At 48.0% G+C, this 144,179-nt stretch overlaps 1 protein-coding gene and 1 long non-coding RNA gene across 9 annotated transcripts; one reads left to right on the plus strand and one right to left on the minus strand.

Annotated features, from left to right (window-relative positions):
• Nucleotides 1–33,311: 33,311 nt before the first annotated feature.
• BASP1 (brain abundant membrane attached signal protein 1) lies at nucleotides 33,312–90,547 on the minus strand. 8 transcript variants are annotated; one of them, XM_077896386.1, is made up of 2 exons: nucleotides 90,414–90,547; nucleotides 33,312–34,982 (listed from the first exon to the last, which is right to left on the minus strand). In XM_077896386.1, exon 2 carries the CDS (start codon nucleotides 34,970–34,972, stop codon nucleotides 34,274–34,276), a length of 699 nt encoding a protein of 232 aa, XP_077752512.1. In that variant the 5' UTR covers nucleotides 34,973–34,982; nucleotides 90,414–90,547; the 3' UTR covers nucleotides 33,312–34,273. The 8 variants fall into 8 exon arrangements, with proteins under 8 accessions (XP_077752512.1, XP_077752509.1, XP_077752508.1 ...); XM_077896383.1 differs by lacking the exon at nucleotides 90,414–90,547 and adding an exon at nucleotides 90,215–90,373; XM_077896382.1 differs by lacking the exon at nucleotides 90,414–90,547 and adding an exon at nucleotides 90,206–90,364.
• On the plus strand, nucleotides 90,165–92,213 carry LOC144313077 (uncharacterized). Its single transcript, XR_013378808.1, has 2 exons — nucleotides 90,165–90,747; nucleotides 91,542–92,213. It is a non-coding gene; the product is annotated as an uncharacterized LOC144313077 (long non-coding RNA).
• The last annotated feature ends 51,966 nt before the right edge of the window (nucleotides 92,214–144,179 follow it).

Below are 144,179 nucleotides of genomic sequence, written 5' to 3' on the forward strand. Positions count from 1 at the left end.
TCATAGATGCCAGACATGTGGTTTCCTATAGGGCCCATCCTAAAGATTACACCCGCAAGAGTCACCTTCATCTTTCACTTCTCTTATGGGATCATCTCTTTGTGCGTCTAAAGAAACCTTTTCCTGCTCTAAAGATCAAAAGCAGGAACTTCATCTTCTGGTTATTAATCAGATCATTATGTAGTCGCCCTGGTTTGGAAAGTGTAAAGTATCCCTTTTTAGACAATTTATAACCTCCATTGCTGCAAGAAAATTGAATATTTGCTTTATGGTCAGATGAAGTTAATCTTTGTTTCGTGTTTTGATTATAATGAAATAGAAAACCTTGGCATGCACCTCTGTGTATCACCATTATTCTACACTATTTGAAGACGAGAAATTAAACTCCAACCTTGAAACTTGTCTTTCCCTACAGCCATCTTCTTTCTTGAATATTCTCTCCTCTAATCCTAGTGAAGGATTTGTGGAATTCCTCTTTCTGGACATATGATAACCCAGGGGAAACCTGGAAACTCTGAAAAGCAAGCCAGTCCCAAAGTGATTTTTTTTTTTTTTTTTTTTGCTGAAATCGGAAGATCCAATAAAGTTTAGGGTTGTCCAATCCGGAATCTAATAGGAGACCATGTACCCAAAGCTAGACCCCCAAAGGGAACCAAGAAATACATCACACACAAAAGGAAACCAAAACCAAAAGGGAACAAAACAAAAACTCCATACCTATCCCAAAGTTCATGCTGAATGAATGAAACAGAAATCTCCTCTACGGTTTAGTAATTACAGTGCGGCCCCTTACTTGGGTTTTCAGTCTAAATATGCACTGCCCGTGTGCTCAGACTCATCTCAGCAGAGACCTGGGATACAGCCGTCTCAGTTCTGTTGCAAGCAAAAGTGAGACACATGCTCTCTGCAGGATTTTAAGTTCACACCAAATCTCAAAGAATTTCCATTAATAAATTTCCAAGGAAAATGGGAAGTTCTCCTTCAAAATTCAGGAAACACAAAAGGAGCATGAACCATAAGAGAATCAGCAAAAATAGCAAACAGCTGAAACAGACATACAAAATTTTACATATTGGGATTATTAGATACAACATAAATAATAAGTATGCTGATAGTTTCTAGAGACACTTCTTTTTCTAGAAAAGATTTTATTTTATTTTATTTTATTTTATTTTATTTTTTTGAGAGAGAGAGACAGAGACAGAGCACCGACAGGGGGAGGGGCCCAGAGAGAAGCAGACTCCCCACTGACCAGGGGGCCCCACAGGGGCTACATCCCAGGACCCCAGGTCCATGGCCCGAACCGAAGTCACACGCTTAACCCACTGAGCCACCCAGATGCCTCAAGGACATTTCTTAAAAGAAGCTCTAAAAAGTGAACCGGAAAGAGGCAAAATTTAAATGGACTGTAACTTCTCAAAGGGAAAAGCGTAATGATGGAAACAATAAAAGCTCGATATAACCCTGGATGTTTGACATACGAAGGAATTATCATTAATGATTTGAAGTGTACTGATGATGTGCTGGCAAGGTCCTTATTCTGAAAAGATGCAAGCTAACTTGTAAATCAAGGCTCATGATGTGGGCAACTTATTTGTAAAAGGCTTTAAAGACCAGGGCCTGGGTGGCTCAGCGGGTTAAGTGTCTGCCTTCATGACCCCTGGGCTGGGCTCCCCGCTCAGCAGGGCCTCTGCTTCCCCTCCCTCTCCCCTGCCCTCCCGTGCATGTGCGTGCATGTGCATGGGCTCTCTTTCTCATAAATACAATATTTTTTATTTATTTATTTATCTTTAAAGATTTTATTTATTGATTCATGAGAGAGAGAGGCAGACACTCAGGCAGAGGGAGAAGCAGGCTCCATGCAGGGAGCCCGACATGGGATTCGAGCCCACGTCTCCAGGATCAGCCCTGGGCAGGAGGCAGTACTAACCTGCTGAGCCCCCCGGGGCTGCCCTACAATATTTAAAAAAATAAAATAAAATAAAATATTTTAAAAAGAGCCAAATGGGTCAGTGGATGGATGGACTGGGATGGATAAAGAGATGGAGAGAGGGACACGGGCGCCGATGGTTGGGCGGCCAAAGGGGACACAAGCAGATGTTAACAACTTGTGGATCCAGCTGGGCAGGTGGACAGATGTTTGTCACCCTCCTCCCGGTCTTGGAATTTGTCATAATAGAAGTCGTAAGAAAGATAATCTGTGTACACAGAACGAAGACCTCCTCCTGGGTCCGGAGTCTGCTTCCCCTCCTCTCCCCTGACGCTGTTCTCGGCTCTTCCCAGACCGCAGGCTCGTCGCTGCCCGGGGCGCTGGGGGAGGCCGCTCTGGGGGGGGGGGGGGAGGGGGAGGGGGAGGGCAGGAGGGAGAGCATGAAGGGGGGCGGGGGGCAGGAGGGGGCGGGCAGGAAGAGGAGCACCCCGGGCACAGGCCCGCCGCAGGGCGCAGCTGCTTTAGGAAGGGACAGTCTGAGCTGGGGCACGTGCCTCCACCACAGGAGCTCATTCCCACCCCGCGCCGCCTTGGTTCCCATGGGGGCCCCCCCGCTTCCCGCCCGCAGCCCGCCTGCCCGGGCTGGTCCCCTCCTCTGGTCGGAGAGCCGCGGGGGGAGGGCCCGTGAGGGGGCGGAGGGCAGGGTGGGGGGAGGAGGGACCTGCTGGGGGGGGGACAGAGGGACGCACCCGCTGGGGGCAGGGGTGGGAGGGTAGGAGGGACCCGCGGGGGGCAGAGGTGGGGGGGCGGAGGGAGGGGAGGCAGAGAGACCTGAGGGGTCAGAGGGGGGAGGGCGGAGGGACCCGGGGAGGGTGGGGCGGGACAGAGGGACCTGCTGGGTGCAGAGGTGGGGGGGAGGAGGGACCTAGGGGGGCAGAGGGCAGGGGTAGGAGGGACCTGGGGGGGCAGAGGTGGAGGGGACAGAGGGACCTGGGGGGCAGGGGGACACAGAGAGAGGGGTGGGGGGACGGAGGGACCTGGGGGGGCAGGGGGGCAGGGCGGAGGGACGGGGGAGGGTGGGGCGGGACAGAGGGACCTGCTGGGTGCAGAGGTGGGGGGGAGGAGGGACCTAGGGGGGCAGAGGGCAGGGGTAGGAGGGACCTGGGGGGGCAGAGGTGGAGGGGACAGAGGGACCTGGGGGGCAGGGGGACACAGAGAGAGGGGTGGGGGGACGGAGGGACCTGGGGGGGCAGGGGGGCAGGGCGGAGGGACGGGGGAGGGTGGGGCGGGACAGAGGGACCTGCTGGGTGCAGAGGTGGGGGGGAGAAGGGACCTGGGGGGCAGAGGTGGGGGGGGACGGAGGGACCCGGGGGGCAGAAGTGGAGGGCGGGGGGACCTGGGGGGCAGAGGTGTGGGGGACGGAGGGACCTGGGGGGACGGTGTGGGGGTCGGAGGGCGGGGGCTGAGGAGCGAAGGGTCGAGCGCGCCGAGGCCGGTGGGTCCAGGTCGCGGCCGCCGCAGGGGTGTGGCCGCGGGACGGGGAGCGCGGGCGGCAGCGGCGGTGTCGGGGCCTCGTGTCCTCCGCAGGCCCCGCTGCTCCTGGATCCGGCAGGTCCCCGGGGCGCGGCGGGCAGCGTGGGCCTGGTCGGGGCCCCCCAGGGGCTCGTGCGCATCCGTGGGCCGCGGGGCGCCGGCGTCCAGACCCGCAGGTGGGGGGGGGGAGGGGAGGGGAGGGGAGGGAGGGGAGGGAGGGGAGGAGAGGGAAGGGGAGGGAGGGGAGGTGCCCGCGGGCCCCACGGGTCAGCCCGGCCAGCTGGGCCGCTGGGGGGTCACCGAGGGGCGTGAGGATGAGGATGCGCACACGCAAATGCTGTATATGAACCTGGAGGCAGGAAACGACCATGATTCAGTGTCCGGGCCGCTGAGCGCTGTCCCCTCAGTCCCCTCAGTCCCCTCCGGTGTGCTGCGGCGCCTCGTGTGCCAGCTCCGGCCCCAGGCCCCGGCCAGCCGCCCCGCTGCCGCTGCCGTGGAGGCCGCAGTCCGCTCCGACCCGCAGGGTGAGCCCCAGGGCCAGCCCCCCCCCTGCAGGCGACAGGCACTGCTTCTGATCTGTCCCCCTGAGCGCCCCCCTCAGCGCCCCCGTCCTCCTATATGCCTAGAACACAGGCCGCTGTGGGGCAAGGACAGCAGATGAGTATGTGTCACGGGCTCCAGGTCCGTCTCCCCAAAATTCATACATTGAAACCTCATCCCCGGTGTGATGTAGCAGGAGGGGAGGCCGCTGGGAGGGGATGGGGCCCTGAGGTAGAGCCCTCTCGAGGGGGCTTAGTACCCTTATAAGAGGGACCCCGAAGGGCTGCCCAGCCCCTTCGACCCTCTGAGGACACAAGGAGAAGTCAGTCCCCCTGTCCCTAAGCAGAAAGCAGCCTGCGAGCGGGGGGAGGCCGGCACCCTGATCCCAGCCTTCCAGCCCCCAGAACTGTGGAAAAGAATTGTTGGTTGTTTGCAAGCCCCCAGTGCAGGGCGCGCCCGCTGAGCTGCGCAGACCGACCGGGATGGCCCACCGGGATGGCCCACCGGGGTCCCCAGGTTCAGGGACCCCGCCCCCGGCACCTTCAGCGGCACTGAAGTATCCCTGAATGAATGGAGGTACTAGTGGTGCAAATCTCTTTGGGCCTAAAGCAAGTAGGGGCAGACAGTCGGACACCTTCAAGGACACAGATACAGACCCGCACCTGGCCCGCGGGCCACCATCGGGGCGATGAACCCACGTGCACCACCCTGGACACGATCCAGCGCCACGGGCTTCGTCTCAGGCATTACACTGTAGGATTAAAGAGGGCCTCCTCCCCGCGCCAGTCCAAGCATTCCCGGTACAGAAGTTAAAGGATCTTGTCCTTGTTCTGGACTTCACCCAGGAACCCTAATTCCAAGCATTTCACTGGCGAGCCCCGCCGTCGAGGCCGCCAGCGCCACGGGGACCAATGCCGCGGGCCAGCAGCTCCCCCCGCAGAGGTGAGCCTCCACCAGGTGCGGACTCGGCAGCCCCGCCCCGCTCGGCCAGGCCCGCTAATGGCCAGAGCACGCTCCTGGCTGCAGACCCTCGTCTTCTCCTGTGTGCTCGCAGGTGTCTCTCTTACAAAGGCACACGTGCCGTCGTTAGGCCCCCACTCCCACGAACTCCCCTAACCCTGATCGGCTCCCGCAGGCCCCATCTCCAAATACAGTCACACTGCGTTCAGGACTTTCACATGTGAGTGGAGGGGGGTCGCAAACACGCAGTCCCTGACAACCATTTGTGTGTGTGCGTCCTTCCCCTTATCCTACTAACTCGGTTAACCCTAGTGGGATTTATAATCCGTTGATCCTACCACTTCTCGAAGTCCTTCTCCTCTCTCTTGTCCTCATTTCCCTCCCTACAGAACTTAAATCCCATACTCTTTCACTGAGAGCAGGCTCAGCCACTAACATCTGCCTCCAGCATCCTGGGCGTTCTGTGGTATAATGGTCCCCATTTTATAGGTCGGAACATTGAGGCACAAGGTTAAAGGTCCAACTGAGATTCTAGCCAAGACCCTGCAACCTCCACCGCTGCTTGGTTTCCTGGAGCTTACTCACCTGGTCTCTTACTGCAGCTGGTTTACCGGTGCTTGCACTAGAGGTGGTTTAACTGGGGCTACGCCAAGTGTGGCCTGCAGATGCGTGTCCCTCTGTGAACCTCGTTGCCAGTCCGCAGTGACGCTGGTTCCGAGAGGGAGAGTCAGCGTTTGGAGATACCAGTTGTTAGAGTCATTCAGTGTCTGCCGACTGTAGCAATAAAACCCAGTGCTTGCATTTCGTGCATCTTTCTAATCTCATTTTTCTAGTGGTTTCATTTTATATGACACAAGTAACACTCCAGAATGCATTTGGAAATTAAAAACCAACAAACAAAAACAAAATATTCTTCCTTTCATGGATCATTTTGAAGTGCCAGTTTGAACAACTAAACGTGCAAGTTGATTTATTCCACTATGTTCTAGATTCCAATTTTATTAAAAGAGAAAAATCTCTCCTATGCAATTATTGGTTATGAGCCAGCTCCTCAAATTAAATGGCTCAGATAACTTTAATTAACATAGAAACTCCATCCAAAGCCTTCTTACGTAAAAAAAAGTATTAAATGTCTTTCCCAACATTTTCCCCCCAACTCTTCACATCCGTCTTCCTACCACGGGAATGTGTAAATGATTATCATATGGCAATATTTTCAATTTCATGAAAAATAAGATGTTGACCTTTTTTGCCCATTCTGCTGAATGCACCATACTGTTTTCCTCATCACTGAAACTCCAAACTACTAATTAGAACAATCAATAGAACAATCATGGTCTCATAATTTCGCTTAGCTCAGGGCTTCTCAGAATTACCTAGAAGGCTTATTGAGACCCAGATTGCTCGCGCCACCCCCACCTAGAGGGTCTGGCTCGTAGGTCCGGGATGGGCCCGTGAATTTGCACGTCCAACGAGCTCCCAGGACGTGCTGAGGCTGTGCATGTGCTGAGCATATTTTTTGAGGAAGCATCAGAAACACCAGATCACCTTGTGGATTTGGCCAAAATGTGATTCGTTCAATTATTTTTGTATGACAAATATTTTCAACTCTAACAACTTAAAAATGTTTTCAAACAGATTCAGACTAAAATCCAAGACCTTTGAGAAATGTCAGCTCTTACAGGTGACTTAACGCAAATGATAAACTCGACAGACTTCCCAGCGTGTAGCGTTTTACACGTCGTAGGTGTTTCAAAAATGTTTGCGGGAGAGAAAGGAAATCGGGAAGGACAGAAACTCAGGGCCTCACCCAGTCCGACAAAACAGTTGTGAATGGAGGCACCGTACCTGGCGGGCAGGCGTCCCTTAATCTCTTCTGCACTTGGCCACAGACTATATTCCCTTCATTTGGCCCCTCCCTCCAAATATATTGCCAGGGAACCTGCTCAGTCCTTTAGAATATCCCCGAACTCTCCGGGAAACCATTCAGAGTGTTCTCGCTCTCCGCCCTCCTCCCCCGGGACCCGCCCGCAGCAGCCACCTGCACACCTGCCAGCCCTGCGTGCACTGCCCGATGCCTTCAGGTCTCACTGTTGCATTTCAAGCAACACTGAACTAGTGCCGGGGACATTAGCGGTCCCCAAAGTCACCCTCCTTTATCTCTGACTGACAAGTAACTTACACAAACACGTTTAATTCTACAAATGCCCCTGATGACAATGAGGTTCCAAGTCACCTGCAAGGAACAATCAGCTAAAAAATGTCATAGCAAACTGCTGTTCCTCGGTCGTTGCATTCTTGCTTTCCGGTTCATTCTGGTCGGCAGTGGATGGGTTTTATAAACTAATACAGAGTGTCACTCAGCCTTTTGTCTATCACCTTCCATAAAAACTAGGGGAAAGTCTTTTTAATATTTTATGTATTTACTCGTGAGAGAGTACTCCCTCCCCATGCAGGGAGCCCGACGTGGGATGCGATCCTGGGGACCCCGGGGTCACGCCCTGAGCCAAAGGCAGACGCTCAATCTCTGACCCACCCGGGCGTCCCAGTGGAAACCCTTAAAAAGACAAAAACAGCTCAAAGTTCTAATGTACAATTGAATTCAAAATGCCAACTTATTTTAAAGGGACTTTTGGCTGCTGGTTCCCTTATATATGGGGGTGGCCCTGGCTTGGAATGCCTGGAATATTGGGGAAAAAGTAATTGCACCTTCCAGGATCTCATATTGTTGGACCAGATCTGTTTCCTTAGTGCAAGGAAGGGTTTCATTAAAAGCAGCCTGCACCGGGGCACCCGGGGGGCTCAGTCGGTTAAGTGTCTGACTCTTGATTTTGGCTCAGTTTGGGATCTCGGGGCTGTGAGACTCAGCCCTGTGTCGGGCTCCGTGCTAAGCATGGGACAGAGCAGGCTGGAGACTCTCCCTCCCTCTGCCCCTCCTCCCCTTATCTCTCTCCCGCTTCTAAAAAAAAAAGAAGAAGAAGAACAGCTTGCATTGTATACACATAAATGAATAGCACTTCCCTCAGAGTTGATTTGCATTAGCCCAGAAGCATGAAATAGCATATGCATGGTGCCTTTTGCACAGAGGACACGCATGAGCTTTTAATCAAATACACCGTAGGACAGGGCACCCAGGAGTTCAAACACAGATCCTTGGGCCCCACTCTGCTGTTTCCGATCCCAAAGGACTGGTCTGAGCCTGACTGTGCTATTCTCACTTGGAGAATTTGAATTTTAGATGATTTTTACACGTCACAAAAGAGTACTCACGTTTTCTAACTGCTTAAAAATACGAAAGCCATTCTTTGTTCATACAGTATTAGGCAACTGATCGAACCTGGCCTGTGGGTGGACCACGGTTTGCAGACTTTTGACTTAAGAGTATTGATTTCCAAACTTGAATATCATCAAAAATCCCTTGAAGGTGGACGCCTGGGTGGCTCAGGGGTTGAGTGTCTACCTTCAGCTCAGGGCTCGATCCCAGGATCGAGTCCCACGTCGGGCTCCCTGCCTGGAGCCTGCTTCTCCCTCTGCCTGGGTCTCTGCCTCTCAATCTGTGTCCCTCATGAATAAATAAATAAAATCTTTAAAAAACAACAAATCCCCTGGAGGAGTTGCAAATACTTCATGGAACAGTAGAGTTGGCACAAACTCTGTAGGTATAAACTACACCAGCAACCGAATCTCCCGGGGGAACCGATTTAAAGTTCTCCTGGGACCCGGTTTCGCTCAGAGGTCACCTGACACCTTCCCTGAGGACCTCCCCTGGTTCTGACTATTTCACACCGGTGTGTGCACCGCCTTCCAAGCCAGGGTCAGCCTCCGGGGGGCGTGTCACTGCTCCGTTTCTGATCCTTCACCAACAGCTGTTTGGTAGGAAATCTCTTGCTTTTCCACCTACAAGCTCCCCGAAGAACATGGTTGGAACAAACATAGCTCGAGGAAGGTGGTTCTCTTTCACTCTGGGGACGTTTGTCGGGGGGTGTCTTGCAATCTCCCATTTTTGAAGCCATCCCGATTTCTGCTAGGGGCCACCCGGGTGACACTATTTACCACTCTAGGCTCTTTCCATGATGCTTCGGGCAGTTGCCTTTCAGAAGTCACGTAGATGACGGAACACTAGATGCCAGCCTCATTCTTACTTGTGCAATTTGGTCCCTAATTCAATTTCTAGCAGCAGGCGTCGTCTCTGTCGCCTTCTCAGCAGATGCGGTGCAGTCTTCCGGATTAGCCCGATCCGTCGCCTTAGTGTTAGGGTACGTTCAGCCCGGCAGGCCCGTGTCCTTATCGTCTTTACCACTTGGTAGCATGCAAAGTACTTCTTAGTTAAATATTTTATTTTAGCCTGTCTCAGATTTTATCATTAATCTAAGACCTTTATTACAATCTCTCAGTGATATCTTGCACGTCTGTGCAACTAAACAAACATTTACTTTGTGCTAATACAGGGTCAGCTTAGTAGGTGGCCACCTATCAGCCGTCTGTGCCATCCTGCCATCGCTCTTCCTGACGTCCATGAGTTACAGCTCCACCCAGGCTTCCAACAAAAATCCAGAGGTTATTTTTCCTTATTTTACTGCCTATAAATTTTATGAAAAAGAAGAGTGAGGCCTAGAGAATTTAACCAATTTGCACAACGGAACAATAGTTGTAAGAATTATAACCCAGTTCGGCTCACTTGGTCAAAGCAAAGAACTACATCGAATATTCAGACAGGGACCATGTAGCTGGGGGATGGGAGGGTGGGAGGAAATTCTAGTCCTGGGAAAGGAGGGGAAAATGTATATACATATTTAAAGACATATACACACACACACACACACAAATATACTTACGTATAATACAATATGTAGTGTAGTATATTTTATATATATGTGTATCATTGTAAATAGTACAAAATAAAGTATAAGAAAAATCAAAGTATGGTAAAAAATAATCATGCATATTTCAAGGAATACTAGAGAAGGAAAGAAAATTACATTCTATGTGAAAATGAGGCAGAAATGTCCTCTAAGCGGGGAAAGGACTAAGAGGAAGAACTCAGTCACGTACTGGTCACATTTACACAACGACCTTTAGATTTTTAAAAATTCAACCCCGTTTTTGTTTTCACTGCAGCACAGTATGTGTCTCAGAGTATGTACTCGATAAATGTTTGTTGCATTGAATTCAAATGACTTTGGTTTGCCAAGATTATTTCTTTTTCATAGCGCTCTGAAGGAAAAATCTTTAAATGGATTTTTAGCCGGCCTTTCACAAACGTCTCTGCAGCGCTGGCCCAGCCGAGGGTTTGTGTCTGATTGTCCGGAGCGGCTCCCGTCTCTGCTCTTGCGCTACAGTTCCGAGGAGGAGAGACCTGCCAAAGGGCCCCTGGGTGGCTCGGTTGGTTAAGTGTCTGCTCTTGATTTCGGCTCAGGTCATGATCTCAGGGTCATGAGATGGAGCCCTGCATCGGGCTCTGCCCGCAGTGGGGAGCCTGCCTGACATTCTCCCTCTCCCTCTGCCCCTTTCCCCTTAAAGAGAGAGAGAGAGAGAGAGAGAGTCCCTACTGTCAAATCACAAAGAATTCAGCAAACATGTTAAGGGCCTTGAAGCCAACCAGTTTCTTCAAGGAGTCAGCCGAACCCCGATTTCCGTTTGCATGCTATTGCTATCATTGTTCAAGTCAACTTCCCCAGGCAGGGAGAACAGAGCTTTTGCTTGGGCTTCAGTTCCGTGTCTGCATTTATCTAGAGCTTGCAAACACCTTCCGTCCATATTGCTGTAAACAAGAGAAATCAGGGGGTGGGGGGGGGTGCACTTGAGAACTCCAGTTGGGAATCATCGCAATCAGATCTTTCACTGCTACGTAGGCTTAGAGATGCCTTTAAGCTCCCATCAACCTTTAGAATTTTTTTTAATGCAGTTAACGTTCCTGTGAAGAGTTTCCATCCAGTAAGTCAAACTGCATAAACTCACCGCTTCTCCAACTAAACGTTGTTGTCTCAAAAGGCGTAGGATGTCCTTTAGAGCTCATTCGTGCCTACAGTTCACAAATTTATACGAAGCAACAAAATTTCACGTCTGGAAGAGATTTTCTTCAGCCTTCGTACTCTTTAGACCTGTCATTTGATCAGGCTGGGGAGGGAGGGAAGGTAACCACACACCTTTCCCGTCTGGGGTGATTTTCCATTTATTTACATGCATACACTCTTTTCCTTTGCTACACATATGTGTGTTGTGATTAAAGCTTAGGATGGGTCAGAAAGTCCATCCAGTCCCACCTTCTAAACTTTGTAATGAGAAAACCAAAGCCTAGAGAGATTGAAATCCCCTCCTGAGAGGAGGAAAAGGGCCAGAATTAGAAACCAAATCTAATGACTCCCTGATGACACTTGCCTTCCCTATAGCATCATCGGCCCTTTCTGCATTGTCACTTAAGTTCTTGTTTACCTATGTCTCATCTTGCCAACTGGACCGTCTTTAGTTTGGTCCCAACGCCATTCAGTAAGCATCATCTCTGCTCTGGGCATCGTCCTAGACGTGGAAGTAAAAGGTAAATGACACCTGCCCTCCCGCCACAAATGTTATTCCCTTAGGGGACCCGTGATCATTAGCGGTGAAGAAAATCAGGACTTGGTTCATTCGCCAAATAGGTATTGGGCTCCTTCTCCTAACCAGGCACTGTTTTATGTACAAGGGTGAATAAAAATAGTAAAAATTCTGCTTTTGTAGAGATTATATTTAATTGGGAGGAGAGGCAGGAAAAATTAACAAATAAATATGTCAGCTGCTTTAAAGTGCTGTAAAAACAAAGAGGTGAGTCCGGGCCCTGTTTAAAAAAACATGTTTAAAATGTTTAAACATTTGAACATTGTTTAAATGTTTAAAAATGTTTTTAAAAAAACATTTATTTATTTATTCATGAGAGATGCAGAGAAAGAGGCAGAGACACAGGCAGAGGGAGAAGCAGGCTCCATGCGGGGAGCCCGATGCGGGACTCGATCCTGGATCCCATGAGCCAAAGGCAGATGCTCTGCCACCGAACCACCCAGTCGTCCCTGGAGGGAACTTTCTAATAAAGGGTGTCTTTTGAACCAAGACATCAAGTGAGTGAGACCAACCCAGCTGCTTGCTCTTTCCCACTGGGACTGTCACAAGCGCTTCAAGTTGGGATGAAACAGGGTGAATATAGGGTTATCGGAAATTAGATCCCTTTGGTTCAGTCCTAGGACTAGTCTCTTAAAATTCGTATTACTGAGACGAGCCTGACCTAACACAGATGAGCTGTTGCACCTGGGCACGGGAGCGGTGTTCAGCGCCTTCTCGGTGTTGCGGCTGAAACGTTGTCATCTTCCCAAAAGGAGCCCCCGTATCTGGAAGCGGTCACTCTCCGCCTCCACCAGCCCCCGGTAACCACCAATCTGCTTTCTGTTTCCCTGAATGTACTCTTCTGGGTGTTTCATGTAAATGGGATCCTGCGGCAGGCAACACCCTCTACTTGGGGCTTCTCTCAGGTGGCATAAGGCTTCCGCAGCTCATCCACGGGCAGCGGTGTTCATTCCTAGCACTTTCTTCCTTCTGTGCCTGAAGGCCAGCCTGTTCCTGTGGAGGCCACGATGAGGGGTTCGGCGCAGATCGAACCCACTGGGCTGGTCTCACCTTTGAATATCGTGACTAAAGCTTCTAAGAAAAATTGTGTACACGTGTTTGAGGACCTGCTTTCAAGTGTATTTTTTTTTAAAATTCCCTTCTTCATCCATTCCTGAATCTGTTGAAAAGTCATGTTTGGGCGCCTGGCTGGCTCAGTCGGTTCAACGTCTGCCTTCTGCTCAGGTCATGATCTCAGGGGCCAGGGATGGAGCCCCACATCTGGCTCCCTGCTCAGCGGGGCGTCTGCTTCTCCCTCTGCCCTCCCCCCTGCTCCCTCCCTCCCTCTCTCTCTCTCTCTCTCTCTTACCCACACACTCTCTGTCTCTCAAATAAATAAAATCTTTTTTTAAAAAAGATGTTGTTCAAAACTTTGAAAAATATTTAAAATGACTCCACAGTGATGAAAGGCCGAATGTATTTTAACCTCCTAAAGGAGTGCTGGGCACGTAGGAAGCCCTCAATAAATAGCAGTTGTTATTATCAGTAATAATAATTAAAAGAACACGGTGCTAAACAGCACACGGCAGAAGGCAGACGTCACAGAGAATTGGTCCAGTCCAGGCAGGGGGGAGGAGGGGAGGAGACTCCTGCGGAGGATCCAGCTTCCCACCTGCTCCTACGACGCTTCATCCACCCCAGACACCTCCCAGGGACTGAGAAACTGGCTGGGATTTTTCTCAGCCAGTGCATGCAGTTTACCCGTCAGCCTATAAAATATTCACTAGTCTCCAGGTTTGCCGGTGAACTTGCTCTGGGTTTTCCTTGAAGTCACACAAAACTCATGGTGAAAAGCAAGTGGAAAGAGGTGGTTGTGTTCCTGCCTGTGTAACTTGGCATTGGCCAAATCTCTCGTTTATTTATTTTACACGCAGCTGCTGACATCACCGCCTGAAGCAATATCCAGCAGGCCTGATCCCGGCTTGTTAGCCACCCAAAGTCAACACCGTTGACAAAAATTGTGACCATAAAATTTCATTTTTAATCTAGAGCCAAATATCTGCTCAAATAATCGCCTGATGATCCTTTCAAAGTATTAGAATTTTGGAGAAATCTTTCTGGGACTTGTTCTGTGACTTCAAAGGGCGTATCACTGGCATCGCTCTACTTCCCCATTACATTACGGTTATTTTATCTGCCCCGATGAGCCTCACCGAAGGTTGCAACACCGACCCTGCGCTCGTGCTCACTGAATCCACGCAAGACCGTCACCCTGCCTGGGAGCCGTACGAGTCTCTGCTTAGTTAGACTGTGTTTCGATTTCTAACAATTATGCCTTCTTTTTTCTTTTCTTTTTTTTTTTTTAATTTCAACTAAAGGTTCCTTCACACGTTACAATAGTAATCCTGTTGGTGGAAGACTTGTAACACCTAGATGAATTGTCGTTGGCAGCTCCTAGCCAATGCTAATTTAATGTCCCTGTGAAGTGACAGTCTTGAGAAAGACGTGTCTTCCTTAAGCAAATAAAAGTTTTCTTCACAAGAAACAAGATCCTGTTCACATATGTGCACTAAGGCTCCTTCACTTGCAGAATCAAATTCTGTCTTTAGTCCCCAGCAGAGGTGTCCGTCTTCTCAAAGAATCAGATTACAGGCCAGCTTCCGGAAAATTCTCCGCAAGTGTCGAAAAAGATACACAACGTGAGGCCTTCAGTCTCTCAGAGCTCAGTGACTCCACTGAGTTATCGGCACAGCTTAGGCCAAACTCCAAACAAAATAAACACCATTACAGGCGACATTTTTCTGCAGGAGAAATATTTCCTAACCTTGAACATTTGTTGCCGTTGACCCAGTAAACTACACCGTGCAGACGAACACAAGGTCTCTGATACGTGGCATCGGTGAGGCTGCAATTCCCACTTCCAACCAGAAGGTCTTCAAGAGCAAGGTTCTGTGTCCCTGGTGCCTGGCAATCGGGGTTGTGATGTTGAAGGACTACGAAAATGAGTAGGGGCTCGATTCCTGCTAGTTGCTGAGCAAAGAGGTTCAATAAATGTCCCTTCCTAGACCTTGAAAACTCAAGGAGCAAGTGGCTATCAATATTGCCAAAACTATCAGAAGCATTTTAATCCTGTATGTGCAAGTATTGAGAAGGTTGTTCTTGGGGGGCGGTGGGGGGAAGACCAATAATTCTGTAAGAAAGAGTCATTTTAATTTATGCTGCTGTAGCCGTGTTTGTGATCGAAAAGTTTGGAAGTTCATCAAGAGGGGAATAATTAAATAAATTATACCAGGAATTCTCTAAAAGCATGACACAGGGGACGCCTGAGTGGCTCAGTGGTTGGGCGTCTGCCTTCGGCTCAGGGCGTGACCCCGGGGGTCCTGGGATCGAGTCCCAGCTCGGGCTCCCCTGAGGGAGCCTGCTTCTCCCTCTGCCTCAGCCCCTCCCCCAACTTGTGTGCTCTCTCTCTCTCTCAAATAAATAAATAAAATATTTTTTAAAAAGAAACTTGATAAACAAGTAAAAATATCAATAAGTTTCTCATGACAGATATAATCCACTCTGACTTTCCTATTTCCATGATTTGATGCAAGTGTGTTTATTGTGCTAGAGACAGGATCGTGATTACAATTTATTTAATCTGAATTCTATTCCCAGCATCCTAAATTTGCCCCAGGCTGCATCTTAATAGTTTAGAGAGGCCTATGACCATCGAAGAATAGTAACTAGAGCTTTCTTTTGTTCTGTTATGAATTCGAGGTTTTAAGAATAAATTATATATAAGCTTTTTTTTCCCCTTAGTACAGCATTTATAACTAAAGAGTATATATAATCCTTTTGGGAAATACATTGCTGTCTAGGTTTATATTCTTCGAATACACTATTGTTATTATACTATATATTATATTATTATGCAACATTACTACGTACTGTAGCTTGAAGTGGTGTCTTAATACACATCCTTGTCCTTAACGCGTATCTTATTAGATGCGAGGAGAGCATGGGGGAACTCGGAGATGGAGTGAATTTCAAAAATAGATAAGGCTGACATGATAGACTCAAATCTATGGGCAAGATGTGTTCCATAAATGGCTAAATTAAATATTTTTTACACATTTAAAAATATTTTTAAAAATCACATTAACATTAGCTCCAGGTATACAACACTGACTGATATAAAAATTCAGATTTAAATACTACACATTTTAAAATATTTTTAGGGACACCCTGAGTGGCTCAGCAGTTGAGTGTCTGCCTTGGGCCCAGAGCATGACCCCGGGGTCCCGGGATCGAGTCCCACGTCGGGCTCCCTGCAGGGAGCCTGCTTCTCCCTCGGCCTGTGTCTCTGCCTCTCTCTGTGTCTCTCATGAATAAATAAATACAATCTTTTAAATAAATAAATAAACAAATAAATAAAACAAAAGTATTTTTAGATATTGCATTAACTGTCATATAAATTCATTAATCTCCCACAAAAAAAATCCAAAATGAGGGCTTCTTTTGAGAAAAAATTCTGGCAACTCTGAGCCCGCATTCACTTATAGCAACCATCCAGAGAAGCTGAGGGGCAGCCAACCAACCTCGGAGAACAATTTGCCGCAGTCCCCAGTGGGCCCCACATGGTTCCAGAGCCCCCTGAGTTTGCAATCTCTGGGTTCCCCACTCCTGAGTTTGCAATCTCTGAGCTAGAGGACAAGGCAGTGTTAGGGAGCAAGGAAAGGTGAGGGGCAGACAGCAGCTGTGATGGGAGGGGGTGAGGGTGAGAGTCAACGGTTCCGTATACCACACACACACATCGTGCAAGCTCACAATTTTACAACTTAATATGACACCAGAATGTCACTGCTTAATACCAAAGACTGGTTAGAGCCTCCCTGGCATCTGTAGGCAGGAAGAAGAAACCAAAGAGGAGAGGTAGGCACTCCTCATCACAGCGTAACCAAGGGGACCGCTAGTGTCTGGGGGATGAAATGAAAAGAAACCAACCCATGGATGGCATTGAGCATAATTTAAGCTTTTCTTTGTAATTTGGTTGTCTTTAAGCGCCCCAGATATTTTACTGTGCACTGTGGTGCAGGTGTTTCACTTTCAAGCATTCTTGGAAAATGTTGGCTGAGATTCCTTAGCTTCACTTTCATTCTTCCGCCTTTATCACTTCAGTGTATTCTTTTATTATTTATTTTTTTATGGGGGTAAAATTGACATGCGGCATCACGTTGGCTCCCGGCGTACCACATAAGGACTGAGGACTGGAAGAGACTGTGAGTTGATCGCCGCCATAAGTCCAGCAAACATCTCTCACCATAGTTGCACTTTGTTTTTTCTTGTGATGGTAACTAAACTTATACTTTAAACAGGGAAAGAAAAGGTGCGCTTGCCCCATGCTCGATGGACTCAGGCCATGATACTTCGTCTACTTTCATGGCTTTTCGGTCTCCTCCCTCTACACACAACCACTGCTGATAATCCGTTCACCCTCTTTCTCACCCACTCCCTTAGTTCTTGTCTGACAGTAAGAACTTCTGGAGAGCAGTGCCTCGTGGGCTTCATAGCATGAATTTTCCTTGATTTCTGTTCATGGTTTCTTTGGCTTCTTTCTGGGTTCAAGTTTCATGAGTTTCCTCAAGCCTGACCCCACCCCCGTCCCGGAGGACAGGGACATTGTAGTGCTAATGCACTGTTTGGTTTTCACAAAACATACTTACAATATTTTGTTGGTTAAAAGAAAAGAATGGGGGCACCTGGGGGGCTCAGTCGGTTGAGCATCTGCCTTGGGCTCGGGTCATGCTCCCAGGGTCCGGGATCGAGCCCAACGTCGGGCTTTCCGCTCAGCGTGGAACCTGTTTCTCCCTCTTCTGCTCCCCCTGCTTCTGTTCTCTCTCTCTCTCTCTCTCTCTCTCTCTAAAATAAAATAAAATCTTAAAAAATAATAAAGTGGGTTTTCATTTTTAAAATAGGAAAAAATGTATTTCTTTAAAACAAAAAAGTGACTTTTTACTGCTGGAGATGTGCATAAGTGTGGCCACCAAAGTGCCTCAGTCCTTAACCGTTTATGATTTTGGCTCCAGATATGTACTTATAAAGGATGCTTGCCCCAGTTTATGAGGGACCCAAGATAAATATATTTTTCTCAATAGCTAGAAAACTTCTAATAAAAACAACTTCAGAAGGACCCATCTCATTTCCGTTATTAGCTCTACTCTGCCTTTATGGAAAAAAGCGTGAACTGATTCTTCCAGAAATTACCATCAACGTAGCCATAATCCTTACACTCTCTGATGGCAGGAGGGCAGAGAGTGATGGTAACAGCGTCACTCGTCCTCTACTGCGCTGTTGTCTATCAACCCTTTCGTGTCATCACCGAAGCTTCATGATTATGGCCCATTCCTTCCCTGGGTTCCTTCTCCACCTACTTACACGCACCTACACACCTGCGAACACATGTGTGGAGACCCGCTGCCCCACCTTGTCACCTGTTGGCCCACATATGAACTTTATCTAAAATTCAAGCCTGAATCTGCAATGTCTCAGTCCAATTCTCCTTTTATTTTTCTATCTCTAACAAATGTGGCATATCAACCTCGCCCCTATCTGAACTCATTATCTATAAATAATGGGCCCTCCCAAAGCACATTAGTGCTTCCGGAGGAATGTTGCCCTTTTAGAGGTTTGATCCCCTAGACAAACAGGGCATGGAGCTCCAGCCACATTTCCAACATGAAAAATAGCCCTTTGTTTTAAAATTATGATTTTTTTTTCCTAGGGAAAACGGAATATAGCTTATGATGACCAAGGCACAATTCCTCGAGGCAATAATTGAGTAACATTTTTCTTCTTCTGAAAGTCAGACTTTTGAAAAAGTCTAGCCATCTTGAACACAGATATGAATACAGAAATAGGTTCGGCATTACTGTGGAAAAATCCAGATTATTAAGTCAGAATGTATTGCTGGCTCTGCGTTCACAGCGCCAGATGCTGGCGGACAATGCACCAAGCATGTTTATGCCCAGTACTTGGGGCTTCACCCTTCAGACGGGAGGAAAAAAATTACTCTTAAATAAAATGGCAATGCAATCAAGAACAAGTAAGGCTTTAAGGCAGATTGAAAATAAGATGCTAGCCATACATCCACGGAAAGTCAGCAATATCAAAACGTGTGGATGCTGTCAAGCACCCATTTGAGATGGAGATTTCCATAGAGACAAACCAGCGAAGATGGAAGCCGCACTCCCCGAGGCCCCGGGACTAGAAGCCGCATTTATCCCCACAGGAACCTCCTGGGGTAGATGCTGTCATCACCGCCCTCTTACAGATGAGATCAGGGGTGAGCAACCGGCCAGGATAATCAGCAGTTCCAATCAGAACTGCCCCTGGAGCCCAGCAAGAGAACCCCAAGTCTCTTATTCACCCCAATTCCATCTGCCTTCAAGAGCAAGAGAACTAAATCTTTCCTTTTCCGTTGGTGCGGCTTTTTGTAAGGACTTTAAGTGGTAAATAAAATCGGGTCTGCATGTGGCACCTTTCTTAAAAACCCATCTGGTCTTACGTCCATAACTTTGTACTTCATGTTCAGGGGAGCTTCCCTCCTCGGCCGTATGATCAATGAGCTGGGGATTTAGGGACAGGTCTTACCATTAGGTGAAGAGGACAGTCCTCTCTTCGATGGGACTTAAGGATGTCCACCTCCAGAAACAGCTCTCCCAGCCACTGATTGCTCTGAGTGATTGCATCCCCAGAGCGCATGTGGGAACGGCCACATGGTGACAGTTTGATACAAATGTGTCTTCAGCCTGGTTCCTGCCATCCCAATGATCCCGTAGCCAAGGGTGGCGTGGGGGGTGACAGCGTGCTGTGGCAGCAGTGGCAGGTCACAGGAGGTGTTTCAATCACCACCTCCTCACCCCCGCGTAAGGGAGGAATTCCCACCAAGAGTTGTGCAGGTGGCCAAACACACGGTACACAACACGGGCCAGATGACAGCAGTGGTTTGTGAGTCACACGTGCTCACAGCCCAGGGGAGGGGCGCACCGCTCGCAGGGTGCAGGGGGAGGCCCTTGGGAGCAGCACGAACACGAGGGGCTGCGGGAGGCTGGCTTTGTAGTCACAAGGGCTGAGGTGGCTCTCCCCTCCCGAGACAATGTGAGGAGCTCGTGTGGGTAATTCCGTGGACTGGCCGGAGCAGAGAAGAGCAGGCCCAGCGTGGGTCTCCATGACGGGGGCACCGACTGGCTGGGGCACCTTGCCCGGGGAGCACCGATGGGGTTTGGCCCTTCCAGACTCTCCCAGTTTCCCCCAGATGTGGAGGCAACACATAATACTGGACCTTAATCTTAAGGCTTATGCGACAGGTGGACAAGTGTGGGGAGAGATGGAAGAGAGATGAGCTAAAGTGGGGAGGTTAGGGCCCTGAAACTGCAAAACCAGATGATTTGAAGAGTGGGCTGGAGGTGGCTCCCAGCAAACTTGAGGGAAGACCTCCCGACGGTGGAGTCTCTACAGAGAAGTAGAGAATGGGTTGTTTCTTCTTAATCACTATTTCTGGCCCGGTAGCTGGAAGTTAATGATAAAGCCAGTGAAAGGAGCTCTTTGCTGTGTTACTTAAAAGAGGATGGATGGTGTGTGATCGGACTCGTCTTTCACTTCTCAACTGATAGCACTGGCAGCTTAGGTACGAGAGAAATGATGTTCAAAATAGCTCAAACCTAGACGGTGTCTGTTGAGCACAGACACGGTTTCTTGTTGACAGTTTGGTCATCGATATACACGCAGTGTGATGTCTGCCTGGGAGACTGGCAAGATGGTGTTAGGTGGTTCTGGAAACCAAAGGAAACACAAGAGTGAATCACATAGTTATTTCCTCTTCAGTGTTCTTCAATCCAGAGCAAAGGCGGGTTAGAGTCCCCGCTTAGGCGCTAGGTCTTTACCCCATCCTAATAAATACTTACCAATCTTTCTGCAGCCAGGACACCTCTCACCCCCAGGCAGCGGCGGCCCACACCATCTGCCTAGAATTTGAGTCTACTGTCTTGCAGTGTCTCCTATTTACGGCAAGGTGGAATGGTTTTCCATTTTGATAGCGAAATAAAGTTTTCTTTTTGAATAAACATGTGTCCGTAGAATTAGATAAATCAGTAAGTGAATTTGAAGAGAACATTAAGTCAAGGTGTTGTATGAATGCAACAAAATTAGGAAGTTTATACATGAGCAAATGAAAGAAAACTTTGGATTAGAGACATTTTTAATATGTGTACATGTGTGTAGGCGTACCTATATAGTTATGACATAATATATATCCTGATCAGTCTCAAGTCTTCTGAAGTCTGACAAAGAATAGCCTTTTTTAAGAACTAAAAAAATCTACAATCTCTGTTTTTTTTTGTGTGGGATAAGCTGTCAATTCACAATGATAGTCCCAAGATTAAATCTCCTATTTCACAAAAAAATGCTTTTCCCTAACTGACAACATAGTAGTAGGTGATCAAACATGCATACTCTACAGTCGTGTGTAGAAATCTAATAGTGTGTGAAGGCAGTAAGCTTTATTCCTCATGGTAACAAGAAATATCTGGCTCATGAGCCTGGGGTCCTGTCTAGAGATTAGGCCAAGAACTCTTCCCCAGAACTTTTTAGAATACCCTTGTCTCAAAATTTCAGTGCATGGTTCTTCTATTGAGTGAACCATCATCAAATGATCAGAAACATCAGGATCATCCACCTCCCCACCACCCACATCGCATCTCGGCACGTCGTCAGGTAGTCAGATGTATTGTGGTGGAAAGATTACTCTGGAAGAACTGGGCCTAGCCATAGGCCTGCCCCCTTAATATGGGGAATGCCTGGACTCTTGCTAAAGGTAGAGCCAAGTCTGGCAACAAAACCTGGTACCCAGAGAATCTGGCAAATTTCAACCAGTCTAGACAAGTAGTGAGTGTTAGGATGTAGAAGATGGAATAATGGTAACAGGATCATCTGCAGAGGTGTGAGGGGCAGGGGAGTCTAGATAACCAGCAAAATTCAGAAATTCTACAGCCAGCCTCTGTAGAAGCCTATGTTTTTAGGAAGCCTATGTTGGCTGCTGGCTGAGATCCCACCACTGGCAGTGAGCTCAACACCAGGACTCCCAGTCTAGAAGAGGAGGAGCATAGGTTTATGAGGGCATAGGTTCTGGGATATGCTGCTCATCCTCTAGCCTAAGGAGGTCCAAGGTGGGGACTGGGCCTCAGGACGAAGGCCACAGAGCCTTTATTAACATCAACGTTGATTGAGCTAAGGCTTCGGAAGCCCCCTGCACTCTATACTGGAGGCAAAGATGAATCCTAGTGTGGTAGTGAGGCAATACTGTCCAACATTTCATGTTTAAGTCTTGCAGTTTTTCAGATATAAAGAGCAAAGCACAAAGCCTAGAGATATTTTTTTTAAGTACCAGACTGGAAGAAATTAGATACATGCCTATGCCATATATTTTCAGAAATGGACACCCTACAATCGCACAGAATAATAATTATTTGAAGTCCACTAAGACCTTGCTACTCAATACGTGGAGCAGGGCCCAGCAGCATGGACATCTCCTGGAAGCTTCTCAGAAATGCAGTGCCTTTGCCCCAGTGCAGACAGACCCACAAATCAGAACGTGCAATTTAACAAGAGCTCTAGGTGATTGAGATGCGTATTAGTTTCGGGAAATACTCTGAGATGTATACTAGCTAGCCCACTTCTCTTTTCAGTGTGTTCATTCATGAAAATTTAGAAAATTGCCTTTCTTAGGCAGAAAACTCTCCATCATAGTGACTATGAGGAGTTATCTTTAAACATACTCGGTAATTGGCGAAGGTAAATAAGCTAAGAAACTTCCTCCTATCTCTATCCTCCACCTCTACCATTTCAGAACGGCAAAAATTCCCTTGTACTCAGCAAACCTATAATCAGAAATGCAAGTGGGATGAAGACTGGTGCACACAACAGGAGTGCACACGTTCCCACACGTTTGGGAAAAGCCCTGGAAGGTCTGAGGACAAGTTGAAAGCTTAAGCATCTACGGTAAATGCTTATATGCTTGGGTGTTTTGCTACATAAATCAGAAAGATCTTCAAATTTTGACCTTGTCTACTGGTTGAGTGCTCAGGTGGGTTATCAGCTTCTTCCTCATTCAACTTGCTAGTTCCCAGTTGCCGTGCTCCTTTCTGGGCTTTATCCGTTTTCAGGCATCTGTCCCGTCTACAGCTCTGACCTCAGAACCTTGGCCTTCCCAAATCCTCAGAGATCACATGAGACTCGCTTGTAGCTCTTCCGTAAACTCTTCCTCTTTCATTCTCAAGGAACAATGCAGAGCCATGGTCTGAGATATAAAAAAGGCGCCACAATTTAAAATACTTTTAGACTTAACAAAACTGAATCATCAGCAACATTTTGGTCTCTTCTTGCTTTTGAAAGTTGTGGCGGCTTGTAGGTGGTATGAAATCTCTCATAAGTATGAATATGCTCTTGCTTCAGAGAACAGGGAGATAGAAAAAATTGGAAGAATTTGATTCGAGCATCAGGAGGACCTCTTATGAGTGAATCTGAACTATGGAATATAGACTGTTGGGAAGCCAACAAAATGACCCTTCGGAGAAGGCAACCAAGATTTCATCAAAGTTATAGACCACGGATAGATCCAGATATCTCCTTGGAGACTGGGATTATAAGACAGTATCAACCAAGCTAAATACCATGATTGGCCACAATTTCTCCTTAAACCCAGATGCCAGGTTATATGAAGAAACTACCTATGTGAGCATTTTTGTTAATTAGAATAATCTATGTACTTTATAATTTTCATACAGATTGTTTCCATGGTATCAAAAATTCGATCACTGAACAAGCTTGAGTATGATAACAGTATTTTTTTTTAAAGTGCAACATAGGTGAAGCATCTTTTTTGTATGACTTGTGTAAATGAAGAATAGTAAGGATTTTTTTCTCTAGTCACTGATACATAATGAAGATATAGGTAGGTGTGTAGGTACAGCATGCTAGTACGTGCTTTAGTTGATGGAGATTATGAACACATTTTTTCCCATTAGGAAAAAAAATACCATGGTTCATAAAAAGAAAATCTATAAAAGAATCGTGTGTGTTTTCACTGGAAGTTTACCAAATCACCGTGTGTAACATACAGAGAGACGATAACATTTATGTTACTTTACTGTAGGGGCTTTGCCAGAATAAACTTACTCTCTAGTTATTTAATAACTTTAATGGATTGATTATAGACTTGGTATGTAAACTCCTAGTTCCTTGTTTTAAAAAAGATAAAGTTATTTAATGATTATTAGTTAGTCGTTAGAGAGACTTAGAGAATTAGGTAAGAAAATACCACCTCTTCTAATCAGTCTAGAGCAGCCCATTGAACTTCCCAGGGGACCTTCAAAAAAGGCTGAATCTCAGACACTGAAACGGATCTCAAATTTCTCAGGACTCATGAAGAACACGACAATAAATGTTACTTTGACCAAAGAACATTAAGCAAAATAAAGGCCTTGCTTATTGTTTTTGTTTTGGCCAAGTTTAAATTGAGCAACAGTATTTTCAGCAGGATCTCTATGAGGACTTCTGTTCAATGCCTGCCCGGTTCCCTGTGGAGACTATTGGAGATCCCCTGAGATCCAGTAAGAGATGGAAGCTTCGTGATGCAATTTCTCCAACATCTCCATTAAGTAATAATACTCGGCTTCAGTCTGTGAGTCACAGATGTTTGTCATTTGTAATATCTGAATTAGGACAAGCCCTCACATCCCTTCTTTTCCAAATATGATTTACATTTTAAATTCATTAATAAGATAATGGATTATGTTGCTACCAAATACAGGACTGGCTATATTAATTGAGTTAAAAATGGGCAAGCATGACACGGTTTCAGTGGTTCTAGGATGATCTTCACTAACAATAACTGCCCCGCGCCCCCAAAGCCACCCCACTCTTCCCCCATAACTATTTCCCCTCCGCCTGACCAGTTATCTGAAATTGAACAATTGGGAATCATTTTTACTTTTTTTTTTTTTATCTCATTTTAAAAGTCAAAGAAGTCTGGGAGAGGACACAGAGGTCATATTACACAAATCATTTACATCTCAACAAATATTTTTAAAATACTAAGTGAGGCAACATTCAAAGCACTAGAGATAAGGAAACAAGGAATGTGCCTGCCCTCCAGTCTCTCAGCCTAGTGGGTTAGAAGCCCATGCCTCTGGCTGCGGGGGAGCTGTGTGCCAGCTACAGGGGCCCTCGGGAGCTGTGACACTCCGGTCTCCTTGAGGCCGAGGGGCTTCAGAACCAGGGACAGGACCGCTGGAGAAGGAGTAGACCCCTACAGGCCCTGGGGGTAGGGGTGGAGAAGGCTAGAAATACGCAGGGCGGGGACTGTGAAGGGAAGGAAGTGCAGGCCCCTCAAGGACAGAGCAGCGGTGACAGGTGACTTTGAGCGCATCCAGTCAGCCCGTAGGTTAGGGAACATTTGGGGAAAGAGGAAGAGGCAAGGCTGCACGGTGATATTATGAGTCCCATTTTACAGATAAAGGAGGGTGAAGAACTGAGAGGTCAAGGAACTTGCACAACAAGGTCCCTGCGCTCGTAAAGTCTCAAAGATAAGCTTCCAGCCAGGGGACCTGCCAGCAGCTTCTGGATGCCGTTTGGGAGACAGAGAGGCTCAAGAAGCATAAAGTCACCGGAGGTCTTCAGAGAGATTTCAGGCCATCGGAGCCACGTGCTTAGCCCTCCTAAGGTGGGTGGTGCCAAGCAGGCCCACCCCCCCACCCTCCCCCCCCACCACCCCTGTGCTTTACATGAGGGCCAGCCTGCTAGGGCTCCTGAGGCCAAAGAGTGGATATCTTAGAGAAAATTAAGGGCTTCTCCATTCTGCTCACTCAGGTAGCATCTACTTCCAAGAAGTCACCACCCAGAGAGATGCAGGAGCAGAACTGATGGCCTCCCTACCCATTGCTTTGGAGGGACCACACCCCAGGTCTTAGGAAACAAAACCCACGGCCTTTAGGGCCAAAACTCTCCATGCTCAAAGGGAAAGAAACAGCCTCATCTCCATCTCTCACCTCCAGTCATCGGCCAACACCCAGCTGTCAGCTATCACGGGTCCCCTCTTGCAGTGACTCCATCACCCCCATAATGCATTCTGCTTCCTTGCAGACTTAGCTGGCTTTCCTCCCCAACCCCAGCCTCTGCCACCATATGCATGGAACCACAGCGTCACAATCAGCAAACTCCTTTGTACCCTCAATGCTCTTCTCAGAGCACCCCTCCCTTCCACGTCCTGCCTCACTGAAGCCACTGGGCACAGGACACGTCATACACACAGGATGAATAAATACCATACCAGGCTCAATCCATAAAATATGTTTTTGCTTTAAAAAGAGAGATTTATCATAAAAATCAGGGTGAGGGGAAGAATGAAATTGCCCCAATCTTCACTGTCTCTGGTTCCAGAAAGAAACGCACATCCCAGTACTATATCCATTTGAGGAGCACTTAAGTACCAGGCCCTGTGCTAAACCTTTGTTTCTCACCACCAGCCCCTGAGGCAGAAACATTGTCTAGTTCTCCAATGAGCATTCTGAAGCTCCAAAAAGTTACATCTGTCCCCAGGTCCCGGAGCCACCCGAGTATAGAGGCGGGACCCCAATGACTTCACCTGCCGTACACAAAGGTAATTGGTTCTCCCTCCTTGATTCACATCTGTGCCACCTCTGTAATTTGAATATTTTCAGGAAAACCATCTTGAATTCTGATGCCCACCCCCACCCCCCAAATGGTTTCCATACACCGTGTAGGTCATGTATTATTTTCTTCCAAAGGAGGCTGTCTTCTCTAGGATAACGAGGGTCTCAATTCCACCGTTATTGCCTTTGTATTTCCAAGAAAGCATTAAGAATTACATTTTCCTAAAAAAGAAAAAATACATTTTCCTGTGTAATTTAAGTGGACGATCAGGCCAGAGCTTACGGGCCTAGTCTTTTTAAGGAACTGAGGCCTTCACTGCGGCTCACAGAGAACATATCCTGAGCTGGTTACTCCTAGATTGTGCTGAAAATATTCACAGTAACCCTAGTGTTATTATTCCCTTTTTTCTAAGGGGCAAGCGAGCCTCAGAATGTTAAGGTAATTACTTCAGATCAGAGTATAAAGCCACAAAACCCAGATTTTAACCCGGTGCCTTTGCAATCTTGTGGAAGTCACACTATCAGAGTGCATCCCCCAGAACAGGGCCTCACACAACTCTTCCTATCCCCGTACCTTCCATAAGAACTCTGGACTCACAGTCACGGCTAGGGGCCCAGGAGGTTTTTATGCCAACATCCAAGAAGACTTTATGCCCCCAGGTTGTCTGGCATCTAGGAACCCCTGCCCCGCCTACTGGAGCAGAGCTTCTTGTGGTGAGACATGCACGATGCTCTTTTAACAAGCATCCACATCAGAAAGTGTTCCAGGTGATCTTGCATCCTAGGTGTATCCTCCTCAAGTCTCTGTTACAGCTGGATTGGGGAGTGGGGGGGGCGGTGGTGGTGGAGACACACGGGTCAAGGGCAGGTGAGTTCCGAGTAAACTCTCCGGCTTCCTGAACAAACGAATAATAAGGGTTATGCAAAGTCAGAAAGAAGAGCACGCCTGCTCTGTACTCAGGAACCACACATCTAAAGGAGGGTGGAGGGGGTCAGATGGGGGAAGGGGAGTAAGAGACACAGGCTTGCAGCCTGGGAACAAGCAGTCACAGGAGCACAAGGCACAGCAGAGGGGACACAGTCAATGGCCCCGTAATGTCCCTGTTGGGTGACCGCCGGTGGCTCCGCTCTCAGTGAGCACAGCACAGGCACCAGCTTGTCTAGGCCCTGTGTCCTGCACCTGCACCCAGTGCAGCAGGGGCATCAGCCACATGGCAACAGCAGCCACGACCACACTGAGGATGTGTGTCCTTTATAGTCCTGGCCCAGGGTCAGCATTTGCATGTAGGGACAGAAGTGAGGAGGGACAGAAGGAGGGAAGGAGCAGGGAGGGCAGGGAGCGAGTTAGGACTTCAGAATTTCATTGGCTGACAAACAGCCACCACGGCCACCACCACCACCTAGGAAATGAGGGGAAAGACAAGATGCAGAGGATGGGGATGAGGAAGAGAGTAAACAAAAAGCAAGAAGTTCTAATGAGGCTCTGATGAGCAGCAGGAATGGAAGCAGCTCCCTTTAGACGTATTCTGATTAGCTCGTTTCCGAGTTGTGTCCCCATGGGTTCTGTTGCTTGTTACCCGTGTGTTTTATTTTGAAAAGGTAGGATTTGCTCTGAATGTCCAGGCAATTTCAGCTCCTGCAAGAGGAGGCAGCTCAATAGGTAGCAAGTGGAATATAGCCTCCATTATACTCGGCCTGGAAAAAAAAAAAAAAGAAGAAGAAGAAGGAGAAGGAGAAGGAGAAGGAGAAGAAGAAGAAGAAGAAGAAGAAGAAGAAGAAGAAGAAGAAGAAAAGAAGAAGAAAGAAGAAGAAGAAGAAGAAGAAGAAGAAGAAGAAGAAGAAGAAGAAGAAAAAGAAAAGAAAAGAAAAGAAAAGAAAAGAAAAGAAAAGAAAAGAAAAGAAAAGAAAAGAAAAGAAAGAAAAGAAAAGAAAAGAAAAGAAAAGAAAAGGAAAGAAAGAAGAAGAAAAAGCGCACTCTGGGGAATTTGCATATGAGTCAGACTTGGGTGCACTGCGGTGGGTGATGGGCGGGGGGGGGGGGTGGGGGGGGGCGGGGGCAGGTCTATTCTCAAATGGGGGAGCTGGGACAGGACGTTGGACACTGGGCACTGAGCTCAGGGGCTTCACCTGTCAGAACAAACTCCCCAAACCTGCACACAGTGAAAATCACACAGGCCTCCCCCTTCTCTTCAGGGTGAAGGTTGGCCGGGGAGGTCCTCAGCAGGGTCTTGGCCTTGGCCTTCCCTTAACGACCCCACTTTATCAAAGGAGCTGGAAGGTTTTGTGTTGTTGGGTTTTTTTTTTTTTTTCCATTTTTCTTCTCCATCCTTTTTATTAACAAAAATGTGTTACAAGAGAATTATCTTCCTCGAAGTTAAAAAAAAAAAGTCACCTTTTTCTACTAAGTAACACCCTGATGAGCTGGCTTTCTGGTCGCTTGGCCCTCTTAAGGGGAATCCAAGCCACAGTGAGGATTAATTTATTCTATTCCAAGGCAAGTGTTTGGTGCCTCTCGTAACATATTTTCTATTTCAATACATTCATAGCTTAAAAAGCCAAAATAGTGAGGTTGCCAGTATTAAGCCTTTCTCACGAGTGAATTAGAACTCAGTCTTCAATATATATTGTTTTAACTTGCCAGAATGTTTATGTAAGTTTTAAGAGACAGATTTCTTTCTAAGTTTTAATTTACGTTTCTGCAGGCACAGCTTCAGGGAAGCCCATAGCTCCACCAGGTTTTGCTTTCATTATCTGAGACTCGGCCTCAGAATTAGGAAATGTATGTGAAATCATATTTAAGGTGAGAAAGCCCCCAAACAGCATTTTTATTGTGGCCCCTTTACGCCTACTCTCTTAAATCCTGGCTATCTAAGCAAAAACATATGTGAAGAAGGCAAATATGAACACTCCCTGAGTGATTCTAAGTCGGTGCACATTCCTTCCTCACTTTGTCATCTGACAATTTAACACGTGGGCCTGAGGGAGCTAAAACAAAAGAAATGGATATGTTGTATGAGGCCAATTAATTTACAAATGAATGATATTAAAAGTGAACTTTCTAGAATCAGGGAAACTCAAGAGAAACATAAAACCACACTCAAAGGGAAAAAAAATAAGGAACACATGTTATATTTGGATCTTAAGAAATATGCAGGTCAAGTGTACATGAGATAGAGACACACGATATTGTTACTTGATTTTTCTGAAATGTGTGTACAGTTACACTAAGAGGATTCTTTTTACAGGTAACAGTTCTTTTCCAAAAATGATATTCACTCTTTTTTACTCAAGTCTGTATGTGGCTAGAAGAATACAGGTTCAAAACGAAAATTGCTCTTAATAAAATGAAGACTGAGAAAGACTCAGAGGAATGTACTAAAACAGTGGTTTCTGGGGTTTGAGATTCCATACATTAATAAAATCTCTATCGTTAAAAAGGCATGAAACGATGGCATCTGGGTGGCTCAGTCGGGTAAGCATCTGCCAACGGCTCAGGTCATGATCCTGGGGTCCTGGGATTCAGCCCTGGGTAGGGTTCCCTGCTCCAGAGGGAGCCTGCTTCTCCCTCTGCAGCCTCCCCTGTTTGCACTCTCTCTGTCGAATAAATAGTTTAAATCCTAAAAAAAAAAAAAAAAAAAAAAAAAAAAAAAAAAAAAGCCATGAAACACACAGGCTCGGGATAAGGTATAGCTTTTTATTTTAAACCAAAGACGTTTATCTTCATGAAAAGCTCCCTACATTGCCCTTTTCACTTTTCCAGTAGCAGAAAGGGTAATTAATAATAATAATAATAATAATAATAATAATAATAAATTAAAATTTCAACTTAATTACAAAAAATAGCAGTCCCTGAACTAAATGTTTAAAATATTAACTCCTTGGCAGACCAAAAGCAGTGTCAGCTATAAATGAGGTAAATCTTGCCTCCTTTATGAGGATGCACATAAAAGCTCATCTGATTAATCTCCCAACTCTTAGTGTTATTTGGCGTATTCTTAGCATTACCTTCTAAGCGTTCAGTTTTCTGTATTGAGGGAATTAGTTAAAAACAACGATCAAAAGAATTAAGATTAATATCATCAGTTTTGAGGCAAGAGGCTGATCACCAAAACAGTAAGTTTTATCAACAGTAGGTTTTTCCCCATAAATGAAACTTGACTGAAATTGGCTGTGTTCTCTCTGTAAAGGAACAACCTCAGATGGGTGTCCCAAAGCCACCCCTTGATAGAGGACATTAAGTGACATGTTGTGTGCATGTTCCAATGAAGACAGCATGTGTCAATGTCCCGTGATGATTCACATAATGAGAATTAAGGATTCTGGATGCCTTGTGAAAACAGACTGTATGTAGCTGCTGGCACTTACCAGTTTGCCCAACTCAGGCAGCTGAAGAACGTCTAGATCTTGTCAGCACCAGAACTGACCACCAATTCCCTACTGTACACAAGGCCTTGGGTCTTGACCCCACCGAAAGACTCTCCACGATTGGTGAATCGTGTTCCCAGATTGTGGCCAGGGGTGCCCTCCGCCTCAATGGACAGGGTGAAGATGGTCTTCTGCTAGCTTGAGGCCAGGCAGGGCCACCCTGGTATGTGGTGCACCCTAGCTCTTGGGATTTGGGTCCATTTCCATCATGCAGAGGCAGGACCTTCAAGGTAGAGGGACGAAGCTGGCAACCTCGGACAAATTCATCTTCATTCCTGCTTCCTCCTTACAGGACACACATTAGGACCCCACCAAGCATTAGACCCTGGAGCCCTCTGTTCCTCATAGATGTTGTGCCCATGCGAGTTGGTGGGCCAGGTGGGTGGTGCGTCCCGACAGTGCTGACTTGCCTGTTAAGTACAGCCTGTGTATTGTACACTTTTCAGTTTAGATCGTCCACGAGGAGGGTACAATCTAGGTTACTCCAAAATTAACATGGATTGCCCAGTTGTTCCCTTCCTGACTGAGTCAATTACTCCCACACATACGACTTTTTCTGCTGAATATACGATTTCAGACTACATCTCAAATTTCCTTAAGTATGGTAAAATGGAATGTCATGAATCACGGTGAGGTTAAAAGTCTGATTTAAGTATTTTGGTGACCACATTTATGTCTTTAATTACTTGAACACAATTCGAATAGAGTTAGAAAAGAGAAAGAAAATGCATACTTGGCTCAGATTTTAATTCTCCTCTATGTTACCCAACACATCTAAGTGTAAATCAACTGAGAAAAAAAGTCTCTTTTGTTTCACGTATCCCTAACCAGTGATTTAAAGTAATAAATGCTAATCCAGGAGGCTGATTTGATTTTTTTTTTTTTTTAGATTGTATTTTTTAAGTCATCTCTATACCCAACGTGGGACTTGAACTCACGACCCTGAGATCAAGAGTCGCATGCTCCACTGACTGAGCCAGCCAGGCGCCCTGCATTTGATTGTAGTAATCACCAAAAACCCTGCCCCAATTTTTCATTAAAATAAGAGGAAAGAAGTCTGTGAATATATAACATACTGCTTCCACCAATCACATTTATCTGTAAGAAATGCACAGCATTTACTATTAGCAGCCATATAAATGTGCTCCACACTTCACTGCAGCTGCTCTCTCCCCACCAGCACCACCAACCGAACCCCCAAGCTATTTTACCACTGGCAGGACACATGGTGAACAACCTGGACATTCCTCTGCCATTTTCTGTACCCAAAACAGCTGCTTGGTGGTTAAGGTAATAACATATTTCATGTATGCTGGGCTTTCAAGCATGAAGATTCAAACTCATTTCACTATAGAAACAAGAACCAAAAGTACCAGAAGGCGATGATAGACGTGAATTGAACCCAACAGGTATAATATTTGCCCAGTATTCAGTTTCACCATTTCTTCTTCCAGCTTTACCCCCTGGCAACATCTCAGGTGTGGTTTACGCTGCAGACCTCTCAGAGGTTGACTGGAGACAAGTTCTTCCACCCGTAGGAACAAGACCAGGCTCATGTGCATCTCCTGTATCACTAATGTCTCTTTGGAAATTAATTCCAGGATACTGACCCTTCACCAGTCCTACAGAAGATTTTCCTTAGAGTGTGCAACTATACTTATTACTGATTAAATTACCACCCAATCCCACTCCCCCACAAAAGTTTACCTGATTCGATCATGAGGAACCTTTTTGTGGCCAGGGTTACATTCATTTTCAAGAGTTTTTACATTTGAGATTTAGTTTCCAGAATCCAATCGGAAAAGATCCAGAGTATTATCACCAAGAGACCCAAGAGACTAAGCGTCACTGCTTATCCCGGCTCTCCAAGCTCTTCCTCCTCCACAGAATATGTGGAAATCTGAGCAAGCTCTGGGGGAGAAACTGAGGAAGAGAGTGCCATCACATTTGTTGCTGCGTATCTATCTATCCTACAAAACTGTCGCCAGGCAGGTACACAGACTATACTAAGTATTTCCCAAGGGAAAGGGGTCTTTCCTTAGAGATCATAGAGGCTTCACCCTCTTGTAGGTAAAGCAGAGAGGCCTGGAGGTTAAGTGACTTCCAAGTCATACAAGTCATTAGTGGCAAAAGCAGGACAGGAATCCGGCTGCCATGAGTCCAGGTCCATACTTGCTCTCACATGCTGTCCTGACAGCCTCCTCATAGCCCTTGGGTCCCCTTTCCAGGCTTTGAACGAAGAGGATAAATAAATGGATAAAATAACATGATCATCACTGGTCTCACAACGTGCATACATGGGACGTTTCTCCTAATTCTCTTTCCCAGCTTTCAAGGTCAGCTGCACTTACTGTCTCTTGTTTTATTCAAAATATTTGTTCCAAGTAAATCAATCCCCCCTGTTTTTGGAGGGCGCATATCCGTAGCTATTGTCAGTTTTCAATTTAGCCTCTCCAAGATAATTTATCGACACTGATCCACCAGCTAATTGTTTAAACAGATAACGTTCCCAGAAGTGTGAGCATACTGCTCTAGACACCTAACCAAATACTACCAAGAAAGTGCCTAATAGGGCGCTCTGTTGTCTCCGGAGGAGATCACCCAGGAGGAAGGAGCGGTAAAAGAAAACCAAGAGTCTTCATCACTTCTTTTTAATTGTTTAACTTTATTACTGTTGCACCATTTATACAATTACATATAATTTCAATGCATCCATTGTACATTTTTTTGTTTTTTTTTTTATTTTTATTTTTTTCCATTTTCCAATGAGTGGTGTGTTGGTGTCTGTGACACAGAATGGAAGAGAAACCGGAACTGCAATGAACGCAGACTTTTTTTTTTTTTTTTTCATCTCCACTGACCAATAAACAGAACTACAGGTGCACCCAACCACGGACATGCATTAACTCGTCATGAGAAATCTAGGGAGGCTAAGTAGGATGAGAGAATGTTTGTTACTCCCAAAAATACCTGGGGAGGAAGAATGGAGTGTTGGCATCGAGATACATGTGGACAGGCTTAGTGGGCTGTCTGAAAGTTGGCATTCATCCACAACATTAAAAAAATATCAAAATAAGAAAAGCTGTAAATTAACAAGAAAACACAGAAAATACTGCTTTCATAAAGATCTGATTGCCTTGGCAGAGGCCCTGCGGGCAGAATCAAACGCATCACTCCCAACCCCCTCGCAGAAGACAAGATACTCGGATCTTAGCGGCGGAGCGCATGTGACAGCAGTTCAGGTACAAAAGATGTACTGTACTTTCAGACATTGAGCTTTAAAATCCAGGACTGATTGGTAAAGTTGACTGAAGGTATATTAGATATTTCCCCCACAAAAATACTATTTGGATTCTCCCCACCCCCTCCCTCCCTCGATGGGACAACATCCTTCTTTTTTTTGTTGTTGTTTTGTTTTTGTGTGTGTGTGTGTGTTGGTTTTTTTTTTTTTTTTTTTTCTTTCGTGTTTTTCCTCCTTGGGCAATACATATCATTACTTCCGATGTGAAACGAGTTAGTAGAGGAGAGAGAGACAGAGGGGAGAGACACAGGGGGGGACACAGGCGGCGGCCCGGCCGGCCGTCGAGTCAGTCGGCCGGCCGTCGAGTCAGTCGGCCAGCGCGACGGCTTGCTCGGCGTGGCCGGCAGGGGGCGCGTCGTCCGCGGGGGCGCCGGGGGCGGCGGCCGAGCTCTGGGCCTGGGCCGCGGCCGAGCTCTGGGCCTGGGCCGCCGTGGCCGCCGGGCTCTCCTTGCTGGACGGGGCCGCCTCGGCGCTGCTGCTGCCGCCGCTGCTGGGTTTTGAGTCTGAAGCCGGGGCCCCGTCGCTTTTCGTCTCCTGCGCGCCGGGAGCTGCGGGAGCCTCAGTCTTTGCGGGTTCCCCGGGCTCCTGGCCCTGCTCCCCCGCCGCGGCCGCGGCCTGGGTCGCCGGCTCGGGCTCCGCGGCCTGGGGGGCGTCGCCGGCCGCCGGCTCGGCCTCGGCCTTCTGGGGGGGCTCGGCCTTGCCGTCGGCCGCCCCCTCCGCCTCCGTGGGCTCGGGCTCCGCCTTCGGGGCGTCTTCCTTGGCCGCCGCCGTGTCTTTGTCGCCTTCCTTGTCTTCGGGCTTGGCGGCCGCGTCGGGCCCGTCCTTGTCGGCCTTCTCCTCCTTGCCCTCCTTCACCTCGGCGCTCTCGGCGGCCGCCTGGGGCTCGCTCTCCTTCGGGGTTCCCTCCTCTTCGGTCCCCGCCCCTTCGGCCTTCTTGTCCTTGTCCTTGGCCTTCTCATCGTTCACGTTGTACCCCTTCTTCTTCTTGCTCAGCTTACCTCCCATCTTGGAGTCTCTGTAACACAGCACAACACGACAGGGCACAAGGAGGGGTTACTCGTGGCTGGGGGGGCGGGAAGGTCGTGCCCCTGCCCCCCACCTGCCCCCACCGCCCCAGCCCCACGCGGGGGGAAGGTCGTGCCCCTGCCCCCCACCTGCCCCTCACGCGGGGGGAAAGTCGTGCCCCCTGCCCCCCACCTGCCCCTGCTGCCCTGAGCTCCACGCGGGGGGAAGGTCGTGCCCCTGCCCCTGCCCCCCACCTGCCCTCCTCCACCTGCCCCCACCTGCCCCCGCGCCCGGAGCCCCACGCAGAGGGAAGGTCGTGCCCCCGCCCCCCACCTGCCCCCTCCACTCCGAGCCCCACTTGGGACTCGACCCTGAGCCCAGTGCCAACGCTCAACCACTGGGCCTCCCAGGCGCCCCCAAAGGCTGAAATCCCGAGCTCCAAGGTGATGGCCTTAGGAGGTGATGAGGCCGTGAATGGGGCGCCCCCACCCCCACAGAGGGCAGCACAGAAGGGACCCCCCTTCCCCAGAGGTCCCCAGACTCAGCGAGCTCAGGCATCAGAGCGCCCACGACGGTCCCCCGGCGCCACATGTGCCTGCACCTTCCCCTGGGGCTTCCCAGCCTGGAGAACTGGGAGAAATAAACTCTGATTTACACGCCACTTGGTCTGTGGTAGTTTGTTTTAGCAGCCAGCATGGACCACGACGCTGCCTCTGGGTAGGAAAAGTGAAAGAGGCCACGGTTCACCAATAAAGACTCCAGAATGTGCACGAAGCCTACACTTTAAAATGGTTACCAGGAAAACAAAAATAATAAAATAAAATAAAGTTCACGTTACCTGTATTTTGCTACAATCAAAAATTATAAAAAAGAAAAGAAAAGAAAAAAAAAAGCAAATTATAGAAAGATAGAAAGTAAAGAGCTCAGTGATCCAGTGTCTCCTTGCAGCAAGTTGAGGAAATAATCAACCGAGATCAGAGAATCCGCGATGATTAAACACTAAGCTTGTCGATGGTAAACAGAGGTGGAGCAGTGTTTCTTTCTCATGTGCCTCCTGACCAACAGCCTGGGGACTGGGTGTTGAGCACCGGTGCACAAAATGGCAGATGCAGCCATTTCACATGGTGGTAGAGCTGGGAAAAGGCTTCATCGTCTTAACATACTTTCCAGAGAAAGGGCAGAGCCGTAGTGAAGCACAAATCTCAAATTTCTAGAAAATAATCTCACACTACAAACTCCTTTGAAATTCCCTTACTCGTATATATGCCCACATAAGCACACGTATCTTCAAAGACCAAAGGCAAGTAGTATTGGGCCTATTTCCTGATTAAGCAGGACCAGATAAAGGAAAACTATCGCTCAAGAAATGAAAAGCACAGATAGTGTCTCCAGTTACATTTAGCTTGTTGTGTCAGACTTGTATTCATTGCTTTCTGAGATTTTTTTTTGGCTTAAAATAAAGACTTCTGTAGTATATAAAAATGTCCTTCGTGATCAATTACCTGATTAAAATTCAAACTAATTCGATGGTCATTAACAGACTTTCTACTTCAGGTGAAGTCCTCAGCTCGTTGGAGGCCTTTGATTCTGGCATTAGAAACCACAACTGAATTTGAATCCTTAATTTTTCTCCTCTGATATGAAAATGAATCCCAATAATCCAAAAGTCCAAGAGAGAGCCAGCCTTGTCCCTGGCCCTAGTGGAGGTTAGAATGTATAGGTGACAGGTGACCTGGTTCTGTCTCAGGTGAAGGACTCTGGGCTGAATGATAAAGTTCTCATTGACCAGTCACTTTTTTCTTTTTTTTTCTTTTTTATGTCATTCATTTAGAACAGAAAATTTTATTCCTTACAGTTCTTTGAACCATGATTCAGGACAGTTAAATAATCTACATTTATCTTTAAGCTGGGTGTTGAGTAGGAGAACACTATTCTTCAGTCAAAATTTGTCTCTATCTGCTCATTTCCACCCTATATGTGAATTTCCTGTCTGGAAGGTCTTTCATGTTGGAGGAAGAAAAAAGCAGTAAGTTGAAAGATGACCGAAATAATTTCCTAGTCTGAAGGAAGGCCTTTATTATGTTAGGAAAGAATTTCTCTTACACATCTCTTTTAAAAAACGAATGGCTTTGGTCACAACCCACTTCAGACATCCAATGGGCTCTATTTGACTTAATTTTTGGCTATTTTTCCCTCAGAAGTGGGGGGCAAATATATACGGCGGTAGAAATACAATTAAATATACTTTAATCACATAAGCAATCACAAAGCAGTAAATGAAAATATAAAGACAGAAGTTGGACCAGTGTTCTCAATTGTAGTTTATGACTCTGAGTTCTTAACCAGCCAGTGTGCAGGACTTTCAGCTCTGATATTTCGAGATGTATTTTGGTACAATAGGTTAGAGCTAAGAAACAGAACACCTGACAGCTCTGCTTTTTCTATGTATCCTCCAATTCTATAATAGAAACCCAGATACCAACTTAGAAATTACAGAATAGAAGACAGAGTACAAATGCGGTGTGCCTTCTGAACAGAACATAGGAGTGCCTCTTTCTGACACACACAGCATGAAATTCTATATAGCCATCCCCAGAGGCTTAAAATCATGTTGGTTTACAAACCTAAAATCTGTGTTACTAAAATTGGTTTTCTGAAACACAGGGCCACTTTCTATTCTTTCAGCCCAGCTGCGATTCATTTCTGGGTAGGAAATGCATGCACATAATCAAGTTGTATGTAAGAAAGTCTCCATCCCTATTTGTTTTTCAAACACCAAGTTAATAAACACCCTTACTTTTTGCTAACTTTCTTGTGTTCGTTACACTGGAGTACCAGAGGAAGAAGGCTAATAGAAAAGCAGGGTAGTCTGGTTGTTTCCTAAGACAATGTGGATGAAAGACTTGCATATGCGCAGGGGCAAATTAACTGTAATTTAAAAATCTATTAATGGTTTCCTGAGTGTCAAGCAAAACCCTAATCCTAAACTAATCCTAAACACATTACTCAATGATCTTATTTAATCTTCTCAATGATACTTACCATTAGGGAGTAAATAGACCATTAGCATCCTCCTTTTACCCATATGGAAATTCTAACTAGCTCATGGGGCAGTACTATAAGCAAAAGGTCAAATCCAACAGAATTAAGGCGAAAAGGCACCATCCAGGAGATCAAAGGGAACATCAGAAACAAGCTGGTAACCGGACAGAGATCGTCTCAGGAATGTGACCCACCCTGGGTCACAAGGTTGATGCAGATATGGGGTGACTCAGAACTCAAGATGTCATCAAGATAATGATGAAATTCAGAATTTCAGGTATTCCCTGCCCCTAATCTTTTCATGGTCCCATTTGTCAGTGAAGCTTTGTATCAGGATCCTTAACAAATAAGGAGAACACTGGGCATGTATTTTAATTATTTCTCTCATATCAGCTACTTCTAATTTTCAAAGAAATTAATTGACGTAGAAAGTTTAAAAAAAAAAAGTTTAAAAAAATAAACCAGCAACAAATAATCACTTCACTTAAAGCTAAGTCTGAGCTACAGTGAAGGCTAAGACCACCTTTGCATTTCCCCACATCTGGGACACTCACTTGTCATTAAAAACCGAGACCCACGCCGATGCATTAAGCTAAGCTCCATGTGCTGATGCAATAATCAAACACTGCTGTTGATCTCTTGGCTTAAACAACAAGTTTGAAGCAAACTCCAGAGTTGTCCTTTAACATTACAATCTGAGGTCACAAGGGCCAAAACTATAGATTTATGGCTTCATGTTGGCATAGAAAGTAACAGTCAACAACACAGAGAGCACTCGGCTGTGTTTAATCTGAAAATTCTGGACAAGAATTATTTCATGGAGTGTTTGCATGTTGCGTCACGGTTGACTCCTAAGATGTTGCCATGAATCCCACCTCCCCAGCTCACCTGCCCGGAATCCTTGGGCAAGTGGCTTAACCTCATCGTCCTTCCATTTCCTGTAGGGTAAAAAAAAAAAAAAAAAAAAAAAAGCCAACCTTAGGAGAATTTAATGTGAGGCATCAGGCCAACATCTGACATTTCATGAGTCTGCAATAAATGTTAATTCCTTTCCCCATCATTTAATTTTCCAATTCTGAGGTAGTTCTGGGCTTGTAAACCCCAAGGGAATAGCAGAACATGGGCTTCAAACACACAAGCTCTGCAATCAGGCCTCAGAAGCCCTGTAATTAAAAGACTATTTAAAAATATTTTGAGATGTCATCTTAAAGATTTGAGATCTCTCGGGATCCCTGGGTGGCGCAGCGGTTTGGCGCCTGCCTTCGGCCCAGGGCGCGATCCTGGAGACCCGGGATCGAGTCCCGCGTCGGGCTCCCGGTGCATGGAGCCTGCTTCTCCCTCTGCCTCTCTCTTTCTCTCTCTCTCTCTCTCTCTCTGTGTGATGTGACTATCATAAATAAATAAAAATTTAAAAAAAAAAAAAAAAGATTTGAGATCTCTCAAGTCATCTCAAGAAGATTTTTGGTATGCGTGTTTCAAGCTGGCTCCTGCTGACCAGCTGTGTGTGCAAGAGAAGCTTGCTTGACAGTTAGCTCTTGTCACCATACTGTCACCATGCTCTATAGTTAGAGGGACTATTTCTTTGATCCGAATGTTTTATGTACAGAAGATTCTTTTTAAAACATTAAGAGTCTATTATAGCAAGAAATCATTTTCCATTTCAGTCATCAGGATGACGACAGACCCAAAATCTGCAGTTAAAACTCATTTACTGTCTATTATATATGTGAAAGGCCAAAAATTTGGGTCTATGCCTTATCTCAGCTAAACATCCATTTCTTATGAAGGGAGGTAACACCGTCAAATGCCCCAGCCCCCTGGCTTGTTTTCAACTTTCTGCAGAGGATTCCTTTCTCCTATAAAGTGTCAGTACTCTAATCCTATGAAGGTCCTAACATAGTGTTTGAAATCTCCCACAGCTGTCCTGTGACTTATTCCCCCAATCTTACAAAACCAGATCTCTCTCTAGTTGGAAACAAATACCCCAGAAGAATTAAAGTCCTGCTTTTCGGTGATGAGAGGAGAAAAGGATGACTCTAGCGCTGTTCGTGGGCCAAAGCGACCTGGAACAGGAAGAGGGAAGCCAGAAGGGAGGCCAGAAAGGTCAGAGGAGGGACCCTGGTGGTGGTGCACTCTCTACACCTGCCAGGGATCTCAGGGGCGGCCTCCACACCCACCACCTCCTGACACTGACCTCACAGCCCTCCCACTACACAGTGTCTCTGTTTATTGGCAGCTAATGACTTTTCCTAATAAATAATAGTGTGTATTCGTGAACTTTCATGAAAACTCCAAGGGTGTGTTTCTCTAACACCTTCAGAGGGGGAAAGGCACATAAAAGAGCAACTCCCTAGTGAGGCAGGCAAGGTAAGGTGATGGGTTTGGGCCTCAAACGAGTACATGAAGGAAAGTAATAAATGGCCTAAAAATAAGGTTATTAATTCTTTCTCCAAAACAAATATTCTGTTGAGTCTTGAAGCTGACAAGTATTTTTTTTCTTATAAAACAAAATCCTGTTTACATGTTCAACTAGGAAGTTGGATACTATACATCTATCCATTAAAAAAAAGAATATGTGATCCTATAGATCTTGAAACCTAAAAAAAAAAAAAAAAAAAAAAAGGATGAACTCTTAAGAGCTTAAATTTTACATTAAAAAATTTCTCTGGGGGATTAAGGGCAAGAAATTTGAAAGGCTGTAATCAACATACTCTAACAGACGCCCTAAAGTACAAAGTTCTCCCAATTCTTTTTTACTTTCCACTCTAGGAAGCCTATCAGGGCACATGGAAGATGCTTCTTAGCCACTGAAAATCACCTAAGTCATATTTATTTTGTACGCACAACCCCCAGTTACATGGGGTCGAAATCACCTCTGTACAAGCCGAATTCCCTCCAGAATTTCATTAAACAACAATTCTCGCAAGCTCTAATAGGGTCAGCTCATCCAGAACTTTCCTGATCGGTACTGAAAAATCTTCTTACCTTAAAACAAACCAATCTATCACCAGCACAGCCTCCGGAATTAAAATTTAGTTTCTCATTTTGGGAAAATAAAGGCAGAAAGGCAGAGGACAAAATGTCATCTAGAAAAAAGTTAAATAAATTATGAATTTCTTTAAGATGTGTCAAAAACAAACCACCTAGCACTCAGTATGAAGTTTGCTAAAAATGGCAAGCGTGCTGAGTGCTGGTCCCCAGCTGTCAATAATTTGCTTACCACTGAGCAAATCACCTTCCCTTCTGGGTCTCAAATTTCCTATTCAGTAAAATGAAGATATTTAAAGTTCATTCTTGGGGGCGGGGGGCAGGCTATGTGTGTGTGTGTGTGTGTGTGTGTGTGTGTATATATATTTATGAATGCTTGTGACGTAACAAAATGCTATGTGTGAAAAATGTGTGTGCTCACCATCATGGTCTGAATGTTTGTGTCCTCCCAAAATTCCTAAATTGAAAACTAATCCCCAAGCTGATGGTATGGGGAGGCGGGGCCACTGGAGAACTTTCATGAATGGGTCTGGTGCCCTTATGAAAGGGACCCCACAGATCTCCCTCACCCCTTCCATAATGGTAAGGACGCAGCAAGAAGTCGGCATTTTGCAACCCCAGAAAGGGCCTTCGCCAGAACCTGACCATGCTACTCCCTGATCTTGGACTCCTTGCCTCCAGAACTGTGAGAAACAAATCTCTGTTGGGTCGAAGCCACCCAGTCCACGGTTCTCTCTTAGAGCAGCTGGAACAGACTAAGACAATCAATGCAGTTCTATATTCCTGCTAATGATCATCACAAAAACTTACCCCATCTTGCACCCTGATGATTACACTGACAATCAGTTGGTTTACTGCTGCAATTGGATTTCTTTGTACATCTAATGTATGATAAATGTACCATAATTTCGACAAACATGAAGCTGGCTAAAAATTAGAAATAAAAATTTATAAAACATCTAAAGATCAAGAAATATTTTTGGATGTTTTCAATTACACTTATTTTTTTATTTTTTTAAAAGATTGTATCTATTTATTCATGAGAGACACAGAGAGAAAGAGAGGCAGAGACACAGGCAGAGGGAGAAGCAGGCTCCCTTCGGGGAGCCCAATGTGGGATCCCAGGACCCGAGGGTCACACCCTGAGGCAAAGGTAGATGCTCAACCACTGAGCCACCCAGACGTCCCTACACTTTTTTTTTTTTAAGATTTATTTATTTTAGAAAGAGAGAGACAGGGAGGTGCATGGAGTGGGGAGAAAGAGAGGGAATCTCCAGCAGACTTCCCATTGACCAAGGAGTGCAATATGGGGCTCAATCCCATGACACGGAGATCATGACCTAAGCTGAAATCAAAAGTCAGATGCTTCACCAACTGAGCCACCCAGGCCCCCCTTCAATTATATTTAGGAAACATTTTCAGAGTATATCAGCTCCGTAGGTAATGAGTGGGACTGGACCTGAACCCCGAAAACATGTCAGATGCAGACATAACTGTCAGAAAAATTACATTTCTTTGGCTTTGCTCATGCAGAACTATTCTGTGGTGTTGTGTTTATAGAAGATGCTCAGTTGTTTCCCTTGACCTACTTCTGATGGGTCATCTACCAACCATTGGTGGTCCTGCTCACCAAGATCTGCCCTATGCCAAACTCTAAGGAGCATTTTCTAAAAACAATCAAAGGCTAACCATCTTCCCTTTTATGCAATGCTAAAAATATTTTTAAACTATCTTTTCAATAGAATTTAAGTCCATCTACAGAGGATCCTTCAGAAGTCCCTCAAGCTACCATGACATTCCGTTTAGTGCTGTGTAGAAATATTGAGAAAAACCACGAAGGAAGTTCTTAGGTCCAATTTGATACAACGATTTATCCACCTAACACTCAAAAAAAAAAAAAAAAAAAAAGTCAGTGACTTAAATGCCTCGTCCAGAATTAGCAGAGAGCACCAACGGTGTTTGCAAAGCCTTCAGGAACACCGCTTAGTATAAATGGGGGACCTGTCTTCTTTCTAAAGCAAGATTATACTGTTTCATGGGACACTAACACGAAGCACTTAGTCATGTGTGGCCTCCTGACAAAGTCTATTTTGTCTGCCAGAAACCAGCTTCCACCCACTTGCTACGGGTGAGAAAAATTATCTAAGCAGTGATTAGATTCACTTCTTCTTCAGTAAGTGCTAAAATTCTCAAGCTCCTAACCACAAACTCCTTCAAACCCAAGAGCTGGCAATCAGCATTTGCGATTCACAGGACAATTTTGCTTCTACCTAGAGGTTGATCTTCTCATGGGGGAAAAAATAGTATCTTGAATTTTATGGGAAAAGGTGGCTTAAATTCCTGAGACAGAATAAATATGGATTGGCCAGTACCATAAAAATGGTCTAAATTTTGCCAAAGTTGAAGGTTTTCACAAAGGACTCCTTCTCTTTTCCTTCTTTTGAGGAATCCGAAGAGCTTAACACATAAGCACTATTGTCACCCATCAATTTTACCGTCTACTTGGGTAGGACACTTTTTGTTTTTTTTGTCTTTAGCTGAGCACAGAAATATGGAATATTTCTTCCAAGGGGGGAAAAAAAAGAATCCAACTTGTTCATAAAGGTCCGTATCTTTTTAGATTCTATGTTCAGAACTTCATTAAACAGGTTTACCTGAGACATCTCTCATGAATAACTTTTTTTTTTTTAATCAAGGTAGAATTCATTTCTACAGTTATTGTCACAGGGAAGCTACACAAAACTGGGACGTATCACCATTTTTACAAAGCTATCAGAAAGCAACATTCTATTTTTTTAAAACTATTTTATTTACATTTGAGAGAGAGAGAGAGCATGTGGAGAGGAGAGGCAGAGGGAGAAGCAGATGCCTCGCTGAGCAGGGAGCCCGATGCGGGGCTCGATCTCAGGACCCCGGGATTGTCACTCGGGTTGAAGGCAGACACTCAACCGACTGAGCCACCCAGGTGCCCCAGAAAGCCACACTTTAGAAGATTTTATTTGCAGTCTGTATGTTGGGAAAGAGTCCAGGCTAGTGATAGGTTTTAAATGCCAACTTTGCTTTGGTAACATCAGCGTGAGGTCATGGTGACTTTACACACTGTAAGGGCAAAGATTCATTGGCCTCACATCAACAAGAAAGTAAGCACGTGACTGAGACAGGCGGCACAGGACATTTCTCATTTTGAATAAAGTCTCTCTCCACCTCTCGTGCATGGATCCTTCTGGAAATCTACTCCTCCCTCAGACCCAATCGTTTTCTGCCATTTTTAACTTATGACAGTGGAAGCCCAAGATTCCCTCCTGTAAGCTTCTCCAGCAGGACCCGTCCAGGGCACAGAAGAATGAGTCTCTCTCACACTCCGGGAGTCACACCTTGACTCCACTGTGCACCAAAGCTAAGGCAGTGGCATTCTGGAATAGGAAGCCCGTCCAATAGGTGCTCTGTCCCCCCCCTTCCCCGTGCTCAGAAAGGAGCCCAGGCTGGCAGACGCCAGTTGCTGTGGCGTGGGGGAGCTCCTTGATGCTCAGTAGCCTCCACAGACAGAAGACAGCTCTCCCCCTTTCAGAGCGGGGACTCTCAAGCCCTAAGGCTGCTATGAGTGGAGACACCTCGACGGCCTTCAGCTTCAGTTGAGAAAACTGCCAGTGTTTTCAAACATAGGAAGGCAGAGGCCTGCTTACCTGGAGAGCACCTATGGCTACTCTAGCCATTATGGAGTTGTTCCTCTGGCTTGGCAGTGAAATGTGGGGCTTCTGGGAGCACATCATTCACACTTGCCTTTCCTGAGTCCCCAAAATACAATACTTACTGAACAGTGTGGCTGGGGTGCAGGTGAAAGAGAAAAGGAGAAACGTCGGATCAAGAGGATGTCGGAGTAGAAGAAACAGCGGCATCGTCATGACTAACTTGAAGATTTCAATCCTTTGAGGCAGGTCTCAGGAGCATGCCCACCAGCCACCCCGGAGAGTCCCTCTGGAGAACTGGGTCATCCTAATGGCTTGCTCGCCTTTTTTTTTTTTTTTTCCTTTCTTTTTCCAGGACACTCCTCTCACCTCCATCGTCCTACTGCCATCAAAACAGACTTGGGTGATAAGAAATGGAGAGAAGGAGGATTTGAGGAATCTGCGTGTCTTTGGGGGAGCACCGGGGAAGGAGTCTGCTTCTGCTGATTACCTGTGTCACCTGACAACCTCCTCTCTCCCAGGCTATGCTTTCTTCCTCTATGTAGTGGGGAAGATTTCCTATTTTGCTAGATTTTTAAAAGTTTTTTAAATTGAAAAATATGTTTCTTGCCTCGTACTTCCCAGATGATTTTTTTAATGGTAGCTGAAGCACACTGGTACATTAGCTTCAGGGCTGAGACACAGTTGAGTCAACAAGCCTGTACGTTATGCTGTGCTCACCAATGTAGCTGCCACCTGTCAGCACGCAATGCTGCTGACACCACGGATTGTATTCCCTACGCTGTACCTTTCATCCCTGAGACTCCCTCAACCCGTAACTGGAAGCCAGGGTCTCTCAATCTCCTCTTCAGCTGTTTTTACCCAACCCCTGGTCCCCTCCAAATAGCTCTCAAGAACCCATCTGTGTCTTGGTGGCAAGCAAAATTATTGGTAGTTCAATGTTAATATCTATCTTTGCCCATATACCGAATTTTAGATGTGCTGATGTGCAGAGAATTACCACTTGTGATGGCTGATTCTTTATTTCAGTAGCACCGTGCTGGTTCTATCCATTAGCATTGCCAGAGTCTTTGGAACAAAAATGCAAGCCCCAGTGACAGCACTGCCCCACTTCAGCAAATGCAACCTTGCATAATGACATAGTTTCCAGGCGTTAACTACCTCACAACCATGCACTGTACCCTTTCACCAATCACTACATACTCCACAACATCACCCAGTTCCATTTCTCATTAGGAAATTAGCACATTTTTGTTACTCGGTCAGTGAGCAACACAATTCTGTGACAATGAAAATCACTGGTATACTTAACTGGCATATAAAACCAAACTAGAAAAAAATGACTAATACAGAATTTCTCCCATATGATCCAAAAGTTACTATATTTACAACCTCACACGCTATTCCTATTTATGCCTTCTTTCTCTGCGCTAATAATATCTAGGCACCTTCCTATATAGGCCAGTTTGAATCATCCAAAGGTCCCATCCATTGTCAAGTTTTGATTTTGAAAATGCCAATCTGGATGAACTAACCATTTTACCTAGAACCAGGGCAAAGGAGTTTTTAAGGATGATAGAGAACAGATTACACAGAATGAAGACGATGACTCCACATATATAGCAACACAACATGAACATGCCACAGCGTGCGTCAGAGACTGGAGTGTTATTCCTGGTTTGATTGCTGCTTCATGGTGTGATCAGTGCAAGACGCAGTCTCTTTGTGATTTTGGTTCCATTCTATAATCAGAAGAAAATCTATCTGCTTCACAAGGATGCTGAGAATGAATCAATGTTTCCTGAAAAAGTTAAATGTACAACGGGAGCATAAGAACTGTATCCTTGAACAAGCGATTGTGAATTCAGGGCTGCGAAGCTTCAACAGGTTTATAAACAAAGCAATCCATTATTGATTTTTTTAATGTAATCTATAAAGTCAGAACTGACTCATGAATTGCATCTGCAAACAAACTCTTCACCAGACCAACTGGGTTTATAATGACTCTGGTCACAAAAATATCCAAGCCAAAGCAAACATTAGGATAAGACTGGGGGTGGAATTGGCCTTTTAAGAAAGAATCTACAAAGAATGAAGAAACACAACAAATTCAAAAGCTATATTCAGGAGATCCCTGGGTGGCTCAGCGGTTTAGCGCGTGCCTTGGCCCAGGGTGTGATCCTGGGGGTCCCAGGATCGAGTCCCACATCAGGCTCCCTGCAGGGAGCCCGCTTCTCCCTCTCCCTGTGTCTCTGCCTCTCTCTGTGTCTCTCATGAATAAATAAATAAAATCTTTAAAAACAAAAAAACCCAAAACCTATATACAATAAGAACAGAGGAAAGAAGGCAGTTAAGTCCAACGATTTCTGATATCAACAAACGACTGCTCCTTTTCTTTTAAATAGTTATAACTTTTATTCTAAAAGAGAAAAAAAATGAAGATCCTATTGCCTACATGTGTTTTTGGGATTCCTACCAGAGTGCGCTTGGTCGTAGTGATTTGCTGTGAGGTTTTATCAATGCCTGGTGATGATTTCCATTGTTGGAATTACTGTTCTCAGTGTCTGGTTGAGTCAAAGCTTCTCTAGTCAGCAACTGTAAGATCACTCCACAGAGGGGATGGGAATGTCCCTTGGGGAGAGGGAACTGTAGCAAGAATTGTCAACCTATGTCTAAGTTTCGAAAACACTTAAGAGAGTTTATCCCTTTGTCATAATAAAAAGCACTGTGAAACCCGCACCCCGATGTTTCTAGCAGCAATGTCCACAATAGCCAAAATGTGGAAGGAGCCTCGGTGTCCATCGAAAGATGAATGGATAAAGAAGATGTGGTTTATGTATACAATGGAGTATTACTCAGCCATTAGGAACGACAAATACCCACCATTTGCTTCAACGTGGATGGAACTGGAGGGTATGATGCTGAGTGAAATAAGTCAGTTGGAGAAGGACAAACATTGTATGTTCTCATTCATTTGGGGAATATAATAGTGAAAGGGAATATAAGGGAAGGGAGAAGAGATGTGTGGGAAATATCAGAAAGGGAGACAGAACATAAAGACTCCTAACTCTGGGAAACGAACTAGGGGTGGTGGAAGGGGAGGAGGGCGGGGGGTGGGGGTGACTGGGTGACGGGCACTGAGGGGGGCACTTGATGGGATGAGCACTGGGTGTTATTCTGTATGTTGGTAAATTGAACACCAATAAAAAATTAATTTATTAAAAAAAAAGAAAGTATACTATGAAAATGTGCAAGAAATACTTGGAAAAAAGGACAGACACACTCATACTTCTACAACCCAATTTTCCCAAAGAGTTGATTAAGAAGAACTAGATCTATAAAATCAGAGAGGTCTCTGATACAAATGAAAATGAACCACAAGTGACATCTCTATTATTCTCCTTCATTAAGTACAGAAGCATCCTCAAGTTACCTTTGGGGATCTCTCAGCAAAAACCCAACAGACAGGGGCACCTGGCTGGCTCAGTCGGTGGAGCACGTAACCCTTGATCTCAGGGTTGTGAGTTCTAGCCCCACACAGAGATTGCTTAAACATAAAATCTTAATAAAAAAAAAAAAAAAAAAACATGCTGAGTGACCTCAAGAACTTCAAGTGTTCAGAAATTATTCTAGGAAAACAGACCTATCTTAATGGGAAGACAACTTTTTTTGAAGTGGGTACAAGTATAACAAGCCATGAACAGGACAAGTGAGCAAAATGCATCCCGTAGCCTGACAGGGGAGAAGACATACAGAGACAATTAAAATGAGAGTAAGTGTCCTTAGCGAAAAATCATAGTTTTCCCCCAAAGAGATTATCTTTAGTTGGAGTCAGGGCATCAGGAAAGTTTAATAGAAAAGGCGGGATCGGAGATGGTAGAAATACGGAAAGAACTTACATCGTTCTCAGTCTGCTTAGGACTCTTACTACTTAACTTTTAGGCGTATTAAACTCATGACCTGCCTCATCAATCCTACAAGGAAGGAACTGTTACTACCTTCACTGTACCCCGAGGACACGAAGGCGTGTTGCAGGTATATTCACCTAGGATGCTCATGCAACTACTAGCCTGGAGATGGCATGGGGCCCACGCATGCTGGCTCTTACACGAGGCCCCAGCCACCACGATCCACTGCCTTGAAAGACGGCGACACTATACGTAGACGAAAATAGGAAAGTAGAAAGTCTGTACGTGAAAAACAGGAAGGTCTAGTTCAGATTGCAAGAAAACCCTCGAGATTTAGGAGCTAGGAAAGGATGTATTTACCTGGAGGGAGGGATGATGGAATATAAATCTATAAAAGTTGTCTACTAGGATGTTGGTGTTTAGGTGGCAGGAGTGGAAAATGAGCTCTTAAAGGAGCTGGGAAAGAAGAAAAGTGTGTGTCTCAGAAAGTTGCTTTCTGAGCAAGGGAGGGTCTTAGGAGGCAGCGTGGAGGTTGTGCATGCTGCTGCAAAGAGGTCAGGAGAGATTAGGACAGAAATTGTGCAATCTGGTCTGGTGAGGAGTTGTCAGCTACCGACCCTGGAGTGACTCAGGTAGAAGAGTGAGGACAGTGTCCCTTAGAGAGGGCTCGGAGTGCAAAAGGAGCCAGAGCATATGCACAACGGTCCGCGTTAAAGAGCGTTGCTAAAGCAACAGCAAAAGTCAAGACAAGAATTTGCAACGCTGTCAAGACAGAGTTGGGAAGAGCTGCAAATACAGATGGGGGATGGGAAGAGACCAGGAATAAAGAAAGGGACAAAGGAGAAACAAGGAGGAGACATCACTGATGGTTCAAGGTTTTGGAACACTCAGGACGGAAGTTGAAGTCGAGCTTGGCCAAGTTTACTTACCATACGGATGGGGAGGGAGAGGAAGGAGTGAGGGCAAGTCTAAGACAGGGGCGTGCCCAGACCCCGCACCCACATCACTTTCTTCCAGGTCAGTATGGTCAACTCGGATTTATTCCGGAACAAAGACTCGCTACGATCTCGGTAAGACCTCTCTGTAGTGAATGTTAAATCATGAGCGTTTGAAACACTTGCTTATCTTTTAGTAGCTTAGGTCCCTATCTACCTACGTCATTTATTATTTTATCACTTAGCTTCTTTCATGTCACAACACTTAGGATTTCTCCAGGGCGAGGAGGAAAAAGACATTTCATCAACTAAGATGCTAAGGGTGACCACTGACCACTGACCACTGACCCCAGCGAGGTCTTACTGTGGAACAACTTGATGTGCAAAAGTAAAGCAAATAGGTTCCCTGCATTATTAAAGGGAAGCCAGTTGGTCTCTAGATACTTACGTTCCATGTAAGTATAAGGAGGACGCCAATTCTTAAGAACTACTTTTCTACACTTATCTTTCCTGATCATACAATCTGGTCTAGAGCCTTCAGGAGGGTCCATCTGTGGCTATTGATCAGTAGCACCGTTGCTTAGTTCCGTCGTATTCTGGTGTACTGGGTGGGCAGTTGTAGCAGTAAAACCAATCTCGCCTTCCTTGAGCATTGACCTAAAGAGTTTCTTCAGGTGTATTTAACATGTACCTGAAAACCCCCGAACAAAGATTTCATACTGGGTTGCTAATTCACGATCATTTCTCGATAAAGATTGCAGACCCAGCACACACTGAAATATGCAATTTTCAAAGTATGAACTTCTCAAATGGAAGAACCATGAGTGTAAATCCCGTCATATAAACTCAGCTGTCACTTAGCAGTAGAAAGAGGTACGCACAATTATAACCGACACGACCGTTCCATTAAATGAGACATGGCCAAGGTCCAGGTATCACCCAGGATGGCAAATCCTATGGCACTAGGACTCATGGCATAATTAAAGAAGAGGATGCACAAGTCACTGCAATAATACTGACAAGATTTTTTTTTTAATTTTTATTTATTTATGATAGTCACCCAGAGAGAGAGAGAGAGAGGGGCAGAGACACAGGCAGAGGGAGAAGCAGGCCCCATGCAGGGAGCCCGATGTGGGATTCGATCCCGGGTCTCCAGGATCGTGCCCTGGGCCAAAGGCAGGTGCCAAACCGCTGCGCCACCCAGGGATCCCCTGACAAGATATTCTTGAAGTTTTTATATACGTAATGTAGAAACCAGTTTTTTAAAGTTTGCCTCCCACCAATTGTCCATTCACCCATCAAACCAAATCGATGACGGTGCTAACGCTAGGACAGGGGACAGTTAAGCTTGTCTTTGACTATAAAGCTGACTGAACGCAGAGGGTCTTTTTTTCCCCTTCCGTTTAAAGCATCCTGCCACATGCAGCCCACACTATCAGAACACGTGTTACTTATTCTGGTCAATAGTCACATGTGCTTTCGGCGTCTGCTGTGCATTTATGTCGTTATTTGTGTGCACGTAACGAGCGGCCCTTTACATGCAGCCTCCTGACATCCAACTGCATAGGGATCACCCGTCGGCTTAATCAGTAAGAGCCAGTACGTGAACCACAACCAGCTCAGGAAATGCAAGCTAAGATCACTCCAGAACCATTCCTCCCATCCACAGACCCGGGAGACTGGCGTGTCCTATCACGGCAACTAATTTCAGACTCTCGAGACAGAATTAAATAAAGCACAGGGCTGGGGGAGGACTTCTAGAAGTGGAGATATTTCTGCTGCTTCCTGCCGAACTACACAGACCTTCCTGGGCCTGCAGCCGCAACCGACTGCTCGGGGCTGCCCGCTGGACAAAGATGGACGGACGGATGGACGGACGGACGGACGGCCAAGGCGCGGGCAGCAGGTCCACCTCCGCGGGGAGGAACTGCAGCTTGTTGCCAGTTTCTCCATCTCTGATCACGAAGGGCCGCTTCACACGTTTTATGACCATTTAAAATTGCCCCATATTGACATTTTAACGTACCTTGTGGTTCTGGCATCGGTACTGAATGCAGTATCTCCAGCCCCAAAGCAATTTCATATTTTAATCATTTTTGATGAAAACCATCCTAAAATATTGTATACATGCCCTTGATTTTTTAAACAAGGAATCTGCTTTTTGTCTTGGTGTTAGGCCTACCAGAAAGCAAATAAAGGTTTAGGAAACCTCTGCTGAATTAAGAAAGAACGTATTAAATCCACAGGCGGACACTACGCGCCGTGGCTGTTTTCAAGAGGTCCCTACAGTGTCGAGTTTTAAACACAGCGTGACATGTAACGTACTCGTAACGCACCCCGGTCCCCCCTTTTAGGAATGGCCACCTGGCTCTTGAAATTTCTCAACACGCCCTGAGCAGTGTCCCTGGGTCTTTTATCTCCAGACCCTTTATGGGTCCTAAAAAAAAAACAACCACAAACCCTATTTTTCCACCAGCTGACCCTGTGAGAGCTGAAGGCGGTGGCTCGGGGGCCACGCACGGAGCAGTGCGGCCCGGGATGCGCAGCGCCACCGAGGCAGGGCAAGCTTCTGCAGCATCCGTGAAAAGCGAACCGTGAGAGTCCCGAAGACCAGGGTGGCTCCTGGTGGCCTGAGGGCTGGGACCAAGCTGGAAGGACAGCTCGCTGCATCCAACCGGGGGGCGCGTCCCCCAGCTACCGGCCCAGCTCAGGGCCCAGTCGGCTCTGCCGCCCGGTGGCCCACCCCTGAGCACCATCGGCCACTTTCCGTCCCGACACCTGCTACCGCTTACCCCGGGGCCCTCACCCCCTGCCCCCCATCCCTCCCCTGGCCTCGGGGCAGCCACACAAGGAGCAGCACCGGCAGCTGCACAGGAGTGGGGCGCACACCCCAAAGGCCCCGGGCCCACAGCTCGGCTGGGGGCACCGCACTAGGCCAGCGGCGGCTCTGGGGACCCCCTGCCCACCCCCCGGGCCTCGGGTGCCTGCTGGGCCCGCAGCCCCCCAGGCCACGCTGCCTGCAGGAGCACCACTGTGACCCCCTGGCAACGGGCCCCCCTTCCTCCAGAGCCTTGGTGGCTCCCCGGGCCTCGGCCGCTCGCTCTCACCCGGGCAACAGGAGTGGGGGCGTCAGAGGCCTTGAGCGGCTCCGCAGGGAGACCAGGCCGGGCACTCGGCAGGCCATCTGCAGCCACCTTCCCCTTCCCCTGCCCGGTTAGAAAGAAGGCCCGGGCCCGGGGCAGAGCCCCCAACCCAGCCACGGCCCCCACCTGCCCTAGCAACACGGGCGCCAGCCTCAGCGAGCACTTCAGCGAGGCCCTCCCGAGCGGCCCCAGCAGCCGCTGTCCCCTCCCCAGGCCAGGCGCCCTACCCGAGGCCAGCCTCCCCCACCCCGCACCCCCAGGCCAGCCTCCCCCCGCCCCGCACCCCCAGGCCAGGCGCCCTCCCTCCCTACCCGAGGCCAGCCTCCCCCCACCCTGCACCCCCAGGCCAGGCGCCCTCCCTCCCTACCCGAGGCCAGCCTGCCCCCCGCTGCACCCCCAGGCCAGGCGCCCTCCCTCCCTACCCCAGGCCAGCCTGCCCCCCCCCTGCACCCCCAGGCCAGGCGCCCTCCCTCCCTACCCGAGGCCAGCCTCCCCCCACCCTGCACCCCCAGGCCAGGCGCCCTCCCTCCCTACCCGAGGCCAGCCTGCCCCCCGCTGCACCCCCAGGCCAGGCGCCCTCCCTCCCTACCCCAGGCCAGCCTCCCTCCACCACCCAGGGCCTCCTCGGCCACCCTCCTTCCTAGGAACACCCTCCGTTTTGCAGGATTCCTTGGAGCTCCCTTCCCCTTGCCAGATGGGGCGCTGCCTCTCCCTCAGGCATCAGTCCACGAGGCCAATTAGCCAATTAGAGCTTTAAATGTACCCGGTTAAACTTCTGTGCCTGAAACCATTTCTCGGCCGCGTTAACGTGTCATGGGTGGGAACTTCGAATTTCAAGATGAAGTAAACTGAGGTAGAACAGATCACCCACCGTATTCAAAACGGGCCAACGAATGGAAGTTGATTCAATTACGGTCAAAACAATCATTTTCCTTAACATTTCAATCCTAGATTAAAGCCTGCAATACTCATTATATAATCTGTAGATTTTTTTTTTAAGAGCAAGTAAATGTTACTAAATGTGCAAAACCTTACAATGATAAGAACAGATGCCTCCTGGTGAGAAAAGATGAATGCCAACTAGGAACACCAAATGACTAAGTGAGCCCAGTATATACGGGGAAAATGTTCCAGAAAAAAAAAAAAATCAAAATGTCTTGAAATGTGCTTTAAAGAAACTTTGGGAAAGAGAGAGAGTTTTCCAAACTCTATTTCCATCTTACTTGCTTTAGGTAAGACTGGGAGGCTGTGGCAAAGGGCCACGCACAATACTCGGTTTTGCCCATTTCACCTGTTTTGGAGTTCAAGGATAGTTTTAAAATGGAAATATCAATAAACCCTTTTCCTAGGAATATGTTATTTTCCATCTACAGCTATAAAGTAATATATTCAAACACAAAGTAAAAGAACTACCACATATCCTTCCTTAATCTTAGCATAAAACGCAGGCAAGAAGTCAGCCATTTCTCTATTTTTTCCTATAGGCTTAGAAAAAGCAAGTCAAAAAAATTGATTGCCCAAGTCCACGAGCAGTTTTCTTGGAATCAGGGAGCAACTCGCTGCGTTCCAAGCCACACCAAGATCACGTTGCTACCGGCCCGCTGACCAAATGCTAAATACCTTCCCAACGTGTGAACTGAAAACCAAGCACCTACACTAGGCCTCAGGAGAGTCCCTCTTGGGCTGTTCAGGCCACAACAGAACTCACCCCAATCACCCTCCTTGGAACTAACATCATTAACTGCATGATTTTGTGAACCTGAATCTTAAACAGTATGCGTTCAACTCGGGTTTGAATCTCACTACGGCTGATGTGGAGAAAAGGTAAAAGAAATATAGAAAAAATGAGGCTCAGGTCATGATCCCGGGGTCCTGGGATGGAGCCCCGCATCGGGGCCCCTACTCAGCACAGTCAGCATCTCCCTCTGCCTCTGCCCCTTCCCCTACTTGTGCACACCCTCCCTCCCTCTCTCTCAAATAAATAAGATCTTTAAAGAAAAAATTAAACTTCCTGACAATTTACAGCTCCTTGGTCTGAAGGGGCTCATGACTATGACAGTCCTGGAACCCTTGCTTCCAAATTCCTTGGAGACTTCTGCTATTCCTACATCCCTCCCAACTTAGAGGTATATAATCAGTCATGTCTTACAACCCCGGTGCAGCTCTTTCTGTCCACTGGTCCTGTCCCCCGGCTTTAATAAAATCACCTTTTTTGGCACCAAAGACATCTGAAGAATTCTCTCTTGACAGTTTGCTCCCAGACCCCAACATTTCACATCTAGAGCCACTACTAGCCCCTATGGTAAGCCATTTTTTTAATTCCCCAAGGCTTGGTTATTTCATTTGTGATGTAAGTGACTATATCACTGCATCCCTTAGGTCTATATCTGTAGTCTCTGTACAAATGTGCAATAATTGTGTGCGTATTGGATCAGATTGTATGGAGCATTCAAACCCACTTAACACATTTCTTCCGGGACCACCACAAACATCCAGGCACTGTCCTAGGCTGACTCCGGGTCCGGAGGTCTTGCAGGTCTCCACCACAGCAACACCACACCTCTTAACATGGTCGAAGGTAACAAGCAAGTAAACGCTGGCCTGGAGGCTTGGGTTCTGACAGCATGGCTTAAGCAATTTTAACAAGTGCACTAAAATAAACAGTCAATTATTTTGCAAGAGTTAGAGCAGAAAATGTATAGGGGGTGGCCCAAATCTTGTCTAATGTGGCTTTCTGGGCTCTCCTAAGGATGCCTTCCAAATTTTTTATGCACTAAGATGTGGAACAAGGTGAGAGTTGCTAACGTGAGGTGCGCTAAAGGCAAGGGTGGGAAGTCGAGCTGAGACCAGACACCTAAAGATTTCACTCAATCAGGCACAAATTCCTTCCGATGAACAGGCAAAGGATGTCATCCTACGCACTCAACCCCTGTCTCCTACGTGGGCGTCTGCAGTTCCGCGTCCATGAACCTGCTCTGGCCTGGAGAACATTGCTAAATGGAATACCCAGTGATGGTGTGCGTCTTAGGCAGTCCTGAAGTTCTGACAGACGTGTTTGAGGAGAGGTGCACTGTCCTAGTAAGAAAGTCAAAGGCAAACATATGTCCATTTAAAACAGACGGCAGAAGCGAGAGAGAAGACGTATCTCACATGACAAAACCCACCTGACTTACACAAGCTGCCCAAACTCGGCCTCAGGAAAGGTTCTGAGAGTTCTACTGCTCCTTCCTGCCACCCACCTTGCATTCCCACAGCTTCCTACCCTGTGACACCATCCAGAGCAGTGGGTTACAAATTGCAACATTTCCTGATTGACACTAGGCATCAGTGTGGGGTAAGAGATTTCAAAACACCACGCAGCCTTCGCCTGGCCTAGTACCACAGATTCTACAGGACTCTTAGATGTAAGGAGACTATACAAGAAAAGCTTGGGAGGTAATGCTAAACTATGACTCACGAGTCTGTTTTAACGGAGAAAATCCTAGCAAACTTATTATAGTATTAAGTGGGCAGATTATTTTACTATGTCAGGAACATGGAACCTAAAATAGATTAAGCTGAATCAAAGGAAAAGAGAATCTTCATTAGGACAGCACCCCCCCTCCCCCCGCTGACTAGACACCTCCCCTCACATCTCTGCACCTACGACGTTTTTCTATAAAACAAACAGACTCAGCTACTTCACCTCTAAAATTTGAGACATCTAAGATATTGGTACAATATATAGAAAATTCGCAGGTCCAGGACTAACTAGCTACATGTTTGGAACAATGGTTCCTCATAAGTAAATATATAAATAAAAGATGAGAATAAATTATCATGTAAAATAAAAATTAAAGCCATGTCGTTAGCCAGCTGGAAGACTGAAAAGACGCAGAGTGTGAATTAAAAGGACCTAAGACCACGCATAAAAAGAGGGATCACCCATTAAAATAAAAATCAGTTGTCAGAACATTGTTCAGTGTCAATGAAACGGGCTGGCCAACCCGGCATATATGAAATAAAGGCACCCAGCACAGATGGTGCTCTAGGATTTCGTCTCTCCACTTTATACTGGACCCCTTACCTAATTTAAGCCTAAAATGTCTTAGGAATCAGTACAAGCATGACATATGAAAAAACCTCATTATTCTAGATCACATGACTCACACTGTGACAACTCAAATGGGGGATTTGCAACTCTTCATCAAATTAAAATCTGAGAAATACACGTAGTTCTTCAAAACGGTCACTGAGTTCTTGACTATCTACAGGAGGTTCATTGCAAATTGGGCGTTTTTTTTGAATTATTTCATTTTACTTATTCATACAGATCTATTCCACCTGTAACGTAGCTCTGAAAGTAGACGAGGCTAAATGTTTTTTTCATTTAGGATTAGCAGAACTTGACAGTCATGCATGATTATCACAGACTCTTACGATCCCCCATACCCAGTCTTACAGTCCCTCCAGGCACTCGGACCTTTTACACAAGGAGAAAATAGTTTATGTCCTGTTAAGTCATGCAGAAGCCGAAGGTCACGCAGACACACAGCACTCAAAGGCTGTGAGAGTACAGGTACTAAAGGGGCCATCCTTATGGGCGCCTGGGTGGCTCCATCGCTTAAGTGTCCAAACCTTGATTTTGGCTCAGGTCATGACCTCAGAGTCTGGGATCAAGGCCCCAGTTGTGCTCCATCCTCAGTGTGGAGTCTGCTTGAGATTCTCTCTCTCCCTCTCCCTCTGCCCCTGCCCTAGCTCTCACTCTCAAAATAAAATCTGGAAAAAAAAAAAATGCCATCCTGTGTTACTGTAATGCATGCAGCCTAACTGGGAGGGAAAGGCACGTTTAAAGGAACATAAAAGGTGAACTCTAATTATTTTAGCAAAAATTTGCTCTATGACAAATAAATGAGAACTTAAAGCTAAAAAAAAAAAGAATCTGCTTAGGAGTCTTTACAAATTAATTATGCTCATTTGTCATAATCAGCACTTTTTTGCATACAAAATGCTAATGTCCTCTTACAGTTTGTTCTTTTATGAGAAAAAGCGATTTCCCTTAAGACTCTAGTCTAGTCCAAATTAAAAACTCTAAACTATGGTATAAATTAAAGATCTGCGATTTGGACACGTTGTAGAACTACTAACATGTGAATTCCACTTTGCAATGCTTTTCTAACATAGCCCTGCACACCTGCGGGATACAAATAAAAAATACCAGATGAGCTAATGTAGAAGGTTTTTCTGTTCTTTGAAGCCTCCTGAATGCACTGGAGTCTTCTTACCGCTGGGGAATAAAACGCAGGGGGACACCTGGGGGGCTCAGCGTTTGAGCGTGTGCCTTGGGCCCAGAGTGTGATCCTGAAGACCTGGGATCGAGTCCCACATTGGGCTCCCTGCAGGGAGCCTGCTTCTCCCTCTGCCTATGTCTCTGCCTCTCTCTGTGTGTCTCTCATTAATAAATAAATTAAATCTTAAAAAATAAATAAACAAACAAATAAAAAATAAAACGCATGAGAACCTGCCAATAGTGTGCGTATCCAACTCTCCTCTTTCTAGCCTGTAACACTAGGGGTTGGAGTGCAAACTGATGGTGATCAGAACAACTCAAAAGTCTCAGTCTGGTGATCATGGGGTTGACTTGGAAAATACAGATTATTTTGAGACATTTGGAAGGACACTGGTTAGCTCAGAATTCTATCAAGACTACATAGGACAAAATAGGAGAGAACAAAACAGGGACTCTGATTTCCTACTTTGCATCTCTTCTCCCCCAGCTACTGTCATTACACTTAGAAAAGATCATTACAGAGATACAGTTGATTTTGAAAACAACACTAGCTAAATACTTTTCTGACTTCCGGAAATCAAAAAGAATAACTCACTACATCCACAATTCTGTCAAATGATTTTACTTGCAGAATTAAACACAGAAATTCTGGCATTTATTGTTCTTCCAGAACAGGAGTTGGCAAAACTGGGTCACCTGCTTGTTTTTGAAAATAGAGTTTAATTAGAACACAGCCCATCCATTTGCACCACAGCTGCTATCTGTCGCACGGCTGACAGAGCCCAAAACATTTACCGTCTGGTCCTTGGAGGAAAAGTTTGCGGATCCCCTCTCTGTCTAGTCTTAGAGGAACACACCAACCAGTGACGTAATGCCTACTATCAGATGAAGGTGTGATTCAAGTCTAAGAGATGCCACAGAGATCAATCAGGCACTTTTTTTGGCTTGCAATAATATTATCAGAAAAGAAGATGGTCACATGGGAATGTCTGAAGATTGGGAAACAAGATAGTCTTTGTTGTCGTTGTCGTCTTCTTCTTCATTTTCTTTTTTAATTGTCATCGCTTACTCTGTGTGTTCTGACCACTTGAGGGCAAAGAGCCTCAGGTTGTGGTGTTAACACAGTATTTACCAAGTCAAAAACTCCTGACAGGTCACTGAACCTCTCGGGAAGCTGAAGCACAAAACCAATAAACCAATAAACCAATAACGGAACCAATAAACACGCTAGGCTTCCAAGCCTCAGTCCTATCTCCCTCTGCTGCATGGCAAAGAGTGCGTTGCCTAACCATGTAAGCCTGTTGTTCATATGCATGAGATGGTGATAATAATACCTCAGGGTGAGAGAAGATTTACTGAGAAGACCTATTAATGACTTAATGAGACAACAAAGACTTCAACGTGCTTCTTGCACTGACAGTATGGGCTTGTGGTGCCCTTCCGATTACATCACACCTAGCCTTCTCTGAAGTTAAAATGCTCATCTTTGTGATGCTTCCATAATATCAAACAATAGTCCAATGGTGAAAGAGAAGCTAAAAAACCCACAGCTACTGGGGAGCCTGAGTGGCTCAGTTGGTTAATCGTCCAATTTTGGGCCAGGGTCATGAGATTGAGCCCCAAGCTAGGCTCTGTGTTGCCTGTGGAGTCTGCTTAAGACCCTCTCTCGCCCTCTCCCTCCACCCCTCCCTGCTCCTCTAAAAAAATTATATTGAATTTAAAAAAACAACAACAAAAAGAGAAAACACAGCTATGGCTTCCCTCTAATTTTCCAAAGACCTGTCTTTCTCATTTTCAAGCCTCAACCTAAGCTTCTCTCTTCTGCTCATGACTTCCTTCTAAGGTTCACAGAGGCATCACCCTTGGTCCTTATCAATTCAACTCTTGCTTTTCCTGGGAGACTCACCCGCTGGCACAGTCCCGAGAGCCTTCTGGGATGCTGAGGGTTCCTCTGTCTTATGTCCACAGCTTACCCACTGTTACTTCCTGGGCTACAGACTCAGGTAAGCTGTGCTATTCCACGGACCCGACCCTGACATCTCTTGGGTACCTCAAACTCAAGATTCCTCCAGGTGAACTCATCACCACCTTTTCCACCTACCTGAACCTACTCCTTTTCCCATGTTCCCATCCGACATTAGAACTACCCCTACCCCATCCCCTGCCACCCAGGCAGATGTATAGACGTTTTGTGGACCAACATACACCATTGCAACCACCACCAATCTGGTATCCAACTCCATTACTACTAAGTGCTGGCAGACAAAATACGGCCTCAAGTGTTCTGGGTACTTCTGAAGAAAGAAAGCTTGGCATTCCAACAGCCATTCTGAACCATGAGGGCAGAAATCCACACGGAGAAGGAAAGCTGAATCACGGGAGCCTGGCACCTTGGAAACCCCACAGAACCGCCACATCAGCCCTGGAGCCCATCTTTGGAATTTTATGTAAAAGAGAATCAAACTTCGCTCTCATTAAGCCATTATAATTTAAAATTTTCTGCTCTATCTAGGCAAAAGAACCCAATTCTACCAGAGTGAAATTTCTCAAAACCACTCTTCAAGCAGCAAAAAATTCAGGTGAAAATATCTCAACACATGTGGTGATAAAATTATTCATGGGACTTCCCTCCCTGCCATGACCATCTCTCAAACACATACATTTCCCAACAACTGGTGGTCAGAGTATGGTAGCACCTGAAAATACTGAGTCTGTTCAATGAATTCACCACAAAAAAATATTACTGATGCTGTGAAAAATAAATAGTAACAAAAATTAGGTTGATTTTTAAGCACCTCCTGTGAAGCCAATGCAGCTAATGTCACAAAAGAGATACATGCATCAAAGAAGACATTTTCTATAAAACGCAGTTTTTGTAAAGAGCTAAGTGATATTTTAGAGTCAATGAAACAAACACCAAATTGGCATGGGTGTCTGTTAGTATGGAGACCAAAGAGCACAGGCAAGTCTTAGCAATCAGTCAAAGTAAACAGAATCCTCAAAACACATGCAAATGAGAAGGCTTAGGGATGGTCAAAAAAAAAAAAAAAAAAGACATAAAGAAAGAAAAAAGATATCAGATTGTGGGTTTAAGAAAAATCAACAAAATAGGAAGGTACAAAGCAGGCAAAGATAGAGAAATGTTAGTTACAAGAAAAAAGCCATTTATATAGAAAATATGAGAGTCTACATTGAAGGCATAGACTCAAGAAGAGACTGTGTCACAGGTGATTTTAAGTAGGATTTTTAAAAGGAGGGGGGCCCCTGTGGCTCAGCGGTTAAGTGTCTGCCTTTGGCTCAGGGTGTGATCCGGGGTCCTGGGATCAAGTCCCACATTGGGCTTCCTGCAGGGAGTAAATAAACAAAATCTGTACAAAAAAAAAAAAAAAAAAAAGAAAGATAGAAAAAATGATGGGAACTGCCTCACCCTGATTGAAGAGGATTGAAAGAGGTCTCTGGAGCTAGTAACTGAGTCTGGCTTTTCAAATTCCATGTCCGTAAAGCACAGCTATGGAGCCTTTTGCTAGCTGCCCTCCCCAGCCCAGACAACCATGCAGCAGACCATGGACTTTGCCACCCAAGGGGATGAAACTCTGACTTGCGGCCACATGCACACATCCAACAAGAGAGGAGCACCTATCTGAAATACCTTTGGATTTTCTTCTGGCTGAAAAAACAAGGCTTTGTGAGACTGACCCCGCAGTTCAGGTCAGATCCCCCCACCAAGAGGTGAGGCAAGGCGAGGCCTGCGAGGGGACATTTTCTGATCAGCAGGCCCTGCAGCCATGGGCCAAGGGAGTCAGCTCTCAAGCGCCCAGTAAAGTCCAAAAGTTGGAGATCTCCAAGAAAAAAAATAGAGCCTACAAAATAGAAAAAAAAAAAAAAAAAAAAGCTCCAGACTTTAAGGAGTCAGCACTTACGTGCTGTTACAGACTGGATGCTTTTGCAGCCCCACCAAATTCTCATAAGGAAACCTCATCCCCAGTGTGATGGTGCCTGGAGGGAGGGCCTCCAGGAGGTGGGTATAAGGTCCCCAGGGTGAAGCCCTGATGAATGGGATCAGTGCTCTTCTTACGCGGGCCCCAAGGAGCACCTGGCCCCCTCTACCACATGGGACAAGGGCAAGGACACTGTCCTCAATCAACCATGAAGAGGGCTCTTATCAGACACCGAACCTGTTGGTGCCTTGATCCCAGACTCCCCAGCCTCAAAGCTGAGGGAAATTAATGCTCATGCTTAAGCCACTTGCTCTTGGGGCTGTTGTTAGAGCTGCCCGAATGGGCTCGGACAGATGTTCCACCGAGCTCCTCCAAGTCAGCACATGTAGATTTATCCTTAATGTAAGATATATTTAATTTCAAGTGTGAGCATTTTCAAGTCTAATATGATGTGGTATTAGCACTCCATCATTAAGAGATGCTAGAACTTGTGGAGAGGTGGTACGTGACTAGAACAAGGTAGTCAAGCAGCAACAATATGTAAAAGCACTTTGTTATTGTTTTTAAAATATGTTACTTATTTATTCTTGAGAGACACAGAGGGAGAGGCAGAGACAGAAGCAGAAGGAGAAGCAGGCTCCCTGCAGGAAGCTGGATGCAGGATTCGATCCCACAACCCAGGGATCACGCGCTGAGCCGAAGGTGGATGCTCAACCACTGAGCCCCCCCCACCCCACGCCCCTGTAAAAGCACTTTAAAAGTTATTTAAAAAGCACAATTGCAGTGTGGCCCTGTATTTTTATCCAGATGTTAGGGCATCACCCAGTGTCCTCTTGTTTAACAGGGGCACCCGTTAACGTGCTTGTTTCAGGAAGCCGTGCGATCCTCCGGGCTGAAAGCAATTCACGTCCTACAAGTGCAACAAACACACTGTCTCCTCGCTTCTGGGTTTGAAAGAACACCTCGGCGACCGAACCTGGTCAATGCCCCAACTTGGCTACCTTGATGCTCAAGTGTACACAATGAGAACGTTCCACCGTAGAGCCCATGCTGCACCGTCCTTACCCCACAGAGCGCACAGCATCCTTATCCTGCTGAGCACGCACCGTCCTTAACCCAGGGAGTGCGCACCGTCCTTACCCCGCAGAGCTCACACTGTCCTTACCCCACAAAGTGCACAGCATCCTTACCCCGCTGAGCGTGCACCATCCTTACCCCGGCAGAGCGGCCACCGTCCTTAACCCAGGGAGCGCACACCATCCTTAACCCGCGGAGCGCGCACCGTCCTTAACCCAGGGAGCGCGCCCCATCCTTACCCCAAGGAGCGCGCACCGTCCTTAACCCAGCGAGTGCCACCGTCCTTACTCCGAGGAGCACACAGCGTCCTTACCCTGCGGAGCCCGCAGGGTCCTTACCCCGCTGATCGTGCACCATCTTTACCCCACTGAGCATGCACCATCCTTACCCCGCGGAGTGCACAGCATCCTTACCCCGAGGAATACACTGGGTCCTTACCCCGCGGAGCACGCACCATCCTTAACTGGGGAGCGCACACCGTCCTTAGCCCACAGAGCGCCACCATCCTTACCCCACAGAGCGCGCACCATCCTTACCCTGCGGGGTGCACAGCGTCCTTACCCTGAGGAGCACACTGCGTCCTTACCCCACGGAGCACGCACCATCCTTAACCAGGGAGCGCACAGCGTCCTTACCCCGAGGAGTGCACGTCACACTGTCCTTAGCACTGTCCTTACCGTAACAATCACTAAGCAGCACCATTTCCCAGACTTATGTCCAACCCAAGCTGGACTTAAGTTTAAATAATCCTGCTGAAGTGGCAGCAGAGCCAGATCCAAAGAGAGGCTGCTCTGATGGGCACACCTCTTGGTCACCTTCCCCAGGGAACAAACCCTGGGCAGGAACCTGGTCTTGCCATTCCCACAGTTCCCAAACAGTGGCTGAAGGTTCAGTGTGAGCCAGAGAGACTGCTGCACAGCTGAAGGGAGGATTCTAACACTGTGACTATGGGCAACCATCTACAGTATATTTACTGGAATTTTTTTTTTATACACACACATTTTTTCGGTTAGCTCTACACCTCATGGAGCGCTTGAACTCATGACCACAAGATCAAGAGTCACATGCTTTCCCGACTGAGCCCACCAGGCGCCAGGCGGCCCACACTATCAGTACTGACTCGAGTCAAACCACCTGTTCACTACCCCAGGTCTGGAATATCCCTCATCAGCTTGAACTGAGACAATCTTAAGTAACTGAGAACAAGACAAAGGAAGACTCATGACCCTGGGGCACTGGCCAGTCTGTGGCCAAGATAGCTTGACGGTGGCCCAGTTGCAGAGATTCACAGTTTCCCTGTTCACTAATGCCTTTCCCCCAGGAAACAGTGAGGCACTGTTAAAGAGACCACAAAAATGCTAAATATGTTCCAAATCCTCTGCAGTGCACTTATCCCCTGATTCTCATAACACAAAGTCTTACCGATTCTTTTAAGTTGAATCTGGGACATGGGACGTGCCAGGATGGATTTAGACTGCCATTCTCACGTGCTTAATTCTGGCCACTGTCTCACACTGAAAGAGGTACACTTTCTTAAAATTAACCCAGGAGTGACTCCGTCAAAGACCAGCTTACGTGCTGGGCCAGGAACTTCAGAGACCACATCAAAGGCGGCTCCCAGCCCAGCGCACCTTTTGAAGGAGGATTCCAGATAAGAGTTGGAACTTGCAGAGCAGAGTCTACAGACACACACCCATTGGACAACTGGTATTCGACTATGTCTTCACAGTTGGATGAAGACACAGTAACATTTAGGGTTTTCATTCCCTGGCACCAGAAGAAAACATCACCATGACCTGGCTGTGCGTGTATGCAGTTGGGATCCACATCCTTTCGAGCGTCTGCAGGGCTGTGGATCCAAAGCCTGTTGGATCCACGTCCAGACCTTGAACCCAAGTATAAGAATCTGACACTCAGAAATTGAAACGACATTTATAGGGTAAGGCAAGATGACGGACAGCAGTGGGGGTGCCTCTCCTCCACGGTTGCTGCCAGAGCTCAGATTCCCAGAGACCCGGGGTGAGGGGGGTGGGGTGTAAAAACACACTTTGGGAAAAGGTCTTTCATGGAGGGGTCTGTAAAGCAAATTGTGAAAACAGGCAATTCACTGAGGCTCCTCCTTCCGATTCCTCTAAGTTGCAAATACCCCGCACAGTACCATTCCTCTAATATACGTCCTATTCAGCAGAATTCGAATTTATTAACAACAGTTGAAATAATAACCAGAACCCCACTCTAAATCTAAAAATCGCCTTCCAAGTCCACTAGTTGGCATGGAGGGTAGCCACCTGGCATGAGTGTTACCCCCACTATCCACGTGACAACACTCGCATCCGAGGGCCATGGATTTGGGAATCTCGGTGCCGCTCTGTTAGAATGCACACTTTGACGAAATACCAGTCCCACTGGCTCCCCCTCATTGCTCGACGGCTATGGCGGCTCAGTTTTCAATATAGTTTTCAGGGTTGATGTGGCCGCGGCGATCTAGAATTTCTACCCTTCCCAGAGGTGTTTTACGAGAAGGGTTCCATTCTTGTCAGTACAGTTGAGACTGTTCTCTGAAGACACTAAGCCCGTCTTCAATGCTGGGACAAGCTATGGTGAATATTTCTGGCTAAAAGACCTCTTCCAGATGCTTTTTAAAGAAAGATGTAATTATTTATTTGAGAGAGAAAGAGAGAGCATGCTTGGGACGAGGTGCAGAGGGAGAGGGAGAGAGAATCTCAAGCAAACTCCCCACTGAGCGTGGAGCCTGATGCAGGGCTGGATCCCAGGGCCCTGAGGTCATGACCTGAGCCAAAATCAAGAGTCAGATGCTTAACCAATTGGGCCACCCAGGGGCCCCGTCCTCCAAATACTTTTGAGTATGATGGGCTCTACTCTGAAGCCCTCTCCAAGAATTCTAGAAAAACTCTAGAAAATGTCTTTCCCATTCTACAGTCTTCTTGACATTTTTTTCTCTGTCCACACGTGTCACTGATACTATTCAACTTATCGGTAATTCACTAAATTGCCCAGTTTTATATTTCGACTCTGCAAAAGTGAACACAAGCTCAAGCATCACACACACACCCTTCTGAATCCTGATGCTTCCAAATAATCCATCCTGATGCCAGCTGAGTTATCCCACACAATGAATTTATTCCCTATGATCTCAATTTCTCCTCTCTCTCCTTTTCTTTTCTTCCCTCCCTTACCCCTTTCTGTATTTTTGTCTTTTCTCACCCCAGCAAGTTTCCTCTGTATTTTTCTAACAGTAAGGGAGATACTCTGCCCCCCGGGGAACAACTTTGTAACTTTTTAGGCAGAGCCTAATAATTTCTAAAAGCCTATAAAATCATACAATTTATTTATCATTAATCTCAGAATTTTATACATTAAATCGCTGAGGTGAGAATGTTTACAAAAGAAATGGAATTACTCATAGAGGCAAAGTGGTATTTGCAGATTTGTATAGATTTATTCACAAAGTATCACGTTTGGCATTTAATTTAGCATTTACACAATGTCTATTAACAATTGGAATGTAATAGTGAAACCAAATAGTGTTAATGGAATAGCTCCACTGAGGCAAAAATAGCATCAACAAGGATAATAAAATACACTCCGTCTTCAAAATGAGGGAGCAAAAAATAATTCGTAAAAAAAAAAGACATTTTAATTTTAAAATAATTTTAATATTAATAATTTAAAATGTTAAACGTGAACACAGTTTAATGCAATTTATTTGATAGCCACTATGGGGGGCGATGTCTTATTTCCACACTGACATTTAACTACCTCTTTAAAAACTGTAATTATGGTATCGTTAATGCACGTCAGTGCAAATATATATCCCATGACATACTCCTATCAAGTCCTAGTTAGGTTCAAATGCCCCTTGGGGTCAGACAGTATGGACAATCGTAGTGTGTGTGCGGGGAACCCGGAGTCCCCCTTTACCATGAGTTCCCTCCTCCCTAAAATGCAGGTTGAAGAGGCGACTCCCAGGATGCAAGGTCAAACCCCAGACCGCAGGAGTTACCAAGCACCACACAGGTCCCCTGATACTCGCGGGTAACACAGTCCTAAGCCAGCATGTGTTTTCCTGATACTGGGTGACACTCTTACACTTTATTAATGCTTAAGTTTCACTACAATTTTTACCTGTACAGACAAAGCAAAGCAAACAGCAGCGACAACTATATAAAATCGAGTCTGAAGTTAAAGCAGATCACTCATGAGCATAAACCCAATTATACTGGCATGAATTAAATTACTTGTTAAACACACACACACACACACACACACACACACTGCTGGGCCAACCTTTCATCTTACTACTCCATCCTCCAGACCCTGGGAAGGTGTAATGTACATTTACTTATCAAGAAGGTATCTATGGGAAATATTTAACATGTAGATTCCCATAGAATAGAACCTTATCCTCTATTTAGGTTTGAGAACCTAAAATATCAGTTAGAAATCTCGAACTTGGGATGCCTGGGTGGCTTAGTGGTGGAGCATCTGCCTTTGACTCAGGCTGTGACCTCAGGGTCCTGAGATCGAGTCCCACATCAGGGTCCCTGCAGGGAGCCTGCTTCTCCCTCTACCTGTGTCTCTGCCTCTCTCTCTCTCATGAATAAATAAAAATATTTTAAAAAACAAAGAAAAGAAACCTCAAACTCTGTTTTTCAGTTAACAGTATAAGCAAATATTGGCAAAGCATTAAATTTACCTGATTGCACATCGTACCCAGCACATACTACACTGGAGAAACTGTGCCTGATGAACATTCTGGCAAGAGCTCTACTGCTTTGTTTTCTGTGGGTAGAGGATAAATATTCATTGAAGACATACGAAGTATGGGATGCTGGAAATTGAGCCCTACATGGAACAGCTGGGGCTGGTAGCACACAGCTGACATTACAGGCTCACAGGGGAGATGGTTAAGAGTCATGCACAAATAAGACAAGTTCACCAACAATAAGATCTCACAATAAGACACTGTCCATGAATCAGCAAGACAAATTCATGGACAAAAGATTTACAACGTGTCATAAATGCTCTAAGGAAACAGAGATGTAGAGATGAGATGGGAAAGAATAACAGTAACCACCACTCCATCTTCAGGTGTGCCCCCCCCCCCCCCGCCTGGCTAATCCATACAATAACTGGAATTAGACCTCTTTCATGTGAATTAGACATAAAAGTAACTGGAGTTGAGGAGGGTGGAGGAACTGGCTCCAGCTAACGTAGACACATACAAGGTGTGAAGTGAGGACCCAGGTCCAGGTGGATCTATCACGACACCCCTTCATCACGTAGGCAAAGGGGCCGGGGTAGGGGGCATCTGGGACACCAGTGGCCCTCGGGAGCCCTCAGGCACAGCAGTGGCCATGTGCCCTGGCTCTGCTCGAGTTCTGGGGCAGATCTACGAGAGCTTCAGGATCTAGTTCACTTCCAGCAAATGCAGCCCATGGACAGTACTTATGTAATGAAGCTGAATAAAAGTTACCCAAATTGGAGGCAACATGTAACTTTTCCTATTGACTGGGAATGCTTCCGGGAACTTACTAGCCTGGAATGTGGACCAAGAAGGGGCAAAGTCACAGTGGCCACAAATCTCTTACTTCTTTCTCTGTGTCAAAATTCCATCATTTGTACAATGGGATAACAACAACACCCCCCTCATCGGGTTGCTCCACCTGAGAATGTCAGTCCCTGGAAAGCTGGGAGCACTGCCTGCGTGGCACCTGGTTAAGCCTGGTTCAGGAACCAAAAGGTTTTATTTGGTTGTGTCATAATTAAAAGAGATTATATAAAATGTTGTAAAAATATCATTTAAAAAATGAACTCTCTGCAGAGTTTTGTCTTCCCTGTAATGATGGTTTTATGCTGTCAGCTTAGAGCCGAAATCACATCAAGCCAGGCTTTTTATTTAGGAGTCTTTGAAATTACATCTCTATTAACAGTTCCAACTACAGGACTACAGGCTGAAAGAGGAAATGCAAACATCATCACATGGTGAGAATGACACTTCCAAAGGCTTCACCGCCACCATGGTAGTTAGTAGTAAAAAGGATTCTCAATAAGTACGTATTCACAGATTTGGAGGGAATCCAAACTAGAAGAGTTTTGCCTCACTAATTGAAGCCTGGATTTTCAACCGTAAGGGGACGATAGGAGACACAAATATGCCATGCATATCTGAAATCCCAGCTGGGCCCTCATGAGAATCAGCCTTGCTTTGCAAGGCCTTGGAAGGGAGATGAATGAAGCTGTAATTTGGATTGAGCGCCTGGGCCACCTAAACACATCCTGGGGACACTGAGGCCTCCATCCCAGGATGAGTGTGAGGTCAACAATGATCACCAAATCTACGGCCTTCTGCTACAGGTACCAACACTGACCTGTTTATTCGGATCCTGAATCTGGAGGCTTCAAAAATGGTTTATCAAGAAAAAACAAAGGGAGCGAGAAGACTTTTCATATATGCCATATCTTCTTCCAGAAGGAGCTAAATATGCCATGTGTAATATTTAGTTGTGTCCAGGTACGAAGGAGGTACGTGGCTTTATCTGTCAACTCATTTATATATTCTATTGGATGAAGCCACCCCACTGGCTTCTTATATGGGTAAAATGAGGAAGAACGAAGCCAATCCTTCTTTCCTAGGCATTTATCAGAACTAGACACTCCTCATTTGAGTGGAAAAATACTCAAAAATTTACCGAAGTTGAAGAGAAAGCAGATGATTAACAGTTTATACTCAAACAGAAATTTCCATGTATTCTTTGAAAAGTCATTGTCACACCAATATTTAAATGCAATTCATAATGAGTCATGTTTAAATAGCAATATCATTTATGTCACACTTCAGATATTTACCAGAAATTATGAACAGTTCCCGGCACTAGGAAATAGGATGACAAGCTGGAGATGATGTGAGGCAGGCAGAGTGACGGGGGGGATAAAGAGGAAAAGGTGAACCAAGTCTGATGGGAAAGGGCCATGGTCACCCTCAGGCATGTTCAGTTGAGACCACGTGGGGGCCAGGCAAGCATTTCTCCTCGTTTTCATGGATTCCACAGAAACCCCTGACCACAGAGCATCAAATGCTCAACACGGAATATTAAAGGTTTCTGTGCACCGTTCTGAAGCTTGACATTCATCTCCATTAACACTTAACTACACGTTTCATCAAATAAACATCAAATTATTCCCAAGATAAACATTGGTAGGTGTTAGTTGAAAGGGAGAGACGGGAGGCTCAAGCTTCTTCAGTGTCTTTGAAGTTTAATTTTGGTTTCAATAAAAACTCAGAAAGGCAGCTATGTCAATTGAGTTGGTTGAAAACAGTGACTACTTTCCTGTGTAAGAAGGCTGAAGGCTGAAATGATGAGAACCGAATGGATCTGTTAAGATTTTAAGAAGAAGGAAAAGTCCAGTGCTGTTCTTTAAAAAAAAAAAAAAAAAAAGCAACTTCAATACAGAGAAAACAGAAAGGCACCTAGATAATAGACAAAAAATATTTCAAGTCAAAAACCAAATATAGTAGCAGTCGAAGTGCCAAGCTGAAAAGACACGGATTCCCCCAAGAAAGCATTCACATAACTACGCAGCCTCTTCACGCACACACGGTGTTGTGCTCCGGGTTGGGGACACAGGTGCTCTGACTTGAGAACACAGCATCAGGGAACATCCAGCCAGTTAGGTGATGGAAGCCCCATTGAAATACCTCATTCCCACGCACGGGTCCACACCTGAAAGGCCTGCAAGTTCAACCACAGACTTGAGTGGTTGTCCTTCCCCAGAATGAAAGCTCTCCAAGGCACTAGAGCAAAGGACTGCAGCCTGTGCTTCAACCCAGAGCAGCATTCCTGGTGAGCTCAGAGGAAGGTTCCTCATGTCCCTAATCAGATAGCCCTATCAGTCCTTGTTTCAACACTTTCGTGAAGAATCCTTGGGTGTTTACTGCAGTGTGGGCTGGAAGATTCCATGAACAAGCTTTCAAGTTCTACAGAAAAATTCCAGAGCTTTTGAAAATTTCAGGGGAATTACACAGCAACACACCAGCTTTTTTGATACACAGAATTGGGACTTATTTATATCAAGACTGCCTGTTAAAAAATTTTTTTTAAATATGGATCTAATTAAACATGTGCATGAACCACATCTAAAATATTCAACCTTTAAATATCAGAATCTCTGAGGACTTATAAATCTTTAATCCTTAGTATTAAAATATTTGGGTTTTTTGTTTCCCTTTGTTTAACAATGACACGAAAACTAAACCCGTAAGACATACTTGCAGAATATACTCAGCAGCCATTTAACTATTTAGGCCGGAACATCAACACAAAGGGAATTTCCTATTTACCAGCCGGGAAATTAGCTCTCTGAATGATTTGCCCAAAATCACCACCGATGTATTCACTGGTTTAACACCTGTAATGAGAAGTCATTTTTGCTTTGAGAGGTAGAATAATAGAATAATCTCAAGGACTAATACACTGATTCACATTGAGGAATTACTCTGGCCACCTACTGCCTGACGTTCTAGGGAACCCACACTTAAGCAGACAGGGTTCCCATGAGAAATGACCATCTGCCAGTCAGCCAGGACGGATGGCAGGTAATACAAATCTGACCAGAAGCGGAAGGCTGGAGGAACGAGAAGACATTGGCAACCACCCTTGCCCTAAGCTTGCTGAGATTTAAAAAAAAAAGAAAAAAAAAGAAAAAAATCATGTTCAAGAGTCTCAGTTTTTTCTGTAAACTATTTGCAACCTCGGAGTCCAGAGAATCCAGCACTTTTGGGCCAGAGGGACTAGATATGGAAGAAAATAGAATTCCCATAACAAAGCACTGAGGAAAAATCATGTTATCTACATTAGCACTGCAAACTGACCCAATTCAGAAGAGGCTCTGGAATTAACATTTTCCAAAGCAGATTTTATCAGAATAAAATGTTTTCTTTGCCCAGAGATACCCCTTCTTTTCATCATATGTCATGTGTTAATTTCGAAGTCATTTCCATGCACCCCCAATTCGTGTTCCTAGCGATTACACTTCTCTCCAGAATGAAGGACAAATGCCACTTATACTTTAGATTCAAGAAGTTAGCCTCCCTAGAATAAAGATTTGAAGGGTCCTGCAATCCATTGTGAGATTTTCTTAGAATCTTGAAGACAGAAGCAACAGCAATTCTTCCGTCATTCTCTCCAGCCGAGGGCCCTGTCAGGGAGCGAAGCTGCCAGGAGGGAGCACCTGCTGCGGACATCTCCCCAAGATGGTCCTCCCTCAGGCACCGTGTGGTAGAGACGCGACATATACTCTCACTGTGTTTTCATTACTAACTAGTTTTGGAAGGCCCTTCCTTCCATTTCTCATCCCTAAAGTGCTTTGTTTCTGATGGAAATGTAAGCTGTATCAATGGCTTTTCTATCTGATAATTAAGACCTTTAAATGAAACAATATCAGTCCTGAATATCTCAAAAGTGATAGTCACAGAAAACTCTTTAAATAGTTGCCAACTAAACTTGGAATATCTCACGTGGCTTAGTCAAGTGAAGAGGCGGGTCATCTGACCTACAGTAGAACAGAGAGAAGACAGAAGCAATGACTGATCCAATCCAGGTGGTTAATTTGACGGCTATCTTCGGGCCGATGCCTCTCCCATATATCGAGAGGCCAACACTGTCTCATTGTAATTACTGGTGTGCTTGTTTGCTGTCACCGACTGGAAGCTCCTTAAAGGAAGGCAACCACCAGTCTTTGCATCTCCCAGCTCATTCAATAAACAAACATTAATTCTGCATGGTTTAATGTGGTTTGTATTTCCCCACGTTGCATTTAACAACAGAAAGATCCCACGTTGGCTGCTCATTTGAACTACTTTTAAAAAGCTTAGTCTTAAAAAAAAAAAAAAAAAAAAAAAAAAGCTTAGTCTTGACTCAGATCTTTACATAAAGGATACATTCATCACAAAAGCCGTATTTGTATCTTTTCACTATATAATGTGTTTTTTTTTTACTTACAGCTGCAAATGTGTGAGTGTACCTCATGCGCACCCACCCCAAAACAATAACATATGGAGCAGCAATAGAATAACCTTCAAAACTGAAGAGGGTGAGGTGAAGCACGTGCTCATAACGACTGAAGATGGAGGCCCAGGTGAATGTTCCTAGAATTCGAAGACGACTGAACCTAAACCTCTACAGCAATATTGCTTAATTGACTTGCTTAATGCAAGTCACATCAGAGGGTTTAAGGAAAAATAAAGGATGGAAAATATCATCCAGTAAACTGCTTGGAAATACACATCAAAAGGCATATCTGTCATCCAGTTTGTGTCATAAATTCCTGCTCAACCATCGATACCATGTCATTCCAGCTAATTACATATTCCAAGTACCTAACCTACAACGAGGCCAAGGCTTCCAAACAGAATATGAAGTTAGGGAGACTAAATGGTGCCTCCTAAGAATAAAAAAGTTAACTGTAAAGAGGTATCACTGCCCTTTCTATTCTACTACTCAATTTAAACCAACCTGGGTTGACCCTATGGATCGGACAACCTACAGCTGCCCTCTCTCCCTTTTCCTGATGGCCAACTTCTTCGATGGACACGGAAGTGCCCTTCTGTACCCTGGAATGAGGGGCATTAGGGGAAGGAGGTCCCGGCGGCAGAGAATGCCACTGGCTAATCCATAAACTGAATTCATTTAAAATGAGACCACTTAAAGACTAAGTATTGATTTAACAGTCAGTATAAGTAGCAAGTGTTTTGGGTATGAATCATGTGCATGGTCTCAGACCCCAACTCAGCTCACAAATGTAGCATTAAGGATCCCAATCATCTCAACTATAACTACACTTGAGTGTGTAAAAAAGAAACCTGTTATAACAAAAATTTTGCAAATAAACTACCACTATCTAGAATGAGCAAATTGTGATGGTCAGATATAGGTGTACTGAAACCCTGTATTATTATTTCTTAAATACAGGTTGATCCAGAAATCCATTTTGTATCAACGTAAAGAACTAGAAGCATTTTTTTTTTTTTTTTACTTCATAAGAATTCCATCAATAAGACTTGGCTTTAGGAAACCAGACACAGATCTATGAGAGATCTCAGAATTGACACTGAGAGTATTTATTGCTCTAATCGCCTTGGTTCAAACTAAAGCACAATGCTCAGGGAGGAGACGAAGTGTATGAAAACAAGGAGGAGAGGAATCACAAATGATGTGCCCCCCGCCCCCTAAAGGAAACACTATGGCCTTTGCTAAAGGTTCATTATCAGCTGGTGCCTGGACTTGAAGGCAAAGCAAATAACAACATTCCAAAATAGGCCTAATTTGTACAGAATGATGCCAAATGGCCAAATGGAACATGCTCTTCTGTGCATTCGGCCCCTTCTGCAACCAACAGGTTCTGAGCTAGAAACTGACACCCAAAGATGAAGGAAGCTAGCTAGCTCCAGGCCTGGAGGAATGCACAAGCTGGAATAAGTGGTTACAGCACAGAACCTGGGCCAAATTTATTTTCACTTTGTTATAACCAATAAAATGTGCAAAGATTTAAAGCCACATGGCATCTGGGGGCCTACCACGCCCAATCTCACAAAGGCTCTTATGAAAAATGCATGGGTGAAGTCGTTCGATAATGATTGATCCAGTCTGAACCCATGATATCTGGTAACTTGGAGGAAAGGGTGAGGACTAAACCTAAACCAGCCCCGGCCTCCATTCGCTGTGGTTTATTTCTGAAAAGATTCCATAGTGTAACAGTGCTTGTTCCCCACAAATAATACAGTTTCACTCTTCCTTGGAGACTCTACCTAGGGAGGAAGATTAGATGCATAAGCCATTAGTACTAATTATTGGTAATGTCTCAGGGCTTTAGGACAATTACTACTAAAGTTACTGCCTGGAAACAGAATAATCACACTAATTGGAGTTCATCCTATATTCATCTTCATAGTAAGCACAACCCTGAGGTGAAATTTGGTGTCCATAAATGGAAGCCATTTCAGCTGCCAAAAGTGATTTTCCAAAGATGCAGGCCCCCCATGAATAGAATGAAGAACAAACAACCTTGCACCCTGTGAAGCGTGGCGAGCGTGGTATGCACCAAAACCGTCTTACAAGAACACTGAGAAGGGGCAAAAAACCAATATGTTCCCGCCTTCTATCCTTTTCATCCAGAGGAGTGGAGACAGCAAATAATCACATCCGCTTTGACAAATGCAAGAACAAAAATGCCAAGTACTACACAAGGTGAGGACAGGCAGGAAAGGCATCTCTGAGAAAGTGGCATTTAACTGAAGGGTTCTTGGCCAGTGGGAGAAAGAATATTCCAGGCAGAGGGAACAGTAGGCAAGAGCCTGCATGCAGCAGCCTTGAGAGAATGAGGGTGGACAAGAGAGAAGGATGAGGGAGTTTGAAGAGGAAACTAGAAGATACATGTGCAGGAATTTACAGATTGGCAAGGATTTTTATATTTTATTCTAAGTGGACCAGAAAGTCATGATATAAAGTCTTAGGTAGAGGGATGTAGCAGGGTATTAAGGCAGTAATCAAAGAGAGGAATAGAAGCCTTAGAAGCTTCTGTGAGGTTCATGGCTTAGAGCAGAGGGTACTGAACATACAGAGAGACAATGACAAGGGAGGCTTACGGAGCTGGGTCACCAGGAAGAGCCCAGTTTTAGGGAATCAGAGGAAAAAGGATTGACCAAGAATAAGCATGAAATGAGGACCATGGACATCAGCTTGAAAATAGACATTGCGTAAATTAAAGAGCTAAAATTAAAAATCCTATTACTTGCAGCACATTTTATGCAGAAAGTAATTGACCACGTATAAGCTTTTATAAAAGACACTAAATAGTACCAACTTTCAATTATTTCAGGGTCCGTGGTTTATCTGGTGTAGTAAAATTGAATTGTTATATTCAATTTCGTGGTGGATTAATGAGGTAATATTTTCATTGCCATAGTTAACACAACATGACGTGACCTGAAATTTGAAATACAAGGAGGCAATGGGTGAGTCACTCCAGAGGACACCCTCCAACCCTGCTTTTTCAGAAAGTCTCTCAAAAGTGTTAAGCACAGGCATATGCCCACATCCGCATTTGTTGAGAATGCCCCTCAAAAAATCCCATAAGTATCATTACTTGTTTCGTTATTTGGAAAGACCCAAAATTTATTAGCCTTGATTTCTGAAGTCATCAAGACTTGACACAATTCCTCACACTTCTCACCGTCCACTCCCTAGTGTCCCAACTGCATGCTAAGTAAACCTTTCATCAAAACTCTAACCGCTTCTCACACACTTGCCTTTGCTAAAACCCGTCTTCCAACACCTCCAGCCATGGAAACCTGCTCCATGGTGAGACTGCGTGTGGTGAATCCCTACCAGGAAGCCGTGATGCTAGAGGAGGATTTTAAATCAGCCTACACATCTTTTCTACTCTTTCCTTTACAATAAGTTCTCTCTGCCATTGTCACGATTGGTAGGACATTTTAAAAAAATTTTTTTAAAGATTTTATTCATTTATTCCTGAGAGACACAGAGACCCAGGCAGAGGGAGAAGCAGGCTCCATGCAGGGAGCCCGATGTAGGACTCAATCCCAGGACCCGGGGGTCACGCCCTGAGCCGAAGGCAGATGCTCAACCACTGAGCCACCCAGGGGCCCTTGGTAAGACATTTTTAAAGAGGGCTTACCTCCAAATAACTCCATTTTCATTTACTCAAACTAGCTAGTTCTTTACACTGTACTAAGTAAATCTTTCTCTCACGTCCTTTGTTCGCGCTCTTGTAATATTTGGGTATGTGCATGTCCTTGCACATGGGAAAGCCTATGGGCAGGGGCAGAGAATCTTAACAGGATGCCAGAGTACAACCCAGGTTTCACCACACACTACTACTTGCCGGTTGGTGGCAACTGCCCAGGGCGCGGTGTCGAGAATTCCAAGGCCTCTTGCAGGTACCAACGTCCACCATGACCACAAGGGAGCAAACAGTACCTGCCTACACCCTTTGCCATCCCCAGTCCAATGAAGCCACAAAAACATGACTTTGAACCTTACGCCAGGCTTGACATTTTCTAAGGACATGAATCTTGGGGGGAAATTAACTTCCCTGCATCTCATGTCATATGGAGGCACTTGGGTTTGTCCCACATGGATTGGTGAGGACCAAACCAGGGGCTCAAGCACCATCGATTCTCTCCACCCTCTTCTGAGGGGCAGGGGCGAGTGAAGCAGCTTTTCACACGGGACTTTGGAATGTTCCTCACCATAGACCACCTTTCCTAGTATGAATGAGCATGAGTTGTTACAGGTTGAGCTGTGTTCCCACAAAATTCATACGTTGAAGCCCTAACCTCCTAACAGTATCTCAAAATGTGACTCTATTTGGAGACCGGGCCTCCAAGAGGGTGATTCAGGTAACATGAGGCCATGAGGAGGGGGACCTTAATCCAGCAGGACTGCTGTGTTTACAGAAATCAGGAAGAGACACCAGGGGTGGGTGTGCGCACCAGATGCAAGAGGTCCCAGCGAGAAGGCGGCCACCGCAAGCCAAGGAGAGACAGAAGAAACCAAGCGTGCCAACACCTTGATCTTGCACCTCTAGGCCCATACGTGATGCGAAAACCAATTTCTGTTGTCTCAGCCACGCAGAGGGTGGTGCAGTGGGAGCCCCAGGAGACCAAGACAGGAGCGCCCCGTCCCTCCCTCCTCACACTCAGACACCAGGACAAAGGAGCAGGGGGCATACTAACAATGGGTCACTGAGGGCTGACCCAGAACAATGCGGTTCTGCTGGCTTTTTCTACTTACCAGAAATCCTGCCCACACAAGGGGAATCCAGACATGCCCAGAACAGAAAGGAATGGTGTTCCCCTCTCTCCGGCCAGAAACCCAGCTGCAAAATTACCGAACAAGAACCTCCAAGCACGGCCCGTTCCAATCCTTTTCAGAAGTGTTTCACAAACCTCTGTTTAACAAGTAACGCCACTGCTCACAGGTGCCCCCTCCCCCCGGCCCCCTGAGGACCAGACCGCTTAATTAGGCAGGGCGATGGTTCAATACGTTCTCAGAATCATGTTTAAATGGGAATGCCAATTAAACCGCACACTCACCACCATGCATTTTAATCCTCTAAAACAGTTGTGTAAGCAGTGAGATGATTTCTCTGCCCGGCAAACTATGCAAACAATTGCCAACACGCCAGGGCCTGCTGGGTTGGTCGTGCTCTGCGCTGCTGCTACTAACAACTGTCTCAATGCCCCAAGGGTCTGGGTTGCCTTGGCTTGGGCTTTGCAGAACCCTCCCCCCACTCCCCATGTTACACCCTCTTCCAATAGGAATCCAGCCCAACGCAAAACTGGCTTCAGTTTTTTTTTTCACTCCTCTTAGAAACAGCAGTGACATTTTTCGCAATATTACATCATCCTGGACTTCCTTGCCTTTTATCAGAGATTCTTGGCTACCTCACTATAGAAAGGAGTGACAAAAGGTCCTCCTTTGGTCCTATGCCCAGCCAATGGGCATCGATTCTGAAGCGAGAACTGCAAGCAGTGGCTCTTGGCTTGAAGAAGAGCAGTTAAAGGGGGAATGGGAGTACACCTGTCCCAGGGGGCCAACTGCTCCCTGTAGGTAGCACCTGCTAACGTCATGGTGCTTGCTGCTGGAAGCAAGGCCTCAGTCAAAGACTGTGTTACCGTGGGCAGCACTCAAGTTCAAAGTGCGACAGAGTGGCCTTCTGTAAGCAGGACGGGCTAATTAACACTGTTGTTTCGGTGGTGGTGGTGGTGGGAGGGGGTGATGCGAAGCCGATGGACATTTAGAGTCACTTTTAGAAAAATTCACGTTTTGGGGCCCCTGGGGGGCTCAGTGGTTGAGCGTCTGCCTTCGGCTCAGGTCGTGACCCTAGGGTCCTGGGATCGAGTCCCACATCAGGCTCCCCGCAGGGAGCCTGCATCTCCCTCTTTCTGTGTCTCTCATAAAAACTAAATAAATAAATAAATAAATAAATAAATAAATAAATAAATAAATAAAATCTTTTTTTAATTCACTTTTTGTTACACTCTCTGATTCAGAGTTGGTTGAATGTTGAACCTAAGATCTTAGAAACATTACGAGAGCTCCTTTCCCACCGCGTTTATTCCATTCCCTATTCCAACTACCATGGAAGTTGGAATACTTCACTCTTACCTTAGTGAAGTCCCGTGGAATAGAATTCCACTGTGTTAAAGTCACTTCTGTCTGCATTGTGGCCAGTCGGGGTCTCCTAGGATGGCCACCCACCCAAGAGACTCCAGGACAGATGAAATAAAGCTAAACTCTCTGGATGGTGGGAACAAACCCAGTCAGGTCAGAAAGGAAGGAGGGAAATGGAGTGAGCTATTAATGTTTTTATTTCTTACACCAGCAAGACCTTCCATGAGACTTCTCAATCATCAGCCAACCACTGGACTGGATGAGGGACAAAAGTAACTTGCAGACGGTGGCCGCGTGAAGAAAACACATACCTGAGAAACCATTATTCATCTTGAGTTAACAACCTTGTAGAGAACGTTGCTACAAACACCTGTTACCACGTGTCTGAGAGCCAAGCCCTGGAAATTCTAGAACCAGGTTTCCCAAGTCCAGTTGGGTGAGCCCTGGGAATTCGAGACTAGAGGTCTCGACAAAAGATCACCAGGGCTACTGAGGAAACCTGACCTGTCAACAGGGCGGTATTCACTGAGGCTGGGAGATCCTGAGAAGCCCCAGGAGCCAGGGTCACCAGCAACTGTTGAGATTCTTTCATGAGTCACTTGGAGAAGATTCCAGACCACCTTCTCTAATCATATGAATGTCTGTAGTGAATGCCGATGCGGTCACGTAACCGCACCCTACCTTCCTGATGCGATGCAGGACGAAGGAGGGCAGAAAGTCACCTCTCATCTCCCCACCTCTACATCACTGATTTCTCTAGATTTTCCTTTCTCCCGATCTCGGCTCAAAGATGCCCGAGGCAAATACAGACGCCCCTACTCTGCATCCAAACAGCTGAGAACATCCGTAAAGGCCAGAGGCAAACATCCCTCCAGCCCCTATTGTTTTCAAGACAAGCTCAGAGAAGCTAGGACAGTACTCCACAGGCCCAGGAAGACCTTTCTTCTATATATTAATAGGGACGTTCTGGAGCACCTGGTGGCTCAGTGGTTGAGCATCTGCCTTTGGCCCAGGGCATGACCCCGGGGTCCCAGGATCGGGTCCCACATCGGGCTCCCTGCATGGAGCCTGCTTCTCCCTCTGCCTGGGTCTCTCTGCCTCTCTCTGTGTCTCTCATGAATAAATAAAATTAAAAAAAAAAAAAAAAGGAAATAGGGATGTTCTTACAGTTACTAGATGGCTGCTCTTATTGTCTCTTTTGATACAATGTTTCCCCAACTAGACCCTGTTACTAGGTAACTTGGCGGGTGTATTAGTCTAGTCCCGAGGGTGTGTGTCGACAGGTAAATGAGGTGGCTCCGTGCAAAATCGGTTTGCCAAGCCGTCCAAGAAACTTGTAATTTAGAGAGCTCAACCAGGAAAGGCTGTTCTCTCTTGTCTGTTTCTTCATAAACTTGAAAAAGAAGTTTCCATTTGGATTTATTTTAGGAATATATTTCTGACCTACAAAGCGGTAATAATTAAAAGCATTTATAAAAAACTGTGAAGTCACACGGATTGCAGGTTTCCCTGGAAAGAACGTACGTCCGTCGACGCTTGCTCTCCCCTTACCGGAACGTCTAGATGGATCCTTGTAAATATGACATTAAAACCGTATCTCATCAAAAGTGAACTTACCGCAGTGTCTAGCTCATTTTTAAATATGAAATTAAAACTGAATCTCACCCAAAGTGAACTTACCACCGTTTCTCCAAGTGTGAATGCCCACAAACAACTCACAGTGCTCAAATAAGTTTCAAATACCCGATTATTAAGCTCTCCAGTGTGTTTTAACAACGTAAGGCCTTAAGGGCCGTATTTTAACGGCTACTTCAGGAACCTGCAGCTCTCTTAAATCCTCTAACTCGGCCCCAGTGCTATCCGTGGTAATTCTAAAGAAAAAAGATTCAACCTCGGGCTTTACGCAGCTCTCAAACCACTGAGCCAGAGAACCTCAGCAATCCACGGAAGAGCTTCCCCAGGGTGGAAGCTCTGTCGTGTCCACCCTTCCCCCACGACACCCTGGATCTTCCAAGGGCCTCCCTGAGCATTTCCTAGGGCACAGCGCTGGGCTATGCACTCACTTCACAGCCCCCAAACCAGCCTAAAGCCAACTGGCTTTCTTTTCCAATGTGTCCCCTCACTCCGTAGCACCTGCCCGCCCCCCCGCCCCCAGCCAGCACCACTGTTCATTTGAGGAAGAAAGCAAAGATGTGACCCCAAAATTTAGTCTTATAAGCAAATTTATTTTAATGCGTGCCATAAATGCTTTGGCATGTGAAGGAAGTCACGTCCTATAATGCAAGAGGGGTGAGGTAAGTTGAAGGGGAAAGATGGCATGGAGTAAAGCCATAGCAGGTACCAACCGCAGATAAGGGGCACCAGTGGTCCCCATCAGTGGCAGAAGAGATTCATTCTGCAGAGGAGAGGGGGAGAGGGTGGCAGGGAGAGACATACAGGATCAGGACTGGATTTTCAAAAAATGGTACCAGGGTCAAAGAATGGTAAGAATTTAAGTTACAGACATTGAGTAAGAGTTTGACTCAATTCCACAGAAGGGAGGGGCAGCGGCAGGGAGGCTTTATTGGGAAATAACCTGGTTTTCCACTGGGCCACTAACCAGCTCATGAGACTTTGAGTAAGCCACCAACTTTTCTAAGATCCTTTTGAGTTCCAAATATAATTGTTTAGGTCACAAGCTTTCAAACATTCTGGGAGGATGACACAAGTATTTACAAAAGATTGAGGCTGGAGTTAGGGTGGTATTTGAAAGCAGTCACCGATTTTCTGCAAAGGAATCCTACATGGAGGCAGAATGAAAATGGGTTCACAAAGACAGGACTCAGTTTGCTTCTCGTCGGGCGACCCTAAGTGCATAGCAGGAAGGAGGTCAAGTAGCATCCCTGGTTAGTAACGGGGCGAATTACAGGTAAGGCATCTAGGTGTGTATCTCCCCTTGCGAGGTGTATTGAGGAAAGCAAAGGGGCCAACCAAGGCCATATCCATCTAAGAGTCCTTAATTCGGAGCGGCCACCACCACCATCATCATCACCATCCAAGAAAAGGATGACTTAAGGACACTAGGCCAAGTTCACTATGACAAGAAGCACTTCTAATCTACAGGTCACTTAACGTATGTACTGACTCAATATTTATTCTGCATTGAATCCCTTCTATAGTAAGTAATTTTTCTTGAAGAACTTAGGATCCTCTCTCTCTCTAAATGAATATCAAAGATGCTAATCTATTAGAAGGTCTCCCATTATATTCCATGTCCATTTGACATAAGATAAAATGGCCAAGGCTCATGGAAAACAGTGTCGCACCAGAGAGCAGAACAGGGCCACCGATATGGATGTGAATTCTATGACTTTCTATTAGCTCTACAATCTTATGGTCATTACTGAGCCCTCCATTTTTCACTTACGCCTGGGTAAGATGCATTTTACAATTTGTTTGAGGGGATAAAATTCAATTAGAGCATAGGATATACAAGGAAATATCAACAAATGTCCAATCTCATCCTTGCACTTCTCCAGATTAAGCAACAACAAAAAAATACCCAAACTTTCATAGAGGAAAACATTTAAAAGATACAACATCCCTATCCAAAACGTTTCCTATGGTGAATACCTGACAGATAAAGTAAAATACAATTTCCCTCCTACATCTGTTAGATTCAAAAACCTGTTTAAAAAACCATTAGAAAATGATTTAACTCGGCTGGCTCAGTCGGCTAAGCGCCTGCCTTTGGGTCAGGTCATGACTGGGGTCCTGGGGTGGAGCCCTAGGTGGGGCTCGCTGCCCAGGGGGAGTCTGCTTCTCCCTGTCCCTCCGCCCCTCCCCCAGCTTGGGTGCACGTGTGCACTCTCTCTCTCTCACATAAATAAATAAAACCTTAAAAAAAAAAAAAAGAAAGAAAAGAAAATGATTTAAGCAAAATGGAAATGACTTTACCTTCACCTAAGAGCAAAACTCAGTGTCCAGAAGGTCAAATACAAACCACTTGGGCAGATCCCCGATTTAAATACCTGAAAGGTTCAAACTGATTCCAGGATCCATCAAACCCAAATATCTGAAAGTCCAAAGAACTTCCTTTTTGCTTTTAAGAAGCCAGGGTGACCAAGGTCTCCATGGGGATAATTAATTCCAAGCATTTGGTCAACAGGTGACGACCTCTACATTCCTGAATAATAAAAGTTCAACTCCTGGCATAGGCTGGTGGGGATGTGCGCAAGCAAGCGTATACCACGTGTCCTCGGAATTTCAAATATCAAGAGTGGTTTCTATCAATCTTAGTCCTAATGACTTACTAGTAAGACACTCCTTTCAAATGCAAACGAATGCATCTGGATCCCGGACACCACAGAAGCTGAGTAGGCTCAGGAATCTGAATGAATTATGTCTGTTCCCCAGGTCATACAGTCTTACCCAGATCTCAACATTATCAAAACAGTAAGCCTTTCTCAGAAGGTCTCTGAAGTGGCAAGGACTTTCTTTCTTTTTTTTTTTTTTTAAATATCAGTTCCATATGGAGGCTAGGGTTGTACTAATCAACCCACTCTGGACTTTTGAAACCAGTACAAGTGCCCTGGCAACCTATTCAAGGTACCATGGCTACACCTGGAGGGTCTTCCTAAACCTCGTACTTCTACATTCAACCAACTTCCATCCAAGGCCCCACGGCCCAGGCCTGTTTTGCGAGGACGGCCTCTGAAAGGAGCACGTGAATGGCTACAGACGGAGGGGAAGGCGGGTTCTCTCACCATTTTATGGTGAATGTGCTTTACAAAGACATATAGAATACGTGAGGCAGCGTCCTGGGTGTTTGACGACTGCACTTAATCCTTGCAAAGACTCAGCTATAACCTGCATTTCGTGGATGAGGACTGAGGCACAGAGAGACGCTAAGCAATCTGCCGAGAAAGCCACACAGCAGAGACCGGATTCTTAAGCCAGTGACGGGCCCCAAGTCCAAGTCCACCACACCCCGCCCTCCGTATCATGCTTTTCTAGGCATCATACTCCCTACACAATGTACAAGCGACGGCTGAAATATGTATTTAAAAGTTTAAGCAACAAACCGATGAAACCCAGTTCTTTCTAAAATGAAGAAAAAAACCATCGATTCAAAAACAAAGTTCATAAAATGTTTAAGTGATAAGGAGGAAATATGGTGCGAATGCATTGCCTTCCCCACGAAACGCCCTTTTTCTATATCTTGAAATGTTTCCTTATGCCCCAGGCCCCTGGTGTGCATGCAGATGGTTTCTATTTCGAAGCCTCCAAAGCTTTCAGGAATTTATTCCTAGACTTTGAAACCTGCTCGCTTGCAACCTCCCCTCACCGATGGCCTTGGCTAGTCCAAAAACTCTCTGCTTTCCCTGTTTTTGTTTGAAAAAAAAAAAAAAAATCTACTGCCTTTGGAAAGCCTGATTTTTTAAAGTTATTTAAATCCTCGGGTTGCAGAAGCAGGAAAATGCACGACAGGACTCCTCTGCCTCCACGTCACCCCATTTCTGACGTCCAGAGGGAGGAGAATGCTGTTGGATCAGCGTCGCTAAGGCCCGTGTCTTCTCAAGATCACAATTTACCTACAGGCTGGTAAGAACTGGATTCTACACGCTCATCTTTTGCTCTTGTAAGGTTCAGCGGACACTTAACCTCGGTGTCTGTCTAGAGAAACAGTGGCGGACGGAAGCGCCTGTAACCGAGCCCCTCCTCGGGCTGGCAGCGTCGGGGCTTCAGGACTACCCCTGTATTTTCTCAAAAGAATGTCAATGCCACCTCTGGAGTTACGTAAGCGGCCCTGGGAAGTTCAATGAGGGTGGCTACCCTGGCTTCGTCCAATCCACTTTTGGGCAAATTCCCACAGTGTCCCATTAAATTTCAAATACGCACATGCATGAGGACACTAGTTAGCAATTATGATAGCTGAGCATCCCTGAAAGCGAACTACCCCATTTCTAAGCCTGAAACCCCGAGGCCTTGATTAATCAGCTTGGGCCCCAACTGCAGCTCCAGGCACAGGAGAGAGTGGGGGCGTCAGTCACGCGGACCGTGCGGAGGTGCAACGGCGAGGTCAGGAAGCCTCGGGGAGCCAGTCATTGTGCTTCTGCGCTGTTTAGCCGTATGGGTGGTCCTTAGTATCGTGGGAAAATGAACGATTATTATCTCAATCCTACAACTGAAGTAGTGAAACTCACGGAGGCCTCCAGTAGTCTGCCCACCGGGGTTGAGCCAGAGTCTAGGGATTTTTCAAACCCAGTCACTTTGCACTGTGCCTCGGGGTCCCTCCCCCAGACATACAGAGTATTTTCTCTTCGAAAACAATTCCGGGCTATTCACAACCTCAGAGCCAAGGGTGGTCGAGGAGACCTGATGAATGCTAGATGCTGCACCCATTTCCCTGAGAACCGCAGCTCGTCTACATCTCAGAGTGTCCTCAGTGGCCCCCCCGGCTTCCCGTTCACCAGCTAAAATGATCACGAAGACGCTGACCCCTGGTACAGAAGGGGTCAAACGGGCAGGTCCAAACACATGCAACATAAAGGCCTAAGCAAATCGGGGCATTTCTTTCAACAGAATCAGACACCAAAAGCGATTGCTTCTGACACAGGAGAGTTGACAGGCCTTCTTGGGATGTTTTGCGAAACATGATTTTAACAAGAGATTAGAAAAATAAGGCAGAACAATTTTGTAAGTCCTTTATTTTGTGAGCATCGTTCATTACAGCTTTTAAAGTTCAGGAGTGCCTCAACGTGAGTTTGTAAACCCGTAAATGAACACCTTAATCCGAGACGTTCAGAGCAGCCCATTTGTTTTACACCGCTAGAAATTGGAAAGGAGCTTCTTAGGACCCTAGCTAGACGCCCCCATCTACGTACATATATTTAGAAAGAACAAAATTGATTACTCTCCAAAGACCAACACGAAGCACTATTAAGTAATATTCTACACAACTAATTTAGTTTCGTTATCATCAGTAAGATTTCATTTTTTATTGCATGTGTACATATAAGTATGTGTGTGTATGTGTGTGTATATATGTGTGTGTAAGCATGTGTGTATAGACATGGCACCTTAAAAAATAGTTTTGGATTTTGCAAGTCTTTACAAAACTACTGTGTATAACACCCAGACATCCATTTTACAGTGACTAAAACTCCCCCAAATGTCAATTTTTCATACTCTGCTTATCTTGGCCATGAAGCGAAAATGGTTTCTAAAGTGTTCTTAATGTAAATTTGTTTCAAAAACCACAAAAACTAAAGAGACGGAACGCATCACATCTCACGCTATCATGTGACGTGTTCTGGTAAATTCAGTAAGATTGTAGAGATGCGCCCAAGGATAGGCAGCTGAAGCCCTTAGAGCTCTTCCATTGGACATTCAAATTAGGGTGGTCCAGCAGGAGAGAAGGTTCTCTTCCGCACGCCATAATGAAAGCATGAGCACCAGTTAAGAGACAAAAATGCCACTGTCAATATGCTCATTGTGGGCGCCTTTTGTCGGAAGGCCCATTAGCTCCCTTTCTCCACCTGCCAGGGACTGCCAAAAACCAAGCAGGATAAAAGAGTAAGGGAACTGATGATTTTTGCAAATTCGGTTTAAAATTTATCTTGCTTAAAAACCAAGACTTACTGAATTGGGGGCATATTGGTATATATTTGCTATCAAAGCCCATCTACTCCAACTCATCTCTCCCTCAAAAGACATAACCTCAAAGGAAAAGAAAAAAAAAAAAAAAACCTGCAGAGAGCCCTCTACACCGTAATAAGCGGCTCAATACTAAGGAATAGAGAGGGTACCAGCAGCTACCCTCTCAAGTATAGGCCCGGCCATATTAAACGTGATCAGTATCAATATCCTTTTATTAAAAGGAACAAAAGAGATGACTTCCATTTTCCTGCCACATGTTGTCCTGCCAGGGTGTGCCGAGAATACTTAAACAGAAAATTTGTAATGGGCCATTGCAAAAATACGGCATGTAGCTACTTTCTATCCATAAGTGGCCTTTTGGATGGTACAATAAAGTAGCCCCTAAAGTCAAAAAGAAATCTGAATGGCCATAACCTGGATGATACATCATTTTGAAGAAAATCAGCCATCAAAGGTACGGGTATCATGGCTTCTGTTAGACATTGCCAAAAAAAGAAAAGAGAAAAAAAAAAAAAAAGTGGGGGGGAAGCATCATGAATTCAGTCAAGCATCTTTACCCCAGCAGCCCCGGTTGCCTTCTTCCTCCTCCCCTATCCGTGATTCCCTTCTCCATGGGGCTGGCCTTTTGGGATCCCTAGTGAAACAATGAGGCAGGAATCCAGAGAAGAACAGACTGGGTTCGGATTCTGACAAGGTGACCACTTCCCCCTGCTCCGCTCTGTAGGCCATCTTGTTCCCACAAACGCCAGAAATGTCTTAATTTCTTCCAAGTAGTGACACTAGGGGCGGATAGCCACTGTCAGTTTGGGGACCGGCGTCCCTTAATCAAAGGACCAGCAGCAAAAAAAAAAAAAAAAAAATCTGTCAAATGGTTAAGTGATGCAAATCGAGGGGGCCTCCATCACTGCGGTGCAATGGGCTATGGGGGTGGGGGGAGAACAATGGGCAGCTAGGAAGGAAAATTAGTGTTCGGTCACGAATATAATCCACAGTTTGCTCTCAGCACCAAGGATAATCTTATTTTTCATCACTAGGAACGCCAAGGGCGAGAGGCAACCTGGAAGAAGAAGAAGCGACGCGCGCGCGGAGCCCCCGTCCTCTGCGGCCAAGGGTTTCACGCAACATTCGGGGCAAACGCCTTTGTTCCCCGGCGCGCGGAGGGGGTGGGTGGGTGGGTGATGGGGCGCTCGGCTGGGGCTGCCGGGGGCCTCCACACCCAGCTCTCCGGCGCATGCGCCAGGCCGAGACAAAGGAATAGGTAATTACGGCCCCGGTTCATTCATTCGGCCCGCAGCGCCCGGCCCCCGAGCCCCGGGGCGACCCCGCGAGGCCCCCGCCCCCCCCCCCGCGCCGCCGGCCCCGCGGGAGCCCGACGGGGTCCGCCCCAGGCTGGGCGCCAGGCTGCACCCGTGGGCGCCGCGCCCTCCTCCGCGGGGCGGTCGCGCGGGCGGCGCGGGTTCGAGGCCCGCCCGGGGCGGCGGCGTCTCCGGGGAGGCGGGCGCTCGGCGAGTCTTCCCCGAGGGCCGCGGGGCGCACCCACCCGGGGCCCGCAGTCCCCCCGCCTGTCGGCCGCACCCGCCGCGCCCCCCGCGGCCTCCCCGGGGCGCCCACGGGAGCCCCCAGCAAGCCCGCCCCTGGCCCGGGGGCCGCGCCCCGCTCTCCGCCCCGCTCTCCGCCCCGCGCCCCGCGCGCCCCGTGCGCCCCGCGCCCCCTCCCCGGCCGGTGACATCCGCTCCCGCGGCCCCGCGGCGCTCCGGCAGGTCCCCGCCGCGCGCCCCCCGGCCCCGGGCCCCGCGCCCCGCGCCCCCCACCCCTGCGCCAGGCTGCGCCCCGCGCCCCGCGCCCCGCGCCCCTGCCCCGCGCCCGACGGGAGCCCCGCGGAGGCCGCCGTCCGGAGAACAAAGGCCGGGGGCGCGGGGGGCAGCGGGCAGGGGCGCGGGGCCCGGCGGCGGGGCGCCCTCTTACCGGCTCGGGTGCTGTGCCCCCGGGGAGCGCGGTGCCGCGAGCGGCGCGGGTGCGGGCGTGGCCGGCGGGTGCCTGGCCGCGGGCGGAGGCTGAGTCCCGGCTCGACGGCCGAGCCCGCAGCGAGGAGCGAGTGGGAGCTGCCGCCGCCGCCGCCGCCGCCGCCGCTACTGCCGCCGCCGCCGCTCCTGCCGCCGCAGCCCCTGCGCCGCTCGCGCCCGCGCTCCCCCTCCCCTTCCTGCCCAGCGCCCTCCCCCGGCGCCCGCCCGCCGCCCGCCTCCCGCCCGCCTCCCGCCGCCCGCGAACCCCGCCCCTCCGCGCCGCCCCGGGCCCCGCCCGCCTCCCCTGCGCCCGGCCCCGCCGCCCCGGCCCCCGGCCCCCGGCCCCCGGCCCCCGGCTTGCGCGCGCCCCCCTCCGCGCCCCTCCCCCGCCGAGCCGAGCCCCGCGTCCGTGGGCAGCCCTCGCCCTCGCCCTCGCCCTCGCCCTCGCCCTCGCCCTCGCCCTCGCCCGCCCTCTCTCCGTCTCCCCTGGACTGGCCGCAGAGGCCCGCCCCGGGGTGCCCACGGCGCCCCCTGCACCTGCTGCCCGTCCCGCGCCCCGCACCCTCGCGCGCCGCGCCCGCCGGAGCCCCGGACACCTGGACACCCGGACACCTGGACGCCTGGACACCTGGACACCCGGACACCTGGACGCCTAGACACCTGGACACCCGGACACCCGGACACCTGGACACCTGGACACCTGGACGCCTGGACACCCGGACACCCGGACACCCGGACACCCGGACACCCGGACGCCTGGACACCCGGACACCTGGACACCCGGACACCCGGACACCCGGACACCCGGACACCGGGACACCCGGACACCTGGACACCCGGACACCCGGACACCGGGACACCCGGACACCTGGACACCCGGACACCTGGACACCCGGATACCTGGACACCGGGACAGCTGGACAGCTGGACACCCAGACGCCTGGACGCCTGGACACCGGGACAGCTGGACAGCTGGACACCCAGACGCCTGGACGCCTGGACACCGGGACACCCGGACACCTGGACGCCTGGACACCGGGACGCCTGGACAGCTGGACAGCTAGACACCTGGACGCCTGGACACCCGGACACCCGGAGGCCTGGACGCGCGGGAGGCCGAGACGACCCGGCACCGCGCGGCCGCAGGGGGCCGCCGACCCAGGGCGAGTCCGCGAGCGCGGCCCGGGGCGAGGGCGGCGGCCCAGGTCCGCCCGCGTGGGGAGGGCGCCGCGCCGCGCCCCGCGAGGATGCTGTGGGCGGAGGGCAGGCGGCGGCCGAGCAGAGGCAGCGGCGGGTCCTGCGCGGTGGCGAGCGGCGGGGCCGGGGGCCAGGGGGTCCGGGGGGCGGGGGGCGGGGACGGGGACGGGGACGGGGACGTCCACCCACCTGGCTCACCTGCCGGCGGGGAGCGGATGCGGGAGACGGCGCGGCGACGCTCACCCCGGCTGCTCGTCCTCAGACAAAAGCCCGCGTCACCTGCCCGCGGCCGCCGGGACCTCGGGGCCCCTCTTTGCGGCCCGCTGGCGCCCTCTGGCTGCGCCCGGTCGGCCTGGGCGTACCCGCGGCCCCGGGAAGCCGGCGGCGCCCTCCTCACCTGGGCGGGGCGGCGCGTCCTCCGTCCTCGCAGGCCCGGGACGGGGACGAAGGCCTCCGTCCTCCGTCCTTAGGGGAGGATGCCACAGGCAGGTGCGTCCGCAGGCAACTGGGGGAGGTAAGTGCCTTTTCAACCAACAGGGGAAGAAAACAAGAAAACGTATCGGAACTTTACATGTCAATCAAGCAGGGCGCCAGGGTCCACCCAGGACTGTGCCTGCCAGGTGTGCGGGGGACCCCGAGGCTACCCGCGCAGGGCCAGGTGACCGCAACAGACTGATCGCCTGCACGCCGGGAATGTTCGCCTTGTAACCAAAGGGCCTAGGAAAAAAATGGTGATTTTTTTGTTTGTTTGTTTCTGGCTATTTTTTTTCCCTTTTCCCCCTTTCTTTTCTTTTCTTTGCCCTTTAAGTGAAATAGCAAAGAAGTAAGTGCAGTACGAGGACTGGGAAGAGGATTACAACCGGGGGTGTCTCCCAAGCATTTCATGTCTCTGACCGGTTATGCTCAGTGATGTCATATGTCCCATATTCATGCCTCCTTCGGGACCACCGTCCCCGAGGCTGTATGCTGAGTTTCTCAGCCTCCTGTCTGGGGCGGGTAATTTTTTATTTTGGATGGGGGAGCGGCTAAGGGGTAGTGTCAGGGCTCCTGTGGATGTGGAGCATCACAGCCGACCTCTACCCACTAGTTGTCAGTAGTGAGTATGCACCTGCGCGCGCGCACACACACACGCACGGCACCATCACCACCCCCAGCAACACGACACCAGTTGTGACAACCCACAGTGCCTCCAGGCCTTGCCAAACGACCCCCAGGAGACAAAAATCACTCCAGGTTGAGAACTGCTGGACCAAAATAAAATTTTCAATCGTCTTGGGCAAGCCTCTGAGTGTTTACTTTATCAGATCAGATGATCATTTGCAATTGCATTAAAGCCCAAGACATCCACTGAATGTATCTCTTAGGGCCCCTGAGTAGTTGTTTCTTTAATATTCGGTTTTAGCTCTGCGATCTTTCAGACGTGTAAGTCATCTGAAAATTAGTGAGCGTCCGTTCCTATTGTGTTTTCATGAGAAGCCTCCGAATATTACCTTCTATTTTCCCTTTGTCCGATTTTTCCACCAAGAGACGACATAGGAAGGAATGTCTGTTCGCCTCCAGTGCTCCTGGCGCCGTTCGTGGAGGGCGAAAACCAGCCTTGCGAAGGTGTGACTGGAAAGCAGATCACAGGTTACCATAGAAATAGAGGTACAGGCTCACACCAAGGCGATGGCGTGTCTCCTCAGTGTGGTCTCCCATCAGATTTCGCTGTCCCCTCAAGGACTTTTTTTTTAAGGAATTTTCTTTAATGAAATCATGATGTAATGGGCTGATAGAGCCATTAATCTCAGAATTTGTCGACATGCATCAAATGGTGACCAAAATGTCACATCTCAATCCGTTATTACATAAAATCCAATATGGTGACGTGTGTAGTCTGAGTTTTACTCGTTCATCCAACATCTTACATTTTTAATGTGCGTGCTCTTGAAAAAATTTTAAAAACAACTCACTCAGGGGCTTCAGGAATAAGCATCTGAAGCTCTGGAATTGAGAAAATTGTTAACATTAACTACTGTGGATGCCACTGGCTGCTTAGATTATGAACTAATGGACTTGGACGCATATGGTTAAGTGCAATCTGTGACAAATTTCATTACCTGTCGACATTACACACACGAAAATAAAAACTGCCTCACTCTCCAAATGGAATGAATATATTCTTAATAAACAAAGCTGCACTTCCTGGGTTGTAAAATGAATTCTATTGTCATTTTCAATCGCCTGCATAATTTGCTTCAGTGGAGCATAACGTGCACCACGAAAATACTCATCAGAAAGATAAATTATGCAGTGACTACTGATCTTTCCTAAAAGATTTGCCAAAGAATTGCCTGCAAGATAATGGGCACATTGTCACCCAAATTACTAGTCAGTTTCCAAGAACTCCGGTGTCCGGCCTTCCAGAATGTTAGCGAGCGTGTCAAGTGAGGCGTGTCCAACAGATTAGTGTGGAGACCTCATTGCACCCCCAAACCTCGCCCACCGCTCCCGTATCAGCCAGCCAGACCCGGCGTCTGCCTCGCCTCCCCTTCCTTCTCTCCTAAATTGTGGAAAAAGGGAGTGAGATCCCACATCAAAGGTGCAGACCGACGTGAGTGAGACAGAGGCGCGGTGACCTAGCGCGGCCCGCGTGACCCCGGCCGCCGTGGCCGGGCCTCTTCTGGCCAGCTCCTGTTCAAGGCCACCAAGGCCACCGTGACACCCACACAGAGAATCCGGGAAACGCGGCTCTAGCCGGAAGCACCGGCTGGGTGAGCGGGTTGCTGTAGACGTGCGCAAGGCCTGACCTGCAAACTGCGAGTTATAAAGGCCGGTGTGCTGTTACGTCTGAACGTGTGCAGCTTTTCTCCCCTGAAATGCATGTGTGACTTTCAATCAAAGGAGAATACGGACATCTGTAAATGTATTTCATGCCCCCCCCCCCCATCCCAACCTCACCGTTCACACGGCCCCGTGAAGGAACTGCCTTTGCAGGTGCCCTTCGGCTTCCAGGGAACGTTTGGCCCTACCCAGAGGCCTTCGGGGAGACGGTATGATGGGAAGGGGCCACTGGCACCTAACGGGTAAAACCGGCGCTGCCCAGTACCCTCCAGTACCCCCAGAGCGGCCCCGCAGCCAGCAATTATCCGGGCTAAAACACCCGTAATGACAAGGTTGGGAAACCTTGGTTTAAGAGAGCATGAAGTTGGAAAAGACTCGATGTGTCTTAAGAGCACATCCTGCAGGGAAGCTGCCTCTGGCTGTGGGTCGGGGTGTCTCGCAGGCAGTGGCTGTGGGAGGTGTGAATGGGGCACATCTTCCCCGAAGCGGGCCCTCCGGGCCCCCCGAGCCCACCGCCGCCCACCTTGCAGCACCTTCACACAATCTGAGCGGTCCCTCCAGAGCAGGGCCAGCTTCCTTCCCACCAGGGGTTTTGAATTCCAGTCTGGGTCGCTGCATGCCGAGCAAGGGGCAGAGCCGGGCCTCCAGGCCTCCCCGCTCCAGCCTCCCCTTTCCGTCCAGTAAAACCTTAGCCGGGAGCCCCGAGCAAACGCGTGCTTACTACCAGGCATCGGACTCGAATCGGAAGGAGCAGGCCGGCCTTGGCACTACGCCGGAACAGTGTTGTCCAAGAGAAGAGGCAGGTGGAGAAAACCACCTCCTCCGTCACCCGAAGAGCTCCCATCCCAGCTCCCTGTCCCTTTGCACACTGCAGTGTCTCCCCTACCCCCATCGCGTCAGTCCCCAGATACTTTTCTTCTATTAAGAAAATACATCAAACCAATGATAAAAGAGGTTTGCCTCCCTCCCGTACAAAGGCTTTTTCTAGGTGGTGCCTGCCTGTTTCTCCAGAGCCGGGGCGTACTACAGCACAGGCCTTAATCCTTTGGCTGCCCTTCCCCCATAATCGCCTGTTAAAACCTTCAAAGAACAGGTTACCTTTAAATGGCATAAAGAATGTTGTAGAACAATTTATTCACATGGCTCTGCTTTTGGATAAATGAGACGGAAGAGGTTCTAGTGTTAAATAGCAAGAGCCTGAGGTCTCGCCATGCCTTGTTCCTACCTGCCCCTGCTCTCAGATCAGCCCCTACTGGTAATTAAAGTATTTTTACTTCAACTCCAATGCAAGGAATGGTGCCCGAAATAAATTGCTAAGTGCAAAAAGCAAGTTGCCAAACAGAACGCAGAGGACGTACATTTCTGGGTATAAATTAATTAAAGGGTGCCGCTTGGCCTGCTTCTCCCGGGCAAATACTGTGCAAATGCCAGTATCTACCCAACTCTACTCTCTGGAGAGACTCCCGAAGACCCCCAAATAGGTGCCATGACCCTCTTGTGTCTCAAGCCCAGGAATCGGCTGCTCAGACAAGGTCAACTCAATGTCAGAAGGAAGGATTTCCAGGCCAGGGTACTTGACGCAAAGCATCATGGTCCCCCCTCAAAGCGTCAGTGTCACAAAAGGAGTTGGGACAAAAAAGAAAAACGGTCTCGTTGGAATTACAATATTCATTTGGTCAAAATCAAACGCAAGGAAAGATGTCAGAAACCTATTTCTTAAATACTAAAGCAGGTTGCTGACCCGTACGTGTGGGATTGTGGCTTTGTGCCGTACGTAGATACCCGGGAAAATTCTGTGGGGTTTTGGCCCAAACTGTTACCAGTGGCTCCCTTTTCAGAGGTGAGCGGAGGGTGGCTCAGCTGTCTAACATCATGTTAGAAAGTCCTGTGTGGGGGGATCCCTGGGTGGCGCAGCGGTTTGGCGCCTGCCTTTGGCCCAGGGCGCGATCCTGGAGACCCGGGATCGAATCCCACATCGGGCTCCCGGTGCATGGAGCCTGCTTCTCCCTCTGCCTGTGTCTCTGCCTCTCTCTCTCTCACTGTGTGCCTATCATAAATAAAAAAAAAAAAAAAAATTAAAAAAAAAAAAAAAGTCCTGTGTGGAACGAGTATTTCTGCGGTGACCATTCATTATTTTGGGACTCAGAATATATAATTTTGCACGTTGCTCAGGAGACCCGTTCTGGGCCTAGAAATCACCACTTGGAGATTGCCTTCTCATCAGCTTTCCTGCTCTATGGTTGTTTTTGTTTTGTTTTGTTTTTGTTTTCTAAACACCATACTTCTGCTTCTTCACCTTTAAATTAGTGGTTTGATTGAGACGAGGAACGTGGCTATAGCCGGGAACTCCCCTTTGGGCTGCTGGGCCAGGTCTCGGGGGCCCCCACCCCATCTACCTCTAATGCAAAAAACACCCTCCCTAGCTTTTGAGGTGATTGCAGGAGCAAGATGTTAGCCTAGGGCTGGGTCCTCCTGTGCCACCCACATGTGGACTTACTCTGGGCGCCCGTGGCCCCATCGTAATCACGCCCGAAACTCGGGTTTCTGTATGTTTTCTTCGGAATGTCTTCCTCCGGGTATCTGAACGGCCTCCTGTCGCTCGGCGTTGCTGCCGAGTCAGAATCACTCAGGCTTTCTGTCTTCTACTGGAGGCCAATTATCTTCCTTTCGGCATTTTACTCCCGATAATGCTGCTGTGACAACTTTCAACACACAGTTCTCATCTCTTGAAATGTTTTCTTGGTTTAAGTTTCTAGAAAGTGGGATCCATCCATCACTGCTGTGTCGATTTTTATGGTTTTGTCCTCCTGTAAGATTTTGTTTTAAATATTTTATTTATTTATTAATGAGAGACACAGAGAGAGAGAGAGAGAGAGAGAGGCACAGGCAGAGGGAGAAGCAGGCTCCCTGCAGGGAGCCGGATGTGGGACTCGATCCCGGGACCCCGGGGTCACACCCTGGGCCGAAGGCAGGTGCTCAACCGCTGAGCCCCCCAGGCGTCCCCCTCTCGTAAGATTAAACAAAATCAGGGCAACCAAAAGAAACTCAGAATTCATTTCCCCAGGGATTCAACCCCAATCTATTTTACAGCTCTTCATAGGTGCAAAAAATGTTGTTTAAGTCGCATGTATTTAATTAGGGACAGGAGGAGACTTTTTTTTCTTTCCCCCAACGTTGATTCACTGCATGGGTTTCGTCTGATGTAAGTCTGTCTCTCATGCAAGGGTTAATATCAAAACTGTTGATAAAAGTCTTTTATTTATCCCTTTAGACACTTTTTAACGGGAAAGGTGATGGCCTTCTTACCGACCAGTTGCCTTGACATCTGCTGACCCGGCTGGAATCGGACAAGGACAAGCAGCGTCCCAGTGGCCGTGCAGACAAGCTGGATCTTTAGACACGAACGGTTTCAAGTCCTAAGTGCCTCTGCTTCCGGCTTTGTGAGTTTGACCACAGATCTTCATCTCACTTAGTCTCAGTCTTTTCATCTGGAAAATGGAAATGTTTACAACTTCACTGGGTGGTTTGGAGGATTATACAAGAAAATGTATCTAAATCCCTCAGCCAGTTCATAAGACACACTCAGAAAAATGTGTCCTGAAGAAGCTGATTTTAGGGGCGCCCGGGGGGGGGGGGCGGCTCAGGGGTGGAGCATCTACCTTCAGCCCAGGGCATGAAGGGGGTGGGCCTGCAGGGCTCCCCCCGGGGGGTGGGGGGGACATGCTGCGGAACCCAGGGAGGGCAGACAAGCAGAGAGCACAGCCTTTCCCCAAGGCCTGAGAAAATAGGATTGGCCTCAGCCCCCGTAACTACCCATCTAAAAATTTTAAAACACGACCCCCTGCCTAAATCTCAATTTTATACTGTATGTCTTATTCACTGACCATCTCAAAGGTACGGATACTTTTTAAAGAGAAACTAAAGACCAGATTCAAACACCAAGTCCCCGCCTCCGGGCAGGTACAGTAGGACGGAGAAGCTTACCATCCAGGGCACGAGGTCGCACACTTCTTTTCTGAAAGGGCCGAACAGTGACTCTTTCAGGTTCTGCAGCCCACGGGACTCCTGTGGCTCCTGCCAAAGCCCGCCCTGGGGGCAGGAAAGCAGCCACAGACAATGCAAAAACAGGTAGGCAAGGCTGCGTGCCAATAAAGCTTTATTTACAAAACCCGTTTGGACACAGGGGGTGCAGGTTGCCCATCCCTGCAAAATTCACCCGTAGACTAGAATAAAGTAAGTTTCATGCTTCCTCTCACAAATTCAGAATTCTCATTTTACGTGCCTTAAAAAAATTATTCTGGAGCAACAAATAAATGCAAGCAACAAAAAGGAGCTCTGCAATTTTTTTTTTTAACGTGCTACATACAGAGTGTCGTGTGAATATTTTCTATTCTCAAATCATTTTCTTTTCACTATGCTAAACTCTACATTCTTCAAAGTCTCCAAATCCATTCAGATGTTTCTTTCGTCAACTCCAAACGTTTACGACTGACACACGAGGTGATGAAAATTTGCATTTAATCCTGATTTCCATTAAGAGGGGCTTATACTCACTTCTGAGGCTTATTGTATTTTAATCTCATTAACTTCACATTTATTGTCCCAGTAATTGAAATATAGCTTGACATATTTGCCAGTCTAGTCTGGAATTACCCCCTTGTCGGGAAGCAAAATGGGGGGAAAAAAAGCAGAAGAGAAGATAACACGTTTAAATGCAAACAATATATTAAGCATAATAAATGTCAGGCTTCCTGCAGGACATTTTCCTGAAAGGAATGTTTTTAAATATTATACAATAAAAAACTTTTGCTTCGTGATATGGGATAGCAGACGGACTCCAGCTAAATAAAATAGGTGCAGACCCAGCTCCATTTATCTTAGATTCACCCCTAGAGATTGCAGTTTGCAATCTGAGTCGGAATTTAATTCTTACTCTGTAATTAAATGTTGAGAACTGTTCAAAGGTCCTAGTCTGGTTTAAATCGAAAATGCAACAACATGCTGAGATGCTGTCTTTTTAAAAATTCATTTATTTCTTATTATTAGAGAAGGAGAGAGGGGGGAGGAGCCGAGGGAGAGAGAGAACCTCAAGCAGAAAGAACCTGCTTCTGGCACAGAGACTGACTCGGGGCTCCTTCCCATGACCCCAAGACCATGACCTGAGCTGAAATCAAGAGTTGGATGCTCCACTCACTGAGCCACCCAGACGCCCCTGAGGTCCTGTCTTTTTAAATCACTGTTCACACTTAAAAGTGGAAGGAACCGAGTTGCCCAAGAACGTACAGCCAATGCCAAGCCCCGCAGCCCCCCGGGGGGATGTCACTAATAAATCTATATCAACTAATCATAGATTTGGGGCAGCTCTGGTGGCTCAGTGGTTTAGTGCCACCTTCAGCCCAGGGTGTGATCCTGGAGACCCGGGATCGAGTCCCACATGGGGCTCCCTGCGTGGAGCCTGCTTCTCCTCTGCCTGTGTCTCTGCCTCTCTCTCTGTGTGTGTATCTCATGGATAAATAAATAAAATCTTTAAAAAAAATCATAGATTTTTTTCCCATGGCCAAAACATCACAGATAGTGCCATACGCAGATCCCACTGCCCATTAGACCTCACCCCAAGGTTGACCCGTAACTGTCGCTTCCGAGAGAGTTCGGTCCCCATTGTACAAATTGGAAAGCCCTGGGGTGAAAGAACCTTTCCGCATGCTAAGCAGCCTTCTCTTCATCACAATCCCGTTCTGCTTCCATTTCGGGGGCCCCAGGTTCCCCGGACACCAGGGCAGGCTCGGCGTGCCTGCTCCCACCGCACGAATGCATAGGCCGAATTAAGCACATTCATCAAGCACCTGCTAAAGAAACCATCCCAGGGACAGCCCCGGTGGCACAGGCGCCTCCTCAGCCCAGGGTGTGATCCTGGAGACCCGGGATCAAGTCCCGCATCAGGCTCCCTGCGTGGAGCCTGCTTCTCCCTCTGCCTGGGTCTCTGCCTTTCTCTCTCTCTCTCTCTCTCTGTGTGTCTATCATTAATAAATAAATAAAATTTAAAAAAAATAAATAAACCATCCCAAGTGCTGGGAACTCAGCCACCAGCAAGGCAGATGTGGTTCTCATGGCACAAGAGGTAAAAACAACGTTTAAGACACTCTGTCGTGGGGATCCCTGGGTGGCTCAGCGGTTTAGCGCCTGCCTTTGGCCCAGGGCGCGATCCTGGAGTCCCGGGATCGAGTCCTGCGTCGGGCTCCCTGCATGGAGCCTGCTTCTCCCTCTGCCTGGGTCTCTGCCCCTCTCTCTCTATGTTTATCATAAATAAATAAAAATTAAAAAATAAAAATAAATTAAGACACTTTGTCGTGATGGGAAGCAGAGGGACAGCGCTTCAGCTGGAGATAAAGTGGGACGAAGGGCAGACTGGTTCCACTGGAAGCCACTGAGCGCGCGTAGGTGCAAGGGCACAGCAGGGGGAGGAGGCAGCCCTTGGGAAGGTGAGAAAGGAGGTCATGGGACACACGACGTCCCTGAGTCCTCAAGAAGACGAGAGCTGTTTGCACCCAGGGAATAGAAAAGGCAAGGGCTGCCCTCGTAGCGGCGGGGCTGGATGGCTCACAGGCGACAGAGGGGACACGGGCCCAGTGCGGCGGGGTGCGAGGTTGACAAGCGTGCAAATGCCAGCTCATGCACACGAGGCCTCCGGCTGCCCCCGTAAGCTCCAGGGCCGGGCTCCTGCCCATCGCACTGGGGATGCCAGGTCCCCCGCAGCGGTGTCTGCTCCCCCCGCTTAGGGGCTCAAAAATATTTGCCTAAGGGGAACACCGCACAGCGACCCGGGCCAAGTCTGATTTTCTAAATAACCACCGGGTGGCAGGCTCGTGCAAGGAAACACAGTGTCACCTACTGGGCAAATTCTTAGCGCTAAATAAATGCTAAAGCCAGAGAGGTGGTGACTTTTTTTTTTATAAATTTATTTTTTATTGGTGTTCAATTTGCCAACATATAGAATAACACCCAGTGCTCATCCCGTCAAGTGCCCCCCTCAGTGCCCGTCACCCAGTCACCCCGACCCCCGCCCACCTCCCCTTCCACCACCCCTAGTTTGTTTCCCAGGGTTAGGGTGGTGACTTTTTAATGAGCATTCTGATAAACTAGAAACCAACCATGGCACTGGGGTGCGTGTGTACTCACTTTACATGTGACAGACAAGACCTGATGCAACCCCGAGAAAGGAAATAAAACGCAAAGACTGGCTAAGCCCCCCAGGAGTTTTCAGATACGCTTCTGGTGATGTGAGATTATTTCCTCTTAAAATTATTTCCCCAAAGTGAAATAGGATCCTCTCTGAGACCCCCTAAGCTGTCTAAAATCTAAATCTTAGAAGCTGAGTTTTATTCATACAAATGACATTAGGTCGGCCCACGTAAAGTAACCTCTCGGTGTTATTCCTCACAGTAATATCTTACCGTTTTATTTTTCTTTCCCAACTGTACCCTGGAATAATATCACACAAGTGAAAATTAATTATTTTTCTTTAACGAAAGTGGGATGGGGCACCTGGGTGGCTCAGTAGGTGAAGCATCTGCCTTCAGCTCAGGTTGTGATCCTGGGGTCCTGGGATGGAGCCGGAAATCTGCTCCTCCCTCACCCTCTGCACTGCCCCCACCACCACTTGTGCTCTCTCTTGCTCTCTCTCTCTCTCTCTCTCATATAAATAAAATGTTTTTAAAAAGAAAAGTGGGACACAAGGGGGTTTGATTCTGACATTTCTGCATAATCAGGGCCTTGATACTGTGTTTTTGGTTGGGTTTGCTGGCTTTGTTTTGTCTATGGTAGACGGTATTATTCAAAATATTTGCTGCCCTCCCTGGTGAAGGAATGTACTTCCCCACCCACACGTATCAGACTCGCTGCAACACGTGAGGTGTCTCTCCATGACCCTGAATACAATCATCCTGACCCATTATGGCCAAGAGGGACCATGTGACTTACTTTGGCCACATTGAATTGAAGGGAGAAATGACATGTGTCACTTCTGACCAAAAGTTTTAAGAACCAGCTCATGGCTCCCCATGTCTCCCACTCGTTTACCCGAGACTACCTGTTTTCATCCAGATGCTGCTGCACCTCCTGGATCCTTGTCATGCAGCCTCATGGTGGACACGCTGTGTGGGTGAGAAGTAGACATGTGTTATCATAGGCCCCTGAGATCGGGCCGGGGGGGTATTTTTTACCCTGGCATAACTTACATAGTCTAAGTGGACTGACACGATATCTGTGTCACTCACAGAACAAGTGAACAGATGCTGGTTGTAAGAATCAGTGAGCTAATAATACCTATAAAATACTTGGTCTCATGTATGGTCTATATTAAACAATGGAAAATATTAAGTTATTAATATCATTAATCATCATTCATTCATTCATTTTACCTGCCCTATTCATGATAAAACACATCTAGGCTTCACCTAATTTGCATGATAAGATGTTGGCTTCATTGAGAAGCTTAAGATGAAATTTAGAGTCCAATAAAGAAGCTAAGATACCTTCTACATGTAAAGTGATGAAACGTATGGATGATTAAGTGCTATCCATGGGACGCACATACTCAAGAATATTTATTGAACCATTAATGTTAATTTCCCTGACACCCCTGCTCTGTCTCTGCAGCCTCTATTATTCCAAAAGTACACATTTCCTTGACTGCTAAATACAACCAGCAAAAGAAATTACTTAATCTAAAATGTTCTGATTTTTTTTAATGTTCTGATTTTTTAATTCAATTCCATTAAGTAACTTTGTGCTCTTCACCTCTAACAGTGAGTTCCTGGCATCAAGAAAAGGAAAGTGCACACTCCCCTACATGTCTTGGGTCAGAGTGACAAAGCAAAGCCTATTAAGTACCAAATGAGAATTATTTTTATATCCCCTTAATATTTATGCAAGAATGCATTCTGATGTTCCAAAGAATACACATTTCCTTTCACAATGGTGACAACTTAGTGTTCTTAAGACAGTTTTGGGTAGTTGCCAGTTAACAGCCAACTTCCTGACTGATGTAGATTCTGGCCTGCAGTTCCCGCTGCTTCTTTCAACCCAGATCAAGCATCACAAATTCTATCCCCCCAGACAATTCACAACAATACTTCTGTGAGTGGCCCTTTTAATAAAAAAAAAAAAGAAAATGAGTTTAATCCTTTTGTGGGAAGGTTTGAAAGCCAGTTTTCCCTACAAAACCTTCAAAGGTCCAATACTTGGAGATGGGAGATACCCAAAGTAGAGGGCAATGCAGATTAGTTAAACATTTCTATGTAGGTGAGTGTACCTCCAGATTCCCTCCCAATTATTCAATAGAGAAAACCAATTCCATGCTCGCTGGCCCCCAACCTTGACTGGAAATGTGCCCTAAAGAAACTGATTTCAAGAAGCAGCAGTCTAGTTGTTATTGGCAAGTAGAGAGAGTGAGGCACAAATCTGAAAATAGGGGAGTCACTAAAGCCAACCTAATGATAGTAGATTACGCAGCGCACTTCCAAGAACCTGATGCCAGAGGCCACAGCCAGGAAAATCCTGCCCCTGGAACAAAAGATCAGAAGCTTCTCTGGGGAGCTGGGTCCCTAATGGAAAGGTCAGTGCGGCTCCTAGCCAAAATTTTAGTTTGGCACCCATTTTAAAGCCCACTTGTCCACAGTTCTGTCCATACACACACAGCTTGCAAATGGTTTTCAAGTATCTTGGTCTTAATTATAAAGGATAGCCAAGGATCATCAGGCATTTAAGAAAAACTTGCAAAATGATTTGAAGACTGGTAGGAAGGACTCCAGAGGACATAGAGGTGATGCAGGAATGGATGTGTGGGTGCTACGTGTACCCTCAGAGCTATCAGGGAAGAGAGGTTAGTCACAAAATAAGAACAGGAAGATAAACAGGAAACAAGCATCAGAAAGCAAGAGATTTCCTGGGAATTAAAAATATGATAACTAAGGTACAACTTCAAGAGAAGTTTATTTTTTTAATATTTTATTTATTTATTCATAAGAGACACAGAGAGAGAGGCAGAGGCACAGGCAGACAGAGAGGCAGTCTCCATGCAGGGAGCCTGATGTGGGACTCGATCCCGGGTCTCCAGAATCACACCCTGGGCTGAAGGCACCGCTAAATCACTGAGCCACCTGGGTTGCCCTAGAAGTTTAGAATATAACATGCAACAAATCCTTAGAAAGTAAAACAAATATCAAGAAATAGAAAATAGGACAGACAAGGTTCAAAACAAGAGGACCCACATTTCTGAAATTCCAGAAGGAGATCAGAAAGGAAGAAATTATCAATGACATTACAGAACATTTTCCCCAGAGCTGAGAATCACAAGTCTCCAAATAAAGGTGCACGCTGGATGCCTAGCACAATGAATGAAAAGATCACAACAAACATCCCATCTTGAAATATCTGAACCCTGGAGATAAAGAGAAGATGCTAGAACCTTTCAGAGAGGAAACCAACAAATGGAATCAGAAATCAGAATGAAAATACTAGAAGATAAAACTTTAAAATTTCTAAAGGAAAATTATTCTCAATCTATGATTTTGTACCCAGCCAATCTATCCACCAAAAGTAAGGGTAGGATAGACATTTTCAGACTTTTAAGGACCCCCATCAGAATGAAGGTTAATACTAAGGAAGAAATAGGACATGGAGTCCAAAAAGAAGGGTGTCCAGCACAGGACTGTGTCAAAGGGAAGTCACAGGATAACTACTGTGCTCTGGGCTCAGACATCAGTTGACCCAGCCAGATTAGAGCAAGTGAACAAAATCTATGGGAGGAAGATCTCCCAGTAAAACCTGAATGAAAAGATTGCATGATGCATTTGAGAATTTGGAAGATAATACTGACAGATACTTGGTAGTGTTTTGAGAGCATTTGGGAATAAAACCAATAGAGTTTGGGGGGCACCTGGCTGGAACAGTCAGTTGGGTGTCTGACTCTTGGTTTTGGCTTGGGTCATGATCATGGAGTCCTGGGATCGAGCCCTATGTCCAGCTCTGTGCTCAGCATACAATCTTGAGATTCTCTCTCCCTCCTGCTTGTGACCTCTCTCTCTCTCTCTCTCTCTCAAATGGATGAAAAAAATTAAAAAAAAAAAAAAGCAGTTTCAGAGTTTCAGAGAGAGCAAAACGAATGAGAAAATATGGCAACGTCAGGAAAAACAAGTTTGTAAAAAAGAAATGAACTCGTCTAGGCTAGTTGGCTCTGTGGTAAACCATATTGGGGCCCTAATAATGTGAGTGCTAATAGTTAAAGAGTAAATTGTGACATATTAGGAAAACGCAAGGATGAAAAGGGGGGGAGGGAAAGACAGGAGAAGACCATTGGAACACCCTATCGTATTCAGAGCAGAAGTTCACTAGACAATGTCTACAAGTGGCAACTCAAGAGCTAGAGAATGAGCAGTTACATTTGGAGAAAATTGCCAGGAGAACCAACTAAGAATTGAAAAAGAATGTTTGTAAAGAAGGAGAAAAGAAGGATGGGAAGGAGGGAGTAGGAGAATGGTATTTTTCATGATGAGCCTTTTTGTACTGACAACATTGTAAATTATGTGCATATGTCACTTTTTAATTAAAAAAAAAGAGAATGATACAATACAGGCTCATCATCAAGGAATTACCAATCCAGTTAGGGCGATAAGACACGAGCATGGAAAACTAAAATAACAATAATAAACATTTCAATAGCAATTAAAATAAAAAACAGAAGACACCCCAACAAGGCAATTTGTCTAATTGCCCAAAGACTATTTCCGGAGTCAGAGATGGGAGTGCTCACTGCAGCCTTGACATTGTCAGGGAAGACTTGGTGGAGCGTGAGGTCTGTCCTACAGTCCCTTGGAAAAGTGGAATTGTCTACTTGAGCATGAGGAGGGCAGTCCAAGGACTCATTAGAGGTAAAAACCAGATGTGCCGGAAGGGGAGAGCGAACAATCTGTGTAGACGAGGGTCTAACCGTGTACATCCACTTTGGGTCCTGCAGGAGCCATCCAACCACGGGACCAGAAAGGCCAATGGGGACCAGGCTCTGGAGGATCTAGGAAGTCTGGCTGACATATTTGGACCTTCTCTGTAGAGGATAGTCTCCCAGGGGATGCACATGCCCCCTGAAAGAGCACAGAATGGGAGGCAGCAAGGACGCCTCAGGTCTTCTCTTTTTTTGGTGTTAAATATGGAAATTGATGCTGATTTTTTAAAAAAATTCAAAGGGCGAGCACACACACCAGGGGAGTGACGGGGAGGAGCAGAGCAGAAGGAAAGGATGAGAGAGAATCTTACGCAGGCTCCGTGCCCAGAGTGGAGCCTGATACAGGGCTTGACCTCATGACCCTGAGATCGTGACCTGAGCTGAAACCAACAGTTGGACGCTTCTGTGACTGAGCCACCCCGACACCCAACACTGATGCTTTTGCTCAGCCTGTATGTTAGAAGGTCAATAGGTGTGTCAGTTTATCCCAAAGTGATTGGGTGACAGAGGGGACTCCTCCCATTTCTTAGCTGCTTGTTTATTGTCACATTTTACAGCGTAGTTGGCTCATGTTTTGCCTTAACTAACCCTCCAAAAAAGGGACAAGTGGCTTAAAAAGATGCCTGGAAAGAAATGGCATGTCGAACACCCTACTGATAAAACGAAGCACAGACAAGCGGCAGAAAAGGACAGCAGACCCACCGGTTCCTGAGCACGCAGTAAAAGCAGCAGTCATCAGGTCACCTGGGACAGTAAGCTGGACAAAACGTTTTAAATGACCCGGAAGATGTATGGTCTTGAGGGCTTGTACTCACTATTATTAAAGAAGAATCTTGCCCTAAATGCAAAACATGCCTTTCAATGGCGATTAATGGCAGGATTCAGCACCAGGACAACCAAGACATCTAAGACTTTCTAGGGGCGCCTGGGTGGCTCAGTTGAGCAACTGGCTCCTGGTTTCTGCTCAAGTCACGACCTCGTGGGTCATGGGATCGAGCCCCACATCAGTCTCGGTACTCGGTGGGGAATCTGCTCAAAGATTCTCTGCTATCCCTCCCCCCATTTGTACTCTCTCTCTAAAATAAATAAATAAAATAAAAATACTTTCTATTTCAGCTTAAACTCATCTTATTTATTTATTTATTTATTTATTTATTTATTTAAAAAAGATTTATTCATTTATTTATTTATGATAGACATAGAGAGAGAGGCAGAGACACAGGATGAGGGAGAAGCAGGCTCCATGCCGGGAGCCCGACGCGGGACTCGATTCGGGGACTCCAGGATCACGCCCTGGGCCAAAGGCAGGGGCTAAACCACTGAGCCACCCAGGGATCCCCAACTCATCTTTTTTTTAAATAAATTATTTATTTGAGAGAGAAAGCACATGTGTGTGAGCAGGGGGGAAGGACAGAGAGAGAGGAGGAATCTGAAGCAGACCTGGGCTTGATCTCATGACCCTGAGACCATGACTAGAGCTGAAATCAAGAGCCGAGCACTTAACCAACCGAGCCACTCAGACGCCTCTAAACTCCTCTTTTAAAATTCTCTGTGGTTGTGTATTTTATCACATTCATATGATTAGCATAATAGTATTTGCATATTATTTATATGGCATGCTGATTTTTTCCCCACTGAGTATGTGTGGTTTCACAAGGGGTCCAAACCCTCTTCTGTGGATGATGGGAAATTCATGAGGTTTCAGGATTGCAGGATGTTGTGCTCAAAAATCTGCTGGAAGGAAAAGACTCAGTCGTATGGGAAGGGATTCCATGAATATTTATGTAGGCACAGAGCAATGGTGAGCTCACTGAGATTAATCTACTAGCCCTCGAACTGAAATGATGGAATGAACTTGAGAGATACTGCAGACGATCAAGAAAAGAGACAGAGTGGCTGGTTTCATAAGAGAGGGCATCGGTCATGACTGCCCGCTAAAGGTAGTCATCACCAGCGTAAGGCACGTGAATGTTTTTTTTTTAAGATTTTTATTTACTTTTTCATGAGAGCCACACAGAGAGAGGCAGAGACACAGGCAGAGGGAGAAGCAGGCTCCATGCAGGGAGCCCGACGTGGGACTCCATCCCAGGACCCCGGGGTCATGCCCTGGACCGAAGGCAGACGCTCAACCACTGAGCCCCCCAGGGACCCCAAGACACGCTAACTAATGCTAGCTTTTTGAGTATATCGCCCCTTGTTCAGTCCTCAATGAGTACATAATTCTACTCAAAACCCTATTTCAGGGTCACACAGGGTTATGCCCCTACAAGCACTTTCTTAATGCTCTTACCCCAAGGGAATAATTTAAGGTTATTAATAACTTAATAACCGCCCTACTTAGTCTTTCCCTATTTTTAAGGTGCTTTAACACGAATTAGATGTTTAAAGCGTCAACACATACACAATCATCAACACTTCCAAGGTGCTAAAAAAGCTCCTGGTGTTGGTTCTAAGAACTTGACACATCTTACCTCTCTTCATGCTCATCAAAAAATTGATACAACTATTAGACCCATTTCACAGTTGAGGAAATGGAGGCCCAGAGAAGATAGATAACCTGCCCGCAATTAATTGCTAGAGCTCGATTCCAGCCCAGGGAGCCCAGCTCCAAACCACACGGTAACTGCTGCTGCAGTGTAATTACTGTAATTGCTCAAAAACACCTGCTTATGATTCATATTTTTTTTGAGATGGCAACTGATGCAGTTGTGTGAGTTTTCCAGGCTTTTGCTCTAAAAATGTGTGAATTAGAAATAAGCTAATTTATTTTCTGTCTGACTAGTAGACACATGGAAGCCTCCAACTCTAGACACAGGCGGTAAATCGAGAGAGAAAATGCAACGGTTACAATACACAGAATGACTGGGATCCGTGACCGAAGGCAGGTAGGAAAACATTGACAGTTGGGAAATCACACATTAAATATGGGAATAATGGCTGCCTGGGACCCTGTAGGAAATGTTCGAGCACATTCTCCAAGTATTGGTGTTTCCCTTCCCAGAGGACCACAAGTCTGGTGGCTTCAAACAACAAATATTGATGCTACTGGAGGCCAGAGGTTCAACCCCAAGGGTCGGTGCGGCTGCATTCCCTGGAAGCTCTAGAGAAAAATCCGTTCCTCGCCCCTTCCTGTTTCCAGTAGCCGTCACCTTTTCTGGCATCTCTCCTGTGTGTGTCTTTTCCAAAGACATGTGTCGTTGGATTTTAGAACTCACTGGACCAATCCCAGATGAGCTCCCCATCTCAAAATCCATAACTTAATATAACTACGACACCCTGCTTTACAAATAAGGTAACATCCACATGTTCCAGAGATTCGGATGTGGACATATATTTTTTTTGGGGAGAGGGCATCATTCAGCTCACTGAATGAAAAACCAACACATGAAGTGAAATAGTTGAAACAGGGGGATCCCTGGGTGGCTCAGCGGTTTAGCGTCTGCCTTAGGCCCAGGGCATGATCCTGGAGACCCGGGATCGAGTTCCCCATCGGGCTCCCTGCGTGGAGCCTGCTTCTCCCTCTGCCTGTGTCTCTGCCTCTCTCTCTCTCTGCGTCTCTCATTAATAAATAAAATCTTTTTTTTAAAAAATGGTTGAAATATATCATTAATTCAAAGGTTAGGAGGACAAAACGAGGCAACCTGAAAGATACACAGCAAATAAAAATAGGAGTGTGTGGTGTCTACGCTCTCAGAATGCACAAAATAAGGGGTGCCTGGGTGCCTCGGTCAGTTAAGCTGCCAAAGCTTGTTTTCAGCTTAGGTCACTCAGGTCATGATCTCAGGGTCCCGAGAGCAAGCCCCATGTGGGCTCCATGCTCAGTCGGGAGTCCCTCTCCCTCTGCCCCTCTCCCCACTTGTGTTCTGTCTCTGAGATAAATAAATAATTTTTTTTTAAATGCACAAAATAGGGAAGCCTGGGTGGCTCAGCAGTTGAGCATCTCCCTTCAGCCCAGGGCATGACCCTGGGGTCCTGGGATCAAGTCCCACATCAGGCTCCCCTCAGGGAGCCTGCTTCTCCCTCTGCCTGCGTCCCTGCCTCTCTCTGTGTCTCTCATGAATAAATAAATAAAATATTTAAAAAAACAAAAGTAAAAATAAATAAAAATGCACAAAATAGGAGATCGCACCAATTGTGTAAGTGTCCAATGTCCATTGGGCATTAGGATGTTGTAGCCCAGTTGGAATAACACATGTGAAAAAGGAACTAGGAAAAAAAAATCAAACAATTAAATATTTGTAAAATAAGGCTTGCCAAAAGAGGATAAAATGTTTGAACATGGAAAAGACAGAGCCTGGAAGATAAGCTAATTGCTGGTGGCGCAGCAGGTGAGGGCTCTCAAGAAAGGTCTCTGCTGTGGGCTTTTCTTGGGCTCACGGGGTTCTAGAAGGTCAGGGGCTTCTCCCAGGGGGTTGGGAATATCTCAGGTGGGAGCTTCCGTGTGGGGAGACCCCGGCCCACACCCCATGGGGAGGTGGGTCTCTGTTCAAAGCCAGTGCTGGGCTGCGGGCAGCCTACGGGCGGCGTCAGCCTCTCCAAAGACAATTGCAGGGAACCTCTGCTGGCCCTTTGCCTCTTTCGGGTGAAGCTGTGACTTTGTGGTGTGGGGAGACCCCACCCCATGATCTTAGGCCGGTTCTGGCTCTCAGGGGCTGGCTCTCGGGGTCCGTGAGCACGCTCCCCTCTGTGCACGGTGACCCGGGCTCAGCTCTGCGTGGCGCTCAGAGGCCCCGAGGTCTGACACTCTCAGGCGGCCTCCACGCAGGCCCAGGCCTGGGGGTGGGGGGCAGGCTCTGTGACCCCGGGGGCGGCTTCCCCTCCGACCTAGTCTCTCCTTACCCCAAGCCGTGACACAGCGGAGGTGCCCTCCCAACACGCCAGCCGCCAGCCGCGTCTGCTTCCAGGGCCAGAGGCCAGTGCGCGGACACCGGCCAACTCAGGACAGCCCAGGACCAAACGAGAGGGCCTCGTGGTGTCATGTGCTCCCCCGTCCATACAGACACACGGACAGAAAGCACGTTTTCCCCGAGCAGAAACGTCCTGCTAAAATTACGTCTTGTCTTTTGTATTAAATTGTTTTTCGTTTTATGAACCGATGGAGATAGTTCATTTTTAATGAAGGCATTTTTAATGCCATTAATCCTGGAAACTTCTTTTGCAATTAGCAACCTTTCCTTAGTCCCCCACTAAAAATGGTGGGTATAATCACTTTGTGGCTTCTCTGGAAGATCGCAAACTCCAGAAATCTCTGCAGTAGCTTTACCATCCCTTTGGAGAAGCCTTGAGAACTCCCCTTCGAGCCTGGGCCTCACGCACCACCGCCCTCACCCGAACCCCCTGACTTTGCCATCCTCAGTCCCTTGGAGGCTGCTGAGCAAGGACGGAGGCCACAGGGCCTTCATCTCTGCGGTTGTGGACCTGGACGGGAGGAACCGCCGGGGCAGCTGGACAGCCCGGCCTCGGCGCAGTTTGCACTGGAGCTGCAGGCAGGGCGGCAAAGCAGTAAGCCTGGCCTTCCCCTGGGGACCTGCCGTTCCTCCCCAAACACGAGTCACAGAGAATCCGCGCCAGCCTTGCCCCGAGGGACCCAGCCCCATCCTGCTCTTAAAACTCGAGGGTCACCTGGTCCCTTTAAAGCTTCCCTACAGCTGTGTGCTGGGCTTCTTCGCTTCCTAGATGCCAGGACCATGTTCCCCACCCCAGTCCCAGGGCCCTCAGGGAATCGCCTTCTCTGCCTACAGGATCACCTCTCCCGTCCTCCCCACTCCCCTCCTTGGCCCTCCCCTTCTCCCTCCTTGTCCCCCTTCCCCTCCTCCCCTCTTCTGCCCTCCCCTCCTCGCCCTCTTGTCCCCCCTCCCCTCCCATCTTCCCCTCTTCCCCTCCTCTCTTCCCCCTCCCTTCCTCCCCTCCTCCCCTCCCCTCCTCTTTTCCCCCTTCTCCCCCCTCCCCTCCCCTCCTCCCCTCCTCCCCTCCTCTGCTCTCCCCTTCTCCCCTCTCCCCTCCCTCCTTTCTCCCCCCTTCCCTTCCCCTCCCCTCCCCTCCCCTCCCCTCCCCTCCCCTCCTCCCCTCTTCCCCCATCCTCCCCCACCGGCCCCTCCCGTCCTTGAGAGGAGGAGGAGGAGGAGGGGAGGAGGAGGGGACGCGCAGGTAATTTCACGGGAGCAGCGGGAAGATTCCACCGCCACAGCTTTCGGTCATGTGTCGCGGATCTTTAGTTGGGGGAAAAGCCTCAAGAGCAAGATACGGGCCCACTTAGAAAACCCTGAGTCCTTAAAGCACGTTCCCGGGGTTCTGCCGACGGCCCCGCCGGAACCGAGCAGGGCGCCCGGGGATCCAGCAGGGGCCGCTGCAGCCTCGCGCTCGGGACCCGCGGCCTCTCCCCGCAGCCGCTCGGGCCCGGGGGGCGGGGGGGGGGGGGGGGAGGGGGAGGGGGGCGGGGGCTGCAGTCACCTGTGCCGGGGGGGCATCCGGGATTGGCCGAGCCAGGGTCAGCGGCCTTGGGGCGCCTCACCCCGGGCCCACGCCGAGCCCCGTGACCCGCCCTCCCGCAGCGCGAGCCTGCCCCGACCCCGCGCCCCGACCCCGCGCCCCACACTCCGACCCCCGCACCCCGACCCCGCACCCACGCCGCGACCCTGCACCCAGACACCCGCGCCCCGACCCCCGCACCTGCACCCCGCACCCCGCTCCCCGCGCCCCACCCCTACACCCCAACCCCCGCACGCCCACCCCGCACCCGACCCCGCACCCGCTCCCCAACTCCCCACGCCCCGCACCCCGACCCCGGCACCTGCAACCCGCACCCCGCACCCCGCTCCCCGACCCCCGCACACAGACCCCGGCACCCAACCCCCGCACCCCTACCCCTGCACTCGCCTCGACTCCCGCACCTGCACCCCACACCCGCTCCCCGCACCCCGACCCCCGCACCCCACCCCTGCACCCTGCACCCCGCACCCCACCCCTGCACCCCGCACCCCACCCCTGCACCCCGCACCCCAACCCCCGCACCCCACCCCTGCACCCCGCACCCCAACCCCTTGCGTCCCGCCCCCGCCCCCGCCGCCCGCTGAGAGGCACGGCCGCACCCCGAGGCTCTGCTGCAGGCCAGGAGGGAGGCGACCATCCCTGCGCCGTGGGGTCCTCCGAGGGGGGACCGGGCCGAACCGGCCTGTGCCGCGGGAGGGGGGAGGAGGGACGGCCGGGCGGGCGGTGCCCTGCGTTCTTTCAAGACAAAACAAATCCCCTTTGCAGTTTTCCTTAAATTAACTCCATTTTTTGTAAAGGCATTTGATTCGTTGAAAGCAGCTTGCGTGTCTGGGACTGAGCTGTGAGGCCCAGGAGGGTGCTCCGAGGGTGCCCTGGGCGCCCCCACCTGAGCCCCCTGCACCCCCAGGGCCGCGGGTAGGACCCGCCCCTGCACCCAGACGCCAGACGCCGCCAGTGCCCGGGGTCCGGGGCAAGAGCAAGAATTCACTTCTAGCTTGGTCAGCGTTGGGGGTTGGATTGTGCTCCCCCGAACGGTGTGGAAGTCGGGGCTCCCTAGTGATTGCACCTGGATTTGAAAAGGCCCTTGGGGGGGACTGGAGTGATGAGGTCATCAGCAGCATGGCTGTGGGCCCCTAAGAAGAGGTGACTCCCGGGCGCACAGAGACCAGGCCTGTGCCACCGAGGCCTTGACCGGGTGACCCCTCGGAAGCTAAGGACGCCCCAGGGCTGCCCTGTTGGGGAGGGAGGGATGCACCAGATTCCACCAGGGAGCCCTGCTCGCACCCTGACTTTAGCTCTGCAGCGCCCAGAACGCTGAGAGAACACATTTCCCTTGTCCTAACGCGCCGGCCAGTGGCCTCTGTGACCGCAGCCCCAGGAAGTGATGTGATCATTTATGACCAAATCCAGAAACCCTGGGGGACTTCTGGGAGTGGCACTGAAGGGCTACTTAACTAAGCAGGGGGTTTAAGGACATACTTCCTTTCTCTCTCCCTCTCCAGTTTTTCCTGTCTGACCCCAATACTCCAGTTTTTAAAGTCTAACACATTATTTATCTTTAAACGCAGAGCTCTTCGTGATCTCTGGGGATGTGTCCTTTTTCTTCCCCTGGTGTATTTTGTGTGGCTCCTCAAATACCTAAGAACGTCATAGTCCAGGTGATATTTTTTAAAACTTTTACTCCTTCCAGTTCCTCTAAGTATTTGACGTAAATGTTCCCTGTTCTTCGTAACACCTTAAAGGCAAAGATTTAACAAGAACAACAACAAAAACGGTTACTTTCAACCTCAGGAAACACAGAGCCAAGTTACCCATCTTGTTCGAAATCACGTAACTGTTTGGTGATACACAGGGTTGGCGAGATAATTCTCCCAGCTTCTTGAATTGCCTCCTTTAAAAACGTCACACGGTTTTATTGTATTTTTAATTATCCTCCTGTAAGAGAAGAGTGAAGACGGCCTCCAAGATCCTGGTCGATCAAGAGTTGCCCTTTGGGGACCTTGTCTATATTTTGGACACACGTGCCCCCGACGTGCTGGGAACTCATAAAACCTCAAACTGAACGATACAAGTACATGGTCATGTTCTAATTTGCCAGTATCCACGAGAACTTCTCCCCCTTCCATCCCGAGAAAGAGGAGAGAGCCTCCCAGCTCCCCCAATGCTGGCACAAGCCCGCACGGGCCAGGCTAACCCTCCCCGGCTCCCGCCCCGCAGGCCCAGGACAGGGAGGCCTTCGCTTGCCCACCGTCGGGCCCCAGGCCCCAGCCCCCCTCTCCTGGTCTGTCCCCCAAAAGGAGGCGTGGGCCACTCTGGGAGAAGTCCCTTCCTCGTCGTGCTGCCCCTCGGGAGCCCCAAACGCCGGGGGATTTCCAAGAGCACCGGGGAGAAGTCCGGGAGCGGCGGAAAACCAGGGCAGCAGAGAACCCGGCTGCGCTTGCCGAGGCTGGTCGCCCTCCCGGCTCCTCGATGGAGCCCATTCGGCCGTCACATGGTGAAGGCTTCTCGGCCTCCTGTGTCCCCGCTGCCGCGGCACCACGTGCGGTGCCATCTCCCTTCCGGGCGACGCCGTGTCCGGGGCCACTGGGCCCTGAGGTCAAGGCTGTGAGCGGCCTGGGGCCCAGTCCCCGGTAAAGGGGGACACCGGGACTGTCCGGGGCTGTCGGCCCGCGGTGGGCAGTGGGAGCCTGTAGCCTCCTAACGATCCCTATCGTGGGAAATCATGAAAACGCAACCATGGAGTCATATGACCTTCGTGCGACATGAATGACACACTCATCGCAGCCCTTGCGGTTTGCAGGGCACGCGGGCCGCGCGGCCACGGCTGAGGGCTTCCGGCTGGTGGTCCAGAAGGACACAGGCAGGGGACAGGGCGGGTCACAGGAGGCGGGCCAGGGCGCAGGGGACGCGCTCGTCCCAAGTCAGAGCAGTCGGAGTCTCGGGTGGGGAGCAGGCCGCCTGGTTCTGAAGGGCGGTGACGTTCCCTCGGGTGACGGGGACGGCGGGATCTGGGAGCAGCGGCGAGCTGGCCCCGCGCAGTCGTGCTTAGCCATCGGAGGGCCACGCTGTCTGCGCATCTGCCCGGGGCCCCGCCCGCAGCCCGGTGCTCCGGGAAGGCTCTGCGTCCTCCAGAAGAGCCAGCGACCCCTGAAGCGTCGGCGCCCGGTCCAAAGTCACACCACCCGGCGGGCACCGCGCCAACGATAGGGCCTGGCTCTTGGGTATTGCAGGCAGGGTCTCGCCGCGGCAGATGCACGCGCGTTCTCACCGCAGGCCCGGAGAGGTGGAGCAGCATCCCCAGGGCTCACGGGCCAGACAGTAGGTGGGCAGGGAGGGGAGTCCCGGAACATCAAGGCCCTGGCAGAGGGGACACCGTCCACAAGGCAGAGAGCAATGGGTTGCAGGGGCCGAGGCGTGCTGGCCCCGCGCGGAGCTCCCGGCCCAGCTGATGGACGCGGGGACGTGGAAAAGCAGGGTCATCCGGAGCAGCGGGCTCTGGGTAGGTGGGCATCCTCTGGAGAGCCCCGCGGACACAGAAGGATTATCCACAGAGGGATTATCCGAGGCGCCCACACAGGCCAGGGGACGGAAGACGAGACAGCAGCCCCAGGGAGGACCCCCAGGGCGCCGCGGGGCCTGGGGATCAGAGAGACAGCAGGTCACCCGGGGCCAGTGTCTCAGAGACGCAGAACGACAGGCGGGATGGGACCCGCCAGCCTCCAGGACTCGCAGGCGTCAGGGTGGTTCTGGCCTCCACGCTGCCCGGCCCTGGAGCCCCAGCCTGGGCCCTGGTGGACCCCCGAGTGCGGGAGCAAATCCAGGGCCGCAGGAGAATGGGCGGCCCTGGGGGCCTTGGGGGCCTTGGGGACCTTGCCCAGCAGGGCGGGAAGATGCGACAACTGTCCGGCGGGAGATCTGACGCCAGCACAGGGGGCGACCGCCCGGCTGGCCCCTCGCGTGTCTGGGGGGCAGGCGGGCTCAGAAGAGCAAGCCTCGCGGGCATCATACCGGTTAGGAACCTGACGCACGTGTCCTGGCCCCCTGGGTCCGGCCAAAGCTCTGTGGCAGCCACGGGACTCACCCCAGGGGCCCCGGCTACGGGCTATTTCTCTGTTTTCGGGTCATAATTCCATTGGGATCAGTCTCAAGCAGCCCCTAGGTGCACGTCACAGGCTTTCTCCACCGTCTTGTACTCCTGCCATCCCTGACCCCTGCCAGGCCAGACCATGTTGAAACGGTTTTTGAGTGTGTTTTTTAAGGTTCCAGGAAAACACACACACACACACACCCAAGTCTCCTTAGGAAAGGAGTTTGAGCAAAATGCTTTTCTGCTTCCGTTTACTCCGCTGGATGGCTCTTGCGAGCTGAGAACAGCTCAGAACTACAGCCCCAGTCGTCGCCAGCCACTGTTTCCTTTTCCTTGTCCCTTGTCTTACTGAGCAAAGTGTCAGACGTGCACAACATCATGGAGGAGAGAACAACGAAGCCCTGTGTAGCCATCACCCAGCTTCGGCAAATAGCGGCGTGTTTTGGCCACTATATTTGGGAAACACGTTCCAAAAAAAAAAAAAAAAAAAACCCATAAAGAAAAAAATGCATTAAATGTTATACAAAATTTGGAGCACGTTCCCCAATCCCTCCCGTATTCCCTCTTACGTTGGAACCCAGACTGACGTAGTTCAGCACGGATTACATACAAGCTCTTGTTGCAAACTCCCCCCTCCCCAGATGCTGAATTCCAATCACATTTCGGGAATACCATTCAGTTAGAGGAGTCAGGAGCCCCCCCCAAAAGGGAACTTATCTCCTTTTTCACTTACTCTTCTGAATGTGACTCTAAAACAAAACCGATCACTTATGCCAAGCTCACAGTTTACTTGGTGGGGATTTAACCACATGGAGCAAATTCCAGTAAGAAGCTTAAGAAATTTCCCAGCGAAAGGAATGGTGGGGTGGGGGTGGGGGTGGGGGTCAGGGAGCAGGAGTGGTACAAATAGCCCTGGATTTCTGAAAACTCCAGCCAAGTCGTGCAAGTTTAGTTTCAGTCTGCTGAAACGGGGGCCCCGGGAGATCATTTTCGTGTGAGTCAACGGAGACCATTCTAGAAGAGTCAGAACTGTCCACGACTCTTGAGTAAGGAAGAGACGTGGGCCCGTCTGTCAGACGTTTCTCAAAAGTAGCTTGTCATTCCCCTCCTCCCTGTCCATCCCCCCTCTTTCTCTTTCTCTTTCTCTTTCCTTTTGGTTTTTTTTTTTTTAAGAACTTGCCTTATTAAGAAAAGGAGAACATACAGCATCAATATCAGCAGCCACACCATTACTTGCCAAGTCCTTCTGTTTTCTCTTAGCAGGTGAAAGGGGCAGGAGAAGCCTGAGCGGTGGGTACCGACTCTAGCTCACCGTCTAGCCACGTTCTTTATCACCAGAGTCACTTGAAACCTCCCCTTGTGGGACTCGATGAACTCAAATGACTGCCTTAGAACATTGACAATGTCTATGTGACAGCAAACAATAGGTTTGGGGTAAAAACAGACAGGGGACTGAAATCTTGACCCGAGGCATCTCCACATCCACCGGTCTTACCCCCAGAAACAAAATGCCCAAGGCAGGCATGTGTCTACAGTGATGCAGCCTCACAGAGGAGGGCGGATCCATCACACACAACAGAAATGAGGAGGCCCGTACCTCCTGGGGCCTCAATGCCCCTGGTGGACCCCGTGCCAATGGTAGAACATTCTGGAATGGAAGAGTTCTCCTCAAGGACCCCAGAGGTGGCTTTCATCCACCTCAGACAACTTCTCCCATTGACTCTTGCCAAAGAACACCCTCCAGAGAGCCTGGGCTCTGTCCACACCGCATCAGGGGTCTGCGGGTGCTTTAAGCTCCACGACCCCGTGCACTTGGGTTCTAACACGGGGGAGGAGGTGGGCCTGGAGGCGGCCCTTTGGTGACGTGTGAACCACGTGAACTATGAGCACAGACTAGGGCTCAGCGCTGGCCAGCGTGGGCTCAAGCCGTAGCTCCTTGCAAGCTGGTGACCGTGGGAACGTCTCTTGCTTTCTTTGTAACCTCGAGAGAGGACCCCCTGCGTCGCAGGTTCTAGTGAGGCTCGAGATCCTTAAACATACGTAAAGCGCCTGACTTGTGGAATCCGCATACGCACGGCCCGGCCCGTATCCTCTTTCTCAAACGCTGTGATTTCAAACATCAGGGAGTCTGGGAAGTTTGCCTTCCTGGACCACAGTTAGATAATTGCGTCCAACAGATTTCTCGCCCTAACTTACTAGTCACTGGGGCACGAAGAGCACACACATGCGAGGCAGGACTGCGGGAAAATACTCAGGAGATGGACGTGCTGCGCGGCTCCCGGCCTCTGTGACATGCTTTACATATTTCTTCCCCTTATTTGTTTCAAGTCACTTAGACATAAGAGAAATGGTGTAGGTTAAACCAAGCTGAGAAAGTGAAGTCTTTACAAAGTTTATATTGCTAATTAAATTAAGGTTTCCAGCAGATTAAGAACAAATGACTGAATTCCCCAAAATATTTCCTTTGATCTCAAGATTTTTTTTGTTTTAACTTCAAAGAAGAGGCAGCAGGATCACGCAGGCAACGGCCCGTCCTTCCCCTGCAGCGAGGGGCTCCTGGTCAGAGAACTTCCAGGGGTCGGCTTCCGACAGAGTGAACGCGGCCGTGGGCGGCCTGCGTAGGCCAGACCCCGGGCGCGGGCCAGGAGGACGTACGAGAGGCAGAAGGTGGGCCTGTGAGGCCTGGCCCTGCCGCTCACCCTTATCCCGTGAGAAAGTCACTGGACCTCAGTCTTCATGAGAAATGGGACACTAATACCTAACCTGTTAACTCACAAGTCTGATATAAAAAGAATGTTGGGTCTTTGGAGTCATCAAATTCCAAAATAAGATTAAGAAATAAATCCCTGGAGAGATCCTGGGGAAATCCTACAGATTCCTCCTGGGGTGGGTGGAGGGGGGCGAGCTCTGGATCTCTGGCGCTCGTACTAGCACTAGCAGGCGCTCCACAATTCTGGGCCGGACGAGGAAGGGCTTGATGAAGATGGAGATGACGGGTGGGCCCAGGGGCTCTCGGCCCCTTCGACTTGTCCTTCCCTCCTCCTGGACCACCCCGTCCACTCTGCCATGATGGCCCCCGCTCTACTTGCTTCTCGACAGAGTTCAAAGGAAATAGTAGGGTTGGGGAGGCAGAGGAGTGATGGGGGCGGGGGGACAGAAGTCATCCAGCAGCAAGGACGGGAGAACAGCTGTGGGGACCAAGGGGACTTCCCACACGCCGTGGAGGGGAGCCGGCTCTGCCCCCAACTGTGTGTCGCGGGCTGACATGACAAGAGGCTTTCTGCACCGTTCCCCTCTTCCCTCTGCCAACTCCGGGCTGGGTAGATGACACATTCATGCATTTCCAGGTTTCCGTCAGTCTGGAAAGACAAACACTTACTTATCAGTGATACAACCTCACGTCTGCGTGAATTCTTAGTCACAAGAGTGGGTTTGTGAGGCAGGGCAAGCCAGCCCATGACTCCGTGATGAGAACATAATGAATAATAGGAGGTGGAACTGGAAGAATGTTCACTACCTCCTTTTCTAGATGTTTTTCTACCTATTTCTTGGAGCTTCTCATTCCCATGATACTGTGGGACAGACTTTATGGACCAGAATCCGAGAAAAGGGAAGAAGCGGACAGGATGAGTTTTGCCGGCAGCTCTGGGCGGGGATGGGGACTGGGACGGGGCGTCCTGTGGGGTCCCCTTCTAGGTATTGCAACATCGGCGCCCCCAAGCCGTAGATGGCGCGGATTTCCTAATCCACGGCTGCTGTGACTCAGTCCTCGGGAGGGAGTGACTCAGTGGGCCAGCACCGGCCGGCCCCTGGGTGGGGACCCACCCGGAGATTCACCGTCACCGAGGATACTGGAGACTGCAAGTCCTGGGCCGCCTCCCTCACTGGCTTTAAGCCTACGGACGTGTGCTCATCTCACCGGAGCCACGCAGCGTGTCCGCCACGCGCTTGGTTCTAGTCGGACAGCGTGGGCAGCGGCGAGCGGGGCGGCCTCTGCTCTCAGTTTCCCTGGGTTCAGATCCCAGCTTGGGCGCTTCCTGGTGGGGGGATCTCCAGCAAGTTACTTCACCGCTCCCAGGCTCAGTTCCCACCTGTGTAAAATTAGAGAAAACAACAGCCCCTCCCTTCCGGGTGGGCTTTAGCACCAAGTTAGGTGGTATATGTAACCTGCGTGGCCAGGGCCTGGCTTCTAATAAGCACGAGTAATAATTTACTAATAAGTAAATGCTAGTTCTAATCAGTCATCTTTCTTCATTAGGGGTCCTTGTGGGGGAGGTCTTAGCGGTTGAGCATCTGCCTTTGGCTCAGGGCATGACCCCGGGGTCCCGGGATCAAGTCCCAAATCAGGCTCCCCGCAGGGAGCCTGCTTCTCCCTCTGCCTGTGTCTCTGCCTCTCTCATGAATAAGTAAATAAAACCTTTAAAAAAAAACTATCTTTCTTCATTAGTATCATCCTCTCCTTTGTCAAAAGAGGTTTCCCCTCTTGGGGACCATGGGCACCAGACTTGACGCTGCCCATGACAACATGCAGAGCAGGAAGGGAAGTGTGGGCAGGGGACAGGGCAGGGCATGAAAAGACAGGAGCTTCCTATACCTCTCCTTTAGCAGGAAGAAAAGTCTTTCCTGAGCAGCCTCACCCCTTTACACTAGAACCCAAAGGTCAGGAGTGGGCCACGTGCTGAGCATGGCAATGCCTGGCAAAGAGGACCGGGTTAGACCTTCGTGCTACCCGACATGGTAGCCACTAGCCACAGGAAGCAATCTTGAGTTCAATCAAAACAGATTAAAATTAGAAATTCAGTTGTTCAGCCACACAAGCCACATTTCAAGTGTTCAACAGCCACACAGAGCTAGTGGTCTCCATTGTGGGTACAGACCATTTCCCTCTCCACGGAAAGTTCTGTTGGACAGTGCTTGGAATCGGCGTCCACGCGGGAGGGACCAACTTTCCCCAAACAAAATCGGCGCTGTGCTCACAAGGGAGAAGCAGAGGTGCCTACTGGGTTGGTGGCCAACAAGGAGGGAGGAACAGGAGGGAAGACCAGCACAGACGCTGGTGAGATCAGAACAGTGGAGTGAACACGGTGGCTGGCAGAGGAGACTCCATGAAGTTAGAGAAGCCCCATTAGGCTTCGAGTTTACCGAGCTACCTCCCTGCTGCTTAGGATCTCCTATACACAGGAGCCCAGGCATTCGATGGTGGTAGAAATCAGAATTATCAGTGAGGATTGGTTAGACCCGTCCTCTGAGTAGTTGCTGAAAGACAAAAATGAGCCTCCGGACTGCATACGTTCTGGACCCCAACCTCGCATCGCAACAAGGCTCTGCAAACCACCAGGCTAATGTTGGCTATCTTCATGATTGTCGTGTGAAATGGGGTGACACCAACCATATCCCACGTTATATAATCACCATGAGGCCCAACAGATAAGACGACAAAGCCCTCAGGAAAATCTTAACCAACGTACCTACCACAGGATCATCACTGGCTTACCCTGGGACTCGGGGAGCAGTAAAGGCCCTCTCAGTGTTGAGGAAGGAGTCAGTTCCCTGCACAGGAATGCAGCCAAAGTCATAATAATAACTGATGTGCAGTTATGCTTAACTGTATGCCAGGCATTTGCTCAAGGTCAGGAAGTGCCAGAATGAGATTGGTGCCCAGACACTCTAGCACCCGGGCCAGGCACCCTGCCATGCTTCCTCTGCAGACCTAGGGATGACTAAGCTCTCTGGGGATCAGTCAGAGCAATGGTCCTCAAATTCCAGCATGCATCAGAATCATCTGGAAAGCTTGTTAAAACACAGATCTCCAGGCCGGCAGCACGCTGGAGCACGTTCCTCCTATCGGCTCAAAAGAGCCAGTCGCGGGTACCTCTCCTCAGCTGCGTGCTCTGTGACGTCACGTTGGTAGCTTGCAATCAGTCATACTGGGAGAATTGAGACCACAGGAATCAGAAAAGTCTGAGGCGATTTCTTCCCCCAGGATCTTACACCTTTGCCGGCACGCCATCGGCTGGTGTCCATCCCCGGAATCTCTGCTTCAGGAAATCTTGAGTGACGCCGGAGAATTTCTTTTTTTTTTTTTTAATTTTTATTTATTTATGATAGTCACACAGAGAAAGAGAGAGAGAAGAGGCAGAGACACAGGCAGAGGGAGAAGCAGGCTCCATGCACCGGGAGCCCGACGTGGGACTCAATCCCGGGTCTCCAGGATCGCGCCCTGGGCCAAAGGCAGGCGCTAAACTGCTGCGCCACCCAGGGATCCCTCAAACAAATTTCCAGGTGATACTGGTTCTGTTGGTCTGGGGACTGCACTCTGAGGACAACTTAGGAAGCCGTTTTCAGAGAGCCCCGAAGTGGAGAACATATTGGTGTCCTAAGTCACCGTTTTCGAGAACAATGCTGAGGATCTCATCAAGGAACGTGGGCTGCAGATGACGGTGTATCAGATCCGTACTACCAAGAGCTAATGTCTACACGGTGTCGGCCGTAGGCAGCTACTGTCCTCACCATCCCGTGCGTTACCTATAGGGTTCAACCCTCCTACAGTGTTGCACACGTGCTCTGGTGTCAGAGTTGAGGCCAAAGCACAGAATAGTCGAATGACTTGTGGAAAGAAGGTTGTACAGGGAGGAGGTGGAGTTGCTGAGACGTAAACTAGGGCCGGCTGGCTCCAGCGCCTATGAATGTAACCACTATGCCACAAATCACAGATGAGACCTGACTGTAGCTCGGCCAAAAATAAATCTACTAACAGTTCCCTAAAAAAAAAAAAAAAAAAAGTAAAACAACTTCAAAGAATATACAAAAGGGAATTTGAGTTTGTTTTTTCCCACCTAGGCTTTCCTGGCTTAAAAGAAAATGGATCAAGAGGTTTTCAGTCCTCTCATTGGACTTTCTTCAATATCATGTGCAGAGCAGACCACCAGGGAGGGAGAAAGTCGTTCTCCTAGGTCAGGGGTCAAGAAACTCCGGTCAAGGACGAGGTGGTGAATACTGTAGGCTTGGCGGACCATCCGGTCTCTGTTGCAGCGGCTCAGCTCTGCCATTGTGGTTGGAAAGCAGCCGCGGAAACTAGGTGGGGAGTGGGCATGGCTCTATCTCAGTGAAACTTTGCTTATAAATACATGCATTGGGCCCTATTCTGTTAAGGCTGTAATGTGATGACCCAGCCCAAATCAATGTAGAAGTGACTACTTGTTCCTAAATAACCAGTAGGAACTATACCTTCATTAAATTTATGCAGAATTTAAAAAAAAAAAAAAAAACAAGCAAGCAAGAAAACAAAAATCACCCATATATCTGAATAATGACTTGATAGATACTAATGGAAATCTCCTCAGAAGACCATCCATTTCTCTGTTTCTGGTTTGGTTACAAAAGCTTTCTCCTTGGTTTTAGACTATGCGAGTAGGCTCTGTTGGTGGAAAATCATGCGATTAAGGTAATGGTCCACAGAGCCAAAATTTAGTTCGGCTTTAGTCCTCTTGGTCAAGACGGAAATGAGAGAAATAGAGGAATATGACCTCATGTGACCATTTCATAGACATTATGACTGGCTTAGAATTTAGAGTGTAGGGCAGCCCGGGTGGCTCAGCGGTTTGGCACTGCCTTCGGCCCAGGGCGGGACCCTGGAGTCCCAGGATCGAGTCCCATGTCAGGCTCCCTTCATGGAGCCTGCTTCTCCCTCTGCCTGTGTCTGTGCCTCTCTCTCTGTGTCTCTCATGAATAAATAAATAAATAATTTTTAAAAGACAGAATGTTTATTCCATTTTATCAATCAACACTGATGCCCAAAAAATGAGATGAAGGTCTGTAAAGGATTTGAAAGTTAGGTGTACTAGATCCATCTCCTCCTTACGTTGACATTGCCACCATCTTGCTAAGCACCTCTAGAACTTTTCTCCTGGGCCGTAACCTGTCCTTGATTCCAGGCTCTCGTGCGTCGGATCCCTTTCATAATGCACATCCCTGATCCTTTTGCACTCGCGAGTAAGAAACTCTCTGCATTACCATTGCCTTTGACGTAAAGTCTGATTCCTCAGCCTCTCATTCAGGACCTGGTATGACCTAGGCTCATTTTTCTCTCTCCCAGTTTATCTCAAAGGCATCCAGTTTTCTATTCCCACATAATCATGTCTTGAGGAAGGAAGTTCCAAAGGCTTAGACAAGCATTTCAACTAAAACAACAAAACCACATAGCCATGGGGAACCATAATCACAGCCAAGAGAAAGACAGAGCTGGAGGCAGCCAGATAATCAAGAAATCCAAGAGAGGAACTAGGACAAAGTTTCAGAAGTAAAGCAATAGCGTATGACATTTCCCCTCGCCCAGGACGTCTGGTACTGGGTGTCCAGGCGGACCTGGGGCCGCGAAAGAACTGCAGAGCTGAGGCCCCAGGTCAGTACTTTCCACACTTGCTTTCCATGAGAATCACTCGGGTGGCTTTTAACATCAATATTGGTAGTCCTCATCTCAGACCAAGGAAAAGGGCCCGGGAATCTGAAGCTTAACAAATGCCTAAGATAATTCTTATGATTGTTCAAGTTGGTCGAATGCTGACTTCACATTAAAATCACCCGGAGGCCATGTAGAGAGACCACAAGGGGAGGCCACGTGGAGGTGGGCTGCTGACAGCCCCGCTAAAGCTCCAGCCGAGAGCCGGGCTCGACTGCCCGGCATGTGTGTGAAGACACATCCAGATGACCCCAGCCCCTAGGCTCCAGGATACCTCATTTGAGGCCCCAGACACTGTAGAACAGAGACAAGCCATCCCCTCTTTGCCCCGTCTGAATTCCTGACCAACAGATTCCAGAATCCAATAAAATGGTCTTTTTTACATTTTTTTTCAAAAAATCATCTGGAGAGCTTTTTTAAAATGCCATGGCTTAGATCCTGTCCCCAAGACATCCTGATTTATTTAGTCTGCAGTGGGATCTGGTATTAATTTCCCTCCCTTACTTTTTGTCATAAAAATTTTGAGTATCGAGAAGAGTTGAATAAATAACAAATAGAAATCTGTGGATTCATTACAACTGTGAATATTTTGCAATAAGATAGATACATAGATGATGATGATGATGATGACAGATGATAGATAGATAGATAGATAGATAGATAGATAGATAGATAGATGATAGATGATAGAGCTGAACTACTGGAAAATAATTTTCAGACATGACATTTGACCTCTACATATTTAAGCATGAGATTATCCAAAACAAAGAGCAGCATCTGACAAAACACGATACCATTCTCATGTCTAAGAAAACAATTCCCTAATATCTAGTCCATATTTAAATCTCCTCAATGCTCTAAAAATCTCCTTTTATGCTCTTTTTTGAAGATAAGAATCTAATCGAATTTCATACACTGCATTTGCTTATCCAGATTCTTTGGTCTACTGCTCTCCCTGTTAGTTATTTATGTTCTTGGAGCGCACCGACTTCTTGAAGAACCAGGTCGGTGGTCCTGTGGAAGGGGCTACGACGTACACTGGTCTGAGCGTCTCCTCATGGCATCATCTCACTTACACGTCTATTCCCAGCTGCTCCTAAACTGGAGTCGATGTCTGTAGAAACTAGGTTCAGATCAAGGATTCGGGACAAGTTTAATTATTAAGAAGTGTACACGTTACATCGTACCAGGTGACGTATAATGTCAGGTTGTCACACTCCTAGTGACGCCAACTTTGATCCTCTGATTGAGGGGATGACCGTCTTACGTCTCCAATAAAACACCTTTTGTTTTTCTACCTGCAATTGGCAAGGGATCTGTGAGGTGATTTTCTGGCCCACAAGTGTCCTGTTCTCCTGACAAAATCTCACCTGGTGGTTTTAGCACAGGCTGATGCCCCTGGCCTGGAAGAACTATTTAGTTGGGAGTTGCAGATGGCGGGTTTTTTTTTTGTTGTTGTTGTTGTTGTTTTTTACTTTTGTATTAAGGCATAATTCACATGCGTAAAAATTCATCCTTTTTTTTCTGGACAGTTTTCCAATTCCTGACAAATGTATGTAGATTTTTTTAAAATTTTTATTTATTTATGATAATCACAGAGAGAGAGAGAGAGAGGCAGAGACATAGGCAGAGGGAGAAGCAGGCTCCCTGCACCGGGAGCCCGACGTGGGATTCAATCCCGGGTCTCCAGAATCGCGCCCTGGGCCAAAGGCAGTCGCCAAACCGCTGCGCCACCCAGGGATCCCAAATGTATGTAGATTAATCTGCAACTGTCACAACTGCTAAGATAGAGAATGGTTCCCCTGCCCCCCAGGCCCCAACCCGCCCCCCACCTCGAGGATTATGGTCCACACTTCCTCGGCCACCACCAATACAGGTTATGTCCCTTTAGTTCTCCTTTTTCCAGAATGTCACCTACGTGGAATCATACATTGTGTGGCTTTTTAAGTGGCTTTTTTCACTCCACAAAGTGCATTTGCGGTTCGTCCACGTGGTTTCAGGTATCACTAGTTCTTTCCTTTTTATCGCTGAGTAGTAGTAGCCCAATGGCAGAGGGTAGTAGCGCTCGTGGACCCATCCCCAGGTTGAGGGACATTTGAGTTGTTTACAGTTTGGGGCGATTCTGAATAAAGCCGTAAAAACATTCTCGTTCAGGGGCGCCTGGGTGGCTCAGTTGGTTGAACGTCCGACTCTTGATTTCGTCTCAGGTCATGATTTCAGGGCCGTGAGATCAAGCCCAGAGTCGGGCTCCCGATGGGGATGGAGTCTGCTGGTCTCTCGCCTCCCCCTCCGCCTTTCCTCCCGTTCCTTCTCTCTCTCTCTCTCTCTCTCTCTCTCACATAAATACACAAATACATAAAGTATTTAAAGACACATTCTCGTGCCGGTCTCTGTGTGAGTGTGGGTTTTCATTTCCCTCGGGTAAACACTTAGGACTAGGGTTTCCAAGTTGTTGACTAAGGGTATGTGTAACTATGAGAAACTTCTGGATTCTTTCCTGTGGCGGCTGCACCGTCTAACACACCCACCGCAATGCAGGAGAGCTAAACGCTCGTTTTTCCTGGTCTATCATCCTTTCGATTGCATGGCTGTTGTCCCATGAAAAAGAGCATTTTCTCACCAACTTGAGATGAACTATGGTCCTTGTTATAAAAAAAAAAAAAGTAAATGCTAGTTCTTTTCACTTAATCACCAATTTTTAGAGTAGAGACTTTTTGTAGCAGTCATTTCTGGTGGGAACAGGTGAGGTTTTCAGTTTCCTTCATCTGTTTAGCTCTTTCTTTTCTGTACTATGGACTTAGGATTTTTTTTTTTGTACTCCGTAATTTAAATCAATACCATTTATTATTCTTCAAAATTCTCAAAGTGTCCCAAATTCGCCCAATGCGAATGCTGTCAAGTTGGTCCCAGGGCCTTTTGACATGACTTTATTGGCTTTTGATTCTTCTTCCCTTTCTGGAACAAGAAGATTTCCACTCTTTCTGGAACTTTCCTTGAGCCAGGCCTAGAATCAGCCATGTCTCCAAGAGGACTGTTTCCTTTAAATGCTGCTTAGAAACCACCTCTGGACAGTAGGCATCTCACGGTTTTAGGTTCTTTCCATGGAAATACACACACAGACACACAGACACACACTTTAAATCAAAATTAAGATATCCACATGCATACAAATCATGAATTCATACCAATATTTCCAATTAAAATGTAGTCTTCTTAACTTCTTTGACTCTTTAACTTGAACCTCTTTTTTCTTATGCCAGAAATCTTGATTCCTTTTCTTTTTTAAAGATTTATTTATTTATTCGAGGGGGTGGAGGGGCAGAGGGAGAGAGAGAGAGACTCGAAGCAGACTCTCCGCTGAGTGCGGAGCCTGACTCGGGGCTCAATCCCAGGACCCTGAGGTCATGACCTGAGCCAAAATCAAGAAGCGTTGGCCGCCTAAGTGCCTGAGCCACGCAGGCATCCCCAGAAGTCTTGGTTCTTAATAAAATCAGCATATCTACTAATTTGCTTTATTTCGTACTACAAATAAGATAGCATCGAGATCCCAATGTTGGAAGTACTACTACTACTGACACGGCTGAGGGAAGGCTCAGATTGGGTTCTTTGTGTCCTTACGTGCTTCCCGTTAGGGATGTCCATTCAGATACTGAGGGCGAAAGTCTCTCGACATGCCTCTTGCTCTGTGTGATTATGCTTCTAACTGGGTGTGCATTTTAGTGCATTCGGCCCCATTTGTCTTGAATTCTTGGGTCTGGCCTTCATATGTTTTATGAGCTCCCTAGAGCATTCCAGCTGCAGTTTAAGAAGCGCCGCCTCGGTGGTCGGTCCTCTACCCTCTTTCCCTCCCTTGACGCGGCTTCTCTCTCATTTCCCTTCATTGAAACTCCGTCTCTCTCCTTTCAGGCCCGCCTCCCCGTGCACAGCCCTCCCTTGATCCCACGAGTCACGAGTAGCACTTCCCTCCTCTGGGTCCCAGGCCTTTTGACGGCTCCTGATAGAATTTTAAACGTTCCACCTTGCACTACCGTCCTTGTGCCAAGGGTCTGCGGACCTTCGCTGCGAAGGACCAGATGGAAGTATCTAGGCTCTGTGAGTCACGCACATCCCTGCCAGCCACCCTGTCTTCTTTACGATTCTTCATATTCCGAGGGGGCAGGAGCAACCAAAGCAGGTGGTACCTGGAGATTTGGCCTTTCAACGTCGGCCAACACCTTCTTGATGTCATCTTGTCATTCGTTCAAGGACCTTGGGGGCCGGAAAAGTCTGACTTGTCCCCGCAGGGGGCCCCCCCTCACAGCAGAGCACCCCCGGGAAGAGATGTCACCAAACGTTTATTCGATGCATGAATTACGATATTGTGATGCGGCACTCTTACAGGGCCCTGTGGTTAACCCGGAAAATTGAGGTGTTGGGACAACGAAAACAGTGGGTGTAAGCAGACAGCGTCGGTCACAGTCACCGAGAGGCAGTGCCATCGGCCGTGTCGGGTCACGCGCCAAGCCTTCTTGCACAGAGAGCAGAGGCTGGTGGGGTGTGGGTGCCCATCATCAGGTGGGGGGCTGCCGGGACCACACGCAGGCGTCAGGGGGACAGAAAGACGGAGGGAGAGAGGGGAAGAGAGGGAGGGAGAGGGAGGGAGAGAGGGAGAACGAGTCCAATGGCCATACATGTGCAGAACAGACAGGGTGCCCCTGTGGCCCCAGGGGTCGGGGTGCCGGGCGGGTGTCACCCCCGCGGGGAGGCTGGGCGCTGACAGGGCCAGGAGGGAGCTCGTGCCCACCGACAGGGGCCGGGAGGTGGCCCCGGGGAAGGCGACCGAGACTGCAGCCCTCGGGGCAGGGAGGCCCGGGTGGTGGCCAGAGGGAGAGGCCACCAGGGCCCCGCGCACAGGCCTGTCCCCTGGCGGCGGCGCCCCCCTGCCCCATCGGTTGGGCCCAGGCGCCTGGGGAGCCGCGTCGTGTCCCTGCACCCGGCGCCCCGCGTCGGCGACCTGGCTTGTGCTTCCGAGGAGCAGTGAGTGAGCCGCAGGACACCAACAGGAAATTCCACTGGTGAGATAAGCAGCTGTTCGTGCGGAGCCCCGGCCGGCCCAGTCCTCGCCGCCGCGACCCTGCCGGAGAGTCAGCATTCCTCACCGTCCAACAGGAAATGCTTTGAAAAGAACTTTTCCGGCTAATTTGGACTCTTCCACTCTCGGAAGGACAAAATCCCTTCTGTGCTTCATTTGGGCTCCTAGCCTTGCGGTTTGTAAGCCCGGCCAGTGTCTAGCAGTGTCCCCGTCACCACGTCACGGGCATCAGCACGTGCCCTCCTGCAGCCACCTCCAGCCTGTCGGGAAGACTGATAAGGGCAGTCTTTTTTTTTTTTTTTAATTTTATTTATTTATTCCTGAGAGACACACAGAGAGGCAGAGACCCAGGCAGAGGGAGAAGCAGGCTCCATGCAGGGAGCCCGATGTGGGACTCGATCCTGGACCCCGGGGTCACGCCCTGGCCTGAAGGCAGCCGCTCAACCTGGGCCCCACAGGGGCCCTTAATCAAGTCAGTCTTCACCCGACTGCACAACTGGCCACAGTGCATTATTATTTCATTCTTGGATCACCCGGGTGGCTCAGCGGTCCCGGGGTCCTGGGATCGAGTCCCCCGTCGGGCTCCCTGCAGGGAGCCTGTTTTTCCCTCTGCCTGGCTCTCTACCTGCCTCTGTGTCTCTCATGAATAAATAAATACAATCTTAAAAAAAAATAAAAGAAACTGAGAGCCTGGCATTATATGGAACATGCTCTGGTTCAAAAATATGTTTCTCTTTCATTTTGGGGCTATTAAAACATTTAATACTCTCCCTGCAGCATCTATTTAGCATCTTCTCAACTGCCAGGAACACATCTCCAAAAGCCTGAGCGTTAAGAGACGTAAAGAACTGGCCAGGGTGCGACGCCGCCACAGAAACGGGGGTGGTGGTGCACGCGAACCAGGAAGGCAAGACATTCCGCGCGAGCGGCAAGGGTGTTATCAAGGATTCACTCCCAGACCATCAATCACCAAACCCTAAATACCATTCCCATCTGCCTCTTCCTTTTCATCCCAGCTGCCGCATCTCCTCCCCTTCTCTACCCTATCATGGACAAAAAAGGAAATGCGGAAGGGCCTTGGGTTTATTTTCAAGTAAAAGCAAAAGACCATAATTTTATCCCCATCAGTAAGATATTTCTGAGCAGACATTCTCAATCTATGCACGTTTATTTATAAATCACACACACACACACACACACACACACACACACACCACTCTTAAGTAGGATAAAACAGCAGCAAAATTTAGTGTTGTTCTTTTTTTTTTTTTTTTTTCAGATTAAAGAATACATCTGCACCCAGTTTTCTTCTACTATTTTCTTGCATACCTTTTAAGGTAAAGTGTCCCCTGCAGACTGGGAGACCACTGCTCAAAACAGCCACCAGAGCAAACTTGCTGAAATGATATCAGCTCATAATTAAGACCCTGGCCAAAGTCCTGCAATTATGGTCTTACTTGGAAATAGACCCAAGGGCCTTCTGGATATCCCTCTTCAGCCTTCACGGCACCACCACCACCACCCCCCCATCACCCCCTGCTCTGATGATAAAGATGAACAGGAATCTGCTCAGATAAAGACCCTACACGTCCCCCTTCACCCTCGTCTTCATGCCCCTCCTATCAAGCCCTTCGCTCTAGTCTTGCTGAATTTTTGGCAGCAGAGGAGCTCAAGCAGGGAAGGCGCTGGCCCACTCACGGTGCTCTTGCGGGCCAGATGCCAAGCTGTTTTCCAGTTGAGAACACCCCTAGGGGTTAACTGGCCAGAAGTCTGGACTATGACTTCCCAGGAGGATGAAGAAGTCTCCTTTTTGGTGAAGGTGATCAAAGAGTACAAACTTCCAGTAATAAGATAAAAAAAAAAAAAGTCGCACGGATCTACGGTACGGCCTGGTGACTCTAGTCAGCAATACTCTATTGTGCATTTGAATGTTACTAGAAGAGCAGATCTTCAAAGTTCTCATCACAAGAAAAGAGAATTGTAACGATGAGATGATGGATCTTAACTAAATTAATGGGGCCCTCGTTTTGGGATATATATTGACTATCAAATCATTATGCCATACCCCTGACATTATTACGTGACATGTACTAATTTTAAAAATTAATAAAATGAACTTAAAAGTAAGTATAAAATGATAATAATAATAATAATAATGAAAAGAGTCCCTTTTAAATAATTTTAAATCCTGGGACTCAAGATGAGTTTTGTTATATGACAGAGAGGAAACGAGCCGTGTACTTTTTAACTGGCTCCGACTGGCTGTAATACAAAATACAAATCCGAAAAGTAATCCCAACACGCACCCCCAGACCTTCTCCGCTGCGCATCGTATGTATTACTTCATAGAATCAACTTAGGCTCCTTATCCCCAAGCCCCGGAGCTGCCTGTACCTTCTGCAGTCGGGGTCTCCTCCGGTGGGATCACCGTCAACACTGCCTCCCGTGCAGCAACCCCAGGGCCTGTGCCCCATGTCTCGGTGGACTTCACGCCCACTCCAGCTACCACCCCCCCACCCCACCTCAGAGAAGTCTCTTAAATTCAGCCCCTCCCCCACGATTCATTGGTCCAGGCCTGTAGCACTTCTTGCTCAGAGTAATTACAAGGGCCTCGGGTTTGGAGCACCCACCTCCAGGCCCTCTAGCTCTGCTGCCCAGTTACGTGCTTAAAAAATAATAATGACGATCAGCTTAAGATGTTTTTCCCAATTAACGACTTGTAGGACTCCTCTCAGTTGTGGTTGTCCCGAAACCCTTGTGTTCGTACGCCTCAGCTAGTGACGTTTCGAGTGCACACCCCTAAAACGATTACTTGTTCAAGAATTAGGAACGTGTCTTACTGTGCTCGCAGTTTTGTGCAGATCATAAAGTAACACACACATGGAAACAAATGTGAAAGTCTGAGCTGATCCCTTAATATCGTATTTTGGGGTCATGAAAAGCATCATGTCAAATACCCAGCATTTGCTTTGACGTGGATGGACCTGGAGGGTATGATGCTGAGTGAAGTAAATCAATCGGAGAAGGACAAACATTATATGGTCTCATTCATTTGGGGAATATAAAAAATAGTGAAAGGGAATAAAGGGGAAAGGAGAAAAAATGAGTGGGAAATATCAGAAAGGGAGACAGAACATGAGAGACTCCTAACTCTGGGAAATGAACTAGGGGTGATGGAAGGGGAGGAGGGCAGGGGGTGGGGGTGACTGGGTGACGGGCACTGAGGGGGGCACTTGACGGGATGAGCACTGGGTGTTATTCTATATGTTGGCAAATTGAACACCAATAAAAAATAAATTTATAAAAAAAAAAGCGTCATGTGTCCTGATTATAGTGACGGTTAGACACACACACACACACGTTATTTAACAACCGTGTGTTAAAATCCAGAGACTTGGACACCAGTAAAAAGTCAGTTTTATACCACTTGTGAGTTCAGATATATCACATTTTAGAACAGTATGAGATAAAACTCAAAATTAATAGTTGATGTACTTACTTCCCCCCTCGTACCGGGACTACCTCTTGTGTGTCCTGAGTACGCGCCCCACTAGAGGATCACAGCATTAAATTCAAACGACTCGGGTTGGCGCTTTGGCTGCTCCTGAAGAAGCAGCAGGAAAACCCTCAGGTCACCGGAGAGCTTTTCCACTCGTTTCGGGATGACGACAGCTCAAGGTGCCTGGCACGGAAACACTGACAGTAAATGTGAACCACAGAGTGTGTAAGGCCATTTGTGTTCTTCTTCTAGAACATGTACTTGTTTTAAATTTGCTTTTGTGACCTGCCCGGAGTAATGGCACAGAAAAGCACTGGCTGGAATGATCCAGTCCAGGGAAGAAATGCCTACAATGCTAAGTAAAAAAATCACCTATCAGAGTAAAGGACCCGGGGGCACCTGGGTGGCTCAGCTGGTTGAGCGCCTGCCTTCGGCTCAGGGCGTGACTCCAGGGTCCCGGGATCCAGCCCCACATGGGGTTCACTGCTCAGTGGGGAGTCTGCTTCTCCCTCTCCTTGGGCCCCTTCCCCCAGCTCGTGCTCTCTCTCCCACTCTCTCTCTCAGATAAATAAATAAAATCTTTTTAAAAATCCAAAGTAAAGGACCCAGAACCTCAAAAATATGGGTGGGGAAGAACACCACAGAAGGTTAGGGAGGAGAGATGGGGATCGACCCCCTCCCAGGAAGGTCTCACTCTACATCAGCTGCTTAGGGGTTGAAAACTTGGAGCGAACTCAGACAAGCGCCCCTCACATTTCACCAAGATAAACCCACAGAGTCTGCCCGTTTCCCAGAGAAAGGAAGACTTGTAGAAGCTTCTGGACACCCAGGAGGTGTCCTGCCCGGCAACCCGTGGAGGTGATAGGACTCTGCAAAGCCGGCGCCCTTGGGTCTGCAAGCTATTTCACAGCTCTATTGGCGACTCTATGATGCAACCAGTTTGCATCCGCTTCCCAGGATTTCTCGCAGCTTCCCTGAGCGCCTGCATGCGGCGTGTGGGGCTGGGGATTCCTTTTCTTTTGAAGCAGCTGTAACATCTTATTAGTTTCCTCATTTAATCCGCGTGTTGAAGAGTATATGGAGGGGCCTGGGTGGCTCAGTCGCGGAGGGTCTGGCTCTTGGTCTCGGCCCAGGTTGACCTCAGGGTCGTGGCGGGAGGCCTGCGGCACCCTGCTCAGCGGGGGCTGCCTCCCTCCCCCTCTCTGCCTCTCCCCCAGCTTCGTGCGCTCCCTCTCTCTCAAATAAGAAAAATAGACCTTTAAAAAAAAGAATATATTTGAGACATGTTCATCTTCCCAAGAGTCATAATTTTGCCCTTTGTATACAAACTTTCCCTCCAATGCCAAGACCCAGGAAAGCCTCTGAGACTCGTCACCATGTCATGAGAAACAATATCCTCAGGATAGACAAGCGAAGAACCAAAAGCAGTTTTCCCTCTGATCGTCTCTCCGAGTAAATAGAGGTGTTGGGGGTGCAGGGACTTCAGCTGCCTCTGGCTTTTGTTCTCTGAGCTGTAGAAAGAAGCCTTTGCAGACAATCCTCTGCTAAAGGGGAAACAAATACAATTTTTAATTGAAACTTTTATCTTCAGATCTCCCGCAGGCTGGCAGAAATTTGAGGCCAGCCTCTCCCTTCCTTTCATTTCCCAGCCACTATCTCTAGGACGCTCTGCTCAGCCTTAGATACTGCCCTCGCCCCTTGTGCTCCCTTCCTGCAGAATGCGGGAGGGAGGCGGGGGAGAGACCCTCAAGGCCCTGTTAAAGTCACCTCCTCCTGTGACAAGCCTCCAACACCTGCAAGCATGGCTAAGTACATCTTTTCCCAAATTTTCACAAAACATGTACAAATCCCTACGGCTCAAATGCTAACACTTAGTCTGTTTGCATGAAGATCAATTTAAGAAAACTCATTATTCCCACCTTGCACTAGAGCTTCACCTTGAGGGTGGAACTGTGTTTGTCTAAGAAAATCTTTGATGCCCTGAAGGGCTAGAAGGTGAGGCCCTGAGGGTGTAAAGTAGATGCAAATTGCAGAAAGATAGTTAAGCAGCCCTGCCTAATTAGTGCAACAGAACCGGATGGATGGACTTGAGTGAGGTGGGGGAGAGCCAGGGGGGAAGGTAAAGAGAAGAAAGGAGAAGGAAAGGGGAAGAATGGAATTAGAGTCTGTGGAAATGCCCAAGAAACATTTTGAAGAATAGAGGAGTCCGTTATTCATTTTCAAATGAATCGCTCTGTGGCTCTGCAGTGGATGGAACCTTCCTTGTCATCAACCTGGCCGCAGAAATCTACCGCGTGCAGCTGCATCGTGCGCGTTGTATTTTAATGGATGGAGCAAATAATCAAAGTTTGAGTCCCATGTTTGGGTTGATTCCAAGGAAAAGATAGAGGAAGAGCTGTAAGACATAGAGTGGAGGATGAAAATCCAGCAGCAGCTAGAGGCCGGAAGCACAAGTGACGAGGACTGTGACCCCAGGAATGTGCACACGTTTGGGCGACGGCGTTGAGCTTCCCATTGTCCGGTGGGAGGGAGTCTGAGCAGAGCTGATGTAGGTCTAAGGAGGCCATGGTCGGTAGCCCAGCAGATACCTGGTTTACCCAAATACAAGACCCAGTGCATCTGGAATCTTTGAAATCCTAAAGTAGATGCTCCTTGAGGACAGGAGGATACAATCTTCCTTTTCTCCAAGCAGAGCAAAATGCCTGCTTCATAACAGGTGATGAAAGATTAATGCCCCACTTTATACATTTCAATTAATTAATAAGTACTGAAATGCCATTTGTCACAGCTTGTGGCCTCAGATACTATGACCGCTAATTTAAATCATTATCTGAAGGCACTCGAGGTTCCTATATCTATTACATGATAATATTATATTATTATTATTTATATTGTTATATTTCTTTTTCTCTGGGACTAAACCTTCCATAAACTTTGGTGGTATCAGTGTGTCAGCCCCTTGAGGTCATTATTGTTCTTCAGTGTAATAATAATGAAGATTCTGAGGATGTTCAGGTCCCAAGTACCCACCAGGGGCCAGAGGATGATGAGTTCTAGAGGAGCTGTTATGGGCTGAATTGTGCCTCCCCCTAAAATTCAGATGTTGAGGTTCTAAACCTCGGTAACTCAGAATGTGACAGTATTTGGAGCTAGGGTCTTTAGAGAGGCAATCCGGTACCAGGAGGTCATATTGGCGGGCCCTAACCCCAACCTCATTGGTATCCTCACGAGAAGAGGAGATTAGGACACAGACATGAGTGCACGCAGAGGAAAAACCGTGTGAGGATACTTCGGAAAGAGCCCTCTTCGAGCCAAGGAGAGAGACCTCAGAGGAAAACAGACCTGCCAACTTCCAGAACTGTGAGCCATGAGAGAGAGCCAGTCTGTGGCATTTTTAATGTCAATCCTAGAAAACAGATACAGGGACAGTGTTTTCCAAACTCCACGTGGCCCGACAACTGCAAACGGTTTACAGTCAGTTGACTGGAATACCTTGGCTGCGAAGTCTAGCCGTACCTAACCCATGGTCTTACTTCCAAGTAGGACTTAACCTAATCCTAGAAAACTACTTTTACTCAATTCTCTAGAAAACCTTTTAAAAAGAGACTCATTTGTGAATCTGGAAATACACAGAATCCCCTTTCTGAAATTGAAGTTTTACCACCATGGATCATTTCGACGCCATTTAAGAAACAAACCAAAAGTAAATTAGAATTAAGGGCAGAAATCCATGGGCTTTTTGTCCTCAACATGTAACGTAGACGAAATTATTATGAGGACACACTGTTCTATATTTAAGGGGCAGGAAATCTAAGAACCCCGAATGCCTTCAAGAAGACAAATCCTACAAGAGGAGTAGCCTAAGTCAGCATTTTCCAAGCCTTAGGTCAACAAGTCACATAATTAGAAAATATTTTGGGGGGGTGGGTGGGAAGGAATTATTTTAAACTAAACATTCTTTAAGATTTAAATCGAAGAATGAATTGGAACCTGACCACAGTGCATATTAAACACAGCGCTGGTTTTCTTCCTCAGAGCTAGAATTTAAAAATCAAAGCTGCTATTTATTAATATACACTACACAAAAATGTTAATGTATATATGTTGAAAAGCCCGTTGGGGAATCCAAAAAAAAAAAAGGAAGCATGTGGAAACCTTGTCAAATACAAGCCAGGTGTGAATTTTGTCTTTTTTCCTTTTGTCAGAAAACTTCTGATTCACAGACTTCACACTGTAACTCTGCATTTCCATTTTCCCCACAGGTTAGAGAAATACAGCTAAGTAGAAAGGAAAATTAAGTTATGAATATTACCGGAAGACATTCCGTGATTTGACTTCTGGAATAAGATGAAGTGGAACCAAATTGCAAATTACTCAATTCACAAAAAACAGAGAAGAAAATAAGAGAAGGCGTAACTAGGGAAAAATGAATTGCATCAACTGTCCTTTAAAAACTGGGGAGGGAAAACCCCGTGTTAATTCCTTGGAAAATGTTGCTCAGAAAAAGCCGTGTGTTTCCAGAGATGGGGAGGTGGCACCTGGCCTAGTACTCCGGAAGCATCACCAACACAAAAAGAAGAAGCAGGTGAAGTTTCAGGAGAAAATCTCCCTATTTTCTCCTAACTTTCAAAGGAGGCAGCCTAAGGAGACAGGTGCCGGGCCTGACCCTCGCACCAGGGGAAGGGCAGGGGTGTGAGCGCCCTAACCACCTGCAGCACAGACGGGCTCCCGAGGGCGAGGCACAGGGAGCAAACCAGAGGACAGACCGAGCTGGTTGGGGGGTGGAGTACTTTCCCAGTTTGGTTCCACTTTGTCATCTTACCCCAGACGCCCAACAAGTCTGGAGGACGAGGCCTGAGGACACACAGACCCTCATTTAAAGCCCTCGGCCGCCGCTCTGCAGGTCACCAGGGCCCGCGGCCTGCGATGCTGTGCGACAGCGGCCGCGTCCCTTCGCATCTCCTGGCATCGTCTTCGCATCCGTAAAATGACAATTATTGTGATACCTACATACAAGGATAAAATGAGCTGATATATATAAAGCATAGGGGCGCCTGGGGCTCAGCGATTCAGACTCTGCCTTGGGCCCAGGCCGTGACCCCGGGGTCCCGGGATCAAGTCCCACGTCGGCCTCCTCACATGGAGCCTGCTTCTCCCTCTGCAGGAGTCTCTGCCTCTCTCTCCGTCTCTCGTGAATAAATACATAAAATCTTAAAATATATATATACATCTGCATATATATATGTATATATATATATATAGCACTTAGGAAACTGCTGCTCATTTAGGAAACACTGTATTCGTTTTGACTATAATTGTTATTATTACCATTATTGCGGGAGTCCCTAAGTCTCCCTTCTCTTTCCCTTCTGGCTTAGGGCAAGTGTGGGGTGGCCCGATAAGGGCCGGGCATCACCTCAGATACTGGAGATTTAACATCGAAAGATTCAATGCCTGGCTTACTGAAGCTCTCAGTCCCTTGGAAGAGGTGAGGGGCAAACAAACAAATGGCCCCCCAAGCCCTAGCAGGGATTGCCCCGGGGCGTCCATGGCAGCGCGCTCAGAGCCCTCAGATTTATCTGAGGGAGCCCACTGCCAACACGAGCGTCAGCCCCATGAAGGTACAGTAGAACCCCCACTCCTCTTTCAGGGGCCAGTTGGGCATCAGTCATTCTTAAATACTCAGTTGATGGTCTTCCAGCTGGTCCTGCTCTGGTCTATGCATGAACATCAGCACCCTGAGCCAGCACCTTCTTGTCGTCCCTCTTGCACAATCTGCCCTTGGGGGGCTGGGTACATCAAAGCACCACAACACTTATCCCTTAAGCTCCCACATTACATGCATAAGCCTCCTCCCGACAAAATGTACCCAAGTCCTCTTCCTTCATGCCTCTTGAGTTAACACAGCCATCCAGCACATGGTCACATCCTATGTTCTTAATCTTCTTTATAATCCTTCTTCCCCAGTGCTGTGATCCTTAAGAACAAAGAATGGAGAAACCGCTCAAAAATAGCATCGCGCTGTATGGCCATGCTCAGTGGGCACCATTTTGTGAACAAAGCCCCAAGAGCTGTGCAGTCCACAACCTGAACAGCAGCTCTGCCAACGTGACTTCGAACAGAATGTGTACGTGGCGCGCTGGGAGCATGGTAGGCAGAGCGTTCCACTCTGTTTGAGAAGATCAGAAAAAGCTGTACAAAGCAAGTGATCGACCCAAGCCCTGAATCACAAGTGGAGGTTTTCTACTCTTCCAAAGACCTGGGGAGGGTGTGGTAGGGAGAAGAAAGAGTGTGTGAGGACTCATGGAAGCGTAAAACAGTGCAACATCCTAGTACTGCAAGATTAGCAAGGATGGGGGGATACCTAGAGCAGAGGAGGTGATGGGAGGACAGCTGGAGGCAAAAGGGAAGACGTAATCACGTGGGGACTTGCATGCTATGCCACTGCACCTGGGAGTATGGGGAGCCTCGGGGAGGAGGATGAGGGGCCCACGTCCTTGGAGAGAGTGGGCTACTGTGGAGAGCAGATGGAGCCAGTGTGTCGGGCCGGCGCCTGTGCCGAGCAGTGATGCAGCCGTTACAGTCCTGCAGCTAGGAGATATGGCCCCGGCCGGCATCAGCTGACACCCCGGAACTGATAACAAGCAGAAGCAGAGGCGGTCTGCAGGGCCCAAGATACACTAAATCCTTTCAAAAGGGAGGATTTGGGCAGCAGGCTGTCAGACTCTTCAGACCTGACCCCTCTGTGTCTGACCACTTGAAAAAGGCAGCTGCCTCTGAAGGCTCTGCCCCATTGATCTCTGCCCAGGACTGAGATCCTCCTGTGTTTGAACAACATAAGAAGCAGTGAGCGCCGAGAGCGGCCCCAGACCAGGCCAAGGCCCTGTCTCAACCGCACACCCACAGACTGACTTCGTGTTTGGTTTGTTAACTTCCTCCTCCCTCTGTTATCCCGTTTGTTGTGCGGCTTCTCTGTGCTCTGCTCTGTGGGCCCTGTAAGAAGCCAAGTTAATCACATGGTGACGGGTCGTCGAGTTTGCAATGCCGAGCCTGCTTTATAACTACGTCAGCCTTGCTTTATGACGGAATAAAGCTGACAATGTGGAGAGACACAACTTGTGGGCGTGCCTTCACAGCATGTGACACTTGGTCAGATCTGTGCTTTAGAAAGCTCACTATAGCAGCGTAAATACTGGAAGGCCGTGAGGCAAGGCTGACCTGGGAGATCCCTGAAGAGCTCTCATCATAGCCTGAGAACAAAAGATGGGTGTCCATGTGCATTAAGGCAGAGATTCCAGAAACAGCTAAGACACACACTGTACAAGACATGTGGACTAACGTAACTAGAGGCCATGTGGGAAGAGACTAGGATAGCTCTCAGAGCCCCAACTCTGGTAACTAACTAAAGGATAGCTCACTTTTTACCAGTTCAAAAGTAGAACAGGTCTGAAAGGGTTGAAATATGTTGAATTCAAAGAGGGGATCCCTGGGTGGCGCAGCAGTTTGGCGCCTGCCTTTGGCCCAGGGCGCGATCCTGGAGACCCGGGATCGAATCCCACGTCGGGCTCCCGGTGCATGGAGCCTGCTTCTCCCTCTGCCTGTGTCTCTGCCTCTCTCTCTCTCACTGTGTGCCTATCATAAATAAATAAAAATTAAAAAAAAAAAAAAAAAACAAAGAGCCATGAACCGTGCAGATAAATACGCAGATGAGTCACTGGCTGGCAATTTGAGTCTGGAGTTCAAGGAAAGAGCTGAGTTCTATTTCCAAGTCACGAGAGAAGGTGACAGTGCGTGAAAAGGAGGAGTGGAGATAGCTAGTGTGCATTACTATCTGGAGACTCTGTAAAAGAAAAGAGCCAAAATGCAAGGTTGAGGAGGGTATTTTTCTTTTTAAAGGGGACTTGAAACTACCTATGGATGCAAAAGATAAATAAGACAAGAGAGAGATTGAAGAATGAGAAAGCAAGTCTTACTGAGACTAGGTTAGGAAGCACATTTAAGAGCACGGTTGGAGGGGCACCTGGGTGGCTCAGGGGTGGAGCATCTGCCTTTGGCCCAGGGCGTGATCCTGGAGTCCTGGGATCGAGTCCCACATCAGGCTCCCTGTATGGAGCCTGCTTCTCCCTCTGCCTGTGTCTCTGCCTCTCTCTGTGTCTCTCATGAATAAATACATACAATCTTTAAAAAAAGAAAAGAAAAGAGACATGGAGAGAGAGGGAGAGAGCACAATTGGAGTTCACACAGAACAGGAATTTCAATCAATATTTCCTCAGCACCTGCTAAGTAGCTGGGCACCACAGTGGGCATCATTCTTTGTCCTCACAGAGCTTAAAACCTGGTCAGGTGGTAGGCATTAGTCGAAAACTCATAGAAATAAATGTAAAATTGCAGCCATGATAGATGCTATGAAGATTTACAGACTGCAACAAGAGTTTATAATGACAAGAACTGACTTGCCAAGGTTTCAGTGAAGCCTTTCTCGTCGAGATAACACAAGTCAGACACACTATTGGATAAAGAGATGGGACTCCAACCCACAAGTTGGAGTCAACTAAAAAAGAGACAAGAGGAGGATTCAGTACCTGCGAAAAGCTCTGCAAAAGTAGAGAGTATGTGAAGAGCCAGGACGAAAAGTTAGTCAGTGTGGCTGAGCAGAGAGAGTGGGCTGGAGTGTGGGGAAAGATGAAGATGAAGATGTAAGTAGGCCAAGACCAGGTAGGACCTTATAGGCCATACTAGGAGGGTTACCTTGATTTGCAAAGGGCTAGGAAGCCATGGAAGACTTTTAAGAAGATCTGGGGGCAGAAGTCATATGATCATGTTTGTATTTCACAAAGTTAGCTTTATTTGCAGCTCAGAGAATGGGTTAGAGGAGTCAGGAGAGGGCAAGTAGACCCATTTCTGTCATCCCCAGAAGAAATGACGATAGCTTGGAAATGGTGGGAGTGGTGGAAACCGAGAGAGTAGATGCTTTCAGAAGGTATTTTTGAAGTAAAATCCAATATGCTGAGGTCGGAGAGTGTTGAGGCTGCCTCATAGGTTTCCAGTCTACACAGACAGGGTGGGCTGCCGAAGTCAAGTACACTGGAAGTGGAGTGGGTTTGTGGAAACGATCATGAGTTCACTTCTAGATATAGTGACTTTCAAGTGTCTTTCCAGAAATTCAAGAGTAACTCAAGTGAGCTGCTGGACATGTGGGCCTGGATCTCAAAGGACACGTCGAAACGTAGGCACAAAGAGTAGGCATTGATAAAATAAGACCGTTCACGGAGAGAATGTGAGGAAAGGACAGGGCCCAAGGTGCTCAAACATTCAGTGGCTAGATGGACGGAAGATGGTCAGACTGAAAAGAGGAAAGAAGTGGCCAGAAAGATAAGAAGAAAACTAAGAGAGTTTCATGGCACAGAAAATAAGAGATGAGACCAGTTGAGAAAGAGCAAATATCCAAGAATGTTGCTAAGGAGCTTTCTTAGCAACATTTCCAAGAGCGGAAATGTCCACTGACACAGAGTTCAAGCAAAAACGGTCTTCCTGTGGCGATGGCGCCAGAAATCATCCTGGAACAGGTTGAAGGAGGAGCAGGAGAAGGACAAAATGGTCAACATAGACCGTTCCACCAAGAACTTGGGCTGAGTCATTGACTGAGAATGAAAGGGACGGAGCGGAGAAGGTGCCTTGAGGAGAGGGGGAAGTGTAGACGAGCAGCTGAGAGCCATTAAAGAGACGGATGGCCTCAAACCAGTAACGAAACGTAAGAACGGGGGAGACAGACTTCCATTAATTTGTCGTGGCACCAGTTTGCCGGGGTGGGCAATTCTCTCTAGCTATCATAGTCTGAACTGCGTTGAGAAATACCAAATTGCGGTCACAAAAGGAAAAGAACAAAGAAAAACAACAACACCAAGGAGACAATGAAGTTGAGAGGCTTGAGAGAGAAGCCCAAATTGTCCACGGAGCCCAGGCTCCATATGGAAGGAATTGTGGTTCTCAGGAGGCCCATCATTTTAGCTGAAAATGAGTCAGCCGAGGGATTAGGGACCCCAGTAAAGACGAAAGGCATGTGCGGGGAAATGCTGTGAAAGCTGAAATGGTAAGTGAAGAGGATGCTCTCGGTGCCCCCCAATATCTCCGCAGCCTGATGTCCTGATTTCTACTCAGACCATGAATTCTGGCCAGACCATGACTGGCTTTTGGCTCGGTGCCTTTTGAGGCCAGAAACACCGAGTCGTTGAAGTCCCCTGGATGCAACCTCAGCAACGACATAAGGGATTCAGCGAATAGCTACCCAACCCCTTCACTTTCCCCCACATGAGGTAACTCTAAGGATGTTCTGTTCCTTCCCCTCCGGGTCTCTGTCCTCCCACTGTCCCGCTGGCATTGGCTCCCCATAAACCACTCGTGCTGGAATCTCTTTTCAGGGTCTGCTTCTTGTGAGACTCAAACCCAAACAGGAGGCTGTTGCCATCGACGCTTTCCGGGGTGACCGTGTTTGGGGATAACGGGGTGCAGAAAGTAGCAGTGGAAGAACGTTGTCAGAATGCTGCAGGGGTGAATGGGATTGGTTCCAAGATCAGGAAGGCTTAGAGGCCGCCACGTTGGGCGGTTTCTACACGGGTATCAAGTTGTCATAGATGGTGACCTGCAAGAGGCCTTGAACCCTGCACCACGGTTTCCATAATGTGGGAGAGAGGGCAGGAGGCCAGCGGATACCAGTGATCCCTGACAGCGTAGGGTAGATTTTGGTAGATGGCATGACCCAAAACAAAGAGGATATTTAAGCCAGGGAAAATGGAGTAATGTGTAGGCACAGAAAAGAAGATGCAAGAGAGTGTTGACCTCCCTCTCCCGATTAGGAAGAACTGTAGAAGGAAGAGCGGCCCCACCCGAGAGGACCTAACTCAAGAAAAACAGGGTCCCTACGGAGGGACAGCAGATTAGTCTACAGTGAGTCACAAAGAAAGAAAGTCTTTACAATGGACAAGATGGAAGGTTCTGGATTGCACAAGAGGGGGTGAATCCAAATGGATAAACTCAAGAAGGCTGTGATAGGGAGGGAGAAAAACCAGCTGGAGGTTGTACACTTTGAGCAGGGCCGTGGGGTAACATCTCGGGCCGCCTTGTGAGGCAGGATCCTGGGAACCCGAGGCCCACGGGAGCAGAACCGGAGGAGCTGAACCAGGCGGTGTGGCTCTCGAGGCCACTAGCCCCTCTTCTGCACTGTTCCTGATGGTCGGGGCTCCAAGGACTGTCTCAAAGGCAGGCACAGGAGTTTATGCTTCTATCACATAATACTTACACTTTTTTAAAAATGGTGCACAAGACATGATTGTGTGGGCCTATACAAAATAATGAGCCAATGGGAAGCAGCCATGCCCGTGCTCTGGCACCTTCAGGGTCACCTCCCTTTTTTACAACAATTCAGGTCAATTTTTACAACAATTTACAGCCACTTCTGCTGAAGTAAACAGAATTGGCATCCAGCAGGCTGACCTTAAAAGGCTTATTATTATCTGTCCTGGAGTCGTCTTAAAAAGGAATCTGCTATGTAGCAACTTCTGGTTTAGTCTGTGCCTTTGATGCATCACACAAGTTAGTGCAGACTGGCTTAACCTAATAACCCCCCCGCCCAGAGGAGGGCAGACTCGGGGGGACCCGGGCCAAGTCACGTGGTGCGCCTGGCGAGCTTGGCACAGGTCCCCTGACTCACCCCCCAGCCTGGCAGTGCTGCGGGCCCCAGA

Source organism: Canis aureus, chromosome 4 (assembly GCF_053574225.1).
Source record: "Canis aureus isolate CA01 chromosome 4, VMU_Caureus_v.1.0, whole genome shotgun sequence".
In the NCBI taxonomy this organism is placed as follows: domain Eukaryota; kingdom Metazoa; phylum Chordata; class Mammalia; order Carnivora; family Canidae; genus Canis; species Canis aureus.

Bases quoted from the DNA above. Each gene is read 5' to 3' on its own strand.
- BASP1 (XM_077896386.1), bottom strand. From the start codon at position 34,972: ATGGGAGGTAAGCTGAGCAAGAAGAAGAAGGGGTACAACGTGAACGAT.